General features: G+C 46.3%; 2 protein-coding genes across 3 annotated transcripts; one reads left to right on the plus strand and one right to left on the minus strand.

Moving 5' to 3' along the window:
- Window positions 1–3,878: 3,878 nt before the first annotated feature.
- Window positions 3,879–66,706, minus strand: barc (RRM1_TatSF1_like and RRM2_TatSF1_like domain-containing protein barc). Of its 2 annotated transcripts, XM_075695213.1 has the most exons (8): window positions 66,291–66,706; window positions 62,540–62,732; window positions 37,182–37,381; window positions 34,921–35,096; window positions 25,268–25,364; window positions 19,025–19,114; window positions 8,935–9,309; window positions 3,879–4,889 (listed from the first exon to the last, which is right to left on the minus strand). In XM_075695213.1, the coding sequence occupies exons 1-7, from the start codon at window positions 66,438–66,440 to the stop codon at window positions 8,953–8,955; spliced, it is 1,263 nt and encodes a 420-aa protein (XP_075551328.1). In that variant the 5' UTR covers window positions 66,441–66,706; the 3' UTR covers window positions 3,879–4,889; window positions 8,935–8,952. The 2 variants fall into 2 exon arrangements, with proteins under 2 accessions (XP_075551328.1, XP_075551327.1); XM_075695212.1 differs by having other exon boundaries at window positions 3,879–9,309.
- Window positions 66,707–75,080: 8,374 nt separating this feature from the next.
- LOC142586184 (uncharacterized) lies at window positions 75,081–112,648 on the plus strand. Its single transcript, XM_075697437.1, has 5 exons — window positions 75,081–75,269; window positions 91,862–93,363; window positions 96,497–96,856; window positions 104,211–104,390; window positions 112,481–112,648. The coding sequence occupies exons 2-5, from the start codon at window positions 91,999–92,001 to the stop codon at window positions 112,646–112,648; spliced, it is 2,073 nt and encodes a 690-aa protein (XP_075553552.1). The 5' UTR covers window positions 75,081–75,269; window positions 91,862–91,998.
- The last annotated feature ends 31,531 nt before the right edge of the window (window positions 112,649–144,179 follow it).

Below are 144,179 nucleotides of genomic sequence, written 5' to 3' on the forward strand. Positions count from 1 at the left end.
GTAAATGGGCACTACAACATTAACACATCACATATCCTGGCTTCACCTGCAGGTTACGCAACTAGAAACCGACACTCGCAAACAATTACGGTTTTAAAACAAATAGTCAATTCCTTTACACACTCTTTCATTCCTCATACAATAAACAATTAGAATAACCTCTCTAACGAAGCTGTAATACAAAAATCTTTGGTATCCTTTCAAGAGCATTTAAATTGAAGTGTTCTGTAGCCTGTTATACTGACTGTTATTAGCCATCTTTTTTTTCTTGCCCAAGTGTACCGTTCCTATGAAAATGTACCACTCTTATCGGCTATGGTCTAACTTAGATTGCAGTATTTATAAGTAAATAAATAAATTACACGGACGCTCGAGGCGCATTGAAACCACGTGACTCTCAACTCTCAACCGTCTTTTCATGTTCACAGTCTTTTCTGCATGCTGTCGTGGAAGGTGCCGACGCAATTTGAAGCTGATGCCTAAAACCGTGGCCACTCACTCCACCAGTCTGTGCGCACGGTTCTTTTGCTTGCACGGTTGAGAGCGCTGCAATGCGATGGCACATGAGCGCAGTAGCATGGTTTTATTTAATATTACACGAGCTTTCTTTGAACGCCAAAAAAAAAAAATCACTGCAGCATATACGTTGCCACAAAAAATTGTATTCGTCATTTCTGAATCCCCTCTATAACGTAACGAAATGCACTTGGTCCTAAAGTGATTAATAATACTTTTGCATACCGTATTTACTTGCATAATAATCACACTTTTTTTTTTCAAAAAGATTGACACAAATTCAGGGGTGCGATCATTACGCGGGTTAAATTTCCCGTGAAAAGAAACATTCTCTTTTTTCATCCCGCGTTTGCTGCGGGATGACAACGAGTCAACAAGCAGGTGGCACGAGACGTTCATGTGAGGGATCGCCAGCCGTTTGTGCGCAGGCGCGAGTAAGAGCGTGTGCAAGAGAGAAAATCTGGGGGATTTCGCTCCTTGAACATATGACACTGCCTAGGCACTACGGAGGTGCATGCTGTAGGCGTCTGTCCCTAGGCGTGCCAGCATTGTGGAGTGGGGTTGAGTTTGTTTACGCTCGGACGCTGGCGCAGTAAAATGTGTGAAGCAGCAGGCACTGACGCCCGAGTTGGTAATCGCTGTATTGGAAAGACTGCCTCGCACCTGCGGCACTCGTGCTAAGTCAGTCATGGCTGATCATAGCTTTCTCGTGCCTTGCGGCAATGTACCTTGTAAATAACATCACATACGTTTCCATGGGAGCAGTAGCGACCGTAGTAGAGCCTGGGCCGCATATATTGAAAATCTGGAAAGCAGAGCACCTTAGCAACCACGGTTGAATGCAAGTGGCTGAAAGGCCACCGGTGACGATGACTGACTCAGCACCAGCACCGCAGGCGCGAGAAAGTCTGCCCGACTTCGGACAGACTTTCGGCTGTCTGCAATAGCAGACAGCGGATTTTTTGTGCTAACACCGCCTGGCACGCTTCTGCCTCCACGGCCCCAAGCCACGGGCCGCCCTGCTTCCAGCTTTGATCCCCCCACTACCCCTTGGGTGCCCTGGAGATCCTGCGCCGCCTGCTTTATTATAACCTCAGGTGCTCTCCTGAGGCCTCCGTTTGGCGGCTGGTTACATGTGCCCTCCTAGAGCAGTGCATGTAAAAAAATCCAACCTATCGTCGCGATGAAAAAAGCGACTTGCGATTTATACAACACCAGTCAGAATGTTGCCCCTTCAGACAGCAATCACCAAATGGGGCGTCCGTGCCCACTGACTCACTGCACGGGCAGCCAGCGGCAGAGCGTCAAGAAACTCGACCACACTCCACAATGCCTGCAGGTCTAGGGGACAAACGCATACAACAGGCTCTAAGAAACCTCCTCCGTAGTGCCCAGGCAGACTCCTATAATCAAGGAGCAAAAGCCCCGACATTTTCTCTCTCACACCTGCGCACAAACGCACAATGCATTGGAATGCCTTCTAAATTTTCAATATATGCTACCCGGGCTCCACTATGGCCATTATGATCCCACAGGAACATCTGTAATCATTATTTACAAGCTACATCGCCGTGACGCTCGAGAAAGCTACGATCCGCCACGACTTAGCTGGCTGGTTCACCTACTTTACCGTGCCGGCAGCCAGCGTCCGAGTGTAAACAAACTTGACCCCACTCCGCAATGCCGGCAAGCCTAGGGACACACACCTACAACACACGCTAAGAAACCTCCTGTATAGTACCTAGGCAGGGTCGTATATTCAAGGAGGAAAAGCCCCCAGATTTTCTCTCTTGCGGTCGCTCTTACCGCAGGATCTGGAGATCACCTGCACACAAACGACTGGTGATCTTTCAAATGAATGTCTCGTGCAGGTGGCTGCCGCTGTTCAGTGTGGCACACCAAAACAAAAATGGCGGCCGGCAGAGCAAGCCGGACGCACCGAACGCAATTATTTTTCTTCTCGTGGGTACATTACGTGCATTGAAGCAGCTTCTTCTGTATCAGTAATGAATAATATCGTTAATATCAACAAGTCTGCAACAATAACATAGACATGTCCACTTTGAGGGGAGAGAAACAGAGATGGGCGCGCTTAGCTGCCAGTGACATAGAAACATATGGCAGGCATGCCGCAGAAACTGCTGCATTTATCTTCACTGCTATCCTAATACGGTACGTTTCCGCTAAGGGTGGGTGAATATCTTAGGTGTGTTACAAGAGTCTGCGTATGAATAGGGCACACTCCCAATGTATCAGTGTAAAATGCAGCCAGATCACAAGCAACAACTATCGTTGCCGCTTGCGATTTGTTGTGTGTCTACGAGTGCAGACGAGAAGTATCGAAAGGCGCCTTTTATGTTGTTGCTGTTGATCAAAACCATTATGAAGCCTATAAATAATAAAGCCGCGGCAAGTTTGGTTGTAGCTTTTTTTTTTTTCATGGAAGTGCGGAAAGTGATGAAAGGAATGAAATGGGGCATCTGCTTAAGACTGTTGAATGCGTGCGGACCACTTGGTAGGTCTTCAAGAGTCGTTCGCATAGCATTTGACAGATGGCAAGCGCGATCATCATTATATAGACTTGGCACACGACATATCGCTGCGACAAGTCCAGGGTGCGATCATTATGCGGGAAAGAAAAAATATCTAATTTTGACGACAAAATTCAGGAGTGCGATTATTAAGCGAGTGCGATCATTATGCGAGTAAACATGGTAATTGATCTTAGTTAATAGAACGAAATATAATAGATGCTCTAAGGAGCGTCACATGACAGCATACCACAAGTTTTTGCTTTCATTCAGCTGCGATTAACCACTTCTCTAAATCCTTGGTTCAAGTTAGATGAAACACCCTGTATACAATATGCATTAAAGTGCATAATATGTTTACTTATTAAAGGGAAGCTTTCTTTTCTTTCCGCCTCGAGGTATGGGGCGTCTGCTCAGTTGGTTTCTCGCCAGAGGGCCAGTGCAGACAGTGTACACTAACAGTTAAGTGGGCCATTCCCGGTGATGGTGCAAAAAAACTGGGCCAATCCCACACACTGTCATCTGCGGTCGCGTGGGTCCCGTGGTGGAGTAAGGCGGTGAAATCACACCATTCCCCCACCGGATGCATGGCACGCTTATCCTCGCTTCATCCTTCGGTCAGTTCCTATAAAATGCCGCTCAACGGAATTCCAGCGGATTTCAAGGACGTAAACAGTTTTTGATAATCATTAACAATGACTTCTACTGGATTTACTTCATTCCTCCCGATTTTCTTTTTCAAGGAGCATACTATGTGCTGCTCTCAAGTGCCACTGATCACGCATGCTGCAATGCACAAGCATACAATCAAAGAAAGAAAGAACATTCACAATGATTTGAAATAAGTCCAAAGACTTTATTAGCTCTTACAATTTTGTTTCCACGATGAGTCCATTCAACAACAAAAAGACAATGCCTATTTCCAAGCAGCACGCGACACAACTCGATGTCAAACAACACTAGGTGCTGAAATAATCACCTATGCTTCTACAACGAAGCAATAAGTAACATTTGCACACATGCAAAATTTAGCATTCTCATTCTGTGACCGATCTTGTCTACCAATCTGTTGATTCTTATCGGTGTTCGCCGAGACCGAATTTGCTGCACACTAGTTAATGCCAGGCAAAGTTGTGCTACTACCATTTTTACTGCAGATGCCATGCAAGGTTCATTTGCACTTTTGCTGATCACGTTTTATTTAAAATTCAGAATTCATGTAGCGCACCAATATGCCACATGCTGCAGTGCACATAGCTCAACTCACGTAATTTGTATCTGTAGACACGTCAAAGCTTCGACGAGTGCCCTAAAGAGTTCTTTACACTTCAGTCACACCATATGCCTCAGACTGCAAGACATTCCCACATTTTTAGGAGCATGGCTTTCGATTTGTTTACAAAAATTGGCTTTTCAGTGCTTTGCATAACAAAAACTTGAACCACATTCAGTACAGTTCGTTTGGTGTGCCAGCTGTGTTGAGCCAAGTATCTTCTTTTTTAATGTGTGCATGTGTGTGCACTCTTTAAAAAAAAGTTTTTTACTTAATATATTTATTAATTATCCCAGTTATTTATGTTCTACCTTTCTATATTTTCATCTTGGATCCTAATCGCTAACCCTTTCTATACTTCTGACAAGTAGAATCGTCATGAGTTTTTGTACCAATGTAACCGATGATGATTATAATCATCAAATTGCATCCAGTAGCAATTTTCGACTGTAGATTGCCACACTTGACCATACTGTGCCATTGTATCTCGCCTTTCTTTTTATTGCCGCCTCCTCTGACGAGAGCAGCAGGACCGCATCACTGTCGCCCCGATCCCATGAAACATCCATCTGGAACACAACGTGGGAAGGCGTCAGGCGCGTGCGAAGGCCCTCCTGGAAAAGACTCGTGAACGGGCTTCGAAGAACAGCTTAGTAGGCGTAGCGCGCTACACTGACGAATGGGCCTTCGCTGCAGTTAGCGTAGACCACAAAATTAAAGTCACAAACTCAACCTCGAGTCGGACGATGTCCTCTGAGATGGCAGAGCAAGCTGCAATAGTGATGGCCTTATTGGACGACAAGAGGACAGCAATCTACAGTGATTCGAGATCAGCCGTTCAGGCATTTACCAAGGAACCATACCCGAGCTGGCTCTAGGAATACTAGGAAGCAAGGAGATCAAGCCACAGAGAGTCATCTAGTTACCAGCCCACACGGGACAGATTTGAGTGTGCCCTTCCCAACCTCAATAAGTCGGCACACAAAGCTGAGCGAGGGATCATTGACCGCATAGCTACCCGGCAGCGTGATGTTAGGGGTACAGACAATCGGGACGCTCCTTCCTCGTACAACAAACTTACTAAGCACTTTTACTTGGCTTGGAGGTTCTACCCTCTCCCACACTGTAAACCCAATAGAACTCAAGCTTTACCACTAAGGCTTCTACAGACGGGGGCATACAAAAACTCACTACTTCTTCACAGGTTTTACCCCGAAATTCAGACAACAAATGCATGTGCACTATGCAATGACTTAGCGAACTTAGATCACATGCTCTGGCGATGTCCTGTGTTACGCAGCGATGAAAGCAACACTTCCTCACACAAGAATGCAGTTCTGCGCAGCCCTGACCTCAAAGAACAGTTATGGGCCGTCCAACGGGCCTGCGAAGCGGCGGAGAGGCTCGGCCTCTCTGTCCCGACATGGGAGCGACCCGCCACACGCTAACGCATGACCTAAAGGATCACAATGAAGTACATCCATCTATCCGCTGACTCCTGCGCAGCAAACATGGCTGCCTCCCTGCCACAGGAGAATAAAAGTGCATGCAAAGAAAGGCATTCTGACAACTCCTCATGAGAAGACAGTTCTCTAGAGCTTTGTTCAGAAACAAAAAATGACGTCTCTTCTGAGGACTCGGATGACAATTACGTGGATGGACTGGAGCTTCTCATTACTGTCCTCGAGTTATTCCTTCCCTTAATAACAGTGCAATTTGGAGCTGTACATGTGTTTTGCACCATTTACATTGTTTTCCTCTTGTATCTTTGCAAGTATATCGAGCCAAACACGGTGCTGTGCCACAAGACCTCAGTGCAGTGCAGAGAAGCCTTCCTAAAACCTTTATTTCATGCAATTTGGAAAGTAAAGCTACGTCACTGAACTTAAAAAGTGGTACCATTGTGTTTGGGCAAAAAAAGTTCTACAATCTGTGCGAAAGAAAGCTTTAGTAGATTTGGTACAATTATTATCATTTTTTGCCGTACAGAAATATGTGCAGCTTGCCACGTGCACTTGCCAAGTCTCTCTCATCTGATCAGCCTACAGTTCCCAACTTAGTTCCAGAGGTGCTGCACTTAGTCATTTGCTGTATATGGCACAGGTAATAATATGCAGAACGTCTTTGCAGCCTTTCCTACACCTCAGCAAGACATAGTGCAGAAGAACCTCAGTGGCTCTGTGGCCATGACTTCCTGCAAGTGGTTGCAGTTTCGATTCCCAGTTGCGGCGGCCGCTTTCCTATAGATGCACAATGCGAAATTGCTAGTGTCTTCAGATTTACGTGTGTGTTAAAGAACCCTATGCTGTGAAAATTAATCCAGACTACCGCATTATGCTGGGTCTCTTCACCCAGGTCTTTCTACGAGGCATTAAATCCAGTCAATCAATCGATTTGTAAATCAATCAAACATATAGTGCTAGGCTCATTCTACAGAAGCAGAAAATTGGCTGGCATTTAACTGATGTGAACTAGTCCCCAAAGTGCAGGACAAGCTGAATGAACGAACAGTGTAGAAGTGCATTCGTCATTGCCAGTGGCATCACTTTGCTTCCTGGCACACAGTGCAGCTGCTCGGCGTGTCAACCATGCCCTCTTTTTCTTTCCACTCTCTTCTATTTAACACACATTTGTATAGTGATCGTGAAACAATTTAAGGGCAATGCTCCCATTTCTGCCGGTAATTCAGCATTCATTTATGTAAATATACTGCTGCTGCTGGCGTCATTACACCTTGCGCTACACATACAAGTGTCTGAAAGCTTACACCACGCACTCTGTTCTGTCAGCACTTCTCTTCGACAGCCCATTCAGCTGCCCCGAGCGCAGACGTTCCCTGCATTCGGCTGCGAGCGGTGGAGAAAACAAAGGCTCACTGGCAACTGCAGCAGAGCCGAAGCTCAGTGGGCTGTGCGATATGCCCCATAGTGATGCCACTGATCATTACTAGTTTACTAGCGCCAAGTAGTGTAGTGAAAAGTCGTGAAGCACAATTATTGCTGGCATGTAGGTTAGCCAGGTAGTGAAAATAAAAGCTAAACAGACCACTATAAACTCAACACCGATATAAAGACAGCTATTTAATGTGGAGTTAGAGACACGCTTGTGAAATCGTAGCAAGCCAGTCCCATCTTTTACTAGACATTATACACAGAAAAGCATGTGCCCTGGTTATCAAGCCATATGGTTCATACTTATTTTCCGAACTGCACTAACAGTAATGAATGCACAGGATTTCTGTGGCTGTTAAAAAAAAAATGACTAATGGTGCTAATATCTCAGCAATGAGCATAGGCTACACATTTTCTTTCACAATTATCGAGTCACAAACACGACAGGCAACTCATTATTCCAACAGCAAGGAAAGCCTTCACTGTGACCCGAACCGAAAGCAGCCACTAATGTTTTGCTTACAGTCTCTTGTCCCTCTCCACTAGCCTGAAATACCAAAGCTTTGACATGCATACTCACACGCATGTAGCATTAAAATGAACCCATGTGCAGATTTTCTGCTAGAAGAATGCATAGCATAAACTCACTCAATAGCCATGACTTTCCTTCGCAGATGATTACATAAAGAGAGGAAAAAAAACTCAAAATTGAATTTTGAACATAGTATATGTACGTACACCTAGAGTAGAGCAAGGGTCATAACAAGGGGTTGCTTCCTAATAATCCCAGCTACTCTTATGCTAGCAACAAATTGGGCGTAGGAACCACAAAGAACACGGTGTACCAATGAGATAAAGTGGCACCAGACTATCACCCCCCTCCACATGACTGATGCTTGCTATGTGGCAGCTGCCAGGTACAAGAGGAATGGCACAAACAAAAAGATCAATACACTGGTTTGTTCATTCACATTATCGCTTGAAAATGTTGAGCGTGTTTAGCAGGCTGAATGTGTTGCATGACTTGCTGACCTAGCAACTATGCCAACGACTGTACATTGCAGATTTTGCCCGAAACGTATGCTCAAGACCACAGGGGATGAACAGAAAAAGCTGCTAGCGTTTCTCAGTACATTGCTGCCTCCTGACATGTCATCCAGAATGAAGTGTACCATGAATCAAACATAAGTAACATGTGCTTTCCGTGAAGTCCGTAACTGTGTACACCCATGTACACAGTATATAATTATTTAGCCTGAACATTTCCGAGGCAGCATGACAGGAAAAGTGCACATTCAACATATACATGGTAGCCCCACTTGCGGCGAACAGTGTGTGCTGAACACCAAGTGTCCTTCCCGCAAGTTTTGAACATAGAAAGTCAATGCACATAAGAAAGCCATTTATGGGGGTGTCAGGTGCTATCAGCACCAAGGGAAAAAATGCATGCAGCGCTTTTTCCCTAATCCTTCACTCCAAAGACAATGCTATAAACATTGCCACATACAATGAAAAACAACAATCGGCAAATACAAATCAGAAGCATCCAGTGCTCTGCTTTACAGTAGACAACATATTAAAAAGTTAAGCCAGAATGTGCATATTCAAATTAGGGTAACAAGAGCCAACATGTTTGTAAAAAAAATAGAAGGGTCTTCATGTTTACTTAGTAATAGCCAGACAACGAGCTTCTCTATGTACAAAAAACGCCATCGATACACACCATTCATTTGAAAAGCATTCACTCCGTGCTTTCGTCGGCCGTTGTCTTAGGCCTCTTTTGCGTACTGGCACCACTTTCGGCTTCTGCACTGTCTTCTGCCTCTCTCTTCGCTACAGACGACGGTGGTGCAGCCGATGTGCCCGAAGTGCTGCCTTTGGCCTTTTCCTCTTCTTCTCCATCTAAGTATTCGTCCCACTTCTTCAGCCGTTCCTCAAGCTCCTCTTCTGTCTCATAGATTTTGTAGCGTGTTCGGCCATCCCAAGTCTCGGCAGACAACTGGCGTTGGGCGAACCACCGTCCGTTCATTCTGCTGATACAGGCATCTGCCTCCTCAGGTTCCTTGAAAGTCACGGTGGCGATGCCCTCAGGATGCCTCTGAAACAAAAAAGATTAGTTCAGATGTGAGGTCTTCAACTTCCGGTCAATAGAACATTTCTTGCCTTCTTTGTGGCAGCACAGTGGCTAATTGCTCTGTCACAAAAACTTTAATACAATTGTATGTTTCCAGTTCCCTTTGGTATCTTGCGCTTTATAAAAGGAAAATACACAGCCTCACTGCAAGACTTCTTCCTACTTCGAACGAAGGGGTCTAAGCAAAAGCCATGCCTGTCCATTTTCTGTATTGCGAGATTTGAGATAAAGCATACAAGGTAATAAACAATAATCACATACCATGCAGCCCTGCGTGACCCAGATACTGCAACAATGTATTTGCTTAATTATCAACCCTTAAAAATTCCCTGAACCACCTCTCGAGCTTGGTGAAAAAAGCACATCCTGCAGATAGTGTACACCGCTGTGAGCATCTCAGCCAAATTTTGCACGTGTGTGTGGCACATGGCCCTTAAAAGCTGAGCGTGAAGACACCTTTTAACACTTTTAACAGAGACTTTCTTCACATTCTTTAGGGGCTGTTTGTGGCTGCCCCTCAACATCAGCAGGCAGATTCCCACATAGCGCTGCCACTAGCCAATAGCCAACATCCATCGAAAAAACGGTGTTTGAATCAGACTGCTTCTTCTTGTTGTCAATGTGTATTTACTGATGCAGTTTACTAAACAGGCTGAAGTAAGCGAAAACCTTCATTTCAAAATTTGATAAGAATTACGTACTTCTGGAAGAAGCCAACTATCATCTATTCATGCTCAGCCATGGCCACCTGCTTAACAACTAAACTTCGTCCACACTGCTTATTGATGTTGTAGCAGTCGGCTCTTGCCAAATTTCGATCAGTTTTGACAGGGTGTCTACCAAGTTGACATTCCCAAATTCCCTGAGTTTTCCAGGTTTTCCCTGAGCACCTTTGCAAAATTCCCTGAATGAGCCAGGACTTAGTTTTATGTCAAGACAGGCTGACACCAGGTTGCCCGATGCTGTCACTCTCTAGTAAGCATGTTGAAATGAAAAAATGACTTAATCTAGTTTGAATACTAAGGAGTAATATCTATTTTATTGGAAAAAAAAACAGAAGGATGGTGTTAGTAAAATGTACAGCTAAAAAATGGTAAAACCCATTCCAAATTGAGTCGAACATTTTCAAATACGAATGAAAAGGAGATGCACACATAAGTAAATATTTTTGACTATGAGCTACTTTTATCAATGATAGCAAGCTCATCGGTATGAGGCCTGAACTTTGTCACAACTAAGATTTCTCTCTCAGCAGCTGGGAAGTCAACTTCAACTGTCCTGACATACTCTCAGCCCGTACACGTCATCTCAGTGTTGGGTTTCACTGCTTTAAAGAGTTTACTTTGGTTTATATGAGGGACACCTGCATCTCTGCATAAGCCAACACTTTGTTTTTTAAGCTCAAGCTCCTTCAAAGAGGCAGAGGCACGCTTCCTTTCCCGTTAATTGCTCACTGCGTTGGTCCTTTCTGTTCTCATCCTCCTTCTGCCACGCTTTCACACCATGGACCATTTGAAGCATCCTCTTGGTCAGTTGCACAGTCAACGTCAGATTTTTTGGACTCTCTAGTGGCCGCAAAAACATCCGAAAAATAGGGCAGTTTGAAAAAAATGAATGCATGTCTTTAACTGCCCTTAAGGGCACGTCCGAAAAAGCTCTGAAGGCCTGCCAGTACACTAATTAGGCATATGGGTGCTCGCACTGTGACAGGAGACGGGGGTGCACGCGTGTATAATTAAGGAATACATACTGTGTCCCGTGACAGTTGCCACTTCCAACGCTTGTTATGCTTCACTGCCTAACACTTCTGTATTGAGGAGAAGCTAACTTTCGAAGACTGGCATTACGCGACGCGCTGTGCTCGGCGAGATTCAAAGCCAATCACGAGGATTACAAAGGCGGAGTCGGTGCCATTGCTGACAGCGGCGAATTCCTTCAATAAAAAACACGGCACCGCACAGCAATAAGCTTAATAGCGAACGTAGAAGCAGCTAGGCCTAACGTTGCCGCGGTGGTGGCTACGGCTGCCAGCAGATCTGTGTGTGAGAGTGCCGGTTCGAGGCGGCGAGATAATCAAAATGGCAGCGGTGGCGGCGGCTTTGATTAATGCCATTTCAGACCTGCAGTCAGGGCAATATACACTGTTTGTATGGAGCACGTTGTGGTGCTGCAATGCCGTGCGAATTATCGGGCATGTCCGAAAAATCGGGCGTCGGGAAAATCGGTCGTTAACTACTCTGGCAATACATTGTGCCGATGACACGGCGTCAATGACGATTCGCTGCGATTCCTCTTACTGGAGCCAGCACTAACACGACTTTAATTCCCTTTCAATAAAGTTACAGCTAATTTTCCCTGACAGAAGCACAAATTCACTGAGTTTTTCAGATTATTCAAATTCCCTGGGAATTCCCGGTTTTCCCGGTTGGTACACACCCTGTGTGAACACTAAACTAGCCTCAAACCATGCAAAACTTAAGGTCAGACCACATGTATGGTTGTCAGCAAGCGCTCACTCCTGGCAGCTCCTGGCCAGATGCCTTGACAGACATTGCTTTGCACTGAACTAGTAACAGCGCTTCTGAATGCGCAATTTGAATGTCACTACTATCTGTAAGTCAAGCTGGTGCAAGACAAAGCCAGTCTGCACCCCAAAGCACGACTAGAGTGGAGCCCGTGAGAGTGAACCCACACTCCAGCTCTCTTGTGCACATAGCAAATGCAGTACAGTTGCATATAGCTGTAACTGCTACATAACGTAGATACCACGGTTGTGGCAACGAGCCCGCTCAATGAACATGAGACTCGCTGAGGACAACCACACGCTCCGAGTTGTATCTGTGGGCGATGTGGCTCCAGGCGTGTGGTGAGCCTGCTTGTGCAACAACATCCGACTGGAACAGGTCATCTGCTTCCCAAGCTGCTCATCTTCGAAGTGTGCCACCATCATGGTTGAAGCTCGTTACAAGTGAACATACACGTGCTTCATTCAAGCCTCACAAATTGTGTGACTGCTGTGGAGATAAGGGGGAAAAAAATTTGCTATTTGTCACTTGGTGCGAGAAAACAGCACATAGCTACCTGGTACACTATAGCAAAGCAAAGAGATGAGACACCGTGAAGTCTAGCATAAGTTGAAGGATAGCCTCAGAGTTTGGTATGTCACAGGTGCCAAAAGCACATTTTAACTGCGCACCATAGTGACATTCAGTAGGCAGAGCATTGTGAGCATGCCCCACTCTACCATGGCGTTCGCAGTGCGAAGCATCGAAGAAGGAGCAGGAGCACTGTGAGGGGAGCATAGGTGATCTTAACTGCCAATAACTACGCTTCCACTGAATGCATTGAAGTACTTTTCATGGGAAAGTACTTCTACAGCTTGCATTTTCTGAGAATTTTTGCCTGATGGCCTCAGTACAACTACAAACTCTACGTGTTTTGATTACAGTGCATGTCCTTAAAAAAAATGGAGACGGAAATCTGTTCAAAACTTTCAAACTTTGAATACCAGCCATCCCCTGGCTCATTACAGACTGTAACATAAGAAGCTCCACTAGCCTTATTCTGTTTAGAAACTCTTTGACCCAGAGTACCTTTGGTTTCGATTGCAGAATATTAAGAAAAAAGAAGAGTCGTGTGGCAGCTAGAAATGTGCTACAGTCGAACCCGACTATATCGAACCCGTTTACATCGAATTATTCTATATATCGAACAATTTCTGGACACGATATAGTTACAATGAGTATATATCGCAAAAATTACGCTTACATCGAACAAAAATAGCAGCGACACCCGATATATCGAACGTCAAGCGGCGGAAAGTGCCCCCGGAAGTTGGCTTTCCCTCGCGGTGGCGGAGAAAACCCGGCTGCGTGGCTCCATCCAACCGCTCTCCCTACCGTGACCGCGCCCGACCGCGCTGCCTCAGACCATAGAGTTTCCTACAAGAATTACTAGAGGGAACTCTGGCGCTGCAGTCGTTGTCCTACCATGGGAATGATGGGAAGTACATGGATTTGTCTGATCTTCGTGCTTGTGGATTCAAACGTTCTTGTGGCTTTGTATATTACGCTATATAAATCTTATTTTCGTATATTTCGGCGCAATCTATATTCTTCGAAGTGCAGAAGACGCCGGGAACGCGTACAATTGCTATTAATTACAACGATTGAGCTTGTCCAGGTGGTCAAATCAAAACGCTCCAAGCGTCTCAAGGCACTGGCATGCCCGCGATAAATTCATAAGGGCGTTTCATTGGCTTGTCGATACTTGCGTCCGTGGAATAATGGTTTCAATATCAGGCTTCTATGCTTGAGTCCCTGTGTTCGAATCCTGCCGTCGGGCAATTTTAATGATGTTTATTTAATTATTTGTTGCGCAATATACTGTTGAAAATGACGAGTTTACAAAGCCACAAAGCCGTTTGAAGCCAAAATGACGAAGTTTAGGCAAATCCATGTACTTCCCATAATTCCCATGCTGGGACAACCGCTCCCATTGCAGCTCCCGTAGACACTAGCACCAGAGTTCCCTCTAGTAATTCTTGTAGGAAACTCTATGCCTCAGACGAGCCGTCGGCACCCCCCCTGCAAAAAATGATCCTGGCCCGCCCACAGCGCTTGCTCAGACAGCCAATCAGATGCTCTTGCGCCCTCGTCGCGCAAGATGGCGAAAGTGCGAGTTGTCTCGCTGTTTTTGTGTGCGCCTTGTAGGCCTTCTCCCACAGTGTTGCCGTGATGAAGCGGCAGAATTAGCCTTTCGTCGTGAAGCTCGCAATGATAAATCGTGTCGAACGCGGTGAGAAGTCGGATGTCCCCGCAGAGTACAAGATTCCGAGGAGCACTCTCGGCACGATCTTGAAGAATAAGGGGGAGATTAGGGCTAAAGCGTCCAAACTCGCGACCCGGTGCCCGTGGCACCCGACCCGTACGCACGGCCGCGTACGAGTGGTTAATCTGAAATTGCTTCAGCCGTGCCGACTTCCGCGTGCTCAGTGATGACCGTGAATTTTGATGAATGCGATGAAGCAATTGCCAGTGTTGCCGAAGTTTGGAGCGAACTGTCAAAATTTCCGGAAGCTGTTGACGAATCAACGGTGGATGAGTTTGTGAGCGCAAATGATGTGTCGCGACCACGGGAGAGCCCGAAAACGAAGACTACATTGCCAACATCGTACCGAGCACAAGTGAAAGTGGGCACAATGAGGAAAGCAACGACGGTCCCACATCCTCCGAAATGATTGGTGCGCTCGCAATAGTCCGGTGCTTCTGCGCGAATGCGGAAAGTTGCGGCCTCAGCTGCTCCGACTCCTTAATGTGGAAAAGTGCGTGCGTCGCAGGCAGCGACATTGCCAAAGCAGAAGAGAATGCAGGACTATTTCGTGCGAAACTAAGCTAGTTTAATCAATAAAGTGATTTTATAAATGGCATGTGCTTTTATGACATCCAATTATTTAGCAGGCTTATATCGAATTATGTTCTATATCGAACTGATAGGCGTTTTTTTGCGAGTTCGATATAGCCGGGTTCGACTGTAAAAGAAACCTGTTTCTCTCATCTACCCATGATGGTTCTATTCTACCTGTCAATTCACCGTGATGCTATTGGCCCATGCCATTTCGGAGCAGCTTTTGGAGCAGTGAAGTGTACTTTAGGAGCAGGTTTATGAAAGAAATTGCAAACTATATTATCTGGAGCTATTACAGTGGGCAAGCCACATGAAAGCAGTAAGTGGTCGCTGGTCCATAACTTCAAACACTAAAAATGATGCACCTCCTTCATCAGTGTTCTCAATATGGACTGCAATGAAGCAGTAATGTCCTAAAATGTGCTCAAAGTGAACATTAGTAATAAATTAGAAAAGCATGGAACCACCTAGACGGGTTATGTGTAGACTTTGAAGGTGTTTTGAGAACCTTCAGTTTGATCTCCTTGCTATAAATGTTTTTGAAAATTATAACAGCGCAAACACATGCAACCACAAAGGAACAAGGACAGGACACAAGCGCTGTTTCTCGTCCTTGTTCCTTTGTAGTTGCATGAGTTTACGCTGTTATAATTTTCCAATGAAGTATGCACCAACTCGCCCAAAAAGAAGTTTTGATGCTTTATGTGTGACCTTTAAAATGAAGCACACTGTGAAAAATAAAGGTAGGCGGATAATACGTTAGAGCCAAATGCATCAGGCGCACCCACCTCCTTTACCTTTTCAAATGCTATTGGCAAGTTTCCTTTTCCTTTTTGTGTTGTCAGAACACCATTTCTCCAGATTATACAAGCCTTTGGGACTTAAAGTATCAGTAATTCTTCATAAAACTAATGCTATTTGCACAAATAGTTGCTCACATAGGTGGTTTATGTGCTTTTTAGCCGACACAATTTTTGTGAACAAATAGAGCCAGCAAATAAAAAAAGTTTTTTTTTACTGCACGATTCAAAGTAATGCTTATATTTAAAACTTGAGTGATTAATTCAAGGACAACTTAAATTTGTTTGATTAGTTAATAACGCTTTCGTTTTGAAATATTCTAATCAAATTTGACTCGATAGGATTATTTTGCATACAAAGCCCCTTCCCCGCTTCCCCATCCTAATTGACGTAGCTTATAGAGGGGGAATGTCAGCCGAAAGAGGGCAGTAGTACCGCTGTTATAAGCTCCACCAGGCTTCTTGGCTGGCGTGGACATAATCCCGAACATAGCATGAGCAATATCAAATTTTTTTCTATGCTGAGCACCCGGTGTGTTTTATCCGAGCACGACGTGACAACACTCTCTGGCATGGCGCTAAAACGATGTTGATGTGGCTTCATGTGCAAACGAACAGGACGCTTGGAGGCCATTGTTCTGATCTCTGAGGCTTCTTGTGCCGGGACGCCCAATGGGGACGACGCACTGCCGTGATTTGCAACAAAAAGTGGAAACACGAAGTGTTAACTGACACGTATGCACTAAGCTGGTACGGTTTATGCAGATACAAAACGAATTATGTTCAATGGCTGCTTAGTTGGGGATCTGACTTTACTATTTTAAAAACGAAACTACTGTCTAAACGGGTATGGTTTAACGCGGTTTTACTGTAGTGGAATAAGAAACTGTGCCTGCACCGTCATTTTCAAGTGAGATGGGCGGCTGTACACTGTTCTCAATCGTGCGCATGCGCCAGAGCACCTAGCCACTCATTGCGCTTCATGCAAGTGCAAGGTTATCTCCCACAAGACGGTGATTCTGCCGAAAAGTAGGAACCAAAGAAATAGAGAAGTCGTGGAAGCATACAACATCAAGATGGACCCACAGGGCTCATGTGTCAGTGTGGCGTCTATTTCACTCAGCAATACAAAGATTAGCATAATCACTGACAATAGAGGGCGTACGTAGACAGGGAAGAGCATCCCTGCGGATGCGTGTTGATAGTTGATAGCGAAAACCAGTTGATAATTTACGTTCAGGTGTCGTGTTGTTTTCTCGCTTAACCTTTTGAGGGTCGAATTCTTTTGAAAAGAACTTTCCCAGGTGGTCAAATTACTTTATTGTGGATCTTGAATGTACAAAATGTATAAAGTACTGAAATGGTACTGAAACAGTCCATGTCGACGTAGTACTATATTTACTAGCATAATGATTGCACTTTTTTGTCAAAAAATTGACGCAAAATCAAGGGTGCAATTATTACACGGGTTAAATTTCCCGCGAAAAGAAAAAAATATTTTTCGTCATGTGTTTGCAGCAGGACACCAAAACAAAAATGGCGGCCGGCGGAGCAAGCCGAATGCGCCTAACGCAATTTTTTTTTTCTTCTCGTGAGTATATTACAGTCAACCACTGAATTTTCGGACATGCCTGATATTTCGAACGTCTTCGCGGCACCGCCACGAGCCCCATAGAATCAATGGATAAGGACATCTGAAGTTTCGGACGCTCGAACCCCCTGCCGTCCAATTTTCCTGACTTTTTGACGCGACGGAAGCTCCTTTCGCTCCTCGCGCAGCGTCGAAGGAAATCGACTTGCAGCCGAAGCATATCGCCGCTTTGAACCACAACTAGCCGAATCTAGTCATTACACACCGATTTGGTCTGGCCAAGCTGGCTATGTTCATCGCCGCAAATGGCCGCACTTCCGCCTCCAGCGGAGTTTCTGGAGCGGTGCTATTTCGTTTGTTTGAGCAGGCCACGTTTTGGCTAGCGTGGTGTGTGGTTGTGCTGTTGTGTCAAGTGTGCTCTGCGATGCTAGGCCTAGGTGCTTCGACGCTCGTCAGCGAACTCCACTGTTCGCAACTTGAGGATTTCGCTTGCCTTCGATGGCCCCCACTCCGTCCTCGCCGATGGCATCGAAGCGCGGAAAGCAGTACTGTGCCCACGGAAATAACTTTTGAACAGTTTGTTGACGCTGACAACGAGCTCAACTTCTGCGAAGAACTGACTGATGAGGGAACAGTCCGTCAGGTTGTAGGGGATTCAGAAGACTCCGATGTTGAAAATGAAAGTGAAATGAAAATGAAATGTTGAAATGAAAGTGTATTGCTTGGTGTTGCCTGGGCAACACCAAGCAATACACTAGCAGCTAACCTATTGCTAAATAAGTTTCTGCAAAATATTTTCTTTTCTTTTTGGTGAATATCCTTATTCTCGGTGTATTTTGCACATTTAAAAAAAATGAGCAAAACACTGAACGCGACCTTCACTTCAAGCCACCAATGGCCTCATGTGGAACGTGTACAGAAAGTTCTCAGTGGATGTGAAACAGAGGCGCACATTGTATTTGCTCTACATCACCTGTATGTCACCATTATCACCATTTGTATTGTACCATTGTATTTTCACCTAGATCACCATTATGTCCACTGAGGCCTTCGTCCTGCAGTGGACATAAGATAGGCTGATGATGACGATGACCTGTGTGATACCTCTGCCAGCTGGGGGTGTTGCATTGGTATTTCTCCTCTGACCAAACTTTCAGAAGAAAGCGAGCCATGTGTAGAACTTTTTTCCTCATCCTTTGTTTCTGCTCTAGTCCAAAAAACAATGACATTTGCTTATGATTCAGTGTTAGCCAAGCACATTTAGCCAAAAACTACTGAATGCCAAAATAAAGTGAGAAAAACAATTTGTTTGTTTGATGCATGTAAACAACAATCGCCTATAAAGGATTAAAAAATAAATATAAATTATGGGGTTTTACGTGTCAAAACCACTTTCTGATTATGAGGTATGCCGTAGTGCGAATTCCGGAATTTTAAACCACCTGGGGTTCTTTAACGTGCACCTAAATCTAAGTACACGGGTGTTTTCGCATTTTGCCGCCATCGAAATGCAGCCGCCGTGAACGGGATTCGATCCCGCGACCTTGTGCTCAGCAGCCTAACACCATAGCCACTGAGCAACCACGGCGGGTTATAAAGGGTTAAAGTCTCCCTTCTTCAGTAAGAGACTGTGAATGCCACCTTTTTATTCCTTGGTTTGTCAACTCTTGAATTTAGCTGCTCTCTCGCTCAACTCCCTATAGAGCAGCGCAAGAATGTTCCACCAGGGTGTACTTGTACAGTTGTCACGTGGAGGGTCACGTACAGCTAATGCCACTAAAAAGCGAAGATCAGGTTTCAAAGCAGCTTTGAGACCAAAGTTGCAGCCTTTTGTCAAAGTAGCCACGCGATCTGCAATCAGAATTCTCAGGCATTTACTTACATCATACACGACCACCTTCTTCACCTCTCCAAACTGGCCACACTCTTCCCTGAGGTCCTTCTGGTACTCCAGAATCAAGGTGGGGTCCTTCTGCAAAAGGCCAAGAGGCAAATTGCAAAAGAATACAAATTTAAACTATAAATTTGTTTCTGCCAAGTAGAGATTAAGCACGACAATCCTACAAAATAATGAAATTTCAAAGAAAGACGAGTCAATATTCCCTTTCCATAGGTTTGGTTCCAGTACACCATAAATGAAGGGCAAAAATAATTCTTTTTTAAAATTTTGCACCGAAACCCAAGGGCCAGTACGTCAGTATATTGTATGAAAGTCAAAGTGTTTCCTCTCGTTTGTGCCGTTTTGGCGATGTGTTCTCTAAAGTTGTCAAGTTCTGTTTCTGGCTCATTTAGGATACAATGTAGGCCGTGTTTACCAATAAAAACTTAACTAGGCTAAACTAAACACAGGTAACTAGGAACTAAACACAGGTGGCAACACCACCACAGGTGGCGGTGTCGCCACCTGTGTTTCGTTCTCCCATTTATGGCTCATCAAGCATCGTCTCGCAGTAGGGGTAGTTTATTCTGGTACTGTAGAAGGGCAATATAGTAACACACCTCAAATTGCTTTTCTCTTTACTGTCCCTAGTTCTAAATATAAACTGAATTATCCAGTTATCCCAGGACACCATTAAGTGCATATAGCATGTTTGAGTTTCAAATTCACAACCCTTGCTTCTATTCTGCACAAACTAAACACAAGAACAGCAGTTCGTGCCATCTCGTGACCTATTAGCAATTGTAGCAGCAAGGGTTTCGTGACGTCCTCCGCAGCATGGGCCTTTTGACCGTGGCTCAAGACTTGCATCTTCGTCCGAGTAGAGATGCTTCTCACTATTGCAGGCATATCCTGATTATATTACAGTGTAAGCTGTTATGGGCTCATTCCAATAGCCATTTAGGTAGGCGATGTTGTCCGCTGCCGCCGCCGGTGTCCGTGACAGCTATCACCCGGAGTGAGCAGAAAAAAGACCAGCGCCCACCGGGATCGAACCCAGACTCGCTTCACAAGAGTCAGTAGCGGACCCCGACTCAATGGACCCTACCACTGAGCCACGCCAGCGCTCACTAGTTTGCAGTGGAAACATGGCCTATAATTGTGTCCTAGCTAGGAAGGAGACATGCAATGTGACGTGTGCCCTGCATACATCAATATGCGCACACTTTGCATTGCATTTGCGTATTCTTACACCAGGTGGCATGCCATGTAGCAGTTGCATAGGTAGCGGAACAAGGTAGATAGAGAAGGTTTGAGAAAGGAAAAGGGAAAAGATCATTAAGAAGATGTATACAAAACCAGTAGAATGAAAACCACATATAGCACACCTGATTAAATCAACAGGCCATGTGACCACTTATGACCAACCCGTTTTAAAGGGGATACTCATAAATGGTCATCATCAACAACAGCACCCACCACCTGCCACGGGTCGAGATGGGATGTGTGCGCCGTGTAGTCTGGATATTTGTGTTTACTCCTTGGTATGTACACATTATGGTGCCTCCTCGCAAGGTACGCTGCTGAAGAAGCGAATACAGTCGACTGTTGTTACAACCGGACCCTGATAATCCCACAAAAGAATGTCCATTTTATCCGAAGTCTGTAATATCCCAAACGCCTCACTTCAGAAACTTTCGTCGCGATGTCTAACAACTTTATTGTAAAAAATGAGTGACGAAGTTCCAAAATTAGAAACAAACAAAAATAGTTGCAGCTTTGCCGAAAAGGCGAAGCATCGATTGCAATAGAAAATCAAGCAAGCGCGGCAGCAGCAGGGAGCAAATTGACTTTCGTGCTGTCTCTCACTTCAACGCGAACTAAACGTAGAAAGCACAGCACATTCGAAGCTACTGGCAGTGGGCGCACTTTGTCCAGATCGTAGATCGCTTTTAAAGAAGGGAGCACGTGCAGGCGAGAACTTTGTCCACATCGCAAATCCCTTACAAGATACGGCGTCCACACTGTAAGCAGCAGCTGCCAGAGTACAGCCCCCCTCTCTCGCCTCCCCTCATCTTCGTGCCTTGCATGCAAAAGAAGACGCCACGCTTCCACCCCACCTTCCTCCCTCGCGTGCGCGATATTGAGCCACGATCGTCGGCTGACCCTCGCGAGTCAGTTGTCAGCGCACGTTGACAAGGCAAAAGTACATTCTATATGCCCGATTTTGCAAAATATTGCCGTCAATTTCGTCCACTCTAGTCGATAGTCCATTGTAGCACTGTCCATTAAAAGCAAACTTCATAGCATTATCAAAATAGGTAGAGCAAACTAAGGCTGGAATATGGTCTATTATATCCTAAATTCTGTTGTACGTGGGTCCGTTATAACGAGCGTAGACTGCAGTATAGCTATAGGCACGACTGCAACCAGGTAATGTCGAATTCAGCAGAACACTACGCAGAGTGCAGCACAAGCCGCAGCTCGCCGTCGACGCCGGGCAGACAGTTCAGATCGTTCTCGTGAAAACTGTATAAAGACCCTCTAACGTGTGCTGCTGAAAATGAGCCACTCCTCCAGCTTAAGCAGTGACTATGCTGTGTGTACCATGCAGGCCTGTGACTATTTTCGCCAATGACTTCAACAGATCGTCCGACCATTGTGATGGCTGTGGATTTGATGCCATCCTGCAGGTCGCGATAGAACTGGTCTTCATCCTCAAGAGCTTCTGCCATATTTCTGACATTGCACTGAGTCAATACAGAACTACCTCAGACGAAACTGCAGTTGCTATCAACACGCTCATACATGGTGACTGCGCAGTTCTGAAGGCACGTGGCCAATGCGCACACTGAGTTAGAACGAAACCGCATCTTGCCGCAACTGTAATGGAAGAAACTACAGTCGTTATAGATGCAATCATGCATGATGACCACGTAGTTCTGAAGAGATGCAGACATTGCAAGCACCGAGTCAAAACTATCACCATCATCATCATCAGCCTGGCTACGCCCACTGCAGGGCAAAGGCCTCTCCCATACTTCTTCAACTTGCCCGGTCATGTGCTAATTGTGGCTATGTTATCCCTGCAAACTTGTTAATCTCATCCGTCCACCTAACTTTCTGCCACCCCTTGCTACGCTTTCATTCTCTTGGAATCCTGTCCGTAACCCTTAATGACCACCGCTTATCTTCCCTCCTCATTACATGCCCAGCCCATGCCAATTTTTTTTTTCTTGATTTCAACTAAGATGTCATTAACTCGAATTTGTTCCCTCACCCAATCTGCTCTTTTCTTATCCCTTAACGCTACACCCATCATTCTTCTTTCCATAGCTCGTTGCGTCGTCCTCAATTTAAGTAGAACCCTTTTCGTGAGCCTCCAGGTTTCTGCCCCGTACATGAGCACTGGTAAGACACAGCTCTTATACACTTTTCTCTTGAGGGATAATGGCAACCTGCTGTTCATAACCTGAGAATGCCTGCCAAATGCACCCCCAGCCCATTCTTATTCTTCTGATTATTTCCGTGTCATGATCCGGATCCGCCGTCACTACTTGCCCTAAGTAGATGTATTCCCTTACCACTTCCAGTGCCTCGCTACGTATTGTAAACTTCTGTTCTCTTCCGAGACTGTTAAATATTACTTTAGTTTTCAGGAGATTAATTTTTAGACCCACCCTTCTGCTTTGGCTGTCCAGGTCAGTGAGCATGCATTGCAATTGATCCCCTGAGTTACTAAGCAAGGCAATATCATCAGCGAATCGCAAGTTACGAAGGTATTCTCCATTAACTCTTATCACCAATTCTTCCCAATCCAGGTCTCTGAATACCTCCTGCAAACATGCTGTGAATAGCATTGGAGAGATCGTATCTCCCTGCCTGACGCCCTTCTTTATTGGGATTTTGTTGCCTTCTTTATGGAGGACTACGATGGCTGTAAAGCCACTATACTGCTCGTCAAAACCACAGTTGTTATTGACGCCATCATGAATGGTGATCAAGCAATTATGAACGCACACACCCAACATGCACACTTAGTCAAAACAAGCTTATTGTTTGCCATAACCACGGCCGACGAAAACGTGATCGTTATTGACAGAGTCGGGGATGGCAACTACACAGGGCATGTGCGACCAACACAGTGTCATTTACGGTGGTAAACGCATATAGTGTACACAAATAGACACAAAGTGTTCGGTGTTTCTGTTGTTCGCACATGGTTTCTGCTGATGACTCTGCTGGTGCAGATTCCATAGCTTCGATTCAGTTGGCCACTCGCGGCACTTTGTGTTTTGCTTCACGTATTTGCTGCACTCTGCACTCGCCGCACTCCGGGGGTTATACGAATTAATGAGAGTTTGATGCCATCAAATAATGCATACACCTTCTGGGACCAAAGGACAAGCCCAAATTATCAGGTTTTTACAATTAATAATGATCAAATTAATGAGGTTTTACAGTACTATCATAAAGCTATATCAAGTGGCACCAACTTCACTGTCGGTGTTTGTGCCAATGAGGGTGATGATTTAGTTACAAGAGTGTCAGACAATGACTGTTGCAATGAAACATACGATTATTCACCTACAGCAAGACAGTCTACTTCTTTTGTTTACCAGGGGTGGAAATTTGGTGTACGCGTTGACTGTACTTTCATCTAGCTGTAGTGATCGCATGACAATGGTCAAAATATGGACTGATGAGGTTGCAGCTTGACAACCTTCTTGGGCTGCCTGTAAAATAAGGTTACTAATTGTCTGATAAATAAGATATTTGAGTCTCCTACCTACGGTAATACCTCATGAACTCGAACTCGCATATCTAGAAAAAGTGGCTAAGTTGAAACTTTCTACGGCACCGAATCATTTCCCATATACATGCCATGTATTCGTTGCCCTATATCTCAAAGTATTTTTGGGCCGAACTGCAGATATCTCGAAATCTTCTCCAAGAGCAGAATAAGAACTCCACCGCCAGAACATTTAACAAGCTCCGCACGAGGCTGCCTCGTTCAACGCAAAGGGGACGCTTTCCCCGAATGTCAAGTTGGAACCTAGCAGCATAACAACTTTGTCAAGCAACCATGTTGCATGTCATGTGATGGGAGAGACGTGCGCAGAGGCAGCACACTTTATACAGTTCATTTTGTTTGCTTTATACAACGCACATTATTTACTATCAGAGGTGTGATGTCCGCTTTAATTTTATTCTATGCAACGCATGTGGTACGGATTCTTTATTCTATGCAACATATCATAAAATACATGTGCTGCATGCGTACCGGTATGTCCTGCTCACCTAGCATGTACTCATGAATGCTCACGTAATTTTCAGTGACACCGTTCGCGGTAAGCCCGTGCCGCGGCGCAACGCACATGGCCCAGATTTCGCAATGCACGTGGCAGCGACTTACAGTGAACGGTGCCACAGAAAGCGACATGACCATTCACGAGTACGCGCTATGCCCACAGGATGTATGCAGCAGGAGCACCGCCGCTGAAATTGCTGGGATGGTCACCAAAGGAGGGGACGGTGAAGGCGGCGATGACAAAAGACCTCAAGAGGCGACCACACCAGCTCAAGCCAGAAACATGCTTCACTTGCTGCAAAATAAAGTTGAGTGCAGCGGAAGGATCGATCAGCATGTGCGATATGTGAAGCTTCTTGAGGACGCCCTTCTAGGCCCAAGTGCTACCGCAAAGCAGACCAGTCTTACGCAGTTTTTATGCACTGAATCAAATGGAAGTGCTGAAAACCGAAGCTGGTTGACATCTCTGGTATGTTTTTACCTTTTTCTATGAAACCTTTAGGAAGAGCCAGTTTAGAAGTTCTTGTTGAAAAGCTGGTCAGTAGTGGTGAATTTTTTAGAAAGAACCAGACTTTTCACTGCAATTTCTGCAACTTTGCTTATCTCGAAAATCCACTTATCCTAAAATTTTTCCCGGTTTTTACTAATTTGAGTTAACAAGGCATTACTATATTAAGACTTTCCAACGGTTCCCGTCGAGTCCGAATCATCAGTTAGTGACTGTAGAAAGAGAGAGAAAGGCGTGAGGTTAACCAGACTGAGTCCAGTTTGCTACCCTACAGGTGGAAAGTGAGATGGGGAAGTGAAAGAGAGAAGACATGGCTCTAGATCGCACTTTCACATGCACTAAGCTAGGTGCGACTGTATATGCTAAAGCACTTCGAGGCAGCAAAACTGTGATGCAAACGTGCAAAGAGTGCACAAGGAGAACTTGCCTCAAACTCCTGTGGGCCAAACATGTTCTTGAGGACAACGGTGGACTCGTGCTTGTCTCGCATGCCCCGCAACTTCTCCGGACGCCAATCAAACAACCTGCGTACATAAACAGGCATGAAGCCGCACAACCTTCACAAGGACCCAATTTGAGAATCGCACTACGAATGACTTGGAAGAAGCTTACAACCACAGTAGAATCTTGACAATACAAATATTTCAGGATGGCACAATAATTCCTATACCCCAAAATTCGTATCACCCATGAACGCAAAAAAACATTGTGAAATTAAGGGGACATGTGGCAACTAAATGGCCCAATTGCTCCTTGTATTTCGTAGCGAAATATTTAGAAGAAATGCACAGCAGAATTAGAGAAAATTACATTCTGTTAATGCGTTGTCTTCGAAATCGGGAAGAAAATCAGGCTTCGCGAGATGCTATCGCACTGCTGGTTGTGCGCATGTGGCTTTCTGTTGGCGCAGCACCGCCATCTTGGTATCGTTGTATATACGAGAGCACCGTGCATGAGAGACTGTTGATTCAGACAGCTGCAGGGCTGTATTTCTCAAGGCAGAAATGAAAGCAACAAAAGCGAATGTGAAAATGGAAAGCGAGCGTCGCAATTCGTCACTGCAGTTACATGGCGCTCAGGGAGTGCTCCTATTGGCCGACACAAATTTGAATTCCTGGCGTGCTTATTTCGCACACATTTTGGAAGTAGTGAACTGCACACTTCACACTATTCAAGGCTGGCATTTCAAGATCAGCCTGATCCCTTCGAGTTTCTTTCTTTGCTGTGTCTTAACAGCTGCCTTAGTAACTTGCGATTCGCTGATGATATTGCCTTGCTTAGTAACTCAGGGGACCAATTGCAATGCATGCTCACTGACCTGGAGAGGCAAAGCAGAAGAGTGGGTCTAAAAATTAATCTGCAGAAAACTAAAGTAATGCTTAACAGTCTCGGGAGAGAACAGCAATTTACAATAGGCAGCGAGGCACTGGAAGTCGTAAGGGAATACATCTACTTAGGGCAGGTAGTGACGGCGGATCCGGGTCATGAGACGGAAATAATCAGAAGAATAAGAATGGGCTGGGGTGCGTTTGGCAGGCATTCCCAAATCATGAACAGCAGGTTGCCATTATCCCTCAAGAGAAAAGTATATAAGAGCTGTGTCTTACCAGTGCTCATGTACGGGGCAGAAACCTGGAGGCTCACGAAAAGGGTTCTACTTAAATTGAGGACGACGCAACGAGCTATGGAAAGAAGAATGATGGGTGTAGCGTTAAGGGATAAGAAAAGAGCAGATTGGGTGAGGGAACAAACTCGAGTTAATGACATCTTAGTTGAAATCAAGAAAAAGAAATGGGCATGGGCAGGACATGTAATGAGGAGGGAAGATAACCGATGGTCATTAAGGGTTACGGACTGGATCCCAAGGGAAGGGAAGCGTAGCAGGGGGCGGCAGAAAGTTAGGTGGGCGGATGAGATTAAGAAGTTTGCAGGGACGGCATGGCCACAATTAGTACATGACCGGAGTTGTTGGAGAAGTATGGGAGAGGCCTTTGCCCTGCAGTGGGCGTAACCAGGCTGATGATGATGATGATGATGATGATGATGATGAACAGCTCCCTGCTGATAAGGACCTGCTTTTTGCAAAATAGGGGAATTCGTTTACTTTCTTGGTATCTTGCAATTTGACAGCTGCAAAGGCAGACAAGTTTCGAATTGTCATCTGGTGCAGAAGACGACGAAAAGCGTGTAATACAGAGATGAGGCTACCCATGGAAGCGAATACCACCGATCTTGCTGACGTAACAAGACTGGCTAGTGTGAGTGCCGGTTTCAGCTAAAGTTGCAAAGTGTTTGAAAACAGCCAAACATAATACTGCACAAAGAGTTTTTTCTTCTTTTTTCCCACTAAGGATACAATGGCCTTTTGTATGCACAAGCTCTCAATGGGTGGTCCGAGATGGTGCCCATGGGTTAAGAATAGCAAACTAAAGCTCTATGAGTCTGTGCCTTAAAAGTTGTTTGGGCAGTGCTAAAAGCACAAATGCTTCCCATACTAAACACATTTAAAAAGCATGGAAGTGTGGCCAAGCATCCCATTTCAGAAGGTGCCGCACCGCATGACGGTGCAGCTGTGATGGCCCCAGTGAATGACATAATTTAAAGGGACATTAAAAGCAAATACAAAGTCATCATGGAATGTTTAAATACCATTCCAGAAACCTTACAATGCTTGTTCAGGGTGTCTACCAAGTTGACGTTCCCAAATTCCCTGAGTTTTCCAGGTGTTCCCTGAGTGCCTTTGCAAAATTGCCTGAGTGAAACAGAACTTTGTTTTACCTCAAGACAGGCTGACATTATGTCGCCCGATGCTGTCACTCTCAAGTAAGCATGCTAACAAACGACTTGATCCAATTTGAATAATGGGGAGTATCATTTATTTTATTTTTTAAAAATCTGAGGCGAGGGGTTAGTAAAATGCATAGCGAATAAAATATCTTTGAATAAAATGGCAAAACTCACTGCAAATAGAGTGCAACATTCTCAAATACAAATAAAAACAAGATGTATAAATAAACAAATGTTTTAGAATATCTACTTCAGTCACGAATTATGATTGACTGTCGATACATATGTGTGCAACATAGGTGTAGCTTGAGACTCCAGTGAAAGCAAATCAAGGTGATAGAACTCTTTGAGTATTTTATTAGAAGTCATTATAATTACACAGTAACTGAATATTTGAATATTGTAAAGTAAGTCATGCTACGTTGCTTCATAAAAAGTATTAAATCCCCCGCTCTAATTGCATGCACAAGTTATTCATTAGCCTCAAGCATTTAAAGAAAGAAAAAAAGATACATATTTCAAGGTTGCTACCGACATGCCCCACATCAAGCGTCACGTAAAACATGGTAGTGCCTTCTTCAAAGCGATACTCTGTAATGATACCTATCACTCAGAAGAAAAATAGAAGTAATTTAGGTTAACAGAACATTCAATTTGCCGTAAGCTTAATGCTCACGCTCTATTCCTTGCTATCACTGCACAGAAATGGCAAAAACAGGTCACGTCTACAAATGTGGACGTCGTGACTGAAGGCGATATGAGCTACTTTTATCAATTTATAGCAAGCTCATTGGTGCGAGGCCCGAACTTTGTCACAAATGCGATTCTCAACAGCTGGTGCATCAACCTCAACTCTCCTGATGTACTCTCAGCACACGCATAACGCCTCAGTGTTGCGTTTCACTGCTTTAAAGTTTATTTTGGTTTGAATGAGGGACACCTTCATTCCAGCATCAGCCAAAACATTGTTTTTTGAGCTCAAGCTCCTTGAAAAAGGGGGCGACAGGCTTCCTTTCCCGTTCATTCCTCAATGCATAGGTCTTTTCTGTTCTCGTCCTCCTTCGACCACGCGTTTGCCCCACGGACCATTTTAAGCATTCTCTTCGTCAGCTGTACAGTGAACGTACATTTTTCGGACTTCCTAAAGGGCTTCGAAAACGTCAGTAAAATCGGGCAGTCCAAAAAAATGAATGCATGTCTTTTGCTGCCACTGAAGGCTGAAATCACCACAGGCACATTCGAAAAGGCCTACCAGCATGCTTATTAGGCATATCGGTGCCTGTATTGTGACAGTGGATGGCAGATGGGCGCGTATATACTTAAGGAATAGATACTGTGTGCCGTGACAATTGCCCCTTTCCAAGCTTGTTATGCTTCACCATGTTAACACTTCTGTATTGAGGCAAAGCTGACTTTTGGGAACCGGCATTATGGAATGCGCCATACTTTCCGAGCTTCGAAGCCAACTGCGAGGACCACGAAGACGGAGTCGGTGCCATTGCTTACAGCGGCGAATTCTTTCAATGGAAAACACGAAGCAACCATGGTGTTATGGTGTTGGGCTGCTGAGCACGAGGTCGCGGGATCGAATTCCGGCCATGGCGGACGCATTTCGATGGGGGCGAAACGCGAAAAACACCCGTGTACTCAGATTTAGGTGCACGTCAAAGAACCCCACGTGGTCAAAATTTCTGGATTCCTCCACTACGGCGTGCCTCATAATCAGAATGTGGTTTTGGCACGTAAAACCCCACAATTCAATTCAATTCAATGAAAAAGACGGCGCTGAATGGCAAGAAGCTTAATAATGAACATTGAAGCAGCTAGGCCTAGCGTTTACCACGGCGGCGAGGTAATCAAAACAGCGGCAGTGGTAGCTTTGATTAATGCCGTTTTGGACCTGTGGTCACCGCAAAAAGTCCAGAAAATCAGACGGCGAAGGGCTCTTGCACCCGAAATTTCAGACGTTCTTAGACATTGACTATGGGGTACGTGATGCTGCTATGGAGCCGTCGGGCGTCCAGAAAGTCAGCCATTGACTGTACACTGGCAACTCCTCCAGCCGACGACACGCCGTCAAAAGATGATTCGTTACGATCCCTCTCCGTTACGCGAGCCAGCACTACTGTGACTTTCGTTCTGTTTCAATAAAATTACAGCTAATTTTCCCTGATAGAAACACAAATTCCCTGAGTTTTCCCTGAGTATTTCCAGACTATTCAAAATCCCTGGGAATTCCCAGTTTTGCCGGTTGGTAGGCACCCTGTTGTATGCCAAGAAAAGACTTAGTTTACGAGCAAATTGCATTTGAAGGGTCCAAATACTTTTTTCGAAACTCAAATGTCCCGCCACCCAACTGGATGAGTGGTGACACTGCATGCGCCATCATCACCCTTTGCTGCCGTCGGTGAGTAAAACGGCCTCTGATAGAGGGCTGTACCGAGCCAAAACAGCGTGGTGGATTTACCACTGCAGCTACTTTTTGGTCAAGTGGAGTACACCATTCGGACATCCCGCAACATCACATGGAAGTTGAATTCTTTGCTACATGCAGTTTGCGCGAGTTTTGCGAACCAACAAAACCAGTGCAGCACTATGCGATAACAAAACTACTGAAATATGAAAGTGTGGGCGGCGCAGAGGCAAGCAAAAGCGAAACCTTCCGTGATTAAAATGAGTTCTTTTTTCTTATATGAAATAGAGTTGGACAAGCAGCATTTTATTTTGTCTTATACTACAATGCAAGGATGTGTTTTGGAACAAGTGGTTGAGTACTAGTGACAGAATTTAACTGAGGAGTGCTTTCGTCATTGCGCAAGTACTTGAATGTCCCTAAGGAGTTTCTAATCATGTCCTGCATTTATCTATATTTCTTGTTTATTAAGGCTCTGTTCACGATAATATTGGCACCTTAGGAATTCTTGAGCACTAATCTATCCCTTTAGCTTGAGTTAATATTTGCCTTTAGTGTCCCTTTAATGCATGTTTGCACACTGTCTAGCAGAACAATGAAAAATAAATATCTGATGGACACAGATTACTAACTTCTAAGCAGTCTGGATCATTTAGTAGCTATATTATTCATCTTCTAGGTATTTACATGTTAGTACAATCAACTTCCGTTAATTCGACCCTGACGGTACTGACAAAGAAGTTGCACTTTCGCCCAAAAGGTGAAACATTGATTGGGATAGAAAATTAGTAGACAGTGATCTAAAGTAAGGATGGTAGTCTATTGACTGTATAAACTTGGAAACATTTGCATACTAAGTGAATTAACAAGCATGGTTTTTAGTAGACAGCTACACGAAGTAATGATGGTAGTTTAATCAGCCATTTAAACTGGGAAACATTTGCTTACTAAGTGAATCAACAAGCATGGTGTCAGTGCACACAAACATGAACACATTCCAATTGATGAGCACGGACACTCGCTGTGAAAACGCAGCAGCAGCAGCGGGCGAAGTGACCTTCGTGTGGTCTACCGCTTCAACGCAAGAGCGGCAAGAACACAGCATGCCCAAAGGTATGAGCCATCTGCAGATCCTTTTCAAGATATGGCGCACGCGTGGCTGTGTAAAGTACGCACGGTTTCAAAGCTGCCCCCCCCCCCCTGCCTCCCACATTGCCTCCCCACTTTCCTCCGTATACGGCATGCAAGACTGAGCTGCGCGATCATCAGTTTCACTTTTGCGAAATGCGCACTTGCTGTCGAAGCACTTGCTGTCGAAGTACAAAGCCGCCCGTCCGCCTCCCCTCCTTCCCACCTATCACCCCACGGTCTTTTGCACAACGGAACACAGCGCGTTTGCTCTCTGCTTTCTCCCTTTGCATGAGCCAGATTGACCCGTGATCGTCGGCTTCCCCTCTGTGCTTTTTGCTGGCACATACAGCAGACGATGCGTGGTAATGGTGTTATCGCCCTTGGACTTCATATGGAAGATCACGCAATGGCGATGCGGACGGCAAAATTTTGCCTGGAGTGTCCATAAACTTGCTATTGCAATGAAATGAATGGATTGTATGGCGGGTCTAATTAAACAAGACACTTAACAATTGTCAAAACTCACTGCCGATTTATTTAGCAGTATTTGCTAGAATCTAATGCGCACGAATAAAACGTGCACCTACTTTCTATATGTCTAAAGCAAAAAACTAACATTGAAATTACATTAAAGCTCCTGAACAAAGAAGAAATCTAAAGCGCATCCAATTTTTTAGGAAGACAAATGTGTTGCACAATTGCATCAGGTTTTTGAAAGCAAGCTTTGCCACAGTATATTTATGCGATGCGGTAAAACATACGAATGCCGTGCAGGCAGTTTTGGTTTATTATCAGATTGCACCATGCAGGAAATTTTCGGCTCAATTTTCATGGGAAAAAAATGCACGTTAGAATCACGTAAATGCTGTAATCAGACATTGTGAGCTACGGTTATTGGTTGAAAATCCTACTAGGCGAGGCCAAAAATAGGCAATTTTAATGGGAGATGACGTGTGTTCACGACACATTCCCTTACCCTAAGCTCCACCGTGACAGACACTGCCACTAAAGGGGTCCCTTGAGATCACCATAGGCGTCAGGCGCATGCATGCTGACTCTTCAAGTTCGAATTATATGGCGAAGACCGATTTTAAGATCGGGACCTTCGGTCGCGATCGAATTAAGCAAAAAATCAAATTACCGTATTTACTCGCATAATGATTCCACTCGCGTAATGATAGCACCCCTGAATTTTGTCATCAAAATTTGATTTTTTTAATTTCTCGAGTAATGATCGCACCCCGAACTTGCTGCAGCGATATGTCGTGTGCCAAGTCTAGCTAACATTGATAGCGCTTACCATCTGTCGAATGCTACGCGAACGACTCTTCAGGACAAACCAAGCAGTCTGCACGCACCAAACATTCTTAAGTTGATGCCTCATTTCATTACTTTCATCACTTTCTGCACTTCCATAACTAAATAAGAAGCTGAAACCAAACTTGCCTTTATTATGTGTTGTGGTCTTTAATGCCTTTATTATAATGGTTGTGGTCAACAACAAAAAAGGCACCTTTTGATTCTTCTCATCTGCACTCGTTGGCACGCAACAAATCGCGAGCGGCAACAATAGTAGCCATGTTTACACTGATTTGTTAAAAGTGTACCCTATTCATACATCGACGCTTGTAACACACCTAAGGTATTCACCCACCCTTAGCGGAAATTTGCCGTATTAGATCAGTAGTGAAGACAGATGCCACAGTTTCGGCAGCATGCCGGCCATGTGTTTCTATGTCAGTGGCAGCTAAGTGCGCCCATCTGTTAGTGTCCCCTCAAAATGAACATGGCTAAGTATTGCCGCAAACTTGCTGATATTAACAATATTATTCATTACTGATACTGAAGAAACTGTTTCAATGCACATAATGAACTCACGAGAAGAAAAAAAAAATCACGTTCGGCGCGTTAGGCCAATGCCTTCCTTACTAGACGCCCGCCATGTCGCTCGCTTTCCCATTGTAGTGGCGGTTCCCTTAGTTCAGCACAAATTCCGTGAGGCGGCGCTCATTGCCTTTGTAACTTCCAGCGGCAGCGGCAGCCGAATGCTTCCGCCGGCGCGTTCATAGCGCCGATATGCGTGGGCGTCTGTTAGCGAGCGTTCTCGCGGGCCTCCGAGACGGTGACAGATGCCATGATAATCTCAGAGGATGCAGCACGTGATCTAAGTTGCAGGTGTTCGCCATGAGAGGCGCTCGTTGCCTTTTCGAGGAGACGAGAAAAGGGAGAGGGCACGGAATCGAGTTTATTGGACAACGTGGCAGGCATCTAGTAAAGGGGGCATTGGTTTGGTTTGCTCTGCCGGCCGCCATTTTTATTTTGTGCCCCGCAGCAAACGCAGGACGAAATTTTTTTTTTCTTTTCACAGGAAATTTAACCCGCGTAATGATCGCACCCCTAATTATGCGTAAATTTTTCTGACAAAAAAGTGCGATCATTATGCGAATAAATACGGTAACTGGTGCCGAATCACAGATAGCTACTGCATAGACTTTCGCAAAATGAATTCCATGGGTATCACCATAAGGCCTTTTGGACTCTTGTGAAATTGTGTTGCCCCCACAGTGCTCCTGCTCAAGAAGCACTGCAGAAACAGCAGCAGGTGTGCTCTGCACCAGCGGGTCGTGTGTTTTTCACTTAAAATAGTAAAAAAATATATATATACATTTTGCACTTATTGCTACTTTATTGTTGATCAAATGTTTCAGAAAGGTTGCACATTATGCTCCAGATCGTTAAGTGTAACACTTGGCATAGTTATTTGGCTGGTTTTTGGGGAAGCAATGCAGAAGCCTTCATTTACAGGGAAGCTAGCTGCTGCCAAGGCGATGCTGGCGTAAACTCGTGTTACCGCCTATTGGCAACTGCAAAGAGAAGTTCTGCACATTATTGTGTGTTCACCGCGTGTTCCACAGGAGCAGGCAACACCAGGCTGTGACAAAAGCTGTTAATGCATCCTAAAGCATCCCACTCAGCTGTTTTCAGAACACCATATCCTCTGTCATTATTTTTTTCATGCTCTACTTGTTGCATGCGAAAGAAAAAGTGCCATGTGATTACGCACCTGTGTGCTGTGACAACAGTATCCCTTAAAGTGGCTTGAAGGAACACTGTCTGACTTAACCACCACATGGTCATTCATTGCTTAAGCTGCAATCATCATGCTGTGGATATTTATATCCTGATTGGAGAAAACCAACACCGACAGCTCGTCACTTAGAAGTGGTCGTTGAGTAATGCAACGAGTGGAGTGACCACCCAGTCACGACCAATTACAACTGTCTGGTGGTGGCTAACTCAATCGAAGCTTCACAATCTCATCACACTACCTACTCCTCTGACACGTCCACTTGCCTTTCATTCCATTTAGTTACTTCCATTCCATCGATCATCTGTTCTAGGCATCACATGACCTGCCCAACTCCATTTCTTCCTCTCTTCCTTTCGAGTCTCATTAGCATAATCTAGCCACACCTGACCCGAAAGTACCGTTGTTGTACACAATGCACACACTTGTTATAAGCATTCATTTGCGACATGCTTATACTGGCAAGAACATTTTAGCTTTAACTCATTGTATCTAATAATTCATTATACTTGTGTTTGTTACATTGAAGTTCCCCTGTAATCTCACCCATCACTCAGACATGTTTGTTCTCTACTATTTCTATCCCTTTAGTGTTAAAGCTATCCTCAGTAACAAATGGGGACAGGAAACGGAGAAAGACCAGTAAGGGAGGCGTGCTCACTTGTCAATCTTCTTCTTGAGTCGCTCTTTGTCCTTGGAGGCCTGCTTCTTCTTCTTGGGCTTCTTTGTCGGGTCGTAGGCACCCTTGAGCTGGAAGCGAGCCCGCTCCACACGGATCTCTTTGTCCCGCAGGCGGTACCCATCCAGAATGCGAAGTGCCAGTTCCACAGACTCCACCTGGTGGCATCGACAATCAACGCAAGGGACTCAGTCGGGCCCAGCAAGAGGAATAGCAGCTTTGTCTTGAAAACTTGTGAGGCAGCCGTGCACGAAGTTGCACTGGCTCTCACCAGTGGGTTTTTCGACGTCTCCTATTTCTACTTGTTGCTGTGCTGGTTTGTTCATATTAGTTTGTTTATATTTCTTGCGGCGGGAAAGACAGGAAAACAAGTGAGGGAACGACCTGGAAGGTTGCTTGGTCTGAATAGTTAATTGGTGATCACTCAATATGGTGCTCAGGAATGAACGTAACAACGACAATGATCAGGACAAACAACAGAGCAAATGATGAATGAGTCACATAGAGAGACACTGTGAGGACACCACACATTCCATGCTTTCACACCTTTCTTGCACAACAGTAGCAGGAGGAGGCCCAACAATGTTTAACAGCAAGGTCTAAGAGAAAGTGTCAACAAAATATGTGCAGCCCAGCATCTAGCAATAGGTTAAACACTTTAACTCTGTAGATACCAGGTCATTTTTCTAAAGTGCGACAAATTCAATTTATCTACGCAACAGAAGTTGTTGAACTATCAGGCACTTGTTCGCAATAAAAGCTAAAGCACATTTAAATAGGCTCGATGGGGGAAGCGGGAAAGGCCGGTGATGACCCTGACGGCGACCCGACAGCTGCGGCTTGTTACACACGATCGGAGTGTGTAGGATAGCAGAGTGGAACAGTTAAGCGAGTGAACACAATCAGCAGTCGGATGGAGGAAGCTGGTGGAGGGGGGCACTGGCCTCCCTGCCATTAGACTTTTCTCACCAACTGTCCCATCCCCCTATTTCGATTTTTTTCATGCATCCCAGTTATAACAATTATGGGCTATAACAATGGAATTTTCGTGGCACTTGAATGTGGTTATGAGTGGGTTTGAGTTTACTGCAAAAAAAGTGAAAACAAACGTGTTTGCAGAGCTCTCTCACTCTCTCGTTTTAAATAAATGATGCTAATATAAACACGATTATGCGAGCAGTGTAGACACATTTCTGCAAAGCCATGTCCGCAGTGCCGCCTCCGTTGACAGTATCCGATGGCTAGGAGCCAGCAGGTCTAGCTCACTGGGCCATAGAATCAGAGACCGGTGGTGCTTGCAACAATACTGCATGCAGCTTGTAATAAAATGCCTATGTTGGTCAGCATGTGTACACAATTATGTCGCACTTAAATTTTAAAACAATTAATTTTATGCCAATGCCAATGGAAGCAAACAAGCAAGTTAGGTGAGCTTGTGATCGCTGGGAGATGGTATAGGCCTAGCTCGTTGGTTGCCAGATCCAGGGTCGACACCCTTTCCATTTCGGTCCTCTATCAGCACTTGCTCGGGATTTTATGGTAGCTGTCGGCTCCATAGTTACGGTATGAAGTCTCAATTCGTAGAGAGCATCACAAATGAATATTTACAGCACCTTTTGCACGGCCTACCCAAAGCTCTCGTCAAGTACAGTGCAGTTTCAGAGGTGAAAAAGGTTACTTGTCACGTCACCGAAAGCGGAGGGGGCAGGGTGCGGTGGTTGAAGGCAATACAGTGACTGTGTCGCCAAAAGCTGCCAAAAAACTGGCCCCTCCTACTGTTCACTTCTTTTAGATATGCAGGGGGATGCTCTCTCCCCTATTATCCCCTTGAGTACTGAATGAACTCAGCTTCATCTACCATGGATGAATCTGAGTGGTAGACATCTTGTGGAACCAGTGGTATGTGGTACCCCAAGACCGCCACAACAGGTTTCAGCGACGAAATAGGTAACCTTTCTCACGTCCGATGTAGCGCTGCTCTTGGCATACATTTTGAAAGGTCGTATTAAAAGCTAACCTAATAAATTATTTGCTGCACTCTCGGTGAATTCAGGCTTCACAACTTAATTACTTGGTCAAGGGCTATCTAATAAAGTAATAAATGCAGGACAAAAAATAAAAACTTCTGTCAGTACTCCTTTAAAACAGTTTTCCATTTCTTTTGGTGGTTCGAAAGGTAAGGAACTCTGGAAATGACCTGAAAAAGCCCTACAGCCACTCATCACTACTACATAGGTGCATACTTTGATGTAGCAGCAGAGGGCATCCCCCTTGAGCTGGCCGTCGGGCGTGCGGTACAGCTTGATCTTGAACTGGCCCTTCTCGTCCTTCATCACCAGGCCGCACTTGCTCATCATTTCGAAGAACTCCTCCTCGTCGATGTCGTCCGGCAGGTTGCTCACATACACCCGAGTGTTGTGGGCATCGTCAATCTCAAACCAGCCTGCATTCAAAACAGTTACGTGTCCTTCAGCTGACGACTGGATTAGACAAGCACTCACTCGTACCACCTTTTCAACTTGCCAATTTTCTTTCGTTAAGTAAAGGTCCAGCTCCTCTAAATTTAACTTAGAGAAAATACTGGCAAACGCCAGAGCACCCTAAATGGTTTACTGTAACACTTGTTTCTATGAGCCAGTTTTGGTTTTGGTACCCCGAAGTTGTAAGCGTCATGACATCATGATTAACTGGATGGATCCGTTTCTGCAATCACTATGGCTGCTGCGTGCAAGTGCAACCAAAAGAAAAATGCGAGCAACACTCTTTTCTTCATTTTTAATGACCAACATCCTACATGGCCTTATTTTTCGACACCAGGAATCTTTGCTCTGCGTCATGACATCAAGACAATGCCAATGACAACCGAATAGGCATTCAGTGACCAACTTTAAAAACAATTTGAAACTGTAGCAAGTATGTGACGCCCCCTCGGGTGTGTCGTTTGCCCGGAAGAACACGTGGACTTGCTCCTCGTAAATTTGCCAGGGGGACCCATCTCCCTCAAACGGCTCGAGCCTTCCGTACAGCGGCATGGCGACAGCAACGGGGGGTGGTGTTTCGGCACTCACGGCGGCGTGAAACGCTCCGTGGGTACGCGTCGCCATCTTCGTCGCCAGTGTCACGATCCACCCGGGGTCGTGAACAAAGGAGGGCTTGTGGCACCCTCCGTAAGACGGATGCTCCGCAGCGTGGTGGTGCTGAACGATAACTGACCGGCGAGCAGCCACGCTCGTCGGTGTTTATTGTGGTGCAGTGACCAATGTTGCCTGCTGAGCTTTAGCAGGCCGCCGAGCTTGGCGGGCGAACCAAGATTATGCCCGAGGGGGGCGTCACATACTCGCTACAGAAACAGAAGTGCTTCACTACCTTGATGCTTGCCAAGCGCCATCCTTTTGCGTGCCACAACCATGTGGCAGAGCTTCTACAAATTCTAAAATATGCATCAGTACTTCTTTATCGCTGCCTATCCAAAGCTTGAAGTCCAGCTATACAGAACCTTATACACAGAATATATACGGAACCTTGCCTTTACAGAACCTTGTCACCGTGCTCCTGTGAGCACCGCCTCGTTTGACCATGTGGTTATGCCTCTATTGTTTGCCTCAGCCAGCTTACGCTGCCTTTGTTTACAACGGCAGCACACAACACCAGTGAAGTGCAGGAAGTCTATGTTCTTGGCATATGTCAACGACAATGACTAAACTTCGACGAAAGCTTCAGAAAACATGGAAATGTCCCGTAGCCATCCTTTGAAGTGCTACACTTTCCTGCTTTGTCCAAATGCAGGGATGGAAGCGGCCAAGAAAGCTTGGGAGCAGCTCTGCAAGCAGCAAATTTTGCACTTTGGAGCCGGTTTGCAGCACGAATCGTCCGTTTTGGAGCAATAAACACGCGTTTTGGAGCAGCTTGGTAAAGTTCAACATGAGTGAAACACAGGCATATGAAGGAAAGGCGTTCTTATTTGACTTTGCAAAACACTATTAGTTCTGCGGAAGCCTGCAAAGCAAGCAAAATTCATCACAGGGAAAAATTGCCACCCACATGACTGTGGCATGAAGCTACAAGAAAACCCATGCAGCTTTCTGAGAAACCTACATAAAATTACATACGGGATGTGACAACTAATCGTAACCAAGAAAAAGATAACAAAGGCCTTTCCATTCATAGGCTTGTGTTATGCTAGTCGAGTGTTTCTTTAATATTTTTTTCATTGTGAACAAGCAACTAACATTTATTTTTTTTGAGTGTAGTTCTAATTTTTTTTTCAGTGTGAACAAGTAACTAATATTTAGTTTTAAGAAACTAACATTTATTACCTTACTTATTCAATAAGGTGCCAATGCAAAGGTAGTGGAATATGTAAAAAAAAAGGTAAATAACAATGTATATAGTAGTGACCAAGGTGTTATGTGTTTCTATTCCCCCCCTGAAGAAAGATAAAAGACTGCAATACTGTTTTTATATCCACGTGACAATGCATCCCCGCATCAGTAATATAAGTGGTCTCGGACGTAAACGTCATCAGTGCATTGTATATATTATGAATGTGCAAACCTGGTTCACTGTCTCATAATGGTTTGGAAAGCGAACTGTTACAAGATCGCGCTATTTCGCGCATGATGGGGACCAAAAATGCACGTCAGAAACTGCTGATGCAGCGAGAAAAAAGCCCGGCCGCTCATTCCTAGTGCAACTGTTTGAGGGGTTTAGCATAAAGATTGATGCAATCTTTGATGCGCGGGTGCGTTGTCATGGTCACAGCATCTCTTTCTTTATTCTTTTTTATTTATTTTACAGGCTTTCTTCCTGGTTAAAAAATGCTTTCACGAATCCTACGTTGTTTTAAATGCTGTTATCGGTCATTTGTCGAGATCATCCACAACTTTTCATTGACATCTCATCGATTAAGTAAATTTATAAATTTCCGCTAACTAAACGAGTTGGTGCACAATGAACGAGAAATATTCACAATGGCCACCATAAAACACAGTGTCACACCCATCAAGGTAGAGATAAAGCTGTTTGCGTAGCGTCCTCTGGTAATTGTTAATTCTCGGCGACCTTCAGTCAAGATGGTGGAATACTGCAGAATAAATGTAAAGTGGCGTACTGGTCATTGCAAGTTTGCCAATATTTCACATCGCTTGCCGAGTGAAAGCTCTATGATATTTTTGAAGACCACAAAGGGTTAAAAATTGTTCACTGGCTTTGCGGTCGGCGTTGTTGACCAATATTTTGAATAAGCTTGATTATTCTGGCTTATTCGTGGTTCTACCACAGGCGCCATAAAGCCAGCGCAAAACAGCAACCAATATTTCAACCGATCAGTGTAAGTTGCATCGTGAACATCGTTGCCGCGAACATAATTTCAGGGTTTGCGGTTTCGCCGAACGTTTAATCACAGCTACAACTTGGCCCCTAAGGTTGACTAAATATGAAACATTACATCCTTGGCTTGCATTCTGCGGCAGCAGGAGCCTGATCTCGTGTGGTGTGGTTGGGCAGAAAATAGTGCAGCCTGAGTGAAAATGTGAGTGATGACTGCGGTTGCCATTGGATACTTGTGACCAAGAAGATTCATGAAAGCAAGCAGGTCATTTGTCAGCATGTCGCACTACCATCCTGGTAAATGGACGTGGTGCACATGAAAAATAGATTTGGAACGTCATACGCATGAAGTTCACCCATTAATCAACACAGATGCTCAACACAAAAGCACAAATCAAACACAAATCAACACAAAATGTTAATGTTTGAATTTTCTTATGTAACATGTGAACCACTCATTGATTAACATACTCTCTACCGAGTGCACTCGGTAGAGAGCATGCTACTCTCTTCTTGAACGTTAGTCTCAGTGAATGGGGCTGGACATTCATGAAGACCAGAAAAATAAACAAAACTTTGATTAAATTCTGGGGTTTCACCCTCCAAAACTACAATTTGATTATGAGCCACACAGTAAGGGACTACGGATTAATGCAGACCACCTGGTGGTTTTTACTTGCACCAAATGCACAGTAGAGGGGCACTTTCGTATTTCGCTGCCATCGAAATGTGGCCATGGCAGCTGGGATTTTATTAAGAGACCGCATGTTCAGCAGCGCAACGCTGAAGCCACAAAGCAACCAGGGCAGGTCCAGAATAATAACACTTGCAAGCACAAGCAAGTGTCTGCTAAAATTGCAGTGCTATCTGGCCATCATGTTTTTCTGGGAACACTGCCTTTAATGAAAAATATTAATAAAATTTTTTCACTACAGCAAAACCTATAGTTAAGCAGAGCTAATGGAGTGCCGTCGAGTGGTACATATTTTCGATGCTTGCTCATTTTGAATATGAAACATTAGGATTTGGATTGGAAAAACTTTAATAAAAGTCCTGCAGGACACACGTCAGCGCACAGTGGGCGTCTCCCATGCACGGACCGACAGGGAATACCTGGCGGCCGCTGCGCGAGCCTGCTGGACGGCCCATTGTTGGTCTTGTAGGAGCAAGCTTCTTAGGGTCTTCTCCCACTTGTCGCAGGTAGAGTCAGGCCGAGCGTTTCTGCACTCCCAGAGCACGTGTGCGAGTGTCGCCGTGACCCCGCACGAGGGGCACGCATCATCTGGGTAGACGTCCGGGTAGACGATCTGTAAGGTGGCGGGGTTTGGATAGGTATCTGTCTGTAATAAGCGTAGCGTTAGCCCCTGCGGCCTGTTCAGTTTGGGGTGCGGGGGCGGAAAGAGACGTCGTCCCAAGTAAAAGTGTTTGTTTATTTCATTGTAGGTTACTGGGGCATCCCTGTTCGCCTCCAAGTCATCGAGACGTAGTTGCCCGGGGGTGACGGCGCGGTCGGTAAGCGCGCGCAGCCTCGTGGACTGTCTCGTTGAGGTTGGGCGGGGCGCCTGGGTTTCGATCGTGGGCGGGAAACCAGATGACGGTGTGGTGTTTGAGGGTGCTTGGATCAGCGCCGCGGAGGACGCGTAACACCTTGACGGAGACGACTCCTCTCGAGAACGCTTTGATGGCTGGTCTTGAGTCGCTGAATATTGTCGTTCGCTTATCGTCGAGCATTGCCAGGGCTATGGCCACTTGCTCCGCCACCTCGGGATCACGTGTGCATACCGTGGCGGTGTTTAAAGTCCGTTGCGAGGACTGGACCGCTACCGCGGCGAAGGCTCGGTTGCATCGGTAGGCGGCGGCGTCCACGAAAGCGACGTCGTCCGCTTTCTTGTTTATTCGTTTGAGGAACGCGGTGGCCCGGGCTTGGCACCTGCCTCGATTGTGTTCCGGATGGACGTTTCGCAGAATAGATGCGATCATGATCAGGTTGCGGAGCTCGCGGGGTACCGGCGTAAGCTCCGGTGAGATCCTGGGTGTTCGGTGTAAAGCCCCTGCATCCACGCGCCACCGCCGCTTTCTTAAGTGGCGACAACCTTTGTTGTATGCCGCCGTTTCCCCTCACACCAAATCCGGTTCCGGTATTTCCGGTTCCGGCATTTCCGGTTCCGGCGTTTCTGCTTCCTGGAGTTGCGCTGCGGGAATTTCCGCTTTGACTGCTATTAGACGATGGTGAGACGCCCGCGCGTGCTTAGCAGAGCTGTGGCAGTCACCATAAGAAGAATGCAAAGGGGACAAGCTGTTGTATTCCGCTGAAGCAGTAGTTCGCGGTCACTGTTTTCCAAATGCACGAAAAATGGCAGTGGTCTCCAAGCGCCCAGGCACTACATACCACTGTACGTTGTCGCTCGTGCCACAACCGGTCGTAGGTTGACTCGAAGCAGCGAACATGAGCGGATCGCTGGTTACAATAGGCGGTGGTTCTTGGATGGAATCGCATTCACAGTTTCAACCGCAGCTGGTGCAATTAAAGCCTCTCCAGCGACGCGAAAGCAAACAACACTAAAAACAAAACGTCACTTCCACTCTGAACAGGAAGCTGCAGCTATGTAAGTTCTGCTTGACACCGGAAGTTAGGGGGTGAGTGGGTGAGGGCGTGGAGGAGGAGGGCAGGTTGGCGGTACTTAACCTGGTCGGAAGAAACGTGTATGGAGGGGCTTTAGTTCGGTGGGAAGTACCCGAGCTCGCGCAAGATGTGACGGCCGGACTTCGTCATCGTCAGTCGTATCATCTGCGCTCTCTCCTGAGCCTCAGCGATCTCTTCGAGGGTATTGTGCAACCCGAGCTCGAGGAGTCAATACGTCAGCGTCGTGATCGGGAGCCCAAGGGCCCACTTCACTACCTTTCGGATGAGTGTATTGAGCTTGTCATGCTCCGATTGTTTCCACTTTGCATTGCTGCAACGTAGGTGAAGTGACATAGGACGAATGCATGTACGAGACGCAGCAGATTGTCTTCTTTGAGGCCGTGGTGACAGTTGGCCACCCTGCGTACAAGTCGTATTGCGTTGTCCATCTTTGTCGTCAGCTTGTGGACCGTCTGGGTGTTGGATCCGCCTGCCTCGATAATCATTCCCAGTACTTGGATGGAGTCGACCCTGGGGATTGGGCGACCGTCTCTGGTGTGGACAGTGATGTTGCGCTCGGTCGGTGGTTTCCATCTCTTAGGCCTTTTGCCTCGTCATTTTGGGCTGTACAACAACAGCTCCGATTTGGCGGAGGAGCACTTGAGGCCCGTGTGGTCGAGGTAGGATTCCGCAGTTTCGACTGCCTCCTGCAGAGCGGATTCGATAAAGCCGTCCGACCCCGCGGAGCACCAGATGGTGATGTCGTCCGCGTACACCGTATGGTTGAGGCCTTGTATCTTCGACAGGCGTTCGAAGAGCCCAATCATCACCAGGTTGAACAGCGTCGGCGAGAGGACGGAGCCCTGGGGGGTGCCACGCTGTCCGAGCTCGACTTCTTCCGACGTGAGGTCTCCGGCACGGAGCATAGCCTTGCGACGGGTTAGGAAGGAGCGGACGAACTCGTAGAACCGGCGCCCGAGCCCTAAGGCCATGATCGTCTTTAGTATTGCCGAGTGCTGGATGTTATCGAAAGCCTTCTCCAAGTCAAGGCCGAGTATGGCGCGGGTGCCCCAAGTAGCCCCGCCGTCTATGATTTCGTGTTTCAGGAGAAGCATCGTATCCCGAGTCGAGAGCCCGGGTCGGAAGTCGATCATGCGGTGTGTGTAACAGTCCTGATCTTCAAGATACCGGCCAACTCTGTTGAGTACGACATGCTCGGCCACCTTACCCACACACGATGTGAGCGAGATGGGGCGAAGGTTATCGAAGCCAGGCGCCTTGCCCGGTTTCGGAATGAGGATCGTCTGGGCGAGTTTCCAGGCATCAGGTGACTCGCCCCGCCCCCACACGTCATTGATGGCGCCCGTGAGGTACACGACCGAGGGGTCGTCTAAGTTCCGCAGGAGCTTGTTAGTTATGCCATCGGGGCCCGGGGCGGAATGGCCGTTTAGTTAGTGGAGAGCCCGGCGCATCTTTTCGACAGAAAATTCGGCGTCTAGGAGGCTGTTGTCGGTACCGGTGTAATCGGGATGTAGGGTTGGCAGGCCTTTGGGTATCGGCAGGTACTTATGCACAAGCGTCTTGACGATGTCATCCGGCGAAGCGGTGCCTTTGGCCTGGTGAAGGACTTTGGTGAGCGAGTGGCGCTGGTTCATGCGGGTGTTGGTGTCGTTGAGCAGCTGTTTGAGGAGGTTCCACGTCTTCCCGTTGCAGACCTGTCCGTCGACGGAGTTACACACCTCGTCCCATTGCTGTTTGGATAGGGTGCTGCAGTGTTCCATTATGGTCTAGTTCAGTTCTGCAATGCGTTTGCGGAGCCTGCGGTTGAGACGCTGGCTCTTCCATTGTGTCATTAGAGACTGTTTGGCTTCGAGCAAGTGGGCGAGGCGGCTGTCCATCTTCTCAGTTGGCATGTCTGTGCTAAATGTTTTCGTGGCCTTAACGACATCGGCCTTGAGCTGAGCCGTCCACGTCTCGAGGTTCAGGGCAGTGTCTGGAGGGAGTCGTGAGGCGCGTGTCTTGTGAAAGAGGTCCCAGTCGACCCACGTGTACGACTTGGGCTTCCTGACGATGCTGGGTAAGTGCACGGCCAGTATGAGATGGTCGCTGCCAAGATCCTCCGCAAGATTGGACCAGCGGGCATCGGCTGTGTTCTTCACAAAGCAGAGATCTGGAGTGGTGTCTCTGTGCATGGATGTGCCAATACTGGTAGGGAACGTCTTGTCTGTCACTAGGGTGAGATCGAGCTCGTTCGCATGCTGCCACAGCGCGGTGCCCTTGGGGGTGGCATATACGTAACCCCAGGTGCAATGCGCAGCGTTTAAGTCGCCAGCTATGATGAGTGGGTCTGAGCCAGCAAGACGTATGGCTCTCTGGAAGAGGCGTCGGAAACGGTGACTCGTTGTCTGGGGCTGCTGTACATGTTGAGCATGTACTATCGTGAGCAATATGAGCAGGAACACGCGAGCGCGTCGGAAATAGCCTCGAAACCGACGTGGGGCGATGCGTTGCGGCCGCTGTAGGAAACAAAGTGGAAAGGGCGCCGCGGTTCCGCCAACTGTCGGCACTCCCGCCTCACTAGCGTTACTGCGTAATGGCAGCTGATTGCGTGTCACCGGGCGCTAGCGATGATAAGGCGGTTATGTCATGCAGAGCGTGGACCGTGCTGTCTGTAGTTGAGCGCAAAATATCTCTAGCTCTCTTTTTATCATACTTGCGGAACGTATCACAATGATACCGGCGTGATACTGTGGCGCCTGTAATAGCGCTCGCACGCAGGAAAAAGCAGGGTTGTTTTGTTATGCGTGTTTTTCTATGTCTCGGTTATTGTGAACAAAGAAAAGTTGTACGCAGCAGTGAATTTAAAGGTTTTATTAGACGATTGCTTAATGGTAACAAAATTTTCATCCACACAAAAAGTATCCCAATACATCAGTGTTACAGCTTGACCTTTCCTTGCAGGCTTCATGCGTTAATAACGGGTCATGGCTCCGCCTGCTTGAATGACGGCCTCCATTCTTTTTGGCAGAGACACGTAGAGAGCCTCGATGAAGGCTTTGTCATCTTGAAGATGTTTCCACTCGCGCTTTATGGCTTCCCACAGTTCATCACTGGTCGTCGAGTCCAAGGAGAGTCTTGAAAGGTTAGCCTTCATACGTGCCCAAACATGTTCTATGATGTTCATGTCTGCACCCTTCGCACACCACTCCAAGCTCCTTACCCCTAGTTCACCTAAAAGACGTGCCACGACCTTTGCTGTGTGAACGGGAGACAAGTCCTGTTGGAATAGATAATACCCATCCGGGTGTGGACCATTCAGAGCATAGGGGATCATCTCGTGCTCCAGCAATGTGCAATATGCAGAACTCGTAAATCTCCCAGGGATTCTTACAATGGGACTTAGGCCATCCCGCGAAATAGCCGCCCACACGTTTACTGACGTGCGTCCACTTGCGGCCACCTGCTTGACGTTCTGCGGAGAGAAGCGCGTATTCTCCATGCGCCACACTCTTCTCTGCTGGTCCCAGCGGCTTGAGAACGTAGATTCATCAGAGAAGATGACATATTTCCAATCCTCGACCTTCCAGCTGCGGTGATCGACAGCGAACTTTAGGCGAGCAGTCTTGTTGGCAACTGTGAGAAGGAGCTTCTGAGCAGCGATACGACTACGGAGGGCAGCTTCCCTTAGCCTTCGCCGCACCGTGCTGTCGCTGACATGTTCCAGGGCAAGAGTACTGCGCACCTCCTTCGCATTTAGAAATGGCTTCTCGTTGACTGCAGCAACAATTTGCAGGCCTTGATCCGCCGACGTGGCGCGAGGTCGCCTCTCGTGCGGCGCATCCTTAATGCGTCCTTCATCTCGGTACGCCTGCACTATCCTGTTGACTGTGTTCAACCGGCAGCCCGTCAAGGCAGCAATGTTTCGCTGCGAGTAAGCTTTCTTCGACAACTCAACGACTTCTTCCCGCTTATTCAACGGCACTCGAGACATCGCAGGACGCTGAAACGCACTTCTAACCGCGGGCAGTCGTGGTCTCCCTTATAAGCATTTGCCACGAAAAAGAAATTAAAGATGCGCGTCGGCCGTGACGTAGCGTTTTTACTTCTTTTCTTGTTCATCAAAGATTCGAACGTTTCCATGAAAGGTGCGACTGGCCTTACGATAGACCTTTTAAGAAGTCGGCCAGAAAATATTCCCTGTCGCATGCTTGCAAATATCTAAGAGTCGGGTCTGACCGCTCCACATATGCACACTCAGACAAAGAAAAAAGGAACAAAAAAGGTTAACAGCGGTATTTTACGCTGAACTACAGACAGCGCGGTCCACGCTCTGCATGCCATAACCGCCTTATCATCGCTAGCGCCCGGTGACATGCAATCCGGTGCCGTTACGCAGCAACGCTAGTGAGGCGGGAGTGCCGACAGTTGGCGGAACCGCGGCGCCCTTTCCACTTTGTTTCCTACAGCGGCCGCAACGCATCGCCCCACGTCGGTTTCGAGGCTATTTCCCACGCGCTCGCGTGTTCCTGCTCATATTGCTCACGATAGTACACACTTTGTCGGGACGCGTCGCTTGGGAGAATCTCCGTCATGACGTTGTCCACATCGGACGTGCCGAGGTCATGTGCGAGGCAGGTGAGCTTTTTAGAGACCAGCGTGGCGGTACCACATCCTCCCGCGAGGCCTGGTAACCACTGGTAACCGGTGAACGTGGCAGTGTGTGTTAAGAGTTTCCTGCAGTAGGATTACGTGGGGCTTGGCGTCGTGGCTGAGTAGGTATTTCTGCAGGGAGGCTTTCCGCATAGTGAAACTCCTGCAGTTCCACTGCCAGATGCGGAACGCTTCATCTCGCCTGGCCATCTTGATGCTTGTGGGGGTCGGCCCGGACGCTTGACGGTTGGAAGGGGGCCGCGTGTGTGGGTGGACTGAGCGTGGGGTGTTGTGGCGAGACCGGCTTAGCACCGGAAATGGCGGGGGCTACGACGATTTCGAGATAATGTTCGACCGTCCCCAACCGATTACCGTGGGCTACGAGGGTTGACTGTACGTGGGCCATATTCTCTCCCAGAAAGCGGAGGCTCTCTTTAATTGCCGACAGCATACTTTTAATCTCTTCTAACTCGGGTTTCAGTTCTGGTAGGGCGTGAGCGACAGTGCGTTTCTTAGGCGCGCTCTCGCCGTTGGCGCTATCAGCGCTAACAGGTTGTGGCGGTGGTGACGGGGCTACTGCCTTCACAGTGTTTTCGGCGGCGGGCATAATGGCTGCGCGCGCGCTCCTGTCGTTCTGTAGTTCGGCAATCACAGCCGTAAGTTTGAGGATTGTCTCTTTCACAGCGGCGTTTTCGCGTTTGAGTAACGCTATGTCGGATGTGTTAGTGTCTGTAACGTGCTCTGGGAGTGAGCCCGACCCTACCTGTGATGTGGTGTCGTTTCTTCTTCCCCGGACGACATCTGTCCAGGTGAGGGTGCCTCGTTTCTTGTTGCTTGTTGATGGTGCCGGTGAGCTTGGCAATCGTTGACAAGAGGGCCCAAAGCGGAATCCAGAATGGGACCCGGGCCCAGACTTGGAGCGAGAAATGGAGCGGTCCCAAGATGCGCTGCGCGGCGCACCACGGGAGCGTGCTCGTGGTCGGCTCCGGGATGTCGATGCCCGCCTGGAGCGGCTCCGAGATCGGCCCCTGGATCTGGACTGGGATCGGTTGTTGTCAGCGGCCCGGGCACCTCCAGGGAGTTGCGGGTAGGCGTCTTCGGTGGTAGCGATGGCGGACTTGGGCATTGTAGTACAGTCGTCGCCATTCCTCGTCGAGCGTGCTCTCTCCCATCGCCGTCGACGGACCACGTGTGGCATGTGGTAGCGTTCCTTGCAGGCTTTGTCGGCAGTGAGATGGGGGCCACCGCATAGCTTACATTTGGGTGCACAGTGGTGCTCCCGAGTGGGGTTTGGGGCACCACAGCCTCGGCAAATAACGTCCCCGGGGTTTGGGCACACGTCCGCACGGTGGCCAAGCCGACCACAGGCGTAACATATGTCGGCCTGCCTGCGGTACAGCGTGCAGTGCATGAGAACCAAGCCATAGCGCACGTAATTGGGCACTCGATGGCCGTCAAATGCCACGATTGCTGCGGTGGTAGTGCCTATGCGCTTGGCGGCCAATGCCAGTGGATTTCTGTCATTGACGATTTTCGAGTCAATGTCTGTCGGTCCGTCTACCACGGGGACCGCGCGGATGACTCTCTTGCAAGTGGACTGTTGTGCCACTTCGTAGGCGCTGATCTCGTGGGTGACGCCTCGGATGCAAATTTGCTTTACTCGCACGTAGCGGTTAGCATTTTCTCTGAGCGGAATGCTTGCTACTAAGATATTCTGTTTGTTGTTGGGGCAAAGCGTGCTCGAGTGTTGTTGTGCCGGGCTGAGGCCAGCCGAGGCGGCAATGGCGTTGGAAACCACAGCAGGGCCAACCTTTGCTATGTTAAGTCCCCCACGAGGCCTTATAATAATACGGATGTCATCTTTTGGCAATGGCGGCATTATGCTCGCGCGGATGATGGCGTTTTTAACGTTTTCACAGCCGCGGGTCTCAGTTCCACGTTTCAACACGCCATATGGCGGGGTAGGGTTAACGCTCTCACGTTTGGCTGCGGCGCGGTGAGACGTGGCAGTCTGTCAGCCTTGATCCGGGGTGATGTCCTCCACGGCAATGTCCTCCCCAGCCACTTGGTATTCCATGTCTGAGCACAATAATTGTAGCCCATGCAGTGGCGGCGACGACGTGGAAGAGAGAGCAACGCGCCAGAAGCGGCGCCGCGCTCGACACGTCGGATTAGAAGCTCTCCTCGTTAGGGCTAGCGAGGCAGCGGCCGGGTGACGATGGCAAAACTGCTGTAGACGGTAGAGATAAACACTCACAATGTCGAGGAAAGTGTCCACAGGGTCCGTGCAACTTCACAAAGCCATCTTGCACAAACATTTCCTTGAAATCGTGAAAAATCGCCACGAAAACATTGGTAGAAACAAGAGCCGAATTGAATTCGTTCGCACACTCCGGCGTCTTCTTTTTCCTCCAAACATTAGGAGATTATCAGCTTTTATTTTTAGTACAAATGCACCAATATTTTTATTACAAACGCTCCCATTGGGAGTGCGAATCGAACCACTGGGGAGGCGATATGGCCGGTCTTGATGGAACAAATGGCTATGTACGACGCAAGCATTACCTGTTTACAGTGAGCAAGCTAGCTCGTTCATATTTGATGCATTCCAGCATCTCGACTTTTTGCATGCTGGTGTAAATTACATAGCAATTCGAGAAAGGTGTCCCGACTCCACCAGAAGTTTTCAAGTGATGCAGACGTAGCCGACGATTGATAAAGATCGGCAGCTTCATTTCAGGGCGTTGTGTCGGGGGAGGTTATTGGACGGCCCAGCACGGCACCGTGCGCAGAGCGAATCACGGGCTGCAGGCTTGTGTCCTGTTCTGTCTTGCTGTGCACGTCGTCCTTGTCACCCATCTTGTGCTATGCTTCTTAACAGTGACAAACAGTTCGTAAAAGAGGCAACCAGGTGGAGAAGTTGCCAGCATGCTCTGCAAGGCTAGATACGGCTACAATCCACAATATCCTTCTCCTCCTTCATGAAAAGGGTCTACAGTATCATTACGTTGTAATTCAGTTGCAGCTGAGCTTAGCTACCCCTCTTCTAAGTGGCAAAAGCTTTCCTGAAAGGGCACCCAATTTTCAGTGATAATCTATATTGTATGAGTTAACACTTGTGTGTTCAGAACACATTGGCAAAATTCTTGTGCATTAGGAACAGCCCGCAATTTGTAATTGAATTTTTATATTGCACGCGAACCGCATAACAGTCGAGAAACACTGATGCACTCACAAGCCGCGACATCACAAGCTGCATACTTCCCAAGCAAGCATGTATATTAAGCCACACAATCCGTGTTTCAGCTGTGCGCACATTCAGGAAGCTCCTGCTTTCTTCAGCTTGCCAATGGAATTGTCCAATTCGCAGCAGCTCAAACAATGACACCGTGGTGCATATCTGGTGCTGTGGGATGCCAGAGTGAACGAAGCAATAACTGTTACGTATCGTTCTTCAGTTTCCCCAAGGAGCCCGTGAAGCATAAGGCCTGGGAGATGAATGTGTCGGCGCCGGAGGGCAGGGCTTAGAGCTGGCAAGGTCTAGCTCCTACTTTGAACAGAAATGTGCTTTTACAGCCCAGTTTACAGCCCAAGCGATACACGTGTACAGCCGTAACAGACCCTCCCCTACAATTTCTTGTGAAAAACCACAAACTGTTGGGTGATCGTGTCATGCCCTCTTTAAGAAGACGATGAAGAGGAACATTAAATTGGTTTACACTGATACAGTGTTTCTTTTCTTTTTTCAAAAGTATATTTTTGTTGATCTTGCAGTAATCGGTTTATTAGTACAAGAGAAAACTGAGGAGAAAGTTTCATTTCCAGGCTTTTGTGATGGAATCAGAGCTCCGCCCTACATTAGGGTGACGTCCCAAATTTCGAACTATTTTTCATATCTGGACTGTTGCAGCTTAGTAAAAGTCCTCAAACCTTGCTAAGTTCACTCTGTGGCTTTTTATGATACGCTAGTCCATCTTTACCAATGAGAAATTTACTTGCCCTGAGCAGATGCCATCAATATCCATGACATCACAGCAAGCTGGTATGAGAACTTCAAGATGGTGTCACCACTCGAGTTTCCTTTTTGTGTTTTTACTAGCTTACCAAGCCTCTTCTCAAAGTAAGAGAGTCTTTCCTGGTTAGGAAGGCAATTTACTCATATGACTTGAATAATCTTTAGTGTCCTTTTAAGAACTCAGTGTATTTCAATGTTTGTTTGTATTGAGCAGCGGCTGCATTGATTAAACTCCCTGTCAAATCCCAGACTGCCATGTAGCACATCCGACTTAACATCATGTGCTTGGCTTTGGCTGTTGTCAAAAGCTTCAAGATATTGCTCGTTCTAAATGGACTTTCTCGGCAATGATCAAGTCACTTTTCTACATTCAAATGCCAATAAAGAGGGACCAAGCTAAGCATCCAAAATGGGAGTAAGGAAGTGGACATGAAGTACATTAACAAGAGGCTGCCAGTACGCATTGGCTGCAAGCAACTATTTTCTTTTCAGTGCATGGCCAACACACTGCATATAGATTACACTCTATACATTCTGCGGGCAATAAACTTCATACATTCCATACAGGGAGGGGGGGGGGGGTGATTTCATGAAGCTCTGTCGGTACCATGATGCTAGCCATGCCATATGTAGCTTTACTAGAAGTGTCGAGTCATTATAGTGCATTTGACCTTCCAGACTTGCTTTTAAGAGCCCTTGTTTTTAACAGTCACCCATGCAAGAATGTGGCAAAAAACTTGTTACACAGGGATGACAGAGAGGAAATGGCAATGTTTTGTTTACTTCCTGTGGTCCCTGTGAAACGTGGTTTGGGCAACACCAGTAGCATTTTTCTTATTTCGTGCCATGCCACTGCCACAAAGATACTACCGAGAGAGGGGATCTTCATCTCTCCGTTTGCATGCTGTGACACAAAGGGAATGCCGGCCTTTTGGGTGGTCCAGCTTGTCTCAAGTGCAGCTTAACATGAAACATGGTCCTAACTGTGCGAAGAAAGCTTTCTTGGTATGCGACCGTCAAAAAGAATATTGGCTCCTATGCAATACACCATGCATTAATTTTTACTTGCCTATATCATAAAAAAAGAACACAAGAAACACAAAGGACAATTATGAGTGTGTAACGCAGATGTTTAAGCATTGGCTGTAGTGGTGGCTAGCCGTTTTCTCTCCCTACAGTGGGCTCGTCAAATCATTTGATTAACTGAAGATCCCAGTTCTTTCATGACATTTTAGCGCAAAGAATGTTTTGTAGCTTTCCCATCTATTCTAATATATATGCTCCTCTATGACGTTCAAGCACTCACCGGCTTTCCAAGCAAACATTAGCACAGCCAAAAGCACTATGATGACAACGGTATGACAACAATGGGATCATGATTCTGAAATGGTGACAAAAGTAAAATGACAAGAGCGTGACAACAACGGACAAGGACAACGAGATGATGACAATTGTATGACGAGAATCGGATAACAAAATTGGAATGACAATGATGGAACGACGATGACGGCATGAAACGAATGCATGACGATGATGGCATGACAATGACACTATAATCACAATCGAATGACCTATTCACGATTTTAATGGCAACGGCACAATCTCGATGGAATGACGATGAAGGATTGACGCTGATGGAATGACAAAGGAGTTATGACGACAAAAACAGGATAATGACAGTTGTACGATGATGACTAAACCGCAACGATGGCGCTGTGATAACGATTGCACATATCCATGGGAACTGTAGAATGCACTATCTCTGGGATTAGCCCACCCCTGAGTCATAAAAAGCTAAGAAAAGCTGATGCTTTTAAAACATAGATATAAAATTCATGCACAGTGAATGCAGAGCTTCTCTCCTTTCCTCCAAGTTCGGTGACCTGATGGCAAAGTCAGGTTCACAATAAATGTTTACTACATGTACTTCGTATTTTAATAATAATAAAGTACACTTTTTTTTCAGTCAAATCTGGCTAGTTAGATTTTTTGTTTAACTCGATTCTGACCAAAGATTCGAAGCAGTGCCCATACATTTCCATGGTTTCGTTCACACTTGGGAAGTGAATGAGTGAAAAAACACTAAAGCAGGCAGAAATTATTTTCCGCACATGTCCAAGATGTTTATCACATTCGTTTTGCTGCTGCCACCACTGCTATCATTAAATGTACTTCCTGTGAGCACATTTGTCAGCATGCTGACACTAGTCACCGCACCACTTCAAGCATTGTGTTCAGTGGTCATCAAAAGGATTGATAGCGTACGCCTTCCCCCACCCTGACTTTTGACTACGATTATAGCAGACAAATAAAATAATTTTAATCCATTCAACCTTTTCTTTTTTTTTCTTTTTGAGATGCACAAGGAGCAGACGAAGAAGCGGATGCCTCCGAAGGGGTGGTGATGGATTGGCCCGGCTCCGCAAAGGTGTGATAAGTCGGGACAAGGCAACCACTGTGCAGCTGCACCTTCTACTAATCCCCTGCTGCTGGGCAGTCTTTGTCCTAATCTCACTCTTGTGAAACGTGTCATTGCAGAAACTATATTATTGTACAGTGCAGGGTAATTCTTTATCGCCACGGGTAGCATCACCACTGACAATTACGGCCCTTATACTGCGCTCTTACGTCTCTGCTTTGTACGAACGGGATAGAAAGTGCTAAAACTGAATTTTCTGATGGGCACCATGTTCAACGCTCACATACCAGTGATGCTACTGGCAAAGCAGAATAAGTTTTTTTTGCTTTCACTGAGGTGGAAAAGACTCTGTAGCAGACCAATCGGGTTTGCCGCCAGCATTTCTGCCACTTAGGCAGAAAAGCAGGCAAATTTCTGGGGATCTTTTCACTTCTACTCACTTCACGACGAGCTCCCATATTCAGAAATGCGTCTTAATTTGCAGCCCATGCTTGACTTCCGCCTAAATGACATCTGTCGTGAACGCACCGAAGGAAATGAAAGAAATGTCCTGGGCCCGTTCAGGCCAGGCGTCATTTAAATCAAGTCAAGCATGCGCTTCAAGTCAAGATGCATTTCTGAATACAAGGGTAAGTGTGAACGCAATCTGTGGGTGAAAATTTTAGTTATTTCAATCGTGAAATGGCCCCTCACCACATAGTTAGAACATAACCGGTCGGCACGAACCCACCTCACCTAAATGGTGGCAGCACTGAGGGGCAATGCATGTCAAGGACGTCATCTCCCACTGAAAATGACATTTTCAGCCTACCCTAGGATTTTCAAGCAAGAACAGTTGCCCAGAATGTATGATTACAGTATTGACCCAATCCTACTGCATTTTTTTTTTTTCAATAAAATTGGTCTACCAGGTTCGCAATAGCCAACTGTCGGAGTGAGTTTAGCCAGCGTCATCACCAGTGCCATCACAAGATGCTGACAGAACAAGTTCTCGCATAGCATGACAATGTGTCACTTTATACATATGATTACAAATGCTAATTGAAAATATGTGTTATTTAAAGGGCCCCTGAAACGGTTCGGACAAATTTTGTAGACGCGTAGGGTACAGCATCAGTACAACATTTGTACCACAATTTAAGTGAATCGTTACGTATTAATGGAGGTACAAGCGATTAGAAGTTACCCTCCTCCCTAGCCATGCTTTTCCTCCTCAACTCGTTCGCCGAGCGAGCGGGGCTAAGGTCCGCCTTCACTGGCTTGCGTCACGATGCGACGTCCCATCGTCCACTTCCGGTTGTTTTGGAGCTCGCCCCCGCCCGCGCAAGACCTCATGCCTCTCCACTAGTCGCTTGGCCGTCGACCCCAAGCGAAAGCTATCGAAGCAGCGTGCGTTGCGAGCATTCTGTCATAGCACCGAACGTGTCTTGTATTCCGGTAACTACAGGCAAGCTGGTCATTTCGGCGAATGACTGGAGGCATAAACTCAAGCTGATGAAGGAACTTTAGCGTACACATATGTGAGCGGCCTGATCGGTCTCCACGGTCTATACACTTGTTGGCGCAACGCTTAACCAGCGAAACAAAGCGCTAATATTGCTCTAACCAAGTGTAAAACATTTTAAACATTTATAAAAACAATGTGTTGATGATTAGACTTCTGCAAAAAATACACACCAGCATACTTCGTTGCTGCTACTGTGTATGGTTGAGCTCTGTGCCACCAGGTGGCTGCACCATGCAGATCTTTCACATTTGCCCTTCGGCACAGTCAAGCGGCCAGACTCTGTCCCCTTGCGCTTGCCCTAATACCGGACTCCCGAAACGCTATTGCGTCCGATGCGCAGCAGCCAGTTCGCTCGTACGCTGCCTTGCAGCGGGACACGATGTCGCAGCTTGACATATTGCCAGTCGCTACGTTTACAGTCCACAAGGCAACAAAGTTGAATCATAGTGCTCGCGAAAAGACTAAGACCGACTCTGACCGCAGAGCTCTCGTCAAAATGGAGTACGTTGTAACACAAGCAGACAACACTTGCTGTGTGCCGGAAGTGCTTAAGTGTACTGAAAAATTGTTCTTGTGCATTCTCTTTATGTTACTTTCTTTTCATAAAAACAAATTAACTAACATTCCAACTATTACGAAGATCATTTGTTTACCATAAAGTTGGAAAAATTATCGATCACGCGCCCTGGTCAGCCAATCGGATAGCTCGTCCCACTGACGTCGTATGGGTGATTTTGGTCATATGGGTAGGGGCGGCTTAAAGGGATACGGACACAAAATCTGAACATTTTACGATAATACAGAAAATGAGTCCTCAGTGTGCGAGTACACCGAAAACAAGTAGTCACTTCGCTCATTTTTCAGCGGATGGCTTTATTTTTGGCGTTTTTGTGAGCGCGCGCAACGCCGCCCGGCCCAAGCGAGTTGGAATGCGTGATGTCACGACACCCCCGTCGGATAGCCAGCCGGCCGGCCACGGTCATTCGAGGTGCGCCGCCGCCGCAATCGCGAGCATGGATTCGGGTTCTGGTGCCTCTACCAGCGATGAGTACACGTCTGTAGATGAGGACCGTTCCAACTTAGCAAGAAATATAATCACTTACGGTTACGAGCCTTCCGCATCAAGCGGCAAAGAAGAGCAGGCGGCCTTGAACGTGCCGGTCAGGCAGTCCAAGCCAGCAAAATGGTAATTTCTTTTTCTAGTAAACTTGAAGTGCAGCAGCAGCAGTTCCTAAAATTATGTTACGTAGGATGCAAAATGCCTAGTTTCGTGACCCGCGTTAAGGCAGAAAGGGAGCTATTACGGCTGAATCGTAGGTAGCGTAGCTCGTCGCTTTGTGCTTACCTACGCTGTCGGCTTTCGATCGCCGCACACTTCGTTTTTGCGCGACGAGGCACGGCATGTGTAGAATTTTCCAGCCGTTTCATAGCCCTGTGTTTACGGCTACTTTCACATTCACGCCATTAGAAGCCATTTACTGGTTGAACTCGTTGAGATGGGCGGCTGCGCTAGGGACCCATCGACCAGATCACTTAGCTACATCGATTCTGTGGCCATAGACAAAGGAAAGTCTTTAGCTGTGACATTTAATAGGGAAATGCTGCACGAACAACCAAGTCATGAAACCCGACGCATGATTATGCAGAGACCTATGAAAATCCGTAATTTTTTGCTTGAGGTGGAAAACCAACGTGTGAAACGGCAATGTAGATAAATGTGCTTCGCATTTTAGATTACTACACATGTATGCTGTTGTCTGGCGTTCATTCACTGGCTGTGTTTTGTATATTTGATCAATTAAAAGAGCGCTCGTATGCTGTCGTTCAATATAAGACGCAGCGAGAGTGCACCACAACATGACTATTTTGTTTTGTGATAAACACATGCATCCGCAGGGTAAACAATTTCTGTCACAAGCCGAGAATATCTGTTCTTGCACAGCCAATGAAAGGGTAATTTCCCTTCTTTCAACAGGCACTCCTGCGGTCACCGCTGCGGCTACATGCATACAGAAAGAGAGAGGGTCTGTTGCAAGAACAACAAAAGTTGGCGAACACAGCTAACAGTTACGAATGCGTCACTAAGCACCCGCTCTTTGAATTGTATTGCCTCAACAGGAGTTTTGAGCGGCATGCCAAGGCTTTTGAGCACAGCCGGGCTAGCCCGGTCGCATAAGCGTTGTTGACGAAGTGGTCCGCACAAGTGAAGCCATTTTTTAGAAGTCTCCATGCTGGGTGTGGTGGCTGACAGGCACGTATGCAAAGTTCACGCACCTTGTCTCTGTGAGACGTGCGCGACGGCGTGTCACGACCGATAATTCTGTTATAACAGCCGTGGGCGCAGTAACGTCTGGGCATTTTCTTCCGCTACGAAGAATGCTTCAATACCGATCGACGACCGTGCGAACACGCGTGTAAAGATGCACCACCTGCATGGAGCGCTGACGGGGATAATGTTTCAGACAGACGACGTGCCAACATAGCCGACGGCGATAAACAAACGCTGCAAGGGACCGACACTCCGGAAAGACTGCGCCGGCTGTGGCTGACCTTGGCCGCGCGCGCGCGGGCACGCGGGGGTGTCATGACGTCAAGTTTCAGCTTCTCCCGGCGGCCACTTGGAGGCAAGGCGCAACAGAAAATCGCAAGAGAAAGGTGTTTTTCGTTCTTTTTTTCTAAGCAGCTTGTTGTATTCGTCATTTTTAACAGTTCAACTTTTGTTCTGATGCAGAAAACCACCCACCAATTTTTGTGTCCGTATCCCTTTAAAATTCCGCCGAGCAGTGTCCTGCGATTGGCAGCGATGTGCATTTTTAAAACCTTATAATAAATGACACGCTTTACGCGGAGCACTTAGATGCGTCAATTAATGATCAGAAGGACCTACTCTAACGATTCTGTACGTTTGTAGAAAATCGTCAAAATCGTTTCAGGGTCCCTTTAACATGCTAAGCTAGCGGAACCGAGTCATGTCATGCGTTTTTGGCGTTCCGGGAAATTGCATGTGGTGCACAATTACTTTATTCTGCACTATTTATTAATTATTACTATTTAAGTGGTTAGTGCTAGTGCGATTCACTAGGCCATTTTCAATTGCTGTGGACTCACTTCAGGAGGACAACATGTGGTCTTTAGATAAGGAGCACTCTGACGAAGCACTTAAATGCTTTGTGAGTAACAAGGATGAACATTAGGCGTTAAATAACAATTTGCAATGCTCTAACCACTGGGCCGTGATCACATGCAAACTTCTCTCATCGTAACGCCACCCAGCTCTTGTGCTCTGACAATTAGGCCATGATCACGCAGGTACTTCTCTCGTTATAAAGCCAACCAGCTCTTGGAATTACTTGGCACGCATGCCTTGTGCCACTTCTCAATCTTTTTTTTTCTTCATACCAGGGAACTAACTGTGCCAAGTATTTCATTGAATGAAACAGTACATAAAATGTGGTCTTCCTGCAAGATGTCAGTAAGAACAGAGCAGCAGTAATCGCAATAACCTTATGCGACTCACGTTCCTGTATTTGCCAGATTCTAACATGCCCCTGACTCTAGTGCACGCCCAGTTTAATGAGTTCTATAACCTTTTGTGTGTGTGCCACTGCTCTTCAACTTCTGTTCAACAGGAAATTTAACCAACCACCGCATTTACTCGCATAATGATCGCACTTTCTTGTCAAAAAAATTGACGCAAATTAAGGGGTGCGATCATTACGTGGGTTAAATTTCCCACGAAAAGAAACATTTTCTTTTTTCACCCCGCATTTGCTGCGGGATGGCAAGCAAGCGGCTGCCGCAGTCAGTGCGGGGCATCAAAACAAAAATGGCGGCCGGCGGAGCAAGCCAAACGTGCCGAACACGATTATTTTTCTTCTCATGAGTACATTACCCGCATTGAAAGTTTATTCCATATGAGTAATGAATAATATCATTAATATCGGCAAGTTTGCGACAATAACGTAGCCATGTCCACTTTGAGGGGACAGAAACAGAAATGGGTGCGCTTAGCTGCAAGTGACATAGAAACACATGGCGGGCACGCTGCAACAACTGCGGCATTTGTCTTCACTGCTATCCTAATACGGCTCGTTTCCGCTAAGGGTGGGCGAATATCTTAGCTGCGTTACAAGCGTCGGAATATGAATAGGGTAGACTTCTAACGTATCAGTGTAAACGTGGCCACTAACGTTGCTGCTGACGATTTGTTGCATGCCGATGAGTGCAGACGAGAAGAATCGAAAGGCGCCCTTTAGTTGTTGTTGTTGCTGACCAAAGCCATTATGAAGCCTACAAATAATAAAGCCAAGGCAAGTTTGGTTGTAGCTTTTTTTTTTTTCATGGAAGTGCGCAAAAGCGATGAAAGGAATGAAATGGGGCATCTGCTTAAGAATGTTGGGTGCGTGCAGACCGCTTGGTATGTCTTCAAGAGTCGTTCACATAGCATTCGACGGATAGTAAGCATGATCATCATTAGCTAGACTTGGCACACGACATATCGCTGCGACAAGTTTAGCGTGCGATCATTGCACGGGAAAAAAAAAAAAAAAGAATTTTGATGACAAAATTCAGGGGTACGATCATTATGCAAGTAGATACAGTAGCTCAGCTCGCCATCTTGTTAGATTCTCGGGTGTTCCTTTTTAAGACAAAAATTTGGTGTAGAAGTTGAGATAATTGCACTTTTCTAGTATGCTTTCTAGAAAAATCAGGCTCTAGGCAGTGCAATCGCGCAGCTTTTTTATGATGCAATGACACCATCTTGATACCAGTGTGAGGAGGAGAGATGAGAGCTTCAGATGGCCACAGTGCCTTATTTCTCTGTGCAAAAACAAAAGCAAGCGAAAGGAGGAAAAGCTGGTGCCTCAATACGTTGCTCATGCCACAGAGGAAGCACTGCTATTGGCTGACATAGATTTGAACCACTGGCATGCATCTTGACAGAGACGAGCTGTGCCTTTCATTATTCTGGCTACACTTGGCAATCACAGTAGGCAGCATCGCTGGCTTGCATTTCTTTCATTAATGCGACCAAAAGTGCTAATGTACCATTCAACATGACTGAATGGTCATACTAAAGAAAAAGAAAAGGAAGGGTAAATCTTACTTTCATAACCTCCCCCTCTTGTTCGGTTGCAAGATTTACACTCTTAAAAATTCTTGTGGAGAACCCCTATTATAAAAGGGACCCTAAAGGGAAATACTAAGTTAAACTAAAGTGACAGATTAGTGCACTAGAATCTCTAAGGCGTCAATATTATTGCGAGCAGGGCCTTAATAATCGAGAAATTGTGGTAAATGCAGGACCTGATTACAGACTCCCCCATGACATTCAAGCACTTGCCCGATGACGAAAGCACTCCTCAGTAAAATTCTGTCACTAGTACTCAACTACTCGTTGCAAAAAACATCCTCGTATTGTATTATAAGATGAAATAAAATGCTACTTGTCCAGTTACATTTCATGTTTAGAAAAAAGAACTCATTGAAATTACCACTGACAATGACACAAGCAGTCAAAAGATTACGTTTCCACTCGACTCTGCGCCACCCACGCTTTCGCGTTTTGTTGGTTTTGTTGGCTCGCGAAACTCTAACAAACTGCAAGTAGCAGAGAATGTAACATCCATGTGATTTCACGAAATGCCCGAACGGTCTACAGCACTTCACCAAAAAGAAGCTGCAGCGGCGAATCCATTACTTGGCTTGGTGCCGCCATCTGTCAGGCGCAGTTTTACTCACCGATGGCAGAAAAGGGCAGTGATGGCATATGCAACGTCACCACTGCACGATTGGGAGGTGGGAGATTTGAATTTCGAAAAAGGTATTCGGACCCTTCAGATACAATTTTCTCGTAAGCTGTCTTTTCTTGGCACGAAACAAGCATTTCCAGGTTCCTGGAATGGTATTTAAAGAGTCCACATTGACTTAGTATTTGCCTTTAAAGTCCCTTTAAACAATAACAAGAAGGAAAAAATATTTTAAATGTGCTTCAAGGAGTAATTAAACCACTGTGATAGGTGGGAAACACTGGAATGAATACCAAAAAGAAATTTTGTTTTCTAACCATATTTGCGCTTCAGACAGACTACTGCTACAGTAGACTGCTGTTAATTTGACTCTGGTTCATTTGATTTGTCTATTAAGCTGATCTCAACCGAAAGTCCCAGCTGGTGTCCATGCATTTCTATGGGCCCAAACTTCCGTTATTTCAATGTTAGAACTGGCGTACACCACGTAATTTGAACTTGGCGAGTCCGCATGCATGAGTCTGACACCTATAGCAACCCCAATATCAACCACGTTAGTGGCAACATCTCTCTCAGCAGAGCTTAGCGGGCAGTGAATGCATTGCGCACACATCATCTCCTGTCAGAAGCGCCTATTTTCGGCCCCTGCCCTTCGAGTATCTCCAAGCAGTAACTGTAATTCACAATGTCTAATTACGGTATTTACCTCATTCCAATGTGTACCTTTTTTTTCTTTATGACAATTGGGCTAAAAATTGCCTGTATAGCCCAATTGGGCATGAAGCCAAAGCCCCTTTTGCAGCATTCTCATACTTTCCCGCATAACCTATAAGCACTGCGGCAAAGGTGACCTTAAAAAAAAACCACAAGTTGAAGCTGATTTAAGGAAACCAGTCGCCATTCTGCGACACATATTAGACCCTTTCTCGCTATTCTTGATTAAAACAATTGGTTGCACGCTAGATTTATGCGTTGCTTAGAAGCTTTAATGGCAGACCTATGTTAGTTTTCTACTTCAGACACAGAAAGTGGAATTTGATTCAAGGGCATGTTAGTAGTGGGCAAATACTACCAAAAGAATGAGCAGTGCGTTTTGGTGTCTTTTCTGCATCTTGTTTAATTCGACTCATCAAATAAATCGGTAAATTTAATCAATCCCATCAGGGTCAAATTAATGTAAGTCTACTATACTAGCAGCGCTTGTGACCACAGTGGAACAGTGAGACTTGTCGTGAAATCAGTCATCTGCTGACGTTGATGTAAGCCACACTTTAATCACGACATGATGGAAAATGAGCCGAGCTTATACCTGGTTCAGCCGGCTTTCCTTTGTCTGGCTTCTTTGGGTTTGGTTGCTGAGAAGGATTCACTGCAGGGACAGCTGCTTTCTCTGGGATGGCAGCCACTTGGCTTGAGCCGCTGGTGTGACCGGCACCTTCAGAGGGCGTCTCCACAGCTGTGCCATAGTTTGCTTGATAAGCAGCCAGGAAGTCCTCAGTCAGCTGAAATGAAGAGAGACCAATGCATAACGCACTGAGCTAAACACACAGCGTGAATTGTTGCGGCTCGAGGTAGCGTTTAGGCCAGGAATCCTCCAGACGCAATGATGAGTACATCTGGTAATGGAATGAATGAGAAAGGGTTTACTTTACATTATTTACAGTGGCTCCAGATACGGAAGCACGCTTCAATAAACGGCCATTAAACAAATGAGCTCACATCAGGACCAATCAGCACACCCACTTCACCAAATGTGTCCGCTTTTAAAACAGGCATCTTCCATAGGAGACTAGACTTCCGAACCAGATGACTGTATCTCGGCCAATCACTATCACCGAATCGGTTGGAATATCCTACCCATGTTGTCACACTGTTCCGGCGGACTCCTCCTCCTATGATGCGCCCTCGCCTCTGTATACGAGGCAACTATGTCACAATCTAGGAAACTCAAGTCAACTAAGTTCACACGGTAGCCTTCAACGTTGGGCCCTTTCATCAATTAGTTCAGCTTCTCAGGGTCAGGTAAAGTGATCTTCGCAATAATTGTAACCTCGAAGCGAGCTCCTTTGTTTGCATGTAACAGTCTATGTTAAGCCCCGGTGGCGTCTGGGCGTGCACTGATGAAAGGACTGCCTCGTGGAAAATGTCACAGGAATGCTCATTGCTGTATGAGACATAACAGGATCCAAGTAAACACAGGTCACTGCTTCAAACACTGCTTCAAAAATAACCTCCCCACCTTCAAACGTTGCTTCAAATATGACCTGCCATGCAACTTTCAAAGGGTACATAGATCATTTTGACCAAAAACATAACATTGATAGAAAGGGCAATGTGAAGGATAACGGTTGATTACAACTATAAGTTCTGGAGGCCTATCTGACCGTTGACTAAAGTATATTTTACTTCCTTTCTTGCTTAACAGAGTTGCCTTGTTTGTAACTGCCTCACAAAATTAATTTACATACTGAGCAATGTGCAACTGTAGCTTAGTGTAGTATTGGTTTTGTATTTATACTGTCATGTGTCTTGTTTGTAATGTATTTTTGTGTGGCACAAAACTACACCATGAACGCCTACCAACTTGCTGAGTTTTCTATCCTAATGCCTTTTTTGTATATGAATATTATGACTGGTTTGCAATGTTTCTAAGTGTTCAGAAATGGGTCTGTCAGGTAAACATGGTTAAGTGAAGCAACTTGCTATGGCATCTCACACTGTTGCAAGATCAAGCCAAGGTAATGTGCTCCTGTATTCTAACAATGTACTGAGCAGAAAAATTAGAACCCCTCCCCTACCGGGAATAGGGGTGCATGCAAAGCTTGTCCAACCCTAGGTGAGGGGTTGGTTAGTTTGTTGAGCGTTTGAGACACTAAAAAGACTTGGCTGTCGGCATATGAGAAACGGTGGATTCGTCTGGCGAGCACGAACACATTCACTGGCCCTCTCCTGTTGCTGTTCCTTCAACACAGCCTGCTGTTTGGCATAAGGAACCAAACCCAGCCTTTCCATATGACTGCCGGGACACATTAAAGACACATGGTTGTTTTGGCGTCGCACAGCCGGTTGTCATGGTTGACCTGAGCTCCAGATTCTCTACCCGCAGCCGGTGTCTAGCTTCGTTTTCATGCTTGTGGACTTCTGGGTTTGCTTCTCGATACGCAGCCTTCGCCTGTGCTTCGGCAGCCCTGATCTCGGGATCCGAGTGCAGTTGTCGTTTTGACTCCATGTCAGCCTGTCGAACCGCTGGATTGGACCGTCGTTCCCGTTTTCTCATGGCACGCCTAGCCCTAACCTTCGGCTGTACCTGCCGCTGTCGTTCCACTTCTGCTTCGGCTTGTCGAACTCCTTCATCAGCCCAGCACTGACATTTTGCTTATGCTTCGGCTTGTCAAACTCCTTCGTCGGTGTGGCATTTGCATTTGGCTTCTGCTTCAGCTTGGCAAAACTTGGGATTACTTTGGCGAGCTCGCGCACATTTACGGGCCTGCTCCCATTTTCAATCTTTGGAGGCTGCCTCCTCTTCGGCGGACTGGACCAAGCGCGGCCTACCCATAGCGCAGCTGGCCTTGAACTGGCGAGAAACGGAGCATACGGAGTGAGTGAGGAGGAGAACCTGTTAAGGAGCTGTAGGTGAGATTGGGTTTCCGGCTACCAGCTGCGGGTGAGGAGCACTTGGTTTTTCACGTACGACGACAGCCACACCAACAGTGTGAGTCAGGCAATACAAGCTTCACTTGAAAAAGCTGTAAGTCATGTCATATCATCAAGACTCATCAGCAGAAAGGCTGCGTACCACTAGTCCATTATGCGGTCTGTCTGCCCCTTGCTACAATGACTCCATCAGCGTGGTGAACCCCCTCATATCCACTCTGACTATCCCTTCCTTTTTTATCACACAAATTTTTACAGACCAACGTGCTCATGTGGCATCCATCATAATGTCACTCCAGCCGGCGCAGGCAGAGTTCGCATCGTGCCCATCGGGCAGCATTGCAAGATGCAATGACAAAGTGCATGCTTTACTACAGACCATGATCAATAATTTAGCTGGCTCTATCCATGGCACCACCACTGTCAGGCAAACAGGGGACGGCTCACATACAGTCGCTATGACTTTATTGCTACTTGGCTTATTTGTCTTGGCACCACTTTCATTCCACCCAAGCTTTAAAAGTGAAACCAGGTTGCATGGGGGCCCTGGTAAGGTATCCTTTCTCCATAGCTTGAACACTATCACACTATCTGCTGCTAATGCTCCTGTGTGCAACACTGGCTGAATGAACACAATCATGGAAAGATCGGTAGCACACAATAGAGGAACCCTTCCTCCTCCGAGGCAAGCAGCCAGTTTAGTTCAAGGCTAGTCAACAGCTCCCGTACCTTTTGCCACATTGCATAAAGATTGTGAGGAGGAGTGTAGCTGAAGCTTGAATTTTAAAAGGGTATTGACACAAAAATTCTGCCATAATTTTCTTTTCTTGCTTCATTAGGAAGCTGCAAACTCCCCAATCGTGGCACGAAGCTTTGACTAGATCCAATCGTTATGTCCCCTTCCCATGTGAGCAGCTCGAAACATGCACAGAGCGCAGCATGGATTTGGGCATGAAGTATGCAGTCAGTCATATATGGGAAGGAGGGCATGTGGTATTCCAAATCGCTGACACGTGCCAGTCGGCCTAGTGCAGCATCCGAAGGCCACACTATGGCTACGTCACCAAAAATCTAATGAGCACTACCAAATTGGCATTTCCATAGTCACCCATTCAGAGGTTGTACGCGTTACACTCGGGAAAGGTGATGTCATGAGCGCTTCTTTTCTTCAGCATGCGTTGCATCTGATTAGTACAATCCCCTAAACGGAGGCGCTTAGGTCGACGGACTGAAGTACTGCGATGCATGTTCTGCAGGATTATGGGCGCGTAAAAAGAGATTTCACAGTTCAATAGACCAAAGCACTAGCCAGCCCTACAGCGAGCAGTCACTTTGACCTAAGCAACGAGCAGGCAGGATTCACCGCCAGAGCGCCACGACGCATTACTGAACGAAGCCGCACAAACCTTTGGAAACCAAGCGTGTTTATCGTGGTCCCACTCGTAAACAGTGCCGTCGTTGGGGTCCACGTACGTGTAGGGATCGGAACCGCTGGACTGCTGGCGTTCCTTTTCAGCCTTCTCCAGTTCTAACTGTTGCTGGAACTCGTCACTCATTGCTCACCGGATAGCAGGAGCTACGCTGATGAGCGCTAGCTTCAACCAGTCTTCGATTCCTCACCGAACCGATGAGCCCCTCTAAGAGTTTCAGCGATCACACATTCATGCTCGTCACATAATAAGCATAGTCCACATTTACTTTACAAATAGTCATAGCACAAAAAAGACTAACACAAATAGAAAGCACGGTGCAAAGCGCGCAAAATACGGTTGTTTTTTTGTCGGCGACAGAAAAGCACGCCAAGATCAACGAATATGGCGGTGAACAGTGTTGCCTTCTTGAGGTGAGTCTGTGTTGTGCCAAATTAAACAAAATAATTCCTATCAAGAGCTTTATTAAATAATACATAAAGCATAACTAACACATTTCGTGTTTTTTATAATTTTTATTTTAGACAGAGCCTTAGAGTTAGTTTTAGAAGTCCAACATTCAAGGAGTACTGACATAAAAATTTTTGATCTTGCTTTTCTGCTGCAATAAGTAGTTAATGACCCAGTATTATCCAGTAGTCACGGCACGAAACACCATTTGCTTCAAAATGCGACAGGTTATTATTTAGGGTGTTGTTTGTAGTTCAAGTTTCGGTTTCAGAAAGCAAAGAGAGGAGAAAAACGATACGTTCATTTGAGGGATCGCCAGTCGTTTGTGCGCAGGCGCGAGAAAGAGCGGGCGCGAGAGAGAAAACCTGGGGGCTTTTGCTCGTTGAAAATATGACTCGGCCTAGGCCACAGGCACTACGGAGCAGGTTTCTTAGGGCGTGTTGTAGGCGTTTGTCCCTAGGTGTGCATCATTGCGGAGTGGGGTAGGGTTTGTTTACGCTCGGACGCTGGCTGCCGGTGTGGTAAGATAGCTGAAGCAGCGGGAACTGACGCCCGATTTGGCGACCGCGGTGTCTGACAGACTGTGTCGCACCTGCAGCGCTCGTGCTGAGTCAGTCGTGGCGGATCATAGCTTGCGACCGTAGTATACAGTGCCCGGGCCGCATATATGTAAAATCTAGAAGGCGAGCGCCTTAGCAACCGCGGTTGAACGCAAGAGGGTGAAAGGCTGCCGGAGGCGATGACTGACTTAGCACAAACTCCGCAGGCGCGAGAAGTCTGTCCGCCGTACGTTCAGAGGCAAAGTTCTGACTGGTGTTGCAGAAGTCGCGGGATGCGGTAGTGCTAAAATTATCGTCGCAAGTTCGCACCTGGACGTAATTATATTTATTCACTGGTGTTTTTTACTCATTGTAAAAACGTGTCATTATTTCGCATTATTGGCGGCGCCTGCAGGACACCAAAGATAGAACCCGGACGCGTATATACGATTGCTAGTAGGTACAGCGGGGCGTGGCACTTGCGGAGACGCTGGACGTGTGCGCGTATGCGCGAGTAAGAGCAGGTGCGAGAAAGTAAATGTGGGGACTTTTGCTCCTTGAATATATGACTGCCTATGTAGTACGTAGGAGTTTAGCTCGTGTTGTATGCGTTTGTCCCTAGGAGAGCCGGCAGAAGTCGCGGGGCGCGGTAGAGCTGCTGGACGTAATTATATTTATTCAATCAGGTCTTTTTACTTATTGAAACAACGTGTCATTATTTCGCATTATTGGCGCCTCCAGGACACCAAAGCGGCAACGGGGACATCAACGCTAGAACCCGGACTGGTCCGTGGGTTGGGTCTCGCCTAGGCCTGCGCGTGCCAGGGGTGTACAAGATCGGCTGTATACTAAGGCGGACAGCCAATTTCTTATGCGAACACCCCTGGCACGCTTCGGCCATCGCAGCCCCAATCCCCAGGCCACCCTGCTTCTACCTTTGATGCCCCTTCTACTCCTTGGGTGCCACGGAGATCCTGCGCCGCCTGCTTTATTACAGTCTCGGGTGCTGCTTTCTTGAGGCCTCCGTTTGCCGGTTACACATGCCCTCATGGAGCACTGCTTGTAAAAAAATCCAATCTATCGTCGCGACGAAAAAAGCGACCCGCGAACACCAGTCAGAACCTTTAACCTTGAGACACAGCGATCACCAAATGGGGCGTCCGTGCCCACTGGCTCACCGCACGGGCAGCCAGCGGTGGAGCGTCAACAAACTCGACCGCACTTCGCGATGCCGGCATATCTAGGGTACAAACGCATACAACAAGCGCTAAGAAACCTCCTCCGTAGTGCCTAGGCAGAGTCATATATTCAAAGAGCAAAAGCCCCCAGATTTTCTTTCTCGCGCCTGCGCACAATCGGCTGGCGATCCCTCAACTGAACGTCTCGTGAGGAGAAAAGGGAGAGGATTTTAAAACCGCTGTACAAGTGTTCACACAAAACTGTGACGTAATCGAAGAAAAGCGATCTGTCCACAGCTCGTAATAAACAACACAATCAAAGCCTGCACATTTATGCCGCTCGTAAGTGACAATACAATTAGTTTTCCGGTCGTCGTTGATAGCGATAAGAAAACACCTTAGCCGGGCGAGCCGCTTTGCAGAGACGATTGCTGCGGCGGCTGCGCTGTACGCTTGCGAGTCAAAATCACGCCAACGATTTGCTATTTCACGCTACTTTTTATTACTTTCGAGGTCACTTTATTAGTTATTTCGTGTGAGAAATACATTTTTAGGTCATTTCTGTGCCGCCGTTAGCGGCGACAAAAAACAAATTCTGGGGAGATCGGAGCGGCAAGAAACTCCACTCCGCAATGCGGGCACGCTTAGGGCCAAACGAACACGCGCAAACTAAAGCCCCTCCATACACGTTTCTGCCGACAAGCGGTGGTGGTGCGTGGATGCAGGGGCTTTAGCGCAAACAAGCTTCTCTGTAGTGCCTAGGCAGACCGAGATGTTCAAATATCAAAAGTCCCCACATTTTCTCCCTCGCACCCGCTCTTACTCGCGCACGATTACAAACGTCCGGCGCCTCCGGAAATTCCCCGCCCCGCCGTCCGCTATTCCGGCAAACTGGGGCGGTTTGGGCGGATTGCCGGATTTGTGAGGGGGCGAAGGTCGGAGCGGTGCAGCCGCCTGGTGATGTACAGTTCAACCAGACAAACACAGAGCTAAACGTGCAGTAACCGACTACATCCTGCTTCGCTGGTGGTGCAAATTTTCGCAGCGGCATAATTGTGAACGCGATTACGCCGTTGTCGAAAATTAACACCAGTAGCTAATAAGAATATAGTAATTGGCTCTGTGTGTGGTTGAGCTTTGCACCACCAGCTGGTGCCACCAATCTGGTCACTCACGTTTACGTCCCCGCTCAACCATAGCTATGGCTCAACCGGCAAACCGCCCGCGCTTGCCAGAATACGCTCCTGACAGTGGGCCGCTGCCGCGATCAGCATAGATCCGCCACCCTCGACAGCTACAACTGCATCGCAGCCCGCGCAATCCACCACGCTGAACTCGCAGGGCGTGGACTTTGGTGACGCTTCGCAAGGAGCATTTACGTGCGTGACCCCTTCAGCACCATGGCAGGACGAGGCCACCACCATCTTGAAGTTGACCGATGGCTTCAACCTCTTCTCAGTAGCACCAATCGAGTTGACCCTTCAAATTCGTCGGGCGGCCCACCTTGCCAAGTTCGAGAGACAGGACACAATCGTGAAAATTCGAACCGCCCAAAACCTCATCGCCGTAGACACGTACCGTGCATCGGCCACCACCAAACTACTCGCCTTACAGTCCGAAGATGTCTGCGGAAAATCGCACCCTGTGACTGCGTACTGCGCCAACGACCCACGAAACGCCCGCGCCGTCCTGCACGGCGTGCCACTCTCCTTTTCTGAAGATGCCGTACGGGAAGAACTCCTTATGACGGGCCGAAAAATCCTGTCTTTTCGGCGATCGACTTGGCAAGACGCCGTCTCCGATCATTACGGCGGAGGGCCCTGAAATACCAAAGAGCGCCATCCTGTTTTCAGTGGTATACCGACTGTATCCACCCAAGCCGAAATGCCTTCAGTGCTGGCACTGTTACAGCCTGAAACACAGATCTCAAGTCTGCCCCAACGCCTCGACATATTCGTGTGCCATCTTGTGGGCAACATTTCCCTCCTGGAACTGATACATCAACTCCTCACGCGTGCGATATGAGCTGCTGCAACTGCGGGGGTGACCACTTGGCTACGGACGGAAGCTGCCCACACCGCCGCGCTGCAGAGTAAGCACTTCGTCGACGCAAACCACCGACACGCATCAATCCGAATCACCAAGCAGCCCACCGTCTCTCACGACCGCCTACTCGAGAAGCCACCGTCTCTCACGACCGCCTATTCGAGAAGACTCCGGTAGGGTGGCTAGAAGGGCAGGTGTGAATACCGGTGGCGCTTTCCTTCGGGCGCGCGTGACCCCCTTGCGCACCGATGCCACCAGGGGGAATGTGGCGCTGCCGCTCGCGGCGGGGGACTCGTAGCCGTGCTGGCCTGCGCCTCCGCTGTCAGTTGGTCTCGGCGCCCCTTTTGGAGTGTTCCTCGCGACAATCCGTAATTCGAGGGCGAGATGCAGTCGGCAGCGAAAAAGAAGACGGAGCTTTGTGTCCGGATGTGATACTGGGTGCAAGAAAACCTCAGAAAAGGTATCTCTTCCGTGCCCCTGCCTGCAAACAAGCATTTGCCAAACGGGATCGAGTGGTCCCAATGGTCATGCCAGGCTCATTGAAGCTATGACGTCGAGGTTCCCTGAAGAAGTCATGAGGTTATTTTAACATAGTTTTTCTCTCAAAATGGCGCATGATTGTTCTCTTTGGTATTTCAGATGGGGAAGCAAGAAAGAGGCCACCCTTGATGAAACTCTTCCGTTTCTTGATTAATGGGAGGCTCACTCCAATGGGCTCGGCTTTCTTAGTAACAGTACTTCTGAGGGGCTGACGATGACCATCCATTCAACAAAACACCTTCTAAAGTACCTCACCGACAATGCTGACATCATGTACATGATGACTTCGAAACTGAGCCAAGACCGCCTAGAGCAATGTTTTGGCGTTGTGAGACAAGCGAGTGGGGCAAACAATCATCCTACCCCACCTCAATTCATTCTAGTCATAAGGTGTGTATACGTGCAAGCTTGGTAAATAGTACCAATGTTTTACAGAAGTTCGGCATGCTTAAGTAACAAATGTTGCTTGCACACATCCAGGTGTCTTAGTTTCTAGAACCTCACAAGGAGCCCCAAAGACGGCAATGTGTCGTCGGATGTCCTGGAGTTGTTATCTGTTGGAGAGGTGCTGGCTGAACAAGAAAGCCACAGTGAAGACAGCGTGAAGTCTGTGCCAACAGATGCCGTGCAAGTGGCTGTGGACCACCAAAGTTATGTAGAGCACCGCAGCGACGCACGGCTTAAAGTTTCTTACATTGCAGGTTATGGGGCGAGAAGGCGTGTTTTGCCCACACATTGTGAAGACTGCAAAGCAGCATGCCACCCTAACCCTGCTTCGTCGGAATGAAGCGTGACTTCCTAATTCGCCGTGACCATTTCGATTGTCTGCCGGTCTGGCGGAAGCCCCGCAGTGTTTACAGGCCTTTTTTTTTTTTTGTGTGTGTGTGTGTGTGTGTGTGTGTGTGTGTGTGTGTGTGTGTGTGTGTGTGTGTGTGTGTGTGTGGAACTTCCGCGAAGCAGCAACGCCCAAAAGAGAAGGACAAGCGTATGCAATTCCCGGACCTGGGGCTTGGTGCACCCGGAGGCGGGACGTCCTCCTCCTCGCAGCAGGCTCGGTGTAACCAAAGGCTCGGTATGACCAGAGGAGGAGGGGCCCTCTTTCCGCGGGTCAGACTCTGTGCCGGTCACGTGACGTCGACGGAAGCAAGATCCCTCCCACGATTGTAGCGAGCCTATTTAAGGGGCTCCGAAATGTACTTTTTCACTCACTTTATGCTCTTCTCATCTTCTTTCACCAACCTTTGAATAAACCATGCAAGTTTCGCATCGGAAATCGTCACGTCCTTGCCCGGTCGCCATGGTCTACCGGATGCCTGCAGCCCGTCGACAACGCCACGCTACCCAGTAGTAACGTCGGTCGAGCTTCGATAGGCAGGCGTCGCTACAACTCGGCAGCAGTACGATACGCTACCCTGGAGTACGCAACACTATGCGTACGTTTACTACAGTGGCAGAGCCGTGAAAATAGGTTGAATCAGAAGAACTTTTCGCCAAAATATTGCATTGGTTACACGGTTACATGGTTACACGAATAAGGGCTACTGGCAACGGGTATTTCCCTACTAATTCTCGCTGTGTTCCTGCTCTGTCTTCTTCGCGCCCGAGTTTTGCTGGTTTTCCGGTTCCCGCAGTGACCCTTTTCTTCGTGACCACTATCGGTTAAGTCGCACGAGCGAACAGCAGAACTGCAACGTGGAATAAGAAATGCTGATTCTGTGGAACGTATTTACCAGCCTTTCAAATTCGAAGCACAGCTGTCAGTGGCCGAGATCATAATTTCAAACGTTTCTGCCAGGTGTCCATAGTTACGAGCATACACGTACGCAGCTCCTGTCTCCGTTCTACCATCTGATTGTTGCATATTGTCGCAATATCAGAATACTACCGCTGCCCATGTGGTACAGCCGATTTGTTTCGAACCAGTACGTTTGTCTTGAAGTACGTACGAACAATGTCATTGGGTTCAGTTTCACTTGAAATTGGATTGGGTGGGGCTCAGCAACTCCATTCTGCAATATCCAAAATGTTTCGGCCCGATTTAAAACCAGAGGAAAAACGAGAAGGAATACTCATACAAGTATTCCCTACCTTTTGAGCATTCTGTATTACAACCTATTACTAATATTTTCCGAAATGGATTAGCCGTCCTCATAATAGGGTGACTAGAATTCTTTCTTTATATATATTCAGTTTAATTCAACAACGGCAACAGCTACAAACTCGCAAGGACACGCCCGAAGAAGAAAAAGCAAGCCTGAAGAAGAGGACGAGGCATGAACTTTATAGAAATGAGCTGACGGTGAAATCGTTCGAGGTGGGCGGCGTCTTCTAGTCCGAAATGCCAGTCAGGCCCTGCTCACCAGACGATGCTGGTCACGAGGGCTCGGAATTTAGGAAAAAAGACGGCGTCACACCACGTTCGCAGAAGAAGAAGCGGGCCACGAGCTGCACGCTTGCACCTGTCAGGTGCTCACGCTTCTCGGCCATCCTGTTCGAGTGCTTTTGCGTCAGGTTGTCCTCGGCTAGCTAGCGACGTCTCAAGAGACTCGAGTTCTGTGGGCGCGAGTGCTTAGCGCCGACGAATTGTACACGTCGCAGACAAGAGGTGAGAGTAGGCGCTATTACTAACTTCCCTATTAAGATTATTTAATGGGTATTGCCGCCTAGCATCGACTATCGAAGCGCAACGTTCCATTTTCTTATCCACGTTCTCGCCGTTCACTTTTTGCAGGCAGCAGAATACGAGCTCTGATTTCGCGACCAGCGCAGCTGTTTCGAGACGACAAACGGGGGCGCCAGTCGAAGCAGACGGCGCAGAAGATCCAATCGACGTCCGACCGGATATTCTTCCGTGCAGGCCACGTCCTCGACGCTCCTTGGCCAACGACTCGGCCACGTTCGTCATGCCGAAGTCCACGAGCCGGACATCTCTCCGGGAAGAAACGGACGAAACGCGACACACCACAAGAAGCCGACACGACGACCACAGCGTTTCTAGAGGATCCGATTTGAGGCACGCGCCTCCGAGTGGAAGAAAGGCGACCGGGAAGGCTGGAGCGACCGCAGCCACAAGACGTCTGGGCGAAGGCGAGGCACTGCCTTCGGCGCGATCTTCGACGAAAGGCGGCCGGTCTCCGAGGTATACGATATAATGAGGAATAAATATTTGCCTTTAACGAAAATAAGTAAGTCTAGCGGGTAGGGAGGGGTCCCTGTAGGTGTCTCTAGCTGTTCCCTATTGTAAGATGCGCACGACGCGCTGAAATATGTAGTAGGAGGTCTATCCTAGTCTTAGCAACTGAATTTACTCGAGGCTTAGAGTGGAAGTGTGCATTTTGTGAACATCGGGGCATGATCTGCTGAAGAAATCATATTTTTTATCCGGGGTGACGACACAGATTTGAGCAATGATGTCAAAGTTACTGGCTTAAGGGCAGGATACATTTCCGTGGTGTACAAATCAAGCTGAGTAGGAAGATATTACGGCCATATACTGGAAAATGTTATAAAAATGCATTTTTTTTATAAAATTGGTCACAAATTTAGTAATCAAAAGTTCTACAAAATGCAGTGGATTGTACTCGTCCGGGCTCGCTTTTGGAAAACGAATACCTAGATGGCACAAAATGTATAGATATTACCTCGAAGAGACCCTTCCTTTTCAGTCTCAGTGCATATGATACGCTGATGCAGTTTCATTAGTTAAGGGTTTCAATTTTCCTTTGGCATAGCGCGCCCAATCGTGAAAAAAAGATGACAAAGATTGGCAAATAACTTTGATATCTAAGCAAGAGAGCATTCCTTTAATTCCGGGGCTCAGGCAATATCCGCCCATTTTAGCCAATCAGCTAGTGAGGCGAAGTCGTTGCTGCCAGCACGACGAGTTCGTAAATCGATTCGAAGTAGGGTAGCAGACAGAGAAAAGAAGAGAGAAAGCATGCTGTAATTCACAACCGTCCCCTGCGTTACCCTCACCCATTGCCACGTACCGCTCTCTCGCAGTCGAACTACAACCGGGTACAGAGACGAGTCGAAGAGGCAACGTGGCAGCGACGGGCGCCACAAGTTCTCCGACGTACGTGGGGAAGGTGAGAGGCACGAGTCCCAGGCATCGCGAGCATCCGATCGCCATTCGTCGCGTCGCACCCGAAGCCTGGACGAGGACGTCGAGAGAGCAGCAGGGCTTGGTGACGACGCAGCCGGTAAGTCTGCCGTGCCCGTGTGCAGATGCTCCACTACCACGAGTGCAAGGGATTTTTTACACAGCGAAGCCGCTAATGCGACTGGAAGCGTTCGAAAACGTTATGTGCCTGTTTTCAAACCTTACGGTCATAGGGACAACGTGCAGGCAAGTTTTGAAGTGTCGGTGCCATTTAGGGGTAAAATGAAAGTTGCTAAACCTTACTTTCAGACCCGTTTGTAAGTGGTATATGAAACACTTCAAAAGTTTCTACGCTTGCCTCAGAGGGCTAAAAACGGGAAAAATTTCATTTTTGTTTGAGGAAATAAGGCGCACTTTAGGATTAACGTGTGCCAAAAGGTCGAATTGTGTTGATTACTTGCGTGATTTGATAATGAAACTGAATATTCGCCTTCAGCGAATTTCTGAATTATGTGAGGCCCGTTATGTGTTGTCCAAGGCATGAAGTTTATTTCTCCGGTCTTCTCAGGGAAATATGCTAGAAACAGTTTTCATATTTTTATGAACTACGAGACTGAGAAATAAATGCTTAATCTGTGCAGGGTATTTACAGCCTCTGTAGAAAGTAACTTATTCAAGCGTTCCAGAACGCGTCGCGCTGGCGTTATCCGCGATGTTTCTCCTGGTCATTGAGGGACAGCAAAAAAACGGAAACTTCAAACGCAGGGAACGCAGGATGCATCCTAAATGTACTATATGGTTAAAATTTAGTGCTTCTGACTTGAATAAAAGTGCTACAAACTATGATTGAACCCTCATTTCTTCAATTTTTCTCGTATATGATACGAGAATTTTACTTAGTTTCCCCAGTGTTCTGGTTTAACAAGCCACCTTGTTTATATTTGACGAAATTAGGAAGAATATTATTGGTAACTGGAACGCAAAGTTCAAAGTGTGCGGTTTAATTGTGGCTTTTGCAATGAATTACGTATGCAAGTGTCCCGGAGCGTTATGAGAGGCGGCGCAAAATTTAGCCAGCTGGCCCGGCGTAACTACAAAAGCCACCAAGATTAAGTTCAGAAAACTTTGAGGCAATGGCAGCGCAAGGTGATGTGCTGAGTGAAACGCGTGTGGATCAAATACAGCCTTTCTGACATTTCATTTAGCAAGTGCACAAACGTGTCATACTGCCGTTTTCAGAATGTTTCCGTAAATTCCGAGAGAACTCTGCGTTAGACAAAGTTGACATTTTGTAGAAATGCGGGGAATGTTAACTGTAACGTCTCCGGAAAATTTCACGTTTCTGCCTTCGTAAGTCTCCCCAATTTGTGTTCCGGATGCCTGCATTCGTGAAATTTTTTAACAAGTAGTGAAAAGTGTTATACTTTTTACAGGGCGAACTTGTACCTACAAAAACAAATACACAAAGCAGAATGACAGCGACCAGCGACGATGGTCAGTCGTATAAAATTACATCAACGGGTCGGAGGCGTCAATTATTATTGATGGGCGAATATTTGGAGGTTCGAATCGAATATCCACACAGTTACCTTGCTCTTATTTATTTCACTGATAAATCCAAAATCGAAATTGGCCAAGGCAACTACGTTGGTTCATTTTTTTTTACATTTCACTAAAGCTATCGATGCAATTACTCATGATATTCTATTCTCTAAACTTGCTTCAAAGTCGAAATTGGCCAAGGCAACTACGTTGGTTCATTTTTTTTTTACATTTCACTAAAGTTATCGATGCAATTACTCATGATATTCTATTCTCTAAACTTGCTTCTTACGGTGAATACATTTCTGGCGTTTTGTATAACAAAAAATAATTAACATTGGGGTTCCACAAGGCTTACTTCTTGGCCGCTTTTATTTTTATTGCATATTGTGGCACAATGATTAGACAAAAGGGGAAATATATTTACAAGGTATACAGAAAAGACAGGCAGAGCAGGCAAGTTTCTCACGTCAACGCTTTCAGCCCAAGCTCGTGCTCTCCTTCTTCCATCTGGCTTTGAGCGTTGTAACATATGTCCCTCTGACGTGGAAGCACCATCCCGGTGCGTCTTATATGGACAAAGACTGGTAGCGTTTAACGCCGACAACATGGACGACGTTACGGGGAGGCTGAACATGGCAAGCGGGAGTCGTGACCGGAGAGATTTCGTTTGATGCATCTGTCACCTGGCGGAGGACTCGGTAAGGACTGGCGTAGCGCGACATCGACTTTACCGATAGGCCGACGCGGCGGGTCGGAGGCCATAGAAGGACAAGGTCCCGGGTAGGAAGTTGGCATCGCGGTAGCGACACACATATGTGATCTTCTGCCTGTTCTGGGACATAGAAAGGCGACGATGAGCAACTTGCCGCGCCTGTTCGGCTCGGCAATGACTTGTTGGGCATACTCCGACGCAGACGCTTGAGCGATGGGTAGGATGGTGTCGAAAGGTAATACGGGACCGCGGCCGTACAATAGATAAAATTGTGAGTAACCCGCTGTCTCGTGGCGCGAGAAATTGTACGCGAATATGACGAAGTGGAGAGCCTTGTCCCAGTCACGGTGGTCATCGGAAACATACATTGAAAGCATGTCTGTGATGGTGCAATTAAGATGCCCAGAAAGGCCGTTCGCCTGCGGATGGCAGGCAGTGGTGAGCTTGTGTTTCGTGGCGTACGAACGGAGTAGGTCATCCACCACTCTGGGGAGGAAATACCGGCCGCGGTCAAGAAGTTGACCTGAGGAGAGCCGTGAGGAAGGATGATGTCGTGTAAAAGGAACTCAGCAACGTCTGTTGCGCAGAATGTTGGAAGAGATTCGGTGATCGCATACCGAGCTGCATGGTCGGTAGCGACAGCAATCGGCTTGTTGCCAGAAGCAGATATAGGAAAAGGTTCAAACAGGTCTAGCCCAACGCGAAAGACTGGCTCTGGAGGCACGTCGATAAGCTGAAGGCAACCAGCAGGGAGCAGAGGTGGCTTTTTCCGGCACTGACATAACTTTCAAGAAACGACGTAGCGGCTGACGGATCGGTATAGACCGGGCCAAAAGAAGGGGTGCCGGACACGACCGTACGTGCGAGAGACCCCAAGGTGACCAGCAGTGGGTACATCGTGCAACTGAGTGAGAATAGTGGCAATCAGATTGCGAGCAACGACAAACAACAGTGCAGGACCACTAGGGTGCATGCTGCGCGCCAATAAAAAGTGCCGTCCTCGAGGGGAAACATTCGAAGGGAGGGGTCGGACATCACAGATGCGAGCTTGTCCATGACGTGACGTATGTAGGGGTCGTGGCGCTCCTCGGTGGCTATGTCAGCGAAAGCAGATAGAGAACAGGAGCAGGAATGTCGGTCGCAAAAATATCCGGCGAGTCGACAGGATAGCGTGACAGCCAGTCGGCATCTTGGTGTATATTACCGAATTTGTTGGCCATGGTGTACGGGTATACCTGAAGTCGCAGCGCCCAGCGACCGAGGGGTCTTGTCGGGTTCTTTAGGAAAGAAAGCCGGCGCAGCGAGTGGTGGTCTGTAAGGACTGTATAGGGCCGACCGTAACAGTGAGGGAGAAATTTCGCTACTGCCCAGACATGTGCAAGGAACTCCCGCTAGGTGATAGAATGGTTCAGTTCGGTTGCAGAAAGCAAACGACCTGCGTATGCCATGACACGGTGGTGCCCTCGCTGACGCTGAGACAAAATGGCGCCGGTTTCATGACGACTGGCGTCAGTGCGGACTTAAGTAGGAGCAGACGGGTCCAATTGCGACAAAATAGGTGGATATGTCAACAGAGAGATAAGCTTCAAGAAGGCGCTTGCTTGTTCTGGGCCTCAGGAAAATGAAGTATTGGCTTTGAGAAGCCCAGTGAGACTTCCGCAAAGTTGTGCACGAAGCGGTGGAAGTATGACCACAGAGGCACAAAGCTCCGTACTCCCTTGGCGCTTGTCGGCACGGGAAAATTTTGCAGAGCCCGAACTGTGTCTCGTCTGGGGGCACACCGGAGTAGTCAAGCTGGTCAAAGATAGTGATTTCGAGGAGACCTAAGTGACACTTAGACGAATTAATGTGGACAACGGCATTCCGAAATACAGATAGAATAAAAGGCGCTGGAGCTGTGTGGCAAACGTAGGAGTGAGAACGATGACGTCGCCTAGGTAACAGACAGATGGACCACTTGAATCTGTGAAGAAGTGCGTCCATCACGCGTTCGAACGTGGCTGGCGCATTAAATCAGCTGAAAGGCATGAATTTGATCTGGTATAGGCCGTCCGGTGTTACAAAGGCTGGCTTCTCACGGGCCACGCCGTCTACAGCAATCTGCCAGTAGCCGGAACGAAGGTAGATGGAAGAAAGATATTCCGCACCGTGAAGGCAGTGGAGGGTGTCAGCAATGCGTGGGGGAGGGTAAACATCATTTCTAGTTATCTTGTTCAGGTGCGGGTAGTCCACCCAGCAACGCTATGTATTGTGCTTTTTAACTAGGGCTACCGGAGCCGCCCACGGGCTTGACCATGGCTCAATTGTTCCTCGATAAAGCACCTTTTCTACATCGGCTTGAATCAGCCGTCGCTCACGGAAGGACACTCGGTAATCGAATGAGCGTCGCCAGTGTTATTTATGTGTTCTGCAATAGAGATCGGGCCTAAAGGGTGACCATTCAAGTAAAAAAATGTCGCTAAACGAGGCAAACAAAGAACGTAACTGCTCGTAGTGCTAAGGCGCTAATCAGGAGAGATCTAGCTTGGGAAGTTGGATAAGACAGCTGGTGAAGACGGGGAAGAGTCACTGTGAGACGACGTTTCAGCAGTCAAGGAAGATAGGTGGTAGTCCTCGCAAGATGACAGCATGCCTGAGGCTATGTCTTGCGGTGCAACGTGACTGCACAGCCCGAAATTCGGAAGAGGAAGACACGTAGAATTGTTCGTTACATTGACGACAGTGCGAGGAAGCGCGGGGCTATGGGCCAGGGGACGTCCGCAAGAGTAGAGACAACGTAAACCCCCTCAGACACAAATGAGGTGTGCGAAAGAAGGACGCGCGTCCTAGAGTGAGGGAGAAAACGGATGTGTCCGGAAGAAAATCTGCTGCGAACTTCCTTTGGAGTGTCAGAAGAGCAGGGCAAATCGAGGTGAGCAAGTACCATGGATTAATCAATTAATAATGCGCTGATAGAAATAAAGACATAGAATAACGTTGCGGGGACATTCTTAAAGGACAGTGAAAGGAACGGAGGTCTGACGACTGGCGACCACTGACACGAGCATTGCACATTCCTATGACGGCGAGCGTTCTTCTGTCGGTGACCCGCACAACTCAGGATGCAGAAGGCGTGATGACTTTAGACAGGTGTCTAGAAAGATGGTCACTCATGACGGAGATGTGCGTGCCGGTATCAATCAGAGCCATTGCAGGGACACCATCGATATACACGTGAAGTAAATTTCTATCCGTCGGCCAGGTCAGCAGAGGAATTTCAGTCCAAGTCGATGTAGCAGCGTCACCCCTCGGAGCTGTACTCGTCAGTTTTCTGACGGACGTCGGTACATGGACGACGGACAACGGCGAATCGAAGCTGGTCGAGGCAGGGGGCATCATGGCGAAGGCGAACGACTCAACCGTGCAGGTGGCGAGGCCTCAGCATGGTGTTATGGCTCCGTAGGCTCTTCCGACGGCGTACGGTAAGGTTGGAACGCAGATCGTAATGAGGGCGTCCAAGTGTTAAGGAAGTGACGAGAAATGTGGCCAACACGTCGGCAGCTGAAACAAATACGCCTGTCGTCTGGTGTTCGCCGTTCTATTGGGTAACGAAAGGGCCGTGAGGAGTACCGGTTCTGCGGAGCCAGGACAGTAGCAAAGGCGTCGGATCAGTTGACGGAGCAAGTGGAGAGTACACCAAGGTTTGCCAGCTCTTCGCGAATGACTGGATGAGGGAAACCGTCGGCCGAAAATAATTAGGGGCATACGTCTGGGAGCTATCCATTGACGCGCCCTCTATCTCCCCGCCGACGATACGCGCAATTTTCTCGGACGCGGTCGTCTGAGGCGTGGAATGATCTTCGCACGATGATGTAGCGGCTGTATTTGGAAGACGGGTATACTGATGCACAATTCGACGGTCTTTAGCTTCTTCGAAACGCCGGCATTCCCTTATGATGTCGTCGATGCTGGTAAAGTTCCTGTACACGAGAGGGTTAAAGGCGCCGCCTGCTATGCCCTTCAGTACATGGTTTACCTTTTCTTTCGGCATTCGCTCGTCCACCTTGCGGCAAAGAGCAAGGATGCAATTGTGTCTTCCCGACTTGTCGTCCAACTGTCCTCCCAAAAAGGTCGTAGAACATTTTCCTGCATTGCCCCCAACTGGTTAGCTCCTCTTCATGCGTCTGAAACCAGACACTTGCCGTAGCTTTCAAGTAGGAGATCATGTTGGCTAGCAAAGGGTCTGGTGCCACCTGTTATTTTCGCGGACATGCTCGTACTTCCGGAGCCAATATTGACGTCAAGGTTGTCGGTACCCGTAAACGTTCCAGCATCGCGGGGCTGAGCCAATATGACAGTTCATATGGTGGTCACCGTCGTGGTCGCCGTTGTTGCGGCCTCTTCGTCAGTCGGTATGGTGGTAGCCACCAGGCTAGGCCCGCTTCGGTGCTCCGTCTTGCACTAGATGTACCTCACACTTCCACCAAAATGTGGCACAAGGATTGGAAAAATAATTACAAGTTGCTTTCAAGCTATATCAAAAGACAGCGGAGCAGGCAAGTCCCTCAATTTATGGTCTGCAGCCCTGGCTCGTTCTCTCCTTCTTCCACCTTGCTTTCACCGTTTTAACAGTATGAACGATGAACAAAATATCTAACTTCACCAACAGAGTGCATCCTATATGCCAATGACACCACTCTTCTATCTTCGAGTAACTGTTTAAACAAACTCGTAACGACCCTTAATGCTGATCTTACAGAAAAACGATGGAGGACGTCTAAGCTTTGCCTTTAAGAGTGGAACGCGATTACATTCAAAGATACCTGACTGCTTCTCACGCTTTCCGGCAACTGGAGCGTATGTAACCATAATGTTTACCGGAAAACGCTGGCTGTGAACGCTATGCACGAAGGCGGGCTTTCTGGTAGAAACGCGGCCTCTTGGATTACCCGCGATGCTGCGGAGGCGAGCGCCATTAGAGGTATTGCAAGGAACCGGCCGTGCCGCTCCGTGGCCCCCGGCGCGCGCAAATGGCAGACGCCGTGGCCGATCTATGAATGGCGAAACGCTGGAAAAGTAGTTCCTTTGAGTTTTCGCCTAACAGGATTATGTTTTCTCGTCTATTCAAATTATAATCCAACGCTATCCTATCTGTAGGTTATGTGCAAGTCGTACTTCACGATTTTTATACTTATTTTAGCTCGAGAAATTCAATTAGCTCGGTAGCTTTCTTACGCCACATTGAAGTCCTGGGTATGGCTGGTTCGACAATATTTTTTTTCCCTAAATGATGTTCGACGCTGGACGCCGGCACCGGATTTTCTGCGACACGTGGTCTTTAACGCTGTCGTGTTACTATCTACTCGGTGGGCTAAAAATAAACTTCTAATTAATATTTCCAACCCTAAGTTCGTAATCTTCAGTTCTAGGCGCACCAATTACTCGCAAGTTCTGCCAATATTTATTAATTTGCATGTCATTTACCACTACAACCATGCACTGTGGGTTTCTTGGTGTCTAGCTTCACTCACGCCTGAAATTTAAATTACACATCCATGAACAAAGAAAAACTTCATACGGGATTAGCATTCTAGGCAAAGCTAGATACTGGGCGCTGTAACGTAAAGCTATTCCAAACTTTTCTATTCGAATTCTGCAATCAGCCCTCCACGATTGGCCAACAACTTTTCAGGCCACCACCACATCGCCTGTCTGCCACGCGACGTGACGAAAACTACGAAAGCGGCCCAACTGATATGACGTGTACATTACGCATAAACAGACTGAGCAAAATATAAATAATTATATCTGATTAGGCGCCTTTTCGCCATTAGGCCTCTGCTATTTGTGAAAATATTTCCGGCTGCGCCCGCTTCGCCTGCGTGTCAAGCGGCCTCACGAAACCGCGATAACCCCTCGCGTCAAAGTGACGTGTAGGCGTTAAAGATGCATTATTATGCCGAACAAAAGTGATTTTTTTCTGAATAGCCGGATACTGCCCCGCTCTTAAAGGAATAGAAAGTTGGCTGCTTGCTGATCGCTCAGGCACTGGCTATTCGCACTTGCCTGAGAGCACGGATTTATGTACGTATAATAAACTTTTTGCGTGGCAGTATAACGTTATCGAGCCCTTTGGGCACCTTCCATCACCCTGCCAATTCTTCTTTGCTGAGGATCCATTTTAGCGTCATTTTTAAACTTCCGTTGCCCACCACCGTGGTGTTCGAACGGCCACCGCCAGCTAAGGGGAAGCCGACCAATCGCAGACACCGGCCGCACCTTCCTCAGAAGCTTATCTAGTTTCACTGCGCTGCATCCGCACATCGAAACTCTCTCCACTTCAGCGTGCTCTTCGCCTCTAGCCCGCCAATTAGATAAGAAAAACCGCTCAATGTAGGCAATTATATTTGTTTGAAAGCAAACGATAGTGACCTCCTATAAACGAGGAAAGCGTTTGATTGGACTGTTGAGACAACGCTGCGGGTCATCGCCCGATGCTTTGCGTCGGCGGTTACGTAAGTTTGACGTCAGGAAAATGGAATAAAAACAGATTGGAGCAGTTTTACGCTATAGTGCCCTTTATCTTGATATACATACTCTGATTACTCTATACGGCGCATTTATTCATAGCCACCTAAACTTCCTTAGGCCAAACCTACCACACCAACCCTTCTTTCTTACAATATGTCCAAAATCAAGCCATCCGTGTTATTACTAGGAATAATCGCCGATCACGTGTTACTGAGCTGTACGTTTACACATTTGCATATCGGGCAATTACAGACCATAATTCCTAAAATTTGTTATCATGGAAAGACTTACGAATTCGAATATTTCGCGTTTTTTCTCTCAACAACAATATTTCCCTTCCAAAAGTCCGCGCTAACTGCGGTACCAAAAGAGTTGGTTTTGTTTTAATAAAACTATGAAACTGTTGCCTTCTAATTAGGACTTTCGCTGAGGATACCAATTTTCGAAGTAAATTATACCATGTGTTTGGCGCATGATAGCCTGAGTTGCTTATGCGCAATAAAACCCAATACAATACAATATTAAAACTGTTTTTTCAGGTAATCATTCAAATGTTTGCTTCTTGATTTTATTTGTAACTTTGTAAACAATCACGCAATTTTACTGGTTAGATAACCTGGCCTTCGTCGTTTTATGCTGAATAATGACCATTTATTTATTTACTAGAATTGTTTAGTCACTGAACGATTCTACTTGTTCAATTATTGCATTAATAATTGTCAATGCTATTATTTTATTGTAACTGCTTTTCTTCTTGCTTTTTGCTGTTTAGCAGCTTTACATTTCACCTAAAATGTTATAGGAGATCCCCCTACAGATTTTGATTATGGGACCTCCTTCTGCACGATATCATACACACCGCTCTACATGCATTTTACCAGAATAAACCTCATGCTATTCGTAATTCGTATTCGAAAATTAACTATTCATTACTTTCGCATGCCAAAACGGACCAAATATTTCGCTACAACCGACTGTTAAATTCAGGTTACTGTTTGTCGTCTGCTATACAAAGGATCGATAATTATCAGAAGTGAAACAGACTAAAGGTTCTGAAGAAATGCAGAAATAAAATGGGCAATGTAAGTGGTGTTCTTGGTTTTGCGGCCGAAGCGTGAAGGAAAACCTGAGATTTTTGCTTGTGGTTCTTAAGTGAACGTTTCTCGCACTATTTATGTAGCAGATTTTATTCTCACGCTACAACCTGTCATGTTCTTCCTGAAATTTGTCCGTTTACATGTGTCTACAGCGCATAATTCCCACAGCAGCTTTTTTGAAATGTTTCGATTTTTTCATAACCACCTACCTAGCGTTTTTGAAAAGCTAGTGGAACAGTAGCTGTCCATTCCTAAAAAAACTGCGTTCAAACCAGGCTCTAAAGATCTTGAGAGGTTATTTATGCACTTTTTCGAATTGACAATTAGCGATTGTGCGTTTAAAAGTTTTGCTACTTGTCGGTCTCAATAGGCTGTGTCCTTTTTCACTAATCAGTGCAAGCATGGCACATATATTTACCAAAATAAAGATTCCCGATTTAAATATTTATTTATTTATCTATTTATTTGTTTGCTTGTTCGTTTATTTATTTAGCATGCCTTCATATCTTGAATGTGCTACAAAATAAGTCGGAAAAAGAAAGAAAGGCACAAGCATATTAACTAAAAGCGTTCTTTATAGTGGTTTTGAAGTTGTTTGTATCGGTGATGAGCGCGATTGATGCGGAAAGGCAATTCCAGTCCACGCTTGTCTTAGAGACGAAGGAGTCAATGGAAATGCTTGTACGGCACATTGGGATCCAAATTTTCAGGCTGTGGTAGTGGGGGAAGAAATATTAAAACAAATCAAAGCCCCTTTCTTAAAGAAGGTTGAGCGCGAAGCTTCCCCCAATGCAAGCTGAACCAAAGTCCTAAGCCAACGACCACGCAACGAACCCAAGAAATACTGAACGACCCGATGTGATTTGATTGCTTGTTTAGGATTGTATTTTCGGAAGGTTGAAGTTGAATGAAGACTCATTTTGTTGAGTTGCATAACATTTATTTTAGATCATGTAACTGTTGATTACAGGCACATGCTCACACTTTCACGGACCGACTCTACACTTCCATACTATTGCTTTGTGATCGCTGTAGTAGACGGTCACAGGTTCTGCCATTGTAACGTGACACAGCCTGCTTGCAAAAGTGATATCAATACAGGAACGGTGTTGCGTCGTGGGTCTCTGTAGCATCTTCGGTTTCAACAAGTAGCGATCTAGAACCCGCCGTGGTTGCTCAGTGGCTATGGTGTTGGGCTGCTGAGCACGAGGTCGCGGGATCGAATTCCGGCCACTGCGGCCGCATTTCGATATGGGGGCGAAATGCGAAAACACCCGTGTACTCACATTTACGTGCAAGTCAAAGAACCCCACGTGGTCAAAATTTCCGGAGTCCTCCACTACGGCGTGCCTCATAATCAGAAAGTGGTTTTGGCACTTAAACTCGATAATTTTAAGTAGCGATCTAGCATGAAACTCTCGATCCATTTGCCATGCTCCTTCGCCACATCGATGTTAGTCATCGCACACGAGGAACGGCACACTATGTGGCTTTAAGGTCTTCATTTCTGCCACGAACGTTTCCGCGTGACCACGAGACGTGTTCGGTCTGATGTACACGCTGATGGTCACATGAACAGTAGGCAGCTCGACTACACAAGCGTCTCCCACATGACTTCTGCATGCCGTTGCCGATACATGGCATCGGCCTTAGGGACACGATCGCGCTCGCGCTTACGTTCGCCTAGGGCAGCTTCTTCTGCCGTGCGCTGCACGTGGCACTCATGGTGACAGCCGGAAATGCACTGCGTGACGCGAGTAATGCAATGCAGATATATACAGTTCATCTGGGTAGCGTGCGTTCAAACATCTTTCTTGAAGAAAGGGACTTAGATTTTTTTTTGCGGATCCTAACCGTGTTCACGCGCACTTGCTGTCTCCGATAAACAGGTACGCTCAGTCAATATAGTAATATTTGGGGTTTTACGTGCCAAAACCATCTTCTGATTATGAGGCACGCCGTAGTGGAGGACTCCGGAAATTTTGACCACCTGGTGTTCTTTAACGTGCACCTAAATCTAAGCACACGGGTGTTTTCGCATTTCGCCCCCATCGAAATGCGGCCGCCGTGGCCGGGATTTGATCCCGCGACCTCGTGCTCAGCAGCCCAACACCATAGCCACTGAGCAACCGCGGCGGGTGCTCAGTCAATCGCGACAGGGGTGGTGTCATGCCTAGCGGACGCAACTTGCGCTTTCAGTGAACTTTGTGCGCATGTGCTACTCTTGCTGAGCTCATCGCTTCGCGCCCTTATCAGGCACTGACCGGCCGGCCAGTCGATGCTGGTGCAGTACTGCGAATTTAAACTGTAGTGTTCTATGAAGATGTGTAAATTGGCTTTCCTACAGTGCGTTTTCGGCGTTCACGGACGAATCAGTGAGACACAGAAAGCTTCGCTTAAATATGGGGGCAAAACAAGACTTTCTTTTCGTTTGGATTCGATATTCGGTTCGATATTCCATACTTACAATTCTTATTTACGAAAATGAAACATTCGCGCATCTCTATTATTTATGCATGAATCGTCATTGATTCTGGAGTCGCGCGTGGCGCATGCAACCTGATTACACGAATACAACATCGAACACAGACTGACTCGGTGACGATATCTGAGAAAGTGACGATTCAGAAAGACGCGTCCCGTGCGGAGCAACTTTTGAACGCGCGTGTCCATATGAACACTCGAGCTGCGTGCGAGCCGTTGTCATTGCTGCATAGTATTGTCGACAATGCGTCGGCTGCCTGCGCGTGAAGACTCGGAAGGTCTCCAGAGACGCCGCAGAGGTGAGAGAGAGAGAGAGAAACAACTTTATTTGCCACTGTAGGGTAGGAAGTTAGGGAAGGTAGGCCTAGTGTGGCTCCCAGGTGGGGGCGACGTCTTGGGCCCACGAGACGAGTGCGAGTTGCGTTTTCTTGTCTGCTCTAGTCAGCAGCTGGTTCCAACCCTCCTCGGAGGGAGCTGGCAGAAATGATTGTGGGCAAGGGTTACCCTCGCCTCCCCAGAGAATGTGTGCCCGAGTGGCGAACACTCCATGGTCGCACATAGTACAGACGGGGTCGTAATCCCCGTTAGTGATTAAATGAAGACTAGAATGACAGAGTGGAATTGGTCTGCAGTCTGCGAAGCAAGGTGGCTTGCGCTCGTTCGAGGTCGGGGTGGGGAGGCGGGTAAACGCGTCTCGTCTCCTTGTAGATGTTGGTAATGTGAGCATAGGATTTGGGGGCCTCTGCGAGCGCATACGGATTCGAGGGGCCGCCCTACCGGTTAGTTAGGCCTCGAAGTGCGCGTGGCTGCAAAAACGACGAAGCCAAATAGACGCATCCTCATGCTTTGCTCAGTCGGTCCTGCGGCGGAGCCGGAACAGTTGTCCTACCTTCCGCTGCTGGGTATTTAGCGTTGCTGGAAACAACCACTAGGGCTTCTGCTGAGCAGTTGCGTTGTATTCCACAACGCGGTGCATACATTGCTTGAAGCGCAACAGAAAGCTCACTTTTAAGATGCAAACGCTGCCTGTTTTCGTTTCACTTCGGAGGGCATAACGCATGCACCGTGAGTGCTGGCTCTTTTCGCTAAGTGTTTGCTCTGAATTGATATCACAATCCCGCCGCCATTATGTGGAGCCTTAGCGCCGCCAGCGGCGTTGCGGGTATCGTACTTGAAAGGGCATGAGACCGTGACATAGGTAAGCATTCGCGTTTTGCGAGCGACGTTGTGGTGTACACACAGCAGCTCAGCCGGAGGAACCCTAGTAGGCCCGCGTGCAAAGCTCAAGCCAGCAGTGGAAGGCAGAACACTGTCCTGGCGCCACAGCAGAGCCGACTGTGCCAGAGCTTTAGGGTGCATTCGTTTCGCGTCTTTGCCTATGCAGCCGTAGGCATTGCACGTCTCTCGCGGCTGTGGATATCTTGTAACCGAGAGAAATAATTGTAGCCTTTATAATCCAAAAAATAGCTAAAATCTCATGATCACGTTGCGCTGAGTTTTACACTGCCAAAAAGAGGACGAAAGAGGGAAGGAGAACTTTCTTTAACATGGTCCTGAACCACCCTTCGGACTTGGCGAGAAAACACAGTCCCCGGATAGCGTATGCTGCTGTGAAAATCTCGGCCAAGTTTTCCAGTCGCGCGTGACCCGTGGAGCTCGCAACCGGAGCACGAAGTTACCTTTCTGTTCTGTCGAACGCTTTTATTGCGATAGCAAATATATGGACACTCCAGACACTCGCACACTCACAACTTCACATCAATGCACCTTAACCCAAATTTATTCACCTTCATTCACTTTACTCCTCCTTAAGTCACCTTACTCCAACTTGTTCTCACTTTATTTCACTTAACTGTAATTCACCTTAATTCACGTTAACGAACTTGAATTCGCTTTTATTCACATTAATTACCCATAATTACTACTAGTTAACGTTGTTATACCATTTACCAGCTTCTGTATCACTGCTGAGGTCATACGAGAAGCTGATGACAGCCCCGCCTCCTCATTGGCTGCGCCGTCACGTGCCCAACGACGCCCGCACTAGGCCACGCGTTTGTCGAGCCAAATTGCTGGGTCTTGACGTGTGCAATAACGCACGCATTAGGCACCCTTTTAGTCAACTTCCTCGGAGGTCCGGGCTTCAGTCCCAGCCAAACCAACATTTACCAAATTTTCCTTTGAAAGGGAATAAATCACTTTGTTTGGAGGAGCCTCCCTCAGAAATGTATCGTCAATCCGAACATTCTTTAATGCGTTTTTACTCCTTGCGCCGTCCGCCATTTCGGTACCATCGCTTGATAACGCCGGATTTTCTGCCTCATGGGACATATAATGTTTTGGCAATTATAAGTTCCTAGGTTGCCCGAAAACATTCTAGCAAGTTCGCGCTAAAAAAACAATTTCTTCCCTAGATTTATATATTGTCGGCCGCTTCATCCCCTCAAAAGAATTCATTTATTGGTTACGTAATGAACAAATTTTTTTCCTGTAAAATAGTTTTGAGGAAACGCTTTCCATGACGCACTCATCTACCAAAAATTTCCATGACCCAGATGCATTAGTTATATTCACTTTCGTAATGCGAGTATTCATATCAGCACGATATCACAACACAATATTCTCAAAGCCAGGAACAAGCTTCTTTGCTGGCAGACCCTTTCTGAATATGCTAAAAAGCGCAGCACTGAATACGGGACAGCTACAAACATGTTACTCAGTAGCGAAATCTGAGAAGGGGAAACTGAAATGTTAGTTGTGCGTTGGTGGAAATAAATTTGTGTCCATACTGTCTAACATACCATAGGATTTATTTGAAACAATTCAACAAGCCTTTGTACAGTGTAGATTCCGACGAGTGTGTTGAATCATATTTTTTTAACCTGCTATCGCTATCAATGCTTCATCCTGGTAGCATTTCTGCAAGATATTCTGAATTTTATTTATTCTCATTCAACAGATTTCTGTTTATTCTTCACGCTATGAAAGTTGCTATTTCTGGGAATAAGCTTCGCGAAAGCTAAAAAAAAAAAAAATCATGCACCGAAGCATATAAACCAGCATGTATATTACATGTATCGCATATGGAATACCACTAAGATCTGGTCGTGTTTATTTTTTTTTACATACAGGATAATGTATTTATAACAGCTTGTGACAGCAAGCTGGATGCCTGAAATTTCTATGTGCATCAAGTCCAGTGATACATTACAAATATTGCAGTGTCTTCCACCATTTTATTATAGTGTGGAGGTTGATCACGAAATAATTAAAGAAAAGGGAGAAAATTGTAATTAATCTCATGCGCGCTACATTTTAGTCGCAAATTTCTTGGGTTGCATCGATTAAAAACATCTATAACGATTACTGAAGTTGCGTAACAGATTATTTCATGAATACTTGTTAAAGGTTCTCGTGGGGACCTTTACATGCTGCCAAATTAATGCTGTCGCCCGCCAAGTGTACTAGCTGGAAACAGGGGTTGTTTTGGCAGGTGAGATACGTTATTAGCGTAACTCTTATGAGACGCTATTCACAGAAACATTATGCATGAAGAGAACTATGCGCTTGGCCCCATGTCTCATGTGTAGTTCTAGATCTGAAGGAAATTTCCGATTTCAAAATGTGAGCCTTTGGAAGTCACCAAATTCAATAAAGGTCTGCCCAGTGGAAAGAACGTTTTTTTTAATAAATTAAGGGCCCGAAAGGAACATTTTAGGATTTACAATGTTTAATGATTTCTATTTCTGCGAGTCCCAGAAGTGAGGGTCGAAGCGGAGTAAGTTACAAATCGCTTTCTGCAGAAATTGATGAACTGTTTTTCACTTCTATTGACAGAGACAACTCATGCGGAACCTATTTATTCGGTTTAGGTTGGTTATACGATGGAGAGGGTGCTTTGTCACTGCTTGCGCCGTTGATAGAACCTGTATGAATAAACCACACTGGACAACAACCGTTACTGGTGCGTGAGATCCCCCTCTGATTCTTGTGGTTATTTATTGTCGCCACTTGAGAAGTGTGCTGATTAGATGAATGAAAATGTCTAAATATATTAACCATAGTAAACGCTGCATCACTTACATTACCTCGCGGCACACGTACCATATATTCAATAATAACATTTACTAATAACACGAGAACAGTAGCGCTATAAGAGTATATAAAGGGGGGATAGAAGAAGAACAAAAATAGATGAAGAAGGAACGTATCTTTAGTTCAAGCATGCAGTTACTGATGATTTACACCACTGCGTTTCTGTCTACTATACTTTTGGTACAGAATATTACAAATGACTGACAACAGAGAGTTGCGTTTTTGATTAGGCTGCTGTTACTTTTGCAGGTGCTCGTGCCGCTAAAGATTGTCCAACTATAACTCGCGCCAAACAACACACATCGCCGACACGGAGAACATCGGTTTCGCCCGGCGTAAGCATAACGTCCGTCGACAGCCGGACTCCGTCTTCCGCCTTCGCTAAGATGTCCAAGAGGTCTGCAAGATCGGACGGCGCTGTGAGCCGGGGCAGCCTGCCTGACCGCGTCAGTCCTCCAAGGAGGATTTCACCTAGGAACTCCAAGATCCGCAGCGACGAGTCGCAGTCTGACCGGCGGAGCGGTGCATTGCGCCCGCGCACTCCACGTGACCGAAGCAGCCTTCCACATAAGATGCCTTCCAAGGTATCCCAGATGAGTGACGATTTCGAATCGATGTATTCCCGAAGTGACCTGGACTTAATTCACGGGAGCCCGCGTTATCCCGTTCGCCCTTCAGGGATGTCTTCTAAGACGTCCAGGGCGCGCGACGACTACGAATCACGCACATCTCAGCGGGGTCGAGCCCGGAGCTTGGACAGCCCACCTCACCACAGCAGTCCTCCAAGAAAGGGAGCATCTGGGGCGCCCAGGGTACGCGATGGCTATGAGTTGCGCAGTGAGCGGCGGAGTGGCGCACACAGGCACGACAGTCCACCTGACCGCAGTAGCCCTCCAAGGATGACTTCCTATAGGTCGTCCACAGAGCGTGATGACCATGAATCGCGTATTAGCCAACGGAGTAGCACACGGAGGTACGACAGCGCACTCGGCCGCAGTAGCCCTCCAAGGAGGACTTCTAGGACGCTCAGAGAGCGCGACGATTACAAATCACGCTCTGAACGGCGGAGTCGCGGCAGGAGGCCGGACAGTCCACGTGACCTCTACAGTTCTCGAAGGAGTGCATCTGACGAATCCAGGGTGCGCGATGAATACGAATCGCGCTTTCGCCGTCGGAGTGGCTCAAGGAGGTACGGCAGCGCACCTATCCATAGCAGTCCTCTAAAGGGGGCTTCTTGGACGCCGGACAGTACACGTGACCTCTACAGTCCTCGAAGGAGTGCATCTGACGAATCCAGGGTGCGCGATGAATCGCGCTCTCACCATCGGAGTGGCTCAAGGAGGTACGGCAGTCCACCTGTCCATAGCAGTCCTCAAAAGGGGGCTTCTTGGACGTCCTGGTTCCGCAACAAATACTTCTCGCGCACTAGCAGGCAGAGTGAAGACCATAGCCCTCGCATTCCACCTGTTTATAGTTCTTCACGAAGGGCTTCTCCCAAAACGTCGAGAAAAAGCAGTGATTTCGAATCGAGCACTACCCGGTGGAGTGGTGCCCGAAGGTCGGAACGAGGCAGTCCTCCAAGGACGAGTGCTTCTAAGGAGTCCGGACGGCGTGATGACTTCGAACCACGCTCTCGTCAACGGAGTGGATCCATTGGTCCAGCCAACCGCAGCAGCGCACCAAGCAAAAAGCCCTCCCCTTCCAACGTGTGCAAGGCGTCGACTTCTCGAGGCCAAGAGAAGGAAGGCAAGGTACGCCACTCGTGTCCTAGTAAGACGTACTAGAGCTAAGTGTGCTGTCATTACAGAGCAAACTGGAAAATCCACTATGATTTAGATATGCAATATTTACAATACATCACTATATTGCAGTGACTCTGGGCTTTAGGAATTTGGGTTTGTCGATGACCTATATATTATAAGCAGGATGCTGCAGCTTACATAAGCCATGGTTTGAAATAAAAGCCTATTCATTGAAGCAAGCGTTGACGAAATGTGTGTTCTTGTTATTGCATGAAGAAAGTCAATATTTCATTTACGTTAATTGCATGAAACCTCAATAGTATATGTTATAAAAAATACAGAAGTATTAGTTATTGGGTAAAACTTCCAATAAGACAGCTACTTGGCGCTTTACAAGATATCTAACTCGACAGCTTCTATTCTTCTAGTTATTGCCTAATTATGCTTCTGTGTCCTAAAGCACGCCTGCGAATGGGCATTTAAAAGCAATAACGGCAAAGCTTTCATTACGGTCGAGAGCTATTTTTTTATGCTTCTCTACGTCTCCCGCCAGACACATAATAGTAAATGAGGCATAGCAGAGCCGACGTAGCTATGCATAAGTTAAAAAAAAATCACCGACGATTACGATACTCCCTATTGCAAAATTTGAGCGCAGCTATATAAGTGTTTTCTTTTCGTGGTATATTGAGGCACAGAATATGATAGATACATGTAGAAATAAAGTCGGCTGTCGTAGAAAATCTGATTAGAGAATCAAGCGCGTCGGTTTTTATGCATGACTTGCGGAACGTTCCAGCGTATCGCTGGTGCCGCGTGGCTCCCAGAAAGTACTACACAATTCGCGGAGAAGAGCGGAGAAGCTTAACTCATCGGATCCCGAAGTAGTTGCCTGACAATTAGCGGTTGAGCGTAGGAAGAACGAACAGAAGGCTAAACGTGCTGCGGAGAGGAACGGGAGGAACGTCTAGCAAAGCGGCGTTGCCAGGAGGCTGAGCGACGTGCCTCAGCGCATGCGACGTATATCCTTTCATAGCCGAGCTAAGCCACTGCCATTTTTTCCCCATATTTGATGTCAGTGATAGTAGTAGTTCCACAACAATAGCGGGTTAATTTTTTCGACACATCAACCGCAACCTGCCTTATTTTCAACATACATAAACAAGACTTGTCATTTAGATTATCGAAGATGCCCGGGAAAGTAATCATTTTCTATGCAGCTATGTGAGCCGAAGTCGGGAGCCTTTTGCGCCAATCAGGCAAGCGCGCGCGCGCGCACGCACACACGCGCACACACACGCGCGCACACGAGCACACGCACACACGCGCACACACACGCGCACACACGCACACACAGACACGCACACACACGCACACACACACACACACACACACACACACCGAGGCATGTTGATTCACGGCCATGCCTTCCTCTGGTGATGGCTGATGACGTGCACATACAGTTTCCATGTCGACTGTAAATGGCGTTGTTTTTATGACAGCCAAGCTATTTAGTCTTTTACAGGGAAGGCATTCGCGGCACATATTTATAAGTTTCTTGGATTGATAAGGTACATTGTCCACGACAGCAGCACCCCTGATAGTGTTTAATCTTGTTTACACACCTCTTGGAAGAAAACACAGCAGAAGGTTACCACAAATTGCTTTATGCAGCGCAGCCAGATCATCTCATAATTATGGTGACTCGCTATTTTAATATATTGGTATGCTTGTTCAACCTCCAAGGCTTATCTATAATTCTGTTAGTATTACACAATGTGTGATACTAGTAGCCAGCAGTTGCTGGCAGGTACATGGTGATGCAAATTCCGAAACAGTCTTGCAACTTTGAAGCAAATCTCATCGTTTAAGCCATATGACATGCTTCGAATACCATTCAAGTCAGCATTGTCCAAACTAGTTTGGGTCATACGGGTGTTGCCTTCTGTTGACCGGAGTCGGGAGAACTGCCAATGGGAGAACTGTCATGTTTCTTTATACATTGCGCTTGCCTAACCACTACCATATTGCACCCTCTCGTCTTGATGTTTCGTATACAGTCCTAATTTAGAAAAATCTTGGCCCGCGAAGCATGTGCTGTCACCGAGGTAGCTTGAGGTACGGTTGTATTCGTGTCATATTCCTGCATAGCCAATGTTTCAGGTCACGTAGTCAAGCACGTGCTATCGGAGGAGAGCGCGTCTCCCCTTCTCTAGCCCGGCCATGACTGCGCATGTCGTTCCATGCGGTCCACCCGCTGTATCTCGGAGGTAATCTGCGCCAGTTTCAAAAGCTAAGGGTGAGCCCATAGATGGCAGGTGACTATGCAAGTTGTCTTCCCGTTGCGTTGTGTTTGAGGTAGGGAATTCTCACGTTTTGGAGACGCGGTGAAGTGAGAGGCAGCAACTGTGCTATGCCCGGGGCCTGTCGCTGCATCATGGGGCCGTAGTGACAGCGAGCGCTCGTGGTCTTTGAGTGAGACCTGATTGCTTTGCGTGTGCGTGTGTGCCATCATCCTTGTCAATTTGAATGGTAAGCGAATGTTTACTGCAATTCATTTGTCCGATAAAAGTATAAACGTTGCACAGGTTAAACAAGCGCGAACACATGCGATGGAAAGAAGACATGGACAAGAGGAGCGCTGACTTAGAATTGAAACTACAAGGAAGTCCTGCGCCTCCTGGTGTAACGTTGCACAGGCACGGTAAATCAGACCACAAATTTCGATCGTGGATGCTAATAAAATACTAGCTCAAAACGACGTAAGAAAGAATAACGAACAAGGTAGAATAAACACGAGAAAAGGAGCGAACACTCCAGAAAGGTCACAGTTTTTGCGAACAACCCTTGCTGCACGCTCTGAAAAGAATTTCAGCGACTCAGCAAAAACAATCCATTTTCAGTTACTCGTATACGGGCAAGGGCGTCCAGGCCCTGAGTAGTCATCTCCGCTGCATCGAAAATGTCACATTGCCTCTTTTCTTTCGTGCCTCGAAGAACGCTCTTTGGATCAAATTTGAAGCCTCGCTTCGCTGAGTTGCCTGATATTTTGCTATTGCTATCAACGCTTCGCCTTCCAGGCAGAACTGGGATTTTTTTTTATTTCGTGTATCTGTCCCATGTTGCTCTTCCTCTGACGTAGGCCGGCCACGAGAAGCCAGCGCCCAAGGCAGACACCGCCGTGAAGCCTTCCGCAAGCGCCACGAAGCAGAAGGCGGGTCTCATCTGCTGCGGCTGCGGTCACGTTTTAGTACTGCCGAAGCCCACTGATGACACCACGGCCGACAAAGATGCACAGAAGCCGAAGCCAGCCGAGGGTCCAGCACGGGGCGACGACATCGAGCGCTCCATGCACGGCGAAAGTGAAGAAGAAGAAAGCGAGGAAACCCCGCAGGCCAAATCCCCCGAGAGTCCACCGTCAGAGGAATACGTGCCTACTTCGGAGGCCGGCCAAGTTGCACCACAAGTCGTGGAAAGCTTGGGCCCTTTTTCCGATGACGATGTGAGTAATAAAGGGCTCACGTTGAATGCCCGCTACACCCTGATCACAGCTCCTTGAAAGGGGCGTTGGAACGTTTGATAGTTAAAATCCCATAGGTTACTGCCAATTTCGCATGGGTGTGTAGAATTAGAGGGCATCAATTTCGCATAGTATAATGTGACGCTTCGCTTTTTGACACGTTGCCCAGTTGAACAGACAAAATTTAGTGAATGGACGAAGTAGATCATGTAGGGCTGACATTAATGAATTCGGTGCAGATAGATTTGGGTTCAATAAGAATGGACATTGGAGATCTCCGAAGGAAGTCTTCAGATTTATTACTTTAATGCATATTACACATTAAAGAAAATTGAACCCTTGAGGGTACTTTTGTGTCTATCAGTCACCCACTTGCACTCATAGAAGAGGGTGTTTGAACAAACTAATACACCTATAGTAATGGGTGAGTTTTGTTATACTCTTATTGGGTTGTTTTGGCGAAATTCCACACTACGTTTCCTTACAACTATGTATTCTCGCACTACCCGAGCATTTCAGATGTCCACCAATGTGATCCCAAAGTGCTTTCCCAGAGGCTTGTCAGCATAAAGCGAACAAAAAAAAGACTAGCACGGCCCTCCAGAGCGATTCGAACAGTGGACCTAATGATTGTCATTCAGAACTTTTAACTCTCGGTCATTTTGCTGACACTGCCCCGTACGAAGAATAATAAAACACATAACGAGTGCACTGCCGCATTTAGTACTGATGTTAGGCTGACACGACGCCCTTCACCTATCTAAGCGAAGACGAGGGTGAAACGACTCAAGCAAAGCAAGCACTAAGGTCTGAAAGGCAGGAAGGAGAGAGGACCAAATAAGTGCCCCCTCCTCTGCCATGTACCTTCGAGTGTTTATTCCAAGTGATAGTGCATGAGGCCGTGCAAGACTTAGTACACATGATGTTGCGCCAGCGCCTATGCTACACCAGAAAGAACATGCACTTATATGACCATGATTGACCGACACGCTTTTATTCGCTCACACTTGGTAGCTCATCTATGAAACAGCAGCGAGCTTATTATTCTGAATGGAGTCAGTGTCAAAAAGCAAAAAGTTGGAGAGGAAAACAGCTAGGTCTCTTTCGACGCTCCTTTACTGAAGACGCCGTACGCATGAAGACACCAGATGACACCCATAGCCTACTGTGGCCGTATGACTTGCTCAAACGATGGCTTATTCGAGGTGTATGTTTGCCACAAAACACCCTTCAAGTATACTCCTGTTACTGAAAGGGTGCGCCAAGAATGTTGTTATTGAGCACACGAGTTTTATGAACTTTTAGTGGAAGTAAGGGCGCAAGAACTGCGTTTAAAAATTTTGTCCATCCTCGGGAGTGTTATTTTCCTTAGTGTATGGGCTATCTAAGGTTGAAGACTGTGCGTGTTGGTGTAACATACTGAATGTTGGATTGCACATTTGGCTGGACACACAGAAGAGAATGTAGGGAAAACATAGGGAATGCGGGGGATGGAAATTCAAGACGATGAACAACACGAGAACAAAGTGAGAGCAGGAGCCAACGTTTCGACAAGTGGACTTGTCTTTTTCAAGGCGACATGCGCCCATATGCAGCCGCCTTGAAAAAAAAAAAGAGAATGTGGTGGCTCGAGGTGACGTTTGCCACAGGAATCCACCAAGCCCATCGACGAGTGCGTCCGGTTGCAGGAACGAAGGAAAAAGAGTGCATTATTCACACTGGCTCTAGATACGGAAGCCCACTCCATGCAGAAGCATAGTAAACGACGGAGTTGACATCAGGACACGTCAGCTCATACCCTCACTGCACCAAAGTATCCGCTTTTGAAACCGTCATCTTCCCTAGAAGACCAGACTAGGGAGTCTGATGACTGTACCTCGCCCAATCACAATCGTCGAATCGGTTGAAAGATCCCGCCCATGCCGCCCCATCGTTCCGCAGGATTCGTCTCCTATGTTGCACCTTCGTCTGCGGCATATGGCGCAAATGCGTAGTAATCTGGGAAAACGAGTTCGACGCTGTTCTCACGGTAGCCTTCGACGCTGGCCCCTTTCGTTCGTTAGTTCAGATTGTCAGGGTCAGTTTCAGGTAGAGCGGTTTTTCTTTGACCCGTCAACGGTGGGCGCCAACTTCTGGATAGGTGCTGATGAATGGGGTGTTGCCCTGGGACAAACACCAAAGGAATGCTCCTTGCCGTTCAGACGTAACAGGAAGCGCATTCATTGGAGGGCTATTTGCAATCAGATTTGTTCCCTTGTCAGAGGAACATATACAACAAGGTAGTCAAAGGAGAACAAGAAATATAAGAAAACTAGAAACGAATTTTGCTAAAAGGACCATCCACCAATACAAAGTCAACCTGACTTTGTATTGGTGGATGGTCCTTTTATGTGGTGGATCGATAAACGTTGAAGCACTGAAGAAGCTGCAGCGCTTGTTTCTACTAATGCGCAGCAATCCAGAGAGGATGCAGAGAATGGGTACAACCGACGCTGTAGTGAAACGAGTGAATAAGGAACTTGCTACGGTTTGCTCGCAGCTGGCACAGATGGGGGAAGGCATGCAAACTATATATGTATATACTTTACCAGACACGGCAGCAGTCACGAACAAAGTGGATAAATTTAAATTCAAGGTACAGCATCGTGCGTTTATGATATATCGGGAAAAAAAATCGCAGTTCCACCGTAAAGGCGAAGCACCGATTGCGATAGAAAATTAGTAGATAGCTGTACGAAGTAAGGATAGTGCATTTATCGGCCGTGTAAACTTGTGAACATTCTTGTTTACGAGAGGACTCCGTAAACTTGTAAACATTCTCTTACTAACTAAATTAACAATGGTAAATGCGTAAGCGTGAAATCAAGGAGGACTTACAGCGCTGTCTTTGTGTGTCTGCTGCTTTGTATACGTCCTCATTCAGTCGCGCTTACACATTCTATCATGCATTCAAACCACCTAGCCTGTCAACGTGTTTAGGTAAGTTAACCAGCACGGTGTCACGCGCGCACAGATAAACATGAACGCACATCGCTCGATGACAGCAGAAACTGTCTGTGAAAACGCTGGAGTTAGAAATCGCGGCAGTAGCGGCGAGCCAGTTGACCTCCGTGCAGATGTCGCTTCAACGCATACGAACCGTCGAAAGCACAGCGCATACGAAGCTACCGGCATTACGCGCACTATGCAAACATCGCAGATCGCTTTGAAGATGAGGCCCGCAAGGGCGCGCACTTTAGCCACGTTCAAGACCGCCTGATGCTTCCGTCGGCGTTTATATAAATTTTGACATCAGGAGATTGGAATAAAACCAAATTGGAATAGTTTTACGGTATAGGGCTCCCACTGTCTACGTAGGGACCCGCGATGACCCTTCGAAATCCATCTTTCCTTGCCAAGAGAATCGTGGCTAAGCTTTACGCTACTTACCTCTGTGAAATCTAATAGGGTCTTAATTCGTGGAGTGTGCAAATACTACAAGTAACCACAGGCGTCATTTGAGTTGTTTGAATGATGTAGCATCTACTATTTCAAGGTCATCATTGCTAATAAGGGGAGCTTTTTACGATTACACACACAATATATCTCACTAGTAGCGTGTAAGTTTCGTAACGTCTATGAGAGCATGTGGTTGTCCTGGAACTATATGGCAGACGTTCATGGATTTTGGACTGCTGGATGATACTTTCGCACAAGATTTCATGTACTTCATGGTTTTTTAGATTTTACCTTTGCGTGATACGTGACTGTGATTCGTTAACCTCCCAGTGCGCGTCGCTCCTCTCCATGGAATAATGGTAGGCGTTCTACGAGATTAAAGGTTTAGCAAAGTATCACTGCATAGTGTTCCAGAACTTATCGAAACAACTTAGTATTGCATTGAAGAATCAACCTTTCAGAGCGTTCGGTAACGCAGACGCGTCATCATTGCTTAGGCTGTATGTCAGTATCTGCTAATTAAAATCTAAGCAGTTTCTCGGCTTGTTACCGTCTTCGTAGGCGTAGGTGTTTCACAACAAACAAGTAGCGTCACTAATAATAAAACCGCGCCAAAACTTTCTCCTCCAACTGGGACATGATTGAGCGATAACTAAATTTATCATTTATATCTTCCTCACCCGACGGACAAGTAGCAAGTGCTAATTTAAATCTAGGAGCATTGTTTGAGGTGACCGGGGTCGTACCACGTTGTTAGGCAATCACAGTAACCTATCGCCGTAGTCAACGGTATAAGGCGTGAATGCTCAACGGGCTTAACGTATCACAAGTCACTCAAGGATAAAACTCTGTATTGCCTCTAGTGCTCGCATGAAAACTCTATACAGGCAGGCTTTTTTTCTTTTTCACGGAATTGGTGCCAAATACTTGACGACGACGAAAAGCAGTCCATGTACCGTAGTAGTAAACTTAGGGCTGTTCCAATTTACGCCGGGGAAGTGTTGGGTTATATATTTTATTTCTTTAAAATGCTCTCAATGCAACCTCGACGTTGCAGAGAGGTTTAACACAATAGTGACACAGTTTTGAACTCAGATTTTGCGGATTGCTGGCAACGGAGAAGGTGACGTGATTCCGTTCTAATGACCTATTTGGTACGAAGAATGAAAGTGAGAGCAAGCGCCGCCGCTTGGTATTTCATCATTAAATCAACACGCGTTTAGACGTATCACCAAAAATTGGTTAAGGTATTTCAACCATCGCAATTTGGTGGGGCCGCATCCTAGAATCCGAGAGGCCATTGCCGGCTTCGGAAATGTCGTCCGTGTGTGCCGATGTCGTGGCGTTGTTGAGGTTTTTTGGGATGAACCTTTGTTCGCCATTCCCTGCGCAATCCTTTCCAGCAATACGCGGGTTCCCATTATGGCGCCCATTCCAAGGTTGGCCAGCAGGTATAACGACTGCAAGATGGGCAAGCTGGAATGAGTTCAATTCGCGTATAGGCGGAATTATGAGGCGCACACAGCAGAGATAAATGCAATTGGGCGCAACGCAGAGAAGGACGCGCCGTCATTGTCTTTCGTTATGCAGAGGTGCTTTTTTTTGCGCCCTGTTTTTTCAAAGCGACCTGTAGGTGGTTGTCGCGAATCACGATGCCGTTCTCGTTTGCGGCTGATTCGGCGCCCACGAAATAAAGATGTTTGTGTGATGAGGCGGGACCTTAATTCGGTTGACCTCATATCGCTTTTGTGACGCAGTAATTGAGCCCTATCCGCAAACTGGATTGTGCGATACGAGCAATATGCTGCAGGGTTATTAAAAGCCGCAGTGTAAGGCTCACTGGGAATCGCAAACTTTTGCTAAGGAAATTACAGTTGGGACTGCCTTGCTGGTATCATCGGGCACAGCTTCATACTGGGGCGGCAATATTTCGTGTCGCTCTGCCTTGGCAGCGCTTGCTTTGCTCCCCCAGTTTTCCGCGCGCGTACTGAACGCGGACGAATGAACACATCCACCAGATCTCGCAATTTGACTGCACTGGGTGCACTTTTGCCCCCCAAATTCAAGTAGCAAACGTATTACGACGCTACCGCCGAGAGCAGTCCCGGGTCGTGAAATTTGAGCATATGGAGCAAGCCCTTACGCCGCTTGTATACGTGTCTCGTGGTACATTCAAAAGTGAGCCCTGTTTTCTGGAGTATGCTGTATTAGGTACTGTCTGCGTCAAATGAAGCGCAAAAAGTGCAGCGCGTGGCCAAAGCTTAACTGGAGTTGTGGTGTACCCGCCTTCCGTTCACCGTCTGTTCGACCGAACTGCGCGATGACGCTCTCACCCAATACGGCGATATTTTCGTTTCTGTTATGGCTTTCATTTATTTAAAAAATATAATTAAATTATGGGGTTTTACGTGCTAAAACCACTTTCTGATCATGAGGCACGCCGTAGTGGAGGACTCCGGAAATTTCGACCACCTGGGGTTCTTTAACGTGCACCTAAATCTGAGTACACGGGTGTTTTCGCATTTCGCCCCCATGAAATGCGGCCGCCGTGGCCGGGATTCGATCCCGCGACCTCGTGCGCAGCAGCCGAACACCATAGCCACTGAGCAACCACGGCGGGTGCTTTCTTTTATTTGAAAGCGAGAAAATAAATAAAAGACAGAACCTGAAATATCGCAGTATATCGAGCATTGTGGCACAGTGCAACGCCAACTATAGGTGTCGTTGCACAGTACGGCGAAGGAGGGTGTGCTATCGGCGTCAAATGAGACACGGAATAGCGGTGCGCGTGGTACAGCATTGCGCGTCTGACAGTCATCGTTATAGAGATATATTCGCTCGTCCTGTTTGCCAACAAGAGGCGGCGAGGATGTCGTCCTACTGCGATTCCTTTAGTGGAGCGGCGATTTGGGCAAGTTGGTTAATTTCCGTGATTACTTTAGCTCCACCTTTCTTTGATCTTTCCTTTCTTTCTTTCAAATAACAGATCACCAGGACAGAAACAAAAAAATATATCCCAGTACAGGTCGAGCATCAACGCGCGGTGCGGTCAAACCAGATGTGCACTCCTGCCAGTGGTGATCAGCGGCACGCTATTGCACCTTTAGTTATGCCTTGGTCACGTGCTCCGCTTTTGGCGTTTCATTTGACGCCGATAGTACAACAGTAGGAGTTGCGCGTAGACTTATCAAGCAAACCTTTCTAGCTTGATAGTCATAACGCAAGTTTGAAACAACGCAGGAGTCATACGCCGAGCGATGCATTAAAGGAGTAATTATCCTGGGAAAAACGGTCAGCGACCAAGAGCCAAATGTACTCGTAACACTGTATCGTCGTCCTTAATATTGGCGTCCTTCTTGCGAAGCCGTCGTCGTTGCCGCGGTGCGTATGTCGTCGCGCCAGAAACACTCGTCTTACAAACATAATTGCTCGCCTTACGCGGACAAGTTGCGCTGTCTGGTAACAAACACTTCGCGGAGCGACAAGCGAGGCTGCAGATAGGCAGCTACTTCTTCAATGTTTCGTATACCGGCGGTTGGCAACACTGGGTGTTAGCTCGGGCAATTTGCTTCTGAGATGTTGACGAATGCTTCGCTTATTCTTTCATCAGTTGTACACATGTGATTTTACCTGTGCGAAATTGATGTTCTGAGAAAAATGCGCCCGTCAATCAACACCGTCACGTGTCCTTTGCTTCGCCGTGTTCTTGACGCCCGGATGTTGGGCACCGTTGAAAATGCATTGCCGGTGTTTCTCGAGCACTCGAGCCCACGATAACTCTATAACGTGTCGCTAGAGACCAAGCGAACGGCCCAAGAAAGGAGCATAATTGTAAAGAGTATTTTCAAAAAACACGCAGATACAGTTCCTTTTTTCACTCCCCCACCACCGCGTCCAGGATGAAGAGTATCAGGGCGAGGGAGAATATTACGCGGACAGCAGCATCGGGTGGTTTCGTACGTGGGTCCTCTGCTCGGTGGCTGCCATTGTGCTCATGGTCCCGTTCGCGCTGACTTTCATGTCGTACCAGGCTGCCGGCAGGCTCCACGGCATGCCTCCTCCGCCGTTTGCAGTAGAGGTAAAATCGTTTCAGATTAATATGTTGCAGCAGACGCGGTTGAACGAATGGTACAACTTAGACGAGAGGTTCTATTGCTATTTCAGCGTTCACCATTTGCACAACGTTGCTGAGATTTTCATCGATTTCAAGTAACCGCAGATGCACCCATTGTCACCACTTCTTGTGTCACCTATTTTAATGGGGAAGTTTTTATGTAAACGATCACAGGGATTAGAGCTGTATATCCTATTTTTAGGTTGCTGACACCTTCTGGGTGTGAGCCAAGGGTAGTTATATGTATAATTATTATTAGAATATGTCAGCAGCTGGATTGGAAAAAGGAAATAAGGTGAATCAACCTCATGTTTGCCAAAAGCAAATGTGCAATAGAAACTTCGATAGATAACGGCGTTAAAAGATGACCACCATGTCATATGTAGCTGGGATGCTCAGTTGGACACAGACAGAGCTAAACAAATTGAACAGCTTAATTAAAAGGCTAGTCAAAACAACAGTGGGGTTACCGATTAACACGCCGGATAATAAATCAATGAAACTGAGGCTCCACAACACGATAGCCGAGATAATTGAAGCTCAGCAAATTGCCCACAGAGAGAGGCTCTCTGGAACAAGGCCAGGTAGAGCAATGCTAGAAGAGGTAGGATGGTGCCCAACCGAATCCAAAATTTCAGGTGAAGGCACAGTAGAACTAAAAGATAGCATAAGAGAGGTAATCAAGACGGCTCCTTTCCCCAGAAATATGCACCCGGTGCACAACCTGGAAAGACGGAAGGCAAGGGCCAAAGCTCTCCTGCAAGAGATAGAACACGGCAGAGAACATGCGGATTTTGTAGATGCTGCATGGGTCAGAGAAAAGAAAGCCTTTACTGCAGTAATAGTAGATGCAGGTGGTCTCACTCGGGATGCTATTGCAATCGTGTCTAAAGACACGACAGGCGCGGGACAAGTAGCGGTAGCATTGGCTTTAAGGAATAATAAGTGGACGAAGATTTACAGTGACTTTAAGATGGCTATTAGACACTTTACCAATGGCTTTGTAACCAAAAGGGCTGCCCAGCTGATCGGCGAGTTGGACAGCCAAGGGATCGAAATCCGCTGGTTTCCTGCGCACATGGGGTCTGTCGATCCATCTCGGAAGAAATTAAACGAGATGGCTAACGCAGCTTCACGAGGACTTACTATCCGTGCACTACGCGACCAGGACTTTAATAATATACAGGAAGAGAACAGGGACCAATTACTTACATATAATGAAATCACGAGGCATTACTACATGAACAGAAGGCCAGTGCCACACGCTAAGTTCAATAGAGCTCAAGCGGTGACTGAGATTGTTGAAGACAAGAACTTATTCAAGTCCAAACTTTATTAACAAGCTATATCCTGAAAGAGAGGTACCAATCAATTGCGAGAAGTGTAACGGCATCATTACTCTGGATCACATGCTTTGGCAGTGTCCTGTGACTTTCACAGACTGTGACAAGGAGAGAGACTGGTGGCGGCGAGTCCTACACAGTGGAGTTCTTTTCGTTCAAGTACAGGCCATCCAGAAGGCCCACGATACGGCGGTAAGGTTAAACCTTACTGTCCCGACGTGGGAGCCGCCTGCGTCAAACTAAGGGTTGACCTTCGGGACATTAAATAAAGTTCATCATACCATACCATACCATACCATGACCACCATGTAAGCAACGATCGCTGCTGTGTCAGATTGACGTCGAAAGTAGTGACAGTTTGCGCTAGTGCCGAAATTGCACCACATCGAAGAAGTCTCGTAGAAAGTACGGGAGCAGCGCTTCAGCGTTGCCTTAAAACGTTGTTTTCAAATTATATCGGTGTACGCTACACACAGACGCTTACATTCTCGGTGACCATATGGATTCTTATAATTTCACTAATGATCTCGACAGAGCTTCGTGCTTGGTTGCGGTAGATTAATATAGTTTCTTGTATCGATCGTGTGCTTCGTAAATCATCGAGCAAGTCTAGCAGGGTATCTGTCATCACAGACGTCTAATCTGTTCAAAATTTTTGGAAGCACGTGCGCAAGTTTGTCCATACGAGCCACGAAACAGTACTCTAATGCGCTAGTCACTACGCCAGCAAATTATTACTTTCGCAGATCAAGGTAAATCGAAACCGGTATCAAACAGCAGCGGTCATTTCGTCGATGGAGCTATGGAGCAGTCTTTTCGGCGTGCCTTCGGTCACAAATGCCAGGATGCGGAGTAGCAGGTGCCGCTCGGCTTGCTTTCGAAATTTCCTCGCTTTCGCAGGCACAGAAGCTTCGAGGCAGCGCTAAGTCAAATCTGGAACGTCAGTGTATTGCGTACCGTTCCTGACGCGTCATGATTTGGGGCTGTCAGCGTTCACCGCCAGAGAGGCTGGAACTCGCGTGTTTGCAGCCGAAAAAAAAAAAAAGTCGTCCAAGGGACAAAGTGGAATGAAAGAGGGCCGATCATGCGGTATGGGCTCACGGGGCCCTGTGTTTCTTTTCGAGAGCCTGTGCGGACGAATTGTTTGTTTCCCTTGCTCTGATAAACAAATCTGCATTTAAGTTTATAATTCAACTTTCCAATGCCGAGGAGGGTGTTACAACCATTCATATACACATTAGGCAACTACGATCAGTAATTCAGAAACCAGTATTTGCGCGCATACTCGTTGCTGCGCAAAATGGCTCGATTTAGAGAAGATGCTAATGTGTTGACTTCATTAGTAATCAAAACGCCGCGGTCATTATATAACACTACGCTTGAACTTTAGGTACAGCAGAGAAAAAGCACTCTGACGATGAGAAATCGTCTTGTCCAAACATAATGCTCCAAGCTAAGGGTATCTGCCTTCGGCCAAGTTAATCTCTTTAATTGATGCTATGCTTAGTACAGACAAGCACAAGTTCCAAATTAGCACTGTAATTTTGTTTCGATTCCGGGCTTGTTCTTCCATCCCAGATCAATTCCTAATTATAATAAAATTGAAAAAAATAGGCCATTATAAACCACGGGGGCTTTATTTTTACCATACTATTCAGATTGGCCGCCTCTACATGATAACTGATTTGCGCAGTTTTGTGCGTAAATACTAAAATTATGTTATTGTACCGCTACAGCTGTTAGCGTACCCTGTGTACTTTCCCTACTGCTTCAAATGTAAGAGGCGGCCAACAGTGAAAATTTTAAAACGAATGAAGGCCTATGCTGACAAGTCTGCCTTGCATTCTTGAAAGTCTGTCGGCCATTTGCAGTTTAAAGTTTCCTTTTATTTCCAAGAGGTTGTACGAGGCAGGAAAAAAATCTGCATATTCATCTTGATAAGCACCCTGCGTATGGTTACAGGTCTTGGCAGTGCGTAGTTGCCACGTGGTTACTAGAAAAATATAGGAAATAGATATGTTTGTAACAGACAAGATAAACCAAGATAACATACTCCAGAATATGGGAATGAGAAGTATAACTACAAAGTTTAAATGTTTCACGTGGTTTCACATATTACAGAGATCAGCACTGGACAAAAGATATATTGGAGCAAAAGCGCTTTGTTTGTGAGACAGAAAAAAATGTTCTCATGAATCTACAAAAGCAGCAAGCTAAACTGATGCGCATTAGCTATTGGTAAATGCTAATTCTAATTAGGCATGTAAGTTTTGCAGACATGATTCGTAAATTACGCAGGCCTATAAGCTTGCATATATGAAATGGCGATTCGTAGGAATTTAAGAGGCTTGCTAAATTATTTTTTAACATTTGTGAGCTATCAATTCTTCCAAAACGATACACACTACTGTGTTCTTAAGTTTCTTGTGAGGCGTAAACAGGTGGGGGGATGCGTTTATTTAAGTATGCTAGTTCAGAGAGAGGTAGATGTTTTTCTTGTTATTGTAGTAAACCTTTTGTAGAACTCGGGTACTATGAATTTCTCGCACTCTTCTAATGTGAGAATTTTCAAATAGGTGTCAATAAATAATAAGACAAATAAGGTGGTTGCATACTACGACATGTTAATGATCGCAGATAGTATCATCCTCTGCAGCAAAAACAATTTGCGCAAATTGGGGTCAGTTGTAGCACCCAATTGGATTGACAGAAGTAAGACGAGGTGGCAAATAATGCGTTATATAGTAGCACTCTTACTGAAGGAGCCAAAGCGTATAGGTTACCATTTAGCATACTAGTTTAGGGACTCAGCTTTTAGATTACAAGGTTCACGTGATCACCTCGTCGTAGTGCCATAGAAAAATATGCGCCTAGGATTTTGATACTGTCTATAAGCTCAACCAGTGCGTTATTTTTATGGGTCATGCTATTTAGTGATGGAACGGTTCTGCCTTTCAGGCGAAAAATACAGTTTTACTTTAGGCTGAATTCGCAAATAAGCAGTTTTGGTTCGACCAGGCACTAAGATTGAGAAGCACTTCATTTGACGTGGTAATGAGCTCGCTGAAAGAATGTAATGTCAGAAAGATGCTGGTGCCCTCTGCGTAGAATAGAAATTTTGCATTCGAGTAAGTATTCCTGACAACATTATGATAAGTATTAAAGCTAAGGGGCCCACATGCTGCCTTGTGATATTCTAGAAAGTATGTCTTTCTTAGAACCTGAAATTGTTTGCCTTACAAGTGGCCGTCTATCTTGAAGGTGTGGCTTTGTAAATTCGAGGCGTCTACTATCTTCGAACCGGTTAAGTTTGTGGAAGTGAATGCTGTGGTCAATATAATTTATTGCTTTTATAAATCCCACCAATATACCATAACTGAGGAGCTTATTTTCGATACTATTAAGAATTGTGGGACAGTCTCGGGTTCGAACCCCAACTAGCCATTCGGGCATCATCTTGCGTAGTTCTACTTCCTTACAACGTCACCGCCACTTTACAAGAAGAGATCACTCACGGAAGGATAGTTTCCACGTGAAACGGTTCCCACAAGATGTATTCTTTTTGATTCGATAGGTCCAACTACGTGCACTTTTGTTTTCGAAAACCATGCGGAGTGTTTCTTAGGCAATTTGTGTTTGTTACATAAGGTGCTCACACGATTTAAAAATATTTCCTCTAAGCCATTGGAAAATATTCTTGGAAGACAAATATTGCCCCGTAATCATTCATATCTAGCTTGTTTACTTTTACATAGTACCATTACAGCTGCAGTTGTTACCTTTTCTAAAAACACCGGTTGAAATGTACAAGTTTAGTATGCGTTCCAGGAGCTCAGCAGTCTCGTGCAAGACAAATTTATCAGGTGTCATTTCTATCCCGCTTGAGTCACGACAGGAAGAATTTTTAATACTCGACACAGCCCGCACTTAATCATCTATAGGTGGAACAAAGTGTGTTCTGATTTTGTGGAAAAGTAAGATTCGGAAGTTTAGCGGTGGCAATATCAGTATCTTTGTGCTCGAAATATACATTAGACACTTATATCAACTCCTGCTGATAACTCACGTTTTCTGGAAGCACTTCTTTCGGTCGGCTAAGTGTTACTTTGTAGCCCGATTACAGAATTCACTTCAAACTATTATATAGCTATTCGGTATCAGAGCAGGAAGGTAATGTCATAAAATGATAAGCATCTCTTGCTTTTTGTAATTCGTTGGTTAAGTTTCTTCTGTATTTCCTAGAAGCCTTCAGATCTTTACAGTTCTTGTATTCAGGAAATTTACCATAGAGCTTGTCACGGCTTCTTATCTTCTAAGTAGGCACCTCATTAGCGGATGCTTCTCACAGTTTTTATACTTATCTTTATGTAAACAGCGTTTTGAATATACATACACGATCTTTGTGGTGAATATACTGTAAGCTGCTGCAGCATTATTCTCCCGAAGCATATTTTCCCACTTTTTATCTAACTCGGCACGAAATGTCTGCAAAATATCTTCGGTAATATTTTAATCAAACGTGACAGCTTTCTTCTATATATGGCGCAATATCATCTTTTTAATATTCGTGCAAACTGGCATGTGTTTAACTATAGAATGCGTCAGAACGTAACTTCTGAGATTGGGAGGATCTCAATTTGTCAAAAATAGAGCGAGTGACATTTCACTGGCAGCTGTAATCTTAGTGAGTAACTACGCGGGAGTTATACAGCCGTTCGCAGAAACTGTATTTAAAAACTCACGCGTCTTCGCATTTTCATAAAACATATCGATACTCGTATCATCATCGATAATCCCACGTTTTCGATCGTAACTTGCCAAAGGCACCACATTATCCACGAATGTAAAGCAAGCATTAATGCTACAGTCAGGGGCTCAGTAACAAGCAATAAACAGCGCATCCTCGATTTAAGCATTTAACACTTAAAAGTCTTTAGTCACACCCGAGAAGTTTACTTACAGACCACATAATATAACCTCATTTACCAACAAGGATACACTCTATGTCGTGACTTTCTTTTGAAATGAAACGTTTTCTTTGGGTAGATAAAAAAAAATATCGCTAGCATCAGTGTACCCGTTTATGTGAACATAACGATATTGCACAGGTGATTTATTCCTGAAAACAGTTTCAGAATCAGTTTTTATTATTCGCCAATGGCAGATTTTGATGCATGCAACTTAGTCCTCTCTTTATGTAGGCGAAACCTGTAAATATGGTGCCTGTTTTATGACCGAGGTGCAGTAGGATTTTATTGAGCTTAAAGATGGCTGACATATCAGTTAGCTATGGCAGAAATGTTTTTAGAACATTTGACAAGAGCGCGATGACCGCCATTTTTACGCAGCAGAGTACGCATCTGGATTCGCAAACCAAAGAAACAATTCTTTGCCGAGGAAAAGAGAAGCTTCCTTGGGCGGAGAGTCATGTTTTCAGTCACGTAGACATTATGCTGTTTGCATTTTATGTTTCCCTTCTTAGCAAGCTAAGCACGAGGTCGCGGGATCGAATCCCGGCCACGGCGGCCGCATTTCGATGGGGGCGAAATGCGAAAACACCCGTGTGCTTAGATTTAGGTGCACGTTAAAGAACCCCAGGTGGTCAAAATTTCCGGAGTCCTCCACTACGGCGTGCCTCATAATCAGAAAGTGGTTTTGGCACGTAAAACCCCAAATATTATTAGTATTATTAGCAAGCTAAGCATCACCTCATTCATAACGTACAAAACCTACGTTGATTTCTCGCTGTTTCACCGGCTTTCTAGGTAACTATTAAGGGCGACATCTCGTTTTCTCAATAGCACAACCTCTAGTCTCTGGGTGACTACGCTTACCTTGCTCAGCAGACTTTCTCCTTCGTCATTAGCCACACCATACCAGCTGCGGTGACTTATTAGTGGCTACGGTGTTGCGATGCTAAGCATCTGTCACGGGATCAAATCTCGGCCGCGGCGGCCTCATTTCGATGGAGGGGAGGGGGAATGCAAAAACACCCGTGTCGCGTGCATTGTGGGCAAAATAATGATCACCTAGTGGTCAAAATTAATCCGTAGTCCTCCACTACGGCGTGCCTCATAGTCAAATCGCGGTTTTGGCATGTAAAAATCCCCAGAATCCGGCCACACCATGTATTTCCAGATTTGGTTGCCTGCTCAGCCTCTTGAGATTCACGATATTGAACTCCAAATGAGAAAGTGCAAATGCGCCCTGTTTCTCAATTTTATTAACACTTGGTGCCTCACGTCTTATAGCTCTTTCGCATAGATATCTTATTGTCGCTGAAAAGCATGGAAATGGGCAGATAATGCGAGAACAACGGACTGTTCCATGTAAGGAAACTGAGCCGGATGCTCGAGAGGATAAATTACATTGCGCTCAATTTCCGCCAACTTCACGAGACTATCCTTTCTTACACGCAACATCTGTAGCAAGAAGATGGTACTATAGCCCTCGGTTTAGCTGAAAAATTTAAGCAAAATCAATTATTCTTGAATTTCACGTTTTTCTTTAACGCAGAAAGCACAGGCAAACATGCATGTCAATCTGATACCCGGAATCGTCGTGCACGTTTTGTCGCAGAAAACCGAATCTTGCCGAGGAGGCACGCTATGAGTTACTCATACGTTTACTGTAGCGTCGGCACTCGTCTTCTTTAGTGTACAAAGAGTTGTGACAGCTGCATTTGCAATAACCTAAATTTCTTTTTTTAAGGTGCCGGCGGAGTCCTTAGAAGTCGCGAATGACTCTTGTGAACCGCCGGACTACAGTAAGGTTGAAGATGTGAACCTGAAAGCGCTGCCCTCGCAAAAGAGAACTCCATCTAAGGATATTGTGTCGCTGCGCCGGGTGTTCTGCGTGTACGATATCTTGTACGTATGACAACAGCGTGTCATTCGTCGATACGACATGTCCAAACTGTTTTCAGTTGCGAGACGGCTATGTCAGTGTTTCTGAATCTGTGTTCTGTAGAGACGTTCAGGGTTCGCTGACAGCACAGATGTGTCAACATGAATTTCAGGCAATGTATTTTGGTGTATGCACTGCACCGTTCCGAGCTTAGCATGGACCTGCCTATATATATATATATATATATATATGAAAATGCATTTGATTCAGTAGAGATACGAGCAGTCATAATGGCATTGCCTAATCAACGAATACGCGAGGTATGCGTCAATATCCTCGGAAATATTTACTAAGGTTCCACAGCTACCTTAGTTCTCCACAGCGAAAGTAGAACGTTTTACCTATCGAGAAAGGGGTCAGACAAGGAGAGATAATCTCTCCAATGCTATTCACTGCATGCTTAGAAGAAGTATTCAAGCTGTTAGACTGGGATGGCTTAGGAGTGAGCATCAACGGAGGATATCTCAGCAACCTTCAGTTTGCAGATTATTTTCCAGTTGTGCAATACTGGGGACGAATTGCAACAAATGATTGAGGACCTTAACCAAGAAAATGCAAGAGCGGGGTTCAAGAATAACGTGCAGAACACAAAGTTAATGATCAATAGCCTGGAAAGGGAACAAGCATTTAGGATCGCCAGTCAGCCTCTAGAGCTTGTGCAAGAATACGCTTATACAGGTCAATTTCTCACAAGGGACCCTGATAATGACAAGAAAATTTACAGAAGAATAAAAATGGGCTGGTGTACATGCGGCAGGTATTGCCAAATCCTGACCTGGAGCTTACCATTGTCGTTGGAAATAAGTGTTCAATCAATGCATTCTGCCTGAGCTAACATAAGGGGCAGAAACTACGAGGTTAACATATACGCTCAACACTAAGTTGAAGGGACACTAAAGGTTACTATGAAGTCAAGCTAAAGTGATAAAGCAATGCTCTAGAACGTCTAAGGCGTCAATATAATCGCGAACAGAGCTTTAGTAACCGAGAACTTGAGGTAAATGCATGAAACGATTTGAGACTCCCCAGCGACATTCCGGTACTATAGCCCGATGACGAAGGCACACATCATGATAATTTATGTCACTAGTACTCAACTACTGTTATTAAAAAGATAACTTCATTAGATTATAAGACGGAAGAAAATGCTGCTTGTCTACTTCTATTCGATTCTAAGAAAAAATAACATTTTGGCGTTACCCTTGAGTTAGTATGGGAGATCGAAAGGTTTCGTTTTCGCTCGACTCTGCGCACTGGCCTTTGCGCCGCGCGCGCTTTGAGTTTCAGTTGTTTCGTTATCGCGTCATGCTGCGTTGGTCCTGCTGGCTTGCGAAACTTGCATTTGGAACAAGCAGCGAGAATGCCACGTCCATGTGATGTCGTGGGATGCGCGAACGGTCCGCGGAACTTGGCCAAGGGCAGTTGCAGCGGCGAAGCCAACGTTACTTATCACTGTGTGCCAACGAGTGAGCCTCTCCGTTCGAAGTGGTTAAGTGCCGGACCTCGTCCACAGCGCGTTGGGAAAGAGCCGAGAAATCGCATAGTGTGCTCGCTGCACTTTCGTCCAGAGGATTACGAGTTCAACGCCGACTTGATGAAGTCGTGTGGAGTGCCTTTCAAAGCAGGCCGCCGTCGTAGTAGTACGCAACGACGCCGGCAGCGTGAGCCCTCAGCAGAAAGTCACGGTCATCAGTGCTTAAATCGCTGAAGTCGAGCCCAGCATTGCGAGCCAATGTGTCGTTGTCAGGATCGTCCATTGCAACGAGCGTCGAAGTTGGTGTCATAAAATAAAGAACCAGCTTATTGTCGCGCGCTTTCTCTTCCGCTAGCCACCATAGTTCCGGTTTCGCGCTGCTGTCGGCTCTGTCTGGGCTCTGTCTCTGGCCGCGCGTTTGCGTTTTGCGAAGAAAAGCCGTAGCGCCGTCTGCGGGCGCAGTTTTACTCACCGACGGAGCAACGTCACTATTAGACCATGACGTCACCACTTCTCGATCGGAGGGCGGGCGATTTAAATTGCGCTAGAGGTACGCGGACGCTTCAGAAGACATTTTCTCTTAAAACAAGTATCTTCTTCGCACGAAACAAGCGTTTCGAGGTTTCTGGGATGATATTTCAACAGTCCACGTGGAGTTAATAGTAACATTTAGTGTCCCTTTAAGGACAGTGCAAAGAGTGACGGAACGAAAAAAGTTAGGCGTAACGTTGAGAGACAGGAAGAGAGCGGTGTGGACCTGAGAACCAACGCGGATAGCCGATATTCTAGCTGGCATTAAGAGAAATAAAATAGAGCTGGGCAAGTCACTTAATGTGTAGGGTAGATAACCGGTGGGCAATCAGAATTACAGAATGGGTGTCAAGGGAAGGGAAGCGCAGAGAAAGATGTCAGAAAACTAGGTGGGGTAGTGATATTAAGAAATTTCCAGGTAAGTAAGTAAGTAAGTAAGCAAGTAATTTTATTTTCCAGGTTCAACTGAAGGGTTTTCTGGCAAAAAGCTGCATGAGCAGCTTGACTATGTCCAGAAAACCACTACAAGCAGTAGCACACGAGTGGTACTGAAATCAGACACACATACAATAGTTATAGTCAATAAAGAGAAAACATTCACCAGTTATACATACAGATTGTAACAATCTATTGCAAAAAATACAATAAAATCGAAAATAGAGACGCTCAAATTGTCATACAAATGTTCAGAATAAAATAGGAATAATCAAGCAAAACATAAAGGACATAAAATCACATTTCAACAAAATATTTCCGCAGCTCAGCTTTGGTATATCCTATTGTGTGTTTATATGTGTTAGAACATGGGGCAGGTTGTAAGACAACATTTGTAATTTATAGTTAGTACGAAAACGTGGTATATTCCAAGTATTAATAGTTCTTGTGTGTATGTTAGCATGACGCACGTCCAAAGATGCCAGAGTCGAATAAAAATCGGCAATGGATGCCGTCGAAAAGTACATTTTTTGTAACAACTTAAAGTGATACAAATGGTTGACCCGGACAATGTTGTGTGTTTCAAAAGCATACATGGAGGTAGTTGTATTATCAATATTGGCGATTATTCGAACAATTTTCTTTTTGCAGTACGAGAACCTTATTTATGTTAGTTTTGGTCATTGTGGCCCATACTAAATTGCAGAATTTAAGGTGAGAAAAGAAAAGTGCGTAATAAACTTGTAATTTATATTTTAAAGGTAAAGTTTCACGACATCGCGATAGAACCCCACAGACGGAAGAAAGTTTCTTGCAGACAAAGTCAGTATGGGCATCCCAGTTTAAATAGCAGGAAAAATGTACTCCAAGTAGTTTGTGCACTTCAACTATTTCTATCTAGTGATCTTCAAAGTGAAGCATGCAATGCGGTACTATCGGTTTGTTTCTTGCGCGAAATAATATAGCCTTGGACTTTGTAGGATTAATTCTTAATTTATTTATCTTTGACCACCTAGGCAAAATCAGTAGGTGCATTACATTTCACCATTAAATCATTAAGGTTAGGGCCTGAACGAAGTAGTGCGCTATCATCCGCGTATATCACAAAATCAATGGAAGGATCTATGCTTACAATATCATTTATGTACGTATTGAACAAAAGTTGGAATCGGCTAGCGCAAGACAGGGGTAATTGGAGTCGGCAGGTAGAGGCCACTGTCCTGCAGTGGATGATGATGATGATGATTTATATTGTTACGGGGAGACTCCTACTCCGCTCCTACACCAAAGATGTTACTGGAGGAGTCTATATGCAGAGCATATATTTACAAGAGATGGTGCGCAACTCTGCTGAAATGGCGGGCCACGGACGTACACAGCAGATAGCCATACCATAGATATGTTGTTGTCTACGAAATTCACTTGGACGACCACGAAGCTCTTTGCAAATATGTTAAGTGGCCGCTACTGCATGCGATTGCAGAACCCGTCACCATAGACATACCGTCGATGAAATAGACTGAGTCGCTCAATGCTCTCTATGTCGTTATTTGTGGACGCGCTACCCTCAAGAGCTGCGAGGGCGTACTGCACTGAAGCGCTTACCTTTTGCAATATATATATATATATATATCTGCTATCTTCCTCTTCTTTATCTGAGATATCTGAGACCACCTTGTGACGTCGTTGTTGCCGGTTTCGCTTTTGGATTACAAAAAAAAAAAAACGGCTGCATGCCCTACAACAAACCTAACACATGCAATCAGCCGTTTCGATTTTCGAAGTTTCGTATGCTCCCGAACAACGGTAATAAAGAAAAAAATGGCAGCCATTACAGCCTGTGAAGATGGGATGACAGCGAGTCCTGACGACAGTCAAAGCTCTCAAACGAAAAGCAGAGTGCTTTCGCTGCCATTCCATCTTCACAGAATGGAATGGTTGTCATTTTTTGTGTTGCGAGTCTGGCGTCGTTGCTGTTTCGGAGGTGCCCGGGCTCGCGATTGTGGTTTTCGCTCAGCGTCGCGGGAACATTCTTCATCGTTGGTCGTTTAGCGCCGGTGCGTTTACATTCTCGTTGCTGTTCCCTCCGGCGCTCCTCGTGCGCATGATGTTCTTCGGGTGTACGAACTATACGTGTCCGCCCCATCGATAACGCAGCTGTTTTTAGCGCCGGTACCGCTCCTGCTTATACACTGTGATAACCTTGACGTCGTGCTATTGTTCACGGCGAGCGCTCTAATCTGTTCCGAATTTTGAAATCTCCGCCGCCGCACTGTAGCCGTAGGGGTTTGTTAGAAATCGCTGAGGCCGTTTCTGTTGCAGGACGCCGAAAAAACTACGGCAGGTTAGTGATATACAGCTCTCGCTGTAAAAATTATGTGGAATAATTTGCCAGATTTTGTATCCGCCTTTCAACGACACCGGCTCATACGATTTTATGTAATCAGCAAACTATTCCGATTGAAAAAGCATGGTTACCACATACGTGAATGGAAGTGATAGCAAGTCAGTGGTGCTACAAACAGACCTACCGGAAATTCACCTACGTCGACAGCTTTATTAATTTGAGATAAGGAAAATACTCCGCAATATTTTTTTTTTGATATTCGAATTACTCTTTTCAAAATGATTCTGGGATTCACCGCAATACTTCGTCTGCTGCATTGCCTTGCAGGAAGTTACCCAGTTACTGGATCGATTCATGGGATAACTTCCCGTTTGACTACTGCTCCGACATTATTGTGTACTCCTACTATGTGGACGCCAATAACGATGTTACGCCGAAGAGACGCATCTTAGTCAACGGCACACCCGAAGTGCCCTTTCCTTTGACGGACACTTACCACCATGGTGCACCTACGAATGTCTACGTCACGGTCGGAGGAAGTCGCGCCGACAGCCCAGCTTTGGGCCTGTCCTCCACAGATCCACAACATATCGGCAATCAATTGGTCGGACTTGTCACCGTGCATCAAAAGTACACAGTACGTATTCCTTAAAGCAACCATACTGGAAGGGAGCATTTTAGTGAATTGGGGAGTTGCAATAGATTTTTACTAGGTGTAATGCGTGACTCATTAACCGCAGCGAGTTCCAAAAGCAGTTATTGCTATATTAAAATTGGCAAGGCGTGCGACTGTGAAGCTTTTGTTCACACTTATGTTATAAAAGTCCTGTTTGAAGTTTGAACAAACCGCTCAAATTTAAATGCCGCTTACGCACCAATCTCACCTTGTTCTACCGGGCACACCGTCCATCGGCGGCGGCTTTCTCTAATTATAGCCAACGTTTCCTGCACAAATAGGCCAAAATTTTCGAACGTTAAGCTCCAGTTACAGTGCTTGCTGCGCTATTAAATTTATCTTGGCTATCCTCGCCGTCGAATCAGTAAATGTAATTGCGCGAGTATGAAGGAACACGATGAGAAAAAGCAAACAATACGGGAATAAAGTTATGACGAGTAACAAGCATATAACTTATTGGAATGACGAACTAAATTTGAAATGAAACTAAAGCAGGGAAACCGATATCGTTTCTAGCTCAGTGAAACCATCTAATTCCTTGCCATAGCGTATACTATATATATATATATATATATATATATATATATATGGAGATGAAATAACAGTTGAAAAAGTTCTGCTGGAACGCGCAAGTTCAAGAAAGGTTTATGAAATTGAAACTTGTCAATCGCACCACCATAGCTCCATCACAGAAGCTAACACTCGCATGTATTTCTCCGAGGGAAACCTTGATATATCAAGAAAAATTTCATGGTTATCGATGGAGCAATATATATATACATATATTCAGCTCTGCTGAACCTTGTCAGGTGCACCATCATAGGTTGAATCGCAGAAACACTCGTATGCATTTCTCCGCGGGAAAGCTTCATATTCCAAGAAAAATATATATATATATATATAGTGGTGCGCCTGACAAGGTTCAGCACAACTGCATCAACTGTTGTTGCATCTCCATGACTATTCTGGACTTAATAGACAGTTTAGTTTAACGTCTGCGGCCAAGCGTAAACGCATTACGTACGTACACAAAAAGCGTTGTGATCACTGAGCATGCTCCGAACGTTACTGGGGTTCTGCGGTTTAAGTGCGCTATGATAACGTACGTTATTTGGTGAGTTTAACGTTCGAGTGTTTGCGTAAGCTAAGAAATAGCGTTGTCGAACATGGGGGTGGGGGGGGGGGGCGGCACCCATGGCTCCCACTTCGGCGTAAATTCTCGTGATGACTGCGCTCTGACCCGCGTTGGTCGCCAGTAACTACTGAAATTAGCTTTCGCTCTCTCTAAACTCACTTGAAACGTTGGTTATGAGCGCATAGCGCGTCCAATTTTTTGAGATCGTCCGGCGATTTCGGCCCGGCCGTAGGCCTAACAAGACGCGTCGGCATAGCAACAACAGGATGGCTGGTAATGAATTTCTTGGCTTAGATACGTTTGGCACGAGGGACCAGATGGCGCCCAGTTTTATAACGTCTTCCTTACGTTTGCATTCCCGTACGCTAAACTAGAAGTCTTGAAAGGACGCACATCGTAACGTCCCGCAAAGGTGATTGCGTTTAACGGTACGTAAGGCGACAAACGCCATTCTTAAACTGTCTAATTTCAGCAGCCTAACGGAGGCAACCCCATTCCGAACGTCAGCCATTAAAGAGGCATGTGGTCACAATCTCGCTCTCTCGATGCCCCTCGCTTGGCTACAATTTCGGTGTCGTGAATTCTTGTTGACAGGGACCTATTAATTACCTCTGTGCTTTTGTTATACTCAGGTTCTAAAGCCTCGTAATAAGTCGCTGTTTTCTTTTTCTCAGTGCAATAACAGTAATAATTCTCTTACATAAAAGACCTAGTTAACTTTTGGTTACTGCAAGTTACGCTAGCATCCCAGCGTCCTACAAAATCCCGTGTAGGGTAGAATGTGTAAAGACAGTTTCAATTTATTGCGACGCTTTAACTTCCAAATGTCGCATCGTGACTATTTTTCGCGGAATGCATTGTTATCGCGACTATCTATTTACGGCGGAATGTATTCTTTTCCTGAAAGTGACATCTTTCTAGAAACGCTATGATCAACTCCTCTTTATCTCTGCACCTGATTCGATATCGGTTCCAACTGCTCCGACAGTCTGTCCAATGATATGCCGCTTTTTCTGACTTTGATGTATACATTTGCTAATTCGACGTCTTCACAGCTCTTTCCTTTCATTTTTGTAGACAGTAGCGTACGAAAAGGCCGATGTACCGGTAGTTAACACCAATGCTGGGTAAATACACTTTGTAGTTATATCATGATACAGATACATTATACCGACGCGATAAGTAATTGAGCTACGGATGCAAGATACCAGACGAATAACTGTATCCGTTACGATACACCTCATTTGTATCTTCCGATACTGCGATACATCAGTTAATTTATCAAAGGGTCATGGCAATAACATCTGCAAGTAAACGATAGCTGGCTGAGAAATTCCTCAAATCCTGCCCATCAGATCTTCCTCTTAGTAAATCGTAACCCTTGTGCTCACAAGACACTCTACAGCGGTCTCGTTACACTTTGTGTTGGTCTTTTAAGAGATTTATCAGGTCCAATACTTTCGACTTATCACTTCGGACAATACGATCACTTTCGAAAGATTTCGTGACTTTACGCACCGCATGCGTCGTTGTCTGCGGACGACAGCGCTCCCCGCACACTGCCATGCAAGCCGTTTAGGCACTGTGTCAATTACGCTGTCGCCCGCAACGGCGATGTGCTGGATGCCGTATCACGCGAAATTTTGCGAAAGTGATCGCCTCCACTATAGTGATTGGATCCCCGATAGTGATCGTGTCCCTAGTAGTGATCGCGTCCTCTATAGTGATCGCATCGCCCATAGTGATCGCTCAAAAATTTTGCCAGAAATCAATAAAGGTACAGTGCAAAAACAAAAATTTTTCATGCTGCCTTCATATCAGTACGAGGTAGTCATTTGCTCGCTACTTATCAAACGGGTCAACGCACTATTTGTTCATTATTCTTTTCCCTAGCATAGTTTCGTAATCGCCCCACATGAGCCTTCTGATTATGCACTGAATAGGTTTGCACTTATTCAAAATACAGAAGAGCAAGGCCAGAGTCCAGGGGCGGTAAAGCGTAAAACTATTACAATTGCATTCCAATCTTCTGTCGTGAAATTTACGTAACCACCGACAAAAGCATCGGGAAGTGGCCTGAACAGCCACGGAAGCTCTTTCTTTGATTAGGATTTTGTTTTCTTGGAAAGCGAAGAGCATTGCCCACCATGACAGGTTTTTCTTATTTAATTGGCTGACACGCGGCGAGCAGCATGTAGAAGAGGAGAGGGTTTCAGTGGATCCGGGCTAGCACAGTCAAAGTAGGCAATTGGATGAGCAGGCAGGTGTCGGTGTCTGCGATTGGTCCGCTTCCCCTTGGTTGCAGTGGCTGGCCGAAAACCTCTGCGGCGTGCGACGGAAGGTTAAAAATGCTGCTAGAATGGGTCCTCAGCGAAGAAGAGTTGGCAACTAGAGCGATGTCGAAAAGGCGCTTAAAAGGGCTGGACAACGTTATCTTTCGACGCACAAGTCCTCCTTAAAGGGCCCCTCACAAGGCCCCATAGCAAATTTGGGTCGTACGCTGGAAGTTGTTAACGTGTCCTCTAAGGAGGGTTCTGCCGCAAAACGTTTTCAAATCGGTTCCCATAAATAGCCGAGATATAAATATTTCAGTGCCACGAACCCATGATTCCAGGATGCGAGCTCTACTGACAAGCGAGACCCTCTGTCCACGTGCCCCGTCTAGCCTCCGCAAGAAAAATTACTTCCCTGCGTTCTCCCATACCGGACCTCTTGGATCGCGTGACGAATGCGTCACACGCTCCGCCTTCATCTTTTTTTTCTCCTCGCATGTGGTGATGGCGTCGCGCGTTAGCTGTTGTGATCATGTCGTTTCGCGCAGCTCACGATTTTGCACGCTGTGCACGAGGACACCTGGTTAGCGGTATGAGTCAGTGCTACACGACTACTGAGGCAGACGCAAGTGGATCACAGAACATGGTCCTGTGCTGGAACACGGTCGAAAACGACATAGTTTCGGTGTCTGTGCGCGCGACCACACGATGTGGGAACAAGCAGACGAAACTAAAGTACACCTCTTTTGCTCCGGTGCGAAGTAAAACAAAAACATGCAGACATTCGGTTTTTTGTTTTATTATTCCTCCACGCTTTAATTCGTCTATTCGAGCAACATATTACACAAATAACAGATGTTGCCTTGAATAATTCTCGAAGTCACGTGTCAGCACGAGCGATGCCACAGTGCAAACACGTGTACGTAGGCGCACTAGCACGTGTGCGTCATCCTCCGGCTTGGAGCGCGGCGGCCGCGAGAAGGAAAAACGGCATCGGTTTGGAAATTTCAGATCTTTCGGTGGTGCGTAGTGATGCAATAATTTGCAGACACGATCGTTATAGTACATTGCATGCCCTGCGCTTGTCAGCTCAAAATGGCCAGACCTGGTGCGGGGCCCTTTAAGCGCAAAGAAAACTATTCTCGGCGGCAGCTCTGAGAAGCCCGTGCCAGAACAATCGGCGCGCAGCCATATTATACTTATTTCGAGACTAGGGCAGTCTCCGGCCATTCACCATCCAAGGCATGTCCTTTTCCGTCATATTAATGCATCTGCACTGCGTACACGTCACTTTGACGGGGTGTGTTTTGGCGGATTTGTGGCGTCGCACGAGACAGGCGAATTTAGCGCAGCCGGAAAAAAAATTTATCAGCAGCAGATGGTTAATGGCGAAAAAGGCGTAGAATTGAAAATAATTAACTTTCTTTGCTTTGGTTTAACGTTGCATAATCAGCGTGTACGCGCCATATAAGATGAAAAGTTGTCGCAGTTTTTGTGACGTCGCGGGACAAATAGGCGTTACGAAAACTTTGACCGATCGTGGAGGGCTAGTCCAGAAATTGAACAGAAGCGCATTATAGTAGCTTGACATTGCGGCTCCCCTGATAATGCTCACAAACGGATCATCTGTTTCTGCATGGCATGGCGTTATCTAATGCCATGTATGTATGCCCATCCAACAACTCACTCTTGTGAGAACTGCAGAGAAGGTTCGGACCATTGTTCACAATGTGCCTATGTGCGTGCACCAGCGGTGATGGTATTTCAAAATGTCAGCAAAAAAAAAAAAAGACCGTAGTCAGTGTAACAGCAAATAACGTGCCATCTAAGATTGCATGCCGACTATCAACAGTCATGCTAAGCCCTTCACTAGAAATTGTAAGAAGATATATCATCAGAAACGGTTCCACATTTGGTGACAGCACCATATCTTTAATATACTGCTTTTTTGCTTATTCCATTGAAGGCATTGAAAAAAAAGGAGGAAGGCTGACTCAGTGTTGATAACGATAGGTCATGAAACTATGAGATATTGCGTTCACGCTGTTGACCTAAGTCACAGATGTAGAAACAGCGTACTGGATAGACGCGATGGACAGAAAGTCGGTTGTACAACTACATCAAACCGCAAAGAATGAAATTAAGATGTTTTACGATAACTGAAAGCGCTCGGTGCCAGTGTCGGCTTGTGATTTGGAAAACATGGTGTTGTGAGAGAAAATTTGCCTGTAAAGACTATGCGCACGCAGGGATTTGCAGGGGAAAGGGGCGCGTTGCATTCTGATACACGCAAATTTCAGGGTGCCCATTGCAGTTAAAGTACTGCCCAGCCCTAGTAAACGGTAACCAGGCCTCCATGACCAAAATTTAGTGTAGCGGGCTGAAACTTCAGCACTGCCTTTCAGGTTCCAATTTCACGCTGTTTAGCCCTGACAAAGAAGCGCGAACACTAGCGGTGATAGTCAGCATCCAGCCAATCTAAGGCTGTTGAAACCGGTGAATGCTGTATTCTTTATCGTCTGCTCTTTGACTCTTGAGCTCGTGAGATGTATTCGTGTTTTTATAACAGACGTAGGTTAGGTGCGGCAAGATTTCAACTAGTGCTTATCTCTGAATGGCTTAAGTATATAACCCACTCCTTTAGAAAAGAGCCATCGGAGTTACAAGCCTGGCGAATAAACTTCATGTGCCTCGTGTTGGAACTCTCTGTGAAATAACCTGCATGTCAGATATTTTATTCCGCTTGCGACCATTACCACTCAATTTATAACAAAATACTCTCGCTTGTCTAATGGCATGGGTGCATTCCTTTAAGACACAGTAAACGTACGCTATCAAATTTGAATGAAACGGTAGTAAGCGTGTCGCAGCCCGCGGCACTTCCATATTTAGTCGGTAGGTGTTTATTACGGGAACAGACCGCAATGGTACTCTTTCACTGATGTAGCGATTTTTCTACAGGGTGTCAATGTCGACTGGGACCATCCGTTAGACGCCCACGACAAGACAAAAGGCAAAAACGTGCACGACCTACTCGCATTCTTAGGTGGCCATCAAGTTCCCGTGCTGCTCACGGTGCCACCAGATGCCGATATTGTGAAGCGATACTTCAGTTTGTTAAGATATGTAAGCAGCTACATCCAGTACATCATCGTCGCTACACATAGGTAACGTACGAACGCCTGCTGTGAGACCTCATCCGCGCGAAATATAAAAGTGTTTCACAGCATTCGCTCTGCTAAGGAAGTAGAAAATCGGCACAGGAAAACAACGCTAGAGCAGACAAAATAGGAAGGGCAGTTGAAGACGGTGCTCACTGTTGACATTTACAATATGCTGCTTACAAGTACAAAATCAAGAGAGGGTCTGACAGGTGGAATAGCACTCTGCTTTCTTTTCTTTCCTCCCCGCGTTCCCACTCTCCCGCTCTTGTCCCCTCGTCTTAGGAACGAAGCTCACAGCCGTCGGACGACAGCGCTCATTACCTCTGAAGTGCCCTCCCTTTAAAACCAGCCGCCAGCGACAACACCCGCACGTGACGTCACTGCACTAACCCTTTAAAACTAACATGCCGAGGATGACGAGGCCGCCTCTGACGAAGATAGGTCCTCCTATCGAAACGTTGGCCAGCCTTTCTGAGGTACCTTATCACTGTTTACAAACTTTATACCAATATGCTGCTTTGGCCTGCAACCGGTGTCCAGGGACCGAATCTGTTAACGGTTCGGTTGGGGAACCGTTCGTTTGGCCTCACCTGATTGGCCAAAATTTTGGTTACGTCACAGGTCTTCAGAGGCAGCGGGGCGGTATCGCAATTTGTGAATGCGTCACGCATCTGTCAATCATCTTCAAAGTGAACAGGTCGTAGGAACTGGGGAAGGGGTAGTCCTCTTTGGGTTCCGTTGCCGTGGCTTGGCTGTCGGCTTGCGACCCTGGCCGCGCGTGTCGGTCGCGCGACTCCGGAGAAACGCGGGCGTCTCGCGCACGTGCGTTGGTTGCTTCGGATGCTATTGCTTGCCTTCGTCGTCTGCTTGGCGTTGCTCTTTCGGTGTCGACCACGGCTGAAAGTGCGATACGCGTTCGAAGAAGTGACGGATAATGAGTTGCACCGCCCTTGCCGGCTTTCTAAGTAGACCTTTTGCAGGCTACGCTATCAAATAGAGACGCGGGTGCAAGCGTATCAGTGGTCATTCCACGCAGAGGAAGGAATCTTGCGCGTTGCGGTTCATCGCCACCGGCCTGCAGCTCCCAGAGGTCGGTCGGACGCGAAGCATTCATCGGAATGGCCTAGATCTCTGTTGCCGACACTATCCACAAAGTTGCTCTCGCAATTACTTTGTCGGCCGGTAGTAGGGCTGGATCAGCTTTCCCGTGAGCTGCGCTTCAAAGCCAAAGCCAAGGAGATATTTGCATGGTGGGATCGAATTCCCAGTGCTATCGCCAGCGTGAATAGCTCGCAGCGCGTTATCAGAAGGGACACTCGAAAGGGTGTAAACTGTTCTATGCTGATAACGTGCGAGCCGTTCGTTGCTGGAAAGTTCAGGGCTCGCAGCGTTAAAGAAAGGAAACGCATCAAGGCAGATAACGATTATTGTTGTGTGGCAGAAGGGGCAAGCCAAAGGGTGTAACTTTGCCTAAGAGTGTATATCGTAATGTTCGATTTCAAGTTCCATTGCTTCTATCACGCGACGCGCCGTGGGGCAGATTGCAGGAATAGCGACAGCGCGGCGGCGAGCGAGTCATGTCCGAGCCGATGACGAAGGGCGAAAAAAAGAAAAATTGATATAGCCGGCTAGTAAAGGTGGCCCTAAGAACCAGTTCACGGTTTTGTCGCGCTCGCTATACTTAAGAAGTGCTGGCAGTGCGTACCTGTTGCGTGCATCGTTCGAGCTCCTGGTAGCAGACGACATAACACTGCGCTCTGCCAACTCATTTACGCTTGCGGTGCCGCCTCTCGGCTGAGAATGAAAGAGAATGACATTAATAATTACTTCTGCATTGCTTAAACGCCGCGCACCACACGTTGGTACTTAAGACCTTGGCGTATAATATTTAATTTATATTTTACATTTATTTAGCAAGCAGAAACATTCTGCAATTCCTCGATTAGCTCGTAATATGATGACGTACACTTCAGGGGTGGCACCCTCTCATCTATTGATCGCGTCCTCCCTTTCTTCCACCCCCTGCTTCGGAGTGCCACATTTAGTGACGTAAGCGGCGAAGCGAACGATGCGTATTCCGAACCGTTATGAGATTCGGCCCCTTGCCCTATCAAAATGTATTCAGTGAAACAGTTGCTTTTTTATTATTTCGGGCACAAAACGTAACGGCCGCTTGCTTTCTGAAATCAGTGATACAAGGATATTTTGGTAGCTAATCGTTCGTGGGAGATCTGAGTGTCTTCTACAAACAGCTTCGCTTCAGCATCAAATGACAGCTCATTTGTTTTACGTCGAATGCTCATGTTATGAAACTTATATTGATGGGTTTGAAGTTCTGAGAAGGCACAAGTTGGATATGAGGAGCGCCGTAATCGAGGGCTCCGGAATAAGTTTACCCTCCTGCGGTTATCTAACATGCCTTGAAATCTTGGTGCGCAAATGCTCTTGCATTTGGCTGGGACCCCCGCCACTGGCGATCGAATCTAAAACCATAGAGAAAGAAATTTCAACAAGAGCGGACACTCCCATAGAGCCTAGTGTCCAAATTGACTGTAGCACACGAAGCGTGTAGGATTAACACCTTCGGGTTTCACTTTCGGGCGCGCGCGTTTTGAACGCCAGCTTGTACACGCCACGCTGGCTCCGCTCATCGGTGCGGCATATTTTTTTTTTCGCTTCTACGGCTGAAACACGCGCGGCTTTGGCGCGGAGTCGTTTTATTATTTAGTAAAAATGATTGCGAACGATCTTTGCAAGCCTCCACAGAATCTGTGCCACGCGCAATTTCATGAAGTAAACGCAAGACGTCTTCTGAAATGATGAAATGTTTGTTTTGTTCTATATAAATGCTCGTTCCGGGCTTTTTGTGCTTTCATCCAGAGTTTCGGCACCAGGCAAGCAGCAATCGCAGCCGTACGTAGCTCTATCGGATGCCATCAGCTAAAAAAAAAGGAATATATAAGCATGTATCATTTTGGTATATCGACCTAACCGGAATACTGCGTGTAGAGGCGAAAGGTGCGTAAGTTGTGAATGGGTGGCATTACAGATAAATTCACTTTTACGTACATTTCGTAAAAAATGCACTCCTCCCAAATAATCTCATAAAATACGAAGAAAACATGGTTTTGAAGCAGCCATCCCTTCCCGGCCATTATTTCCTGCACTAAACGAGCACAAATAGACGTGTGGCTGTGCGTTTCCAAAACAACTTGGCCTCAGTCGACGCGATGGTACGCCAAGTACACAGAGGTGGCCACAACACAGGCTCTCAGCAAGACCATGTTACACGCTCGCAGAATGCCTTCTAGTCGCACTCAAGACAAATTAGTGGGCGCAAAGCCTATTTTCAGTCGCTCAGAAGACAGAAGTGTCAAGTTCATGGTTTTTGAGCTCTTCGGCGTTATCCTTTGCGCGTCCTGCCGGCGCAAGCAACACACTCGATCCCGTGTTATCACTCTTGGCAATCGCTCGTCGCGTTTTCGACAAGCGTGAGTACCGAAAGAAGGTATATGTTGTTAAAGGGCCATAGAAAGCGCCTCGAACTTGTCCCAATAAGATTCAGTACACGCGAAACTACCACCACGGTCGAGCTGCTTTTCGCTACGGCTAACTGCGTCACATAGCCGCATGCGGCAAGCGTGCCCAAAAACTACCGAAATAAGTTACAATAATGTTGGGGCTCGCAGAAAGCGTCGGCAACATTTCTCAGTACGAGTCAACTCAGACTAACTGCGACAGAACAGCCGAACTGTTTTTCGCTAATGCGTCACTAGCCTCGGTTTTGTGCCGTATAAGCCCAAATTTGCTGGAAATGCGTCGAAAACTGTCAAACAAAATTTCTCACCTTGCCGTAGTACAATAGTGCAGTGGTGCCGTGCCTAAGTGCAGGAGGAACGCAAGAATACGCCGGGAGCCCGACAAACAGGCTACACCCAAAAGAGACGGGTCGCCGAACAGGCGAACTTCACATGCGCAGCCGGCCTCGCTCGCTCCGATGGCATGTCTGGCGCATGACGCATCATATATGGCGCGTCTGGCGTGCCGCTAGCTTGTTGCTAGGTGATGCAAGAAAAAGAAAAAAAATAGGTCGCGAAGTATAAGTTCATTTATACGAAAACATTTTTAGCTTTAGCGAGAAAGAATAAAACAAAAAAAAATAAAGCGTGGTCTGTAAGTTCATTCTACATTCTTATTTTTTCGATGGTCGCGTCAACTAACGGATGGGATAACCACTAGGCGTGAAGTGTTTCCTGCTGCCAGTTTTTGCCGAATATCGCCCCTTGCTGAATTTCTTTCTCCATGCTAAAACTTTGTAGTAATCAGTGGCATGACGCTATAGACACTGAGCCACCGGTATCAGTGCCCAATCATTTACTTATTCTAACAGTTATGTGTTCTCTTATTGCACTCTCGCTATCCGGCCTCACGCTGAATGAGCGTACTCTGTATGGGAGCAAACGTACGCTTAAAATGCAGTTAACAAAGACTGGCGTTTGTCCCGCGTAAAGAAGTAACTAGAGCTTCGTTCTATTTCGAGCGTATAGTGGGCCACGTTGTTGAACGGCGCATGCGCTTCGCGGCTACGTCGTTATAACCGGCAACGCGAAAACGACGGAGCTCAGGTCATGCGGTCCAACAAGTCATGTGCGCGGTTGTGTATATTGCGACAGAAAGGAACGTTTCTGTCACATAAATATCACTTTCATTCGCGGTGCGCGCAATGGCGCACATGAATTCGTTTTTGCCATTTCTCTCCATTCCTGACGTTAGCGACCAAATATGCCACGTACACACTCAGCCGCTGTGACAGGGAACACCTCACCTGTTTTCTCACCGCGTCTTCTCAAAACATGCGTGTCAGAAGCTCACTGCCTGCTAGACATTATGTTGGTATCCTGTTGATGAATCTTGCTCATGAAAGTTTTCCTCAAACAAGCCCACACGAGGAAAATCATCGGCTTCGAACAAAAATACGGTGTTCCCTTTCATAATGGACGATGGTTTACATTGAACTACATAGTAATCTGTCATGGGTGACATCAATGCAAAAGCGAGGAAAGAGCAGGCTGGGAAACAAGCAAATGGTAACTACGGAATCGAATCTAGAAACACCAGGGGAGAGATGTCGGCAGAATTCACTGAAGAGAATAGGCTCCGAATAAGGAATACCTTCTTCAGGAAGCGCGCAGCAACACCAATTGGACCTCGAAAAGCCCTAATGGAGAAACCAGAAATTAAATAGATTTCATACTGTTCGCCGGCCGCAGCATAGTGCAGGATGTAGAAGTGTTAGGCAGGACAAAGTGTAGTAACCATCTCTTAATGGGGTCTAGGGATTTCTCTCAATTTCACCTGAGAAAGAGTAATGTTAGTAAAGAAGAAACAAGCCAGCGGAGACGATGTACGGCAAAAAGCAGACGAATTCAGGCTGGTGGTTGCGAACAAATATACAGCTTTAGAACTGGAAGATGAAAATAACCTAGAGGTAATGAACGAAAGCTTGACTGGGCGGGTTTCAGAAGCAGCCATGACGGTGAATATGTGCTATAAAAAGCTTCTCCAGATTACTTGCGTGTACTGCGGTGAAATTGTATAGTAAGCGAAGAGAAAAATATCGGCGGACGGCGGCCTCAGGTGCGCACCTCAGATAATAATAAAGAGCCCAACGCAACTGCGTAATGCGATGAAGCATTTAGTATATAGCAGTGAAGCGAGTAAGAATTTGCGCGAGTGCTAAGTGTAAGGAACATGTTATAGTAACTGGAAACCCCACTGGGACGCAGTTGGGCCCCATCAGAAATGAGAGTTTTCCTTTTTTTTTTCATAACTGAAATATGGCAGCAAGCTCGGTGCTTTAGTTTAGTTTCCCCCTTGGTCTACGTTTTAGTCCAATTACGTGTTGGCCACGCGCTTTTCCTTCATGCATAGCGGCTATAAGAAAATCATGTCCCACGAAGAGTGGAGCTTCAAAGCTACGCCGCACGACACAAGAACTTATCGTGTCGTCGTTATCGCTGTGGCATCAACACATGGCCCTATGATCATGCCGCCGTCTTCTTCCTTCTCGCTGGCGCGTGTCCACTTTCCGCAGGAATGCTTTTTCAGCGTCGTTGAAAAGGGAGCGACGCGGCTTCCGGCAGTGTGGCGTGATGTTGTCAAAGGCCTGCATGCACACAACCCTTGCGCAACGTTGCAGATGCATTTCCCGAAGCATTTCAAGTTGCTTGACGTGCATCGGATACACCACAATGCAAGTGATGCACGCTCGTATCACCAAATGGGCGTCAGATGCCCACTGCTGCATCGCGTTCACCGCAGTGGCAGCCGAGCGTCGGAGCGTAAACAAGCCTAAATCTCGGAGGCAACGGCGGAGGCCCCGGCCCTGGGTGCCGCCATGTTAGCGGAAGTGGCCTGCAGCGAGAGCCAATAGGCGCGTAGCTTTGACTCCCTGGCGCGCAGGGGATATGTTCTCCTTATACGCAGCCCGGTTGTCATTTCTGTGGTTATGCTCACTTTTGACACACTGCTTCCGTTATTCTATATGAAGAGCGGTTTTAAACCGCTATTGTTCGTGCGCCGCATGATTGTTCCGGTTAAATGTAAGCTACAAAGGGTGCTTGCATTTCTTTTTTATTGTGGCATTTTTTGTGTACACTGAACGCAGGCTGCGAGCTGTAGGATTCGTGGCCTGTGCCGGCGGTCAGAAGGGAGCTGCCAGGGCGTACTGGACTGTCCGCCAAGTTTTGGGGCCGCATTTTTACAAAAAACTGATCTACAGCGTAGCGGTGAGTTAACTTACACACGGAAACTCTCGCCGGCATGGCACAGCTGGGGTTGCGAGACAGAAAGAACGAGGTCACCACCAAAAAATTCATCACCTCTTCCACTCTTTGAAGAAGGAAGAGCACCTATGCTGGTGCAGTGTTTTATTTCAACCGACCCATTTGTGTCATTTGGTTAGGCTTACAACTTCCCTGTGAACTAATCGCGACAAGTAATTGGAAGTCAACATAATGACACAGCCGTCCTAGCGGCCAATTTGAGTTTTTTTTTTCCAGGACACCTACCTTACATTGACCGCTACAGAGCATTGGCGAGGAACTGGAGACGAAAATTTTATCGCGTCGACGCGACGCTGTTGACGGACGAGCGTCGACTAACGCCTATAGCTATATACAGCTTCGGTGTAAATAGAAAATGGTCCTCAAATGTACCAGGACGCGTATCAAAAAAAGAACTTAGGCCGAAATTGTTTGTAAGTGCGGAGTACAGGCATTCCTAATAAGGACATATTTCTATAGAAGGTGCGGGGTCGATTGATGAGAGTAGTGAAGAACAAGAAGCTTCTTAAGTTGGAAAGTTGGTGATTCTGTTCAGACGGTTGGCTTTGTTCATTTTTACAGTTGACAATGGAGATAAGTGCTTATCTGTATGCAGCGCGGCAGTGCCGAGAGAAAAAAGCCACACTTAGTTGCTTATTATACTTGATGTTTTACAATGTAAGTTCGAAATTAAGGTACATATAAAAAACATGATACTATAAACGATATTATCTGATAATGCTGTTACCGCAGGGTCATATGTTTGAAAACGACGAGCATGTAATAAATAAACAAGTAATTATGTAAATTAGAGTCGCATACTTTGTAACCAAATAGCCGTAGGATTGCTTTCAATAGGACTTGAAGCGCGTCGTCTGTAAGAATTTGTAACCTTTTGCAGAAACGGAAGAAATTAAGGCTGGTATTTTTTTTACAGCGTGATCTATGTCGGACGCTAAACATAGATACGGGCAACTAACGCATCGAAGAGCGCAGCTATGGCGGCTATAGTAGACGCCTGCAGAGTCACGTGACTGCTTGCACCCCCCCATTGGGCGACCGAGACGACAGATTGATGAGTAGGCTTGGTGAAAGGTCGCCCCACCAGTGAGGCTGCCATCAATCGCGTCACTCACGGACGTCTACTATGGGTGTCACAGTGGCGCTCTTCGGGCTGTTCAGTTACCCTTTGCAGTAACGAAACCTATCTGAATTCGTCACGCTGTAAAAGAATTGACACCTTGAAATTGTCGCATTTCCAGAAGTGGTTACGAACCACCTCGGGTGGCGCACTTCAGTTCTTCTACTGGAGCGAATGGCGTGGTTCCTCTGAGTAAAAGAAAAGAAAAAGGTTATTAGCATAATTTAGACCGATTACCTGCGTTAACGCTGCACTGCGTCCTTTTCAAATGTCTTGACTGCTGTAAGAGTAATCCAGAGACAAGTCTTTCTCTAATTTGCCATAGCTTTAAGAGGAAGATTTAGCTCAGACGCTCCTATCCAAATACGTGAGAAAGGTATCAGCCCCCGCCGCACCAAAGTTGATCGGATTTGTTGCATTTAAGAGAAAAAAACAAACTGTAAACTCCAGTGATTGCTGGGAGCAAAATTTCGATTTAGGCTGTCAGTGTTTTAATGAACGAATTTGAAAATCACAAAACTTCAGGAAACGATACTATCAAGTTTATAACTTTGGAACTTAGCAATGAAAAAAGGATATAACAATTCTATCAATTGAATCTAATAGTATATCTAAACCGAAGAAAATTAAATATTATACATGGCTCTCAAGTATACCAGTAATATGTTACAAGGACATTGGAAAACCTTAAACAAGTTAGCAAATTCATATAAAATGCAAATCGCTGCATCAAACTTGTCCACTTTGGATGCTCTAACGAATGCAGTCTAAGTACTGCGATATCTGTTCTCGGTCCAGAGTTACGAATTTATGAATTAGCTTCTAGTATTTTCAACCATGCCAATTTTTGGAAATTTCTTTGAGAAAACTCGGACCATAAATCAAAATTCCGTTTGCAACATTCATTAGAATGTATCCTTTTCTCTCAAATGCAACAAAATTCATTAAAGTTAGCCTAATGGTTACCCCAAAAAACCGTTTCTTCGTTTCACATGTAAAATTTGAATCCTGTTTGAATATTGAAATCCTAGTGAAAATCTTAAACTGCATGTTTGATATTAGTTATAAGAAATTAAATCGCGTGGCTCTAAGCCTGGTTACTGTTTCCGTGCTACTGACCAACTTGCTACGCTTGGTGCTAAACACAACCGCCGCGGAAGTTTGTCGACTGGAACCTCCTGAAACTTCGTCGGCACTACGCCCCATATCTACTTCATCCAGCAGATCTACGGAGTGGATGTCTCTAGTGGCGACGTGCTTCTCTTGCTGTGACGTAGTAGTGACGGTGAATAATACAGCTGTAAAACCGTGCATGACAAAACTAACATTTTACTGGGCGAACTTGTGCCCACAAAAACAGGCTACACTCGAAGCACAACAGTAGCGGTCGGCAATCGTCGAAATCTGATCGGCCGGTCAAGCGCGTCGGCTTTTGCGTACGAGTCATGGAATGTTCCAGAGTAATTGTTGGAGCCCGCGTGTCTTCCAGAAAGTTCTATACATAGTTCGCGTCGCACATGCAATCACATTACACAAACGCCGGTGACAACAGAACCATGGATAACGTTCGAGAAACTTATGCGGGCGCGTCCCGCGCTGAGCGATAACATTTGTTGGGCGGTGAAAAGCTCTCACCCGTAAAAGATAAACAAGTCCACGTGTCATTTGTCATTTGCCGCGAGCTCCTTTCGGCACGGAAATCTGGAGCCGGATTCTTGCGCAGCGCACTCTTGCGATGAACAACACTCCCTCACCACACTTGTTTTTTTTTTTAGGCCGTATAGATTGCCCACATTCAGCGCCGTCCAGTATCATGGTTGCCATCTGTTGACATAACCTGAGCGCATATACTCTTCACGTTATTTCCTTACTTTATTTCCTTAAGGACCTTTCGATGGTGGTAGCGAGAGATGGGGTTTGCCACTACAACTTCATGATTTGTGGCCGTACAAATTCACTCACCATAGCTTCTATTTGGGAACTCGATGAAGCAGTACTATATGGCAGGTTATTTCTGCGATGTAGCGGGGCAGGCTCATCCAAGACTGCCGGCAGTCACCAAAGGAAACAAGCGGGGAAGGTCGCGTTGTGGCTGAGGCGATAGGTTAAGTCATGCCCCCTGAGAATGAAAATGCGCAGTGGTGGGGGCAACAATGAGGGAGCTCGACGAAGCGAGCTATAATAAAAAGCTCTGAAAAAGGAATCTGTGATTCGATGCGGCGCCGGGACGATAGCGTGTTTAAACCGGACTGTGCTTTTAACAACGAGCAGGTGCGATACGAACGAGACGAATGAATAAGTCTTTCTGCGCAACCCTCCTGGATGGCTTCGGAGTGCATTCGTAACGTTTGTTTGATGAGGGAATCAGACGAGGGAAGCGTACTCAGGTTACCATCGTACCAGGTTACCAGCTTACCATCGTGAGGTGCGTGAGATAGGTAGACCTTAAAAAAAAACCTTATTGTTTCGTTGGTAGTTGCAGTGATTGTTATGTGCGTCACTAGTACAGATCGCAGGTTACAGTGACGCCCCGTTAATTCAATGTGGTCAGATTTTACGAGTAAATGTAAGCCATAACGTAGGAAAAGTTTGGCGGGGTGCACAACACATAGCGTTTAGCGGAGCTGAGAGTCACTGCCCAGTCGTTACACCAGTCCTGCACGATGTTATAGTCACGTTGTAAAGCACTAAAATTAGAGGTGTTGTACGGTAAATGACGCAATCATCAGGCAACATACGAATTTGAGAGCAAAATTGAACAAGGAGGTCGTTTATGGACAAGAAAATACAGAGGTCCTAAGACGCTTGATTGAGAGATGTGACAAGTTGCAAGGAAGGAGGCAGAGGTGTGATTGTTGGTGTGTACGGACTCCGAGCGATTTAACATATTAAGGTGCAAGTTAAGCTGACAGAGCTTCAGGCAGTCGTTGGTGAGGGATCTTATCAAATCCTTGCTTTATTGTAAACCAGGAAAATTGCATCAGTCTAAGCTTTACTATTGAGATTACGGTATAAGTGCTGCACTAATGTAGTTGTTCCGCATGAAAGGCTCATAAGGAAGCCTTGTTGGAATTGAATTGATTTGAATATTTATTATCATGTGTTGTACATGAAAGATGGCGGGAGTAAAAGCTGCACAAAAGCAGCCTGAGTAGTTGCAACTACCTCAAAAGGACCGCAAAGCAGTGACAACTAATAGTAAACATAAGATGTCAAAAATTAGATCGAATAATTATTGCAACAATAATTAAGAATTATTGCAAAAGAAGTTTAGCAGGATACAAAAGTTATTGCTCAAGCATTAAAGAAATAGAATGTAAAATATACACGTATGTTGTAAAGACAGATTTGGATTACTTGTATACAATTGGATAACTTACACTTATAATGAATGGCTGCTATAAATTAGCACTAAGGTTATAAAAACCATGCTTTAACACCTGTTTAAGTCATATTTTCTATGTTCACAGTGCCAATAAGATAATTTAACATCTTTGAAGTAACATTGGCTAACCTCTGGTCGCCATAGTTAATTCGCGATCGAGGTACTAACCAGCGATTATGCCGTCGTGTATCATATTTCCAGTGGGCTTTAGGTGGGCTTTAGATTGGCCACTTCAGAAGTTATTGTTATTTAAGTTCCTTTTGTATCGCCTTACAAATGTTGTGATTGTAAAGTTTCTCCATACCTATTACTTTATATTTTTGTACGTAACTAACGGAATGATGACTATTTTTTAGCAACAATCTTAAGAAATCTATTTTGAAGTCTCGTAAGCTTATCAATGTTTGTTCGTTTATTTGGGTTGTGTCACGCCCTACTAGAAAACAGCAGTGAGCATAGGATAGAAACAATGAATTGGTGGAATAAATTGAGAAAGAAAAACGCATGATCTGGGTGCAGAAAAAATCCCCATTATTTTGCAGGGTACGCTAGTTAGAGATTGGTAGGTAGTGCGGAAGTGAGATTTTGTCACCTTTCTTTTGGAAAAGAGTAACCTGCCCTTTCATCCCGTCGAGGAGGATGCTGCTGGAGGATAGCGATTGTGAGACGCAGGCTGCAGAGACGTTTTTATTTCGTGCAAAAGATCATCTGCTCTAGATGATGACGAAAATGTATGTATGTATGTATGTATGTATGTATGTATGTATGTATGTATGTATGTATGTATGTGAAATTTTCAATTATCATCTTGAGGTCACGCTCACGGGAAGCGACAGATGACATGACAGGTAGCAAAGGTGCAGGTAGAGTAGCATCGAGTTCTGTGGTGAACACTGAGAAGACAGGGAGCAAATGTGCAGGTAGACTAACATCGGGTTCTGTGGTGAAGACTGAAGAAAATGCACTTTTAAACGCACCAGCAGACTCCTTCAGGGCTTGCTATGCCGTTATGGTCGGCGATGATTCATGGTGTCTGATTTCTTGGGGTATAAAAATTGCCGAAATTTTAAGGCTACCTCTTCGGACGCTAGGAAAAGTGTGATAAGAGAACAAGTACTTTGGTCATCGAATGCCGGAGAGATAAGCATGCCACGTGCCGTAATATTTACTCCAGGTCACGGTAGAAATCTTGCTGTGCGGAACAATTTTTTTCTTCTTTTCCAACCTTTATTGTCCATTTATTTATTTTTATTTACAGATACTGCCATCTTGCATCGCAAGATATTGCAGAAGTGAGCACATACGTATTTCAGACACTTGGACAGTACATTTTAGTTGCAACAAAAGGAAACAAACAATATAGAAAAAGCAGTATAAGGAAGAGCCAGGTAATTAATGAACATAAATAGGCAATTGGTCGGCGAATTCATCACTTGATAACTAGCGCAAGGACCCTAAAGGCCATTCCAAGTTGTAACTGTATCTGAAAAAAAAACGAAAACCTAAAACAATCAATCCATGAATTTAAAGGAACAAAATTAACACGATTACATTTTCTGGAGGGCCGACAAGATAGTACTTCTTTGGGCCAGAGGTTACAGTAGCAGCTTGCTAGTATGTGATATCGGTGAGAAATGGCGGTCATAACGTTTATATATAAACCTAATGGCTTTTTTTTTCTGAAAAGGCTCAAGCATGTCGATATTTTTGGAATGATGCGGCGACCACACCACCGACGCGTACAAAAGTAGGAGCCACCTTTGGGAACCAAGGTTTTTGGTAGTAACCTCTGATAGAAAAAAACCGGAATGTGTTAGTTCATGGCTCAGTAATATTTTCCTGAAAATACCTACCGATTCTTGTAACGAGTACAACTCTGAAAATTAGTGCAGAAAGTCGGGTATTTGGACACAAGTTCGCTATGAATGACTTCCTAATTGCCGTACGGCTAGAACATGCGAACAAGCAGGACTATAGTTAATTGTTTCGGTAGTTTTTATGCGCCTGTCCTCTCGCTGCGAATCCGTTGTTGCTCGCGTACGCACTGCGCTAGCCTGCGCATTGATTAATGCATAGTCTTCCTCCAGCTTGAGTAGCCATAATGCGCGACCATCCTTTACGCAGCTCGGCGGGGACGTCTTCATGAGCAAGAAGCAGGAAATTGACGCTCCTGCTCAGCCACTAAGTTGTTTCTACGGCGACGAAATAGGCATCCCGAAGGTGCGCTTCGCCGATGTTTGCCTGATGCCTAAAGTCGATAAAACCGATGAATGCGCCTTGTATACGACGGAAGCCAGTAATGCCGGACATAAGGTGACTACCGAGTGTTTATGAGTGACCGATATTATGCATATAGTTGCTAAGTTCGTAGAGATAGCCCAATGGACGCAGTGTACGTGAGGGTGCCTGCGCAAGACAAAGGAAGGCATCCGAGTTGAGGATCGAATATGACTCTACAAGTGGAGCCGAAGGAACACATGGCGATTAGCGTCGGAAGAAGCCAGAATGGCGGCTGGAATAGTGTACACTGTCTGGGAGCTCTGAGCGATACAAGTCGTGCTAATAATGGCCTCCGTGATCCCGTAAAGCATGGAGTAGCGTGCCTCGCCAAGTCCTGGAGGCCAATTAAGTACTTGAGCTATATTGCTCACAAGCTAAGTGCTGGTTGGAATACAGCCGCAACCTATGCGTGCCATTTCATGCTTTTCTTTTGTGGCGCCACTTCAATGGTGGATAACGCGAGCTTCCTACGAGTTATCTCATTATCTATCACTTTAATTTTCTTCGAGCGCAAGCATTGAACATTCACGAAACTTTTCCCGCTTAGGTGGTGGCCCTCGCTGGAATAGAAGAACTGAAGAATCGCCACATACCGATGAGTGGCTACCTGATGGGCTTACTTCCAATTGTTGTCTACGACATTCACTTGGACGACTACGAAGCTGTTTGCAAATATCTAAGGTGGCCGCTACTGCGTGCGATTGCAGAACCCGTCGGCATAGACATTCCGTCAGGGAAATAGACTGAGTCATTCAAATGCTCTCTATAGTTTTATTTCTGGATGCGCTACCTTTAAGCGTTGCGAGGGCGCACGGAACTGAAGTGCTTACCTCTTCCAATATATATATATATATATATACATATATACCGGATTGTATTTCGAATGTATGGAAAACATAATTTCGCTATGCGGAAACTCGGACGAACACAAAGCCTTGCAGGTGTCTGTTTTAGTGCAAGAAAAACTGCTCACTCGGATACGAAAAATCTTGACCAAGTAGAGGTCCACAGCTTCGCTGTAAAACAAACAAACAAACAAAGCAAACGGCTTTAACAAGGATTGACACGCATGTGCTCATATTTCTTACAAGTATCTGCGCTGCGTATCCTTAATCACGTGTTGATCTTGGCCATCCATAGTCATTCATAATAGAACTTCGCAGCGTATTTTAGCCCATGGAACATCTTGCAACAAAAATCGCATTCAAAATGTAACCAAAAAGCACGATAGGATCACGTATGATGGCCGCCGCTGGAACACAGGAGCGCAGTTTTCGAGAGGGGCACGCATCTCATGCCACCAAGCTTCCATAAGAGCCCGTACGTTCAAAACATTCTGCGCTTCATGGGGCTTAACGCCATTTGTATGTGGAGGAAACACTTCCGGCGGACGAAAAAATGATGTGACGCCATATTCGTTCAAAACAGAAGTGACTCTTGTTTTGGTGGCCTGCCATTAGAGCTGTATATTCAAATGCCCCGCCATTTAACTTGATGAGCGTTTCGAGCTTTCAGCGCGGAATGCGATGCAGGCAAAGGCCTGCCGTACGGTCGTCGAAATCGCACCCCTGCACAGAACATACTTCCTTTTGAGGCCGACGAAAGTTCCAGGTGTAGAGTGCAGGTTCTATCGTCGGTCGCCAAACCCGTGAGCCAACGCAGTCGCACGAAAACAACAATTATCTGGCGGTCGTAACTCACTAGTTTTGACTGAACCGGTTAAGAAGCGATGAATCTACCCGCGTCAACAAATTGAGACAAACCTTGACAAGCGCAACAGCCCAACGTGTCAGGGGGGCGTATTTTAACAGGCGAACTTTCTGCACACTTCGAGAGCTGCATTGCACTGCAATTGATAGCGGCGTCAACGCCCCCTGTAATGGTGGGTGCTGAAGAAAAATGTATTTATTGATAATAATAAAATAAGATAAACGTATTTTCTTTACTCCTCCCGAATATATAAAACTGACCAGGAACTTTATTTTCTTTGCATGGATCTAACTGTGTTGCTTTAATTAAACATGCTTTTTTCTTTCCCAATGTTTCCTAGGTCTATAACATCCCAAGGATGTTATTGACCTGCTTTCCTTCCCTGTTTTTCACACTTGTATTTTTGTATTTTTTATGTGCATGAGTATATTACTGTGTTTACGCTGTCTAAAGCTTAGCCTAGACAAACATTTTGTTGAACTTAGTTTTACTTATTTTGTGAATGCCTGTATGATATTTATATTGTTTCCTCCTGTTGAAACGCTTACTTTGTGTCCTCCCTTACCCAATGCCCTTAAATGGGCCTGTAAGGTACTTTATTTAAATAAATAAATAAATAAATAAATAAATAAATAAATAAATAAATAAATAAATATTTGTTCCCTTCCAACATAGTCGCGCTTCAATCGCTGCTCCCATAACCACTCTTGCTGATGTCGGTGACAATTTGTACTGAACCGCTTTTCGCCCGAAGCTTCGCGACCTACTTGGATTGACCTTGCCGCAGACTCGAATTTCCATCCCTGAGGCGAAGGTAAGTGTTAATATAAAAAACTAGCAACGCGTTGGACCAACTACGGCTGTCAAATTAACTGACACGCTGTCGCTGGCGACTAGCCGGGAGACCAAGACTGGCGACAGATGACGCGTTGAAAAAAAGCTCTCCCTTGTAACTTATTACGCCCTCTATAAGAACATTCTGCGCACTTTTTGCACTTGAATGTCCTAAATATATATAATCGCTGCTTCGCAAGTGCAATGGTCTGCGGTCGTGGATATACAATTTAAGCTGGTTCCTAATGTCCAGCGAATTGTATTTGTCCTATGTTGTGACAGGTTTGTGTGCTTTTAATAATTCAGAAAGCACTGCGCGTTGGTCGTAGGGGCAAGAAACGTGGTATCGCTGTGGGATGATAGCCAGTTCGGCTGTATCTTCATTTTTCGCCAACGCCGACTCATGTTGCAAGTAATAATGACTTTGTCATCGGGGCCAATGGGGTCAATGTGGAGAAAAAGTGCTAGCTGAACCAGCTCTTCTCTCTCCGGGCGAAAATGTGCTTTGTTTCTTTGACTTGTAACGTTACCGTGAGCAATACATACATTATGAAACATGACAGACAAAAAAAAAATGAAACGTAAGCAGTTGCAGCAGTCTAGTACATAATATTAGAGTTGATATATGCAGTTAAAGTTCAGATACAGAGAACAATAGTAACAATGCACGAATAATAAGCATACCGAAGCCATCTGGAATACAAAAACCATAGAGTTTCTCACTACATTACCTAGAGGGAAATCTGGCGCTGCTGCGCTGTGGTATGCTTGGGAATGCCGGTATATTGTGGATTCGGATTGGCATCGTTCTCGTAGAGACAGGACACCTTGAAGACACGCTTGGCAAGTACCGTTCCGTCTGTCACAATGATTCATTTTCTACTGGAGCAGCGCATGAAAAGCTGTTTTAGCTTTATTATTACGCGAAAACATGTTTTGTTAACTATGAGAACTTGTTATTGTGTGTAGGACTACATGTTACGTAAAAAGTATCAGCGGGCCGCTAAAGTTGGAGGACAGACGACAAGGTTCGCGCTCGCTTTGAAACAGTTGGTCGTCTGTTCTTGCATTTCTTCGCTTGGTCATGCATGGTGGGTGAGTAAAGATGTAATATGCGTGAATGGAAACATTTTATGAAGATTTTACTTTGAGAACGCGTTATTTGCATAGCCATATCCACGTTTTAGACGAAGCCTCTTACAACACCAGCCAACACGAGCCTCGCAGACACATATACCGGCATTCCCATGACGGCACGGTGCCCCCTTAAGAAACTCCCATAGACGGTGGCGCCAGATTACCCTCTAGGTGTTATAGTGAGAAACTCTATGACAAAAACATGAGCCATTCCACTCTGTGAAGGGGAATGATCAGCCAAGCCGTTTAGCACACGACACGGAGGTGACTCATAATTTTGAACAAAGTTACGAGCTCATTATCTTGATGGGTGTTCATTGTGACGAAAGGTACACACACTCATTTATTGTCGCAATCAGTGGTAATTGTGTGCGTACGCCGCTGGGTGGTCGGCAGGGCCGGATCGGTGCGGCTTCGCATGGGATATGTCTGCAACATGGAACGCCTAAACCGCTCCCTTTTCGTTACCGACACATTCACATTGAAATCTCTGACGACAACAGGGGTATAGTGTCATCCCAGCTAGTTCAAGTTCACGCAAAGTGAGTAGCCATGAACCTTATGTGAGCCTTTTATTTTGCTTGCTTACTGGGGTATGAGCCGTTGCTCACGGGGGTATAAGGAATCGCTCATGGAAGTATGAGCCGTTGATAATGACAGTTTTCGACATGCTGTTCTGTATGTTGTATGCGTGGTTAGAAAAAAATTGAGCACTGTTCGCTTCACTTTGCTGAGTGCTTGTATACCGTCTGCCTCACGGGGCTTTGAGCCATTGCATTTTTTGGTTGCTTACAGGGGTTTGAGCCATTGACGATAGTTTTTGTTCATGGAGAACAAAAATGCGAGGGACCTTAGCCCCATATACAGCTTGGCTGTAAAAACTAATACATGTAGACTCATTATAGAGAAGTATCCTACGAGCTAACCACTATCGTTAAAAAGAATGGTGTACAATCACTGCATTCTAGCAGTGCTAGCATATGTGTCAGAAATTGGGAGGTTGACAAGGAAGCTCGAGAACAATTTAAGCACCACCTACATCTATATCTTGAGCACCATAGGTATACTTTCCGGCAACGAAAAAGAATTCTCTGTGTACCAGGTGCCCAAGGAATTCGGCCTCTGCCATCCAGAAGCAAGCTCGTTGGCCTACCAGGTCCTTCGACGGATCCTCGCCTCGCCGTGCGACTCTGCGAACCGTTTCACTGAAGAGGCTCCTTCCTGGTGTTTTGGTGTACCTTCTCGGGGAGCGGCGGGATATCGGGTGGTGACTGACCTTGGCATACCAGACTGATGCCTCTTTCTTCCCCCGGCCAGGCAAATGCCGCCTGGTCGGCTTCTCTTTCATCTCATGATTATACCACTGAACTTCTCTTGTGCAACGGGCCGACCAACGTTCCTGTGGCCCTTGTACCGTCCAATGAAAAGTCAATTCGAATGAAAAACCTCAATTTCATTCAGAAAGAACTTCAGAAGGCGACACCTCACTACCAACTGATCACCGAAGTATGGCAATTTGGTTATGGTGGCATTCTCTGCTTGTTCGCTAGACCATGCCTGTATCACTCACCTTCTTAAATGTACAACGTTTACCTCGCATCCGGTGAGCTCCTTGATACCTGCTCACTTAGTTTGCGTTAAGGGACCAGTTCATGAGGTTGACTCGAGCCTTTCCCCTTTAGAGATTCCATAAATGTTTTCTGTGGCCGGAGCCGTGATCGTATTTCGTGGATCTCGCTTATCTGAGAACAAGAATATTCTGACAGAATCAGTCATTGTTACCTTCACTGGAACAACTCGTCCGACAGAGATCGAGACGTGGCATAATCGCTATCTCGTCGCCCTCTTCAGTCTATTAAGCATTGGCGCTATGGGCTTAGCATTAAGGGATGGCGATCGGTTCCTCGCTGTCGTAAATGCGGAGAAAATCACGAATTAACAGATTGTTCATAACAGGAAAAAGCTGTTGTCTCTGCAGTGGTTCTCACTCAGCTGCTGCGAGAGCACAGGAATTAAAAATTTTAGAAATAATTGAGCAAAAGCTGAAGACGGGAAGCGCATTATATCATTTCAAAGCGATTTGGCTGGTATGCCGATGCAGCAAATCAGCTATTTCATATAGTGGGCTCGTAGATTTCCTATGTCATAGCTCCGGAAG

Source organism: Dermacentor variabilis, chromosome 6 (assembly GCF_050947875.1).
Source record: "Dermacentor variabilis isolate Ectoservices chromosome 6, ASM5094787v1, whole genome shotgun sequence".
Classification (NCBI taxonomy): Eukaryota; Metazoa; Arthropoda; class Arachnida; order Ixodida; family Ixodidae; genus Dermacentor; species Dermacentor variabilis.

Coding starts and splice junctions, on each gene's coding strand:
- barc (XM_075695213.1), bottom strand. CDS start 66,440: ATGAGTGACGAGTTCCAGCAACAGTTAGAACTGGAGAAGGCTGAAAAG. Junction 37,382..62,539: donor AGGAAAGCCGGCTGAACCAG/GTATAAGCTCGG, acceptor TTTTGAATGCAG/GCTGGTTTGAGATTGACGAT. Junction 9,310..19,024: donor AGAAGGTGGTCGTGTATGAT/GTAAGTAAATGC, acceptor TTTTTGTTTCAG/AGGCATCCTGAGGGCATCGC.
- LOC142586184 (XM_075697437.1), top strand. CDS start 91,999: ATGTCCAAGAGGTCTGCAAGATCGGACGGCGCTGTGAGCCGGGGCAGC. Junction 96,857..104,210: donor GCCCTTTTTCCGATGACGAT/GTGAGTAATAAA, acceptor CACCGCGTCCAG/GATGAAGAGTATCAGGGCGA. Junction 104,391..112,480: donor CTCCGCCGTTTGCAGTAGAG/GTAAAATCGTTT, acceptor TCTTTTTTTAAG/GTGCCGGCGGAGTCCTTAGA.